The sequence below is a fragment of the Ammodytes marinus genome, assembly GCF_949987685.1.
Source record: "Ammodytes marinus genome assembly, chromosome: 2".
Classification (NCBI taxonomy): Eukaryota; Metazoa; Chordata; class Actinopteri; order Uranoscopiformes; family Ammodytidae; genus Ammodytes; species Ammodytes marinus.
This window is the reverse complement of record NC_137231.1, coordinates 10,716,018-10,860,196: the sequence shown is the minus strand read 5'-3', so window position 1 is coordinate 10,860,196 and position 144,179 is coordinate 10,716,018. Positions and strand designations below refer to the sequence as shown.

The window sequence follows — 144,179 nt, the reverse complement described above, 5'->3', positions numbered from 1 at the left end:
TGCAACAGATATTGGATGTGTTTCAGCAAACTGATGCATCCCCCAAACCTGTTTTTTGAACACATTGTTAATCATTATTTACATGTTGCACATTCTTCAGCACCGTGGGGGCAGGCTGTTCAAGGTTCACTATAATTGAGCTTTGAACATGAATCTGCATCACCGATAATCATTTTAGTTGTTTTATGAACGTCTATGAGCCCTCTATGATATTGCTCAAATATGATTTTGCTAATCAATTCTGATATAGCCTACATTAGAACAATTGATCAAATTCATTTTAGAGCACAGGTTTGCTTTTGAGGAACTTTGAAACACCATTTCCCTGCTGCCTGAACCAGGGGTTGTGACACATTTTCTTTTGACCGCATAGGCGATGGAAACTATTGTCATGCATGAGTGTGTTTCCATACTGCCTGGCTGTTGCTTGTAGCATCAATTGAATTATTGAGCATCCAGCTTCAAAAAGCTTGTAAAACTCTGTCCTCCTCAAAATCGCAAACTTTTTTCTTCCCCTCTTCCCTTTTCTCTCCCTCTTTTATTTTTGTTGGCTTCTCTAACATCAAGTTGTCTCCGGATTTTCAAACGGGTTGAAAAATAAGAGTTTCCCCAGCTTGCAAGCTCATTCAAAGGGCGCGTTCTTCAGATGTGCCACCTTGCAGCGTGGTGGTGGCTGTGCAGGAACAGGATCATTCAGATATGCTAATGGATCAGCGGGGTAGCTCCAAGCGCGGCTTACCCCGCTTTAAAAGACAGCTGCCTTCTCCCTTTCTTTTCATGCCCTACTCTCAGCCTGCCTCTCTCTTTACCATTCTACATTGATAGCAGGTTGAAATTTAATAACCATTACATTTCCACTAATTAGACAGATAGAGCAATTAGCCCGGTGCATGTAAATCCAGGTTTTGAAATATGTCGGACAAAGAGAGTTCAGAAGGATGAGTTTGGCCAGTCGTTTTAACGCAGCTGAGGTTAGAGTCGGCACAGTGTAATGATATCATGCTCAATGCAAGAGAGCTGCAGATAATAGACCAATGGGAGGGCCTGGTGGGCACTGGCCCTCCCCTTGGTAAAGTGGCCCTCTGTGTGTGTGTGTGTGTGTGTGTGTGTGTGTGTGTGTGTGTGTCTTAGTGCTGTTGGCTCTGCCGCCGAAGCCCCCAGTCCCACACTCTCCTGGGCTATCTATTCTCTACAGCCAGAGTCATGCTGCGCAGGAATCCTGGGTGATTGGGTTTCTTTCAGGGGCCTTATAGTCAGTCATAAATCGGAGGGGATCCTGCCCGGCCCCTCGCTCTCGCCCCTAACCCTGGCTCCAGCTGGCAGGGGACGATTGTTGGAGTGCCGAGGTCACTGCAGGGTCGCTCTCTGTGGCGCTTCTTAACTCTCCTTGCCTATTTTTTTTCTGCCCCTCCTCTCCTCTCCACTAACCCCCACCCACCCACCCACCCCTCTTTTCTCTGTCTCCCGGCTGAGGTTGCTAGGGCTTGGTATTTGCTTTTTAAGACCATGTTGTAATTACAGAGAAGCTCTACTCCCCTTGCTGCCTCTGGCTCCCTCAACTTTTTATTTTATTTTATAACTGCCGATTGGTGGTAAGAAGCTATATACTGGGGCCATCTCCCCCCACAACAGGCCATTGTGCTGCCTCTTCCCTTTGTTACACAGTACTGATTCATTCACACCTCCTAACCTTTACAGAAGTAGAAAAAGACCAGGGTGGACTCCTCACGCCAATCGGACAGCAACCGGAAGAGTGGAAGGTTGAAATCACGTCCTACATGGAGAAAATGGCTGCATCTTTGCCAGCATTGGGCAACAATAGTCCCTGCAGAACAAACCGTGGAAAAAATATATTAGAACTACAGCTGCAGCCTAAACCTAGTGGTTGTTTCTTTGTGTTGTGCACAATTGTAATTGCAAAACAATAAAATCCCAATAACATGGTCAAGAAAAACAGGTTGCTACAGGCTCAGGGCACATTTCTGTGCTGTGTAGGCCTATGGCTGCTTGGGGTTTTGTGGGAGGGAGAGTCTGTGTTTGCTGTTTTAGGAGCAGTACACCACAGAGAACATCAGACACAGCCCTGACATGTCGTTTCTGTGGGATTGCACCCCTCTGCCAACATCTGGGACCATAAAGCAAGATCAAAAAGTGACAGTGAAAACAAAACGGCAGTGACAACAAACAATCATCATGCCATTGGACAATAAGCGGAGGAGGAGTCCAGCTAAACCACAGTTTGGCCAGGGGGGTCCACCACGCGAAGAAGCGAGCATGTCACAAAACTATTCGGCTGATCTACTGCTGGCTCGTTTGCATGTGTTGAATTGAGCCTAATTTTAAATATAACAAAAACGGGCTGTAGGTGCAAACAGCAAAAGTACAACCAGAGTCACACAGTTCAACATTTGCAGCAGCTGTGGCTCAAACCATCCTGGGCCTAAATGGGTCGGAGGCATGGGATGCAGCGGCTAATCACAAATACACAATGTACGTATGACATATAAAACACAGTCTGGAACTAAATGATTATATCCGCACCACAAATCCTTTCGCGTCAGCAAAACGTTTGATGCTATGCAGAGGCTTGTCTGTCCCCTAACACACTTCAAAGCAAACGGAACCAAAATATCACAACTATGCGTACAGTGTACAGCTATAGAAGCATGGCTTGTCTTTCATGTGTGTGGAAAAGTGCCACAAACTAAGCATTGTTCCCTATGAAATAGGATACGGGCTTGGAAGAGCCATTGTTCTATTTCAGTTTGCTTGAATCTCTTCTGTTGCATGCTGGCATGCTGCTTCACCGGTCTGACTTCTGACAAACAGCATCTGCACCAGGGACGCCATTTCCTCCCACGAGGCAGATGGGAACAAACCCAGTATAATCACTTCAAATAAACAGGATGCCGTTAATTGTTTGCCCCATCAATTGAAGTGTGTCCCCTGGTATTCAATGAGAACTTGATTAATCATTTTAATGGTTCGACTTATTGGATGCCAACGAGAAGAGACCAAATGTCTAACAAAGAAACAATCAGTGAAGCCCACATGACTCCGCAGAGGCCAGTCATATTCATAACTATAGACAATTAATCCATTTATACTGGAGTTCTATCATAACCACATGTGACTTTAGAGAGCCCGAGTGAAACCAGAACCTCTGTGTTACTAATTCAAAGTCATCTGATAATCACAGACTCATCTAATTGTTGGTTCTTTATTATATCAGTTTTTGCGTGCTTTTAAAGAAATCATCTCCCAAAAGCACTAGACAATCGCAGCTTAAACATCACCAGATTGACGAAATAGGCAAGCCCTTGGGTAATTCGAGAGGCCGTGTCTAGCTCAGACATGTCTGTAATAATAATTTTTCACAGCATAGATTACAGCTAAGAAGTGGCATAGATGACATTCGAGGAGAGTGTAGGTGGAATGATAATTCATTCCTTAAAACATTGGAAAATAATGTAGAAAACGTATGTGTATGATGTAAATGTGGCATTTATGTTTATTTGATGTATTCATCCTCATCACTCCACACAAATCTGAGGGCTGAATCTTCGGTAACATTATGCACGTTGTTTTATGCACGTCACGTTTTTTTTTGTTACTTTTGCAACTTTCGCTTTTATCAATACACCACACCTCAGCCAACCAATAACCTTTTTGCTAAATCTTTTGTTTTTTTTCTCTACAATGTTGTGTTTCCATATAGTTTGCATGTGCAAATGGCTATTTTGTAAAACTGGTGCAAACCCAGATGGCTGTGCTGGTGAAGTTTCATGTGAGCTGAAGTTGGGTTTGTCATCATTGTATAATTCATGTAGCCTGATGTTTAGTTACCCAATTAAAATCACAAAGGTTTTAACTCCCAATAGCAAGGGAAATGGAAGACTCTAGTTTGTCTTAGAATATGGAATGTAAACCCCAGCAACATTACTGACGTTTTTGTTCAGAAACCAATAAAGGAAATGTTAAATGAGAGGTTGAATTTACTTACTTGAAACTAGCTAGCCTTTAGGGGTCATGATTTCAACTCTCTGTACTCTGTTCAAACATGCCTGCAAAGTAAAATGATACCTTTAACTAGAAATGTTATCTTCATATTTCTGAGCTATACAAAACAAGAATGTCAAACACTATATCTCACAATGGACCGTCCTGCACTCACAGGAATGACACATATCAGACGTCAACACTGAGCCTAATGTCAACAGACCTATAAACAAACACCTCCAGACAGCCGGGCAAACAATTATTAGAGAGGGAGCAAACAGAACGGAGCCTTTGCTGAGCCGAGGGACTCTCCTCCTTGGTGTTGTAGGGCCCAGTCGTCAGAGCGTCAGATTATAACAGCCCCAGCCTTGGTCAGATCACAAGGGCTGTGACGGCTGGATGAAAGCGCTTCGCCAAAAGGTGTTAATGGAAACGTCCTGAACCCTGTAACAGCAGCCTCTCTTGTCTAAAGCTAGAGCAGTACAGACAGTGAAAACGCTGCAGAGAGGCTGCAGTTGTTTGTCCAGACAGAGAGAGGGTCATGGTGGTGACAGCAGGTTCCTATTGTTTACGATGATAGCCAGAGGATAGGGGACATGGGTGTCAGTCGTCACAGGGGAGAGGGGGTATAGCGGGTAGTGGGGTTGGAGGGGGGAGGACACCGACAAGGTTGTGTCAGCTACAAGAGGACAAGGGGGCCAGTCCAGGGCCGGTGTTGTCTTTCACTCCTGCTGACCTGTTTGAACTACAGTGGGCCGTCCCTGTTTAGACAGCTAACAGCCTGCTCGCTTTGAACCCACACTGTCAATAGCACTTGACACTCAAGACGGCACTTAAAGACAGAAGTTTTTGTTTGCCCACCCTTTTGGTTCTTCCTCTCAGGCGAATGAAGTCATACATAGATCAACATATGTAGTCAAGATGAAACAAAATAATAATTGGCACTCAACCATGCATGAAAAAGGCTGCTGCTGTCAACCTAGTGAGGTTTGCACAGACATCCCCTCCCTGTCGGAGTCACACCTGGTAAATATATGTTTTGATGGGTTGTCACAGTGAGAACCGCGGTTAAAGGCCACAACATGCGCAAACAGTCACGCAAACAGATCTCAGTTGGGAAATGTTGTCCATTAGGTCAACACATGACATGACAATGATTCCAAGCCTCATAGGTGTGTCAAGTTCCTGTTCATGTTTTACTTGGTGTTCAAACTAAACACTTCAGCAAATTTGAAAGGCATCGCGATGAAATTGAATTGATTGAAATTGCTCTGGGCGGCGTAAACTGTCACAAGTAGCCTAAGTGAGGGAGCTGAAAGTAACCTCATGGGAAAAACAGGCTAACTTTATTTAGATGGTTATTATGACTCCTATAAACAAATGAACAAATATAGTTGGGGAAAAGGGGATTCCTGGCTATCTCTGACACCACTCAAAGAGGACCTATTATACTACTTTTCTGGTCTTAATTTCTTGTTTTACACTGCTATAGAGCAACCTGACACGAATCACATCACAAAAAACTATGTAGATTTTCGGGAAGCGCTTTCTCTTATTTTGGCGATCCAGCACGTCCTGTCAACACTTGAGTGTGTGTGCTTCGGCCATCTCCGCTCCCTCCGCCTGTGCTTCGGTAATCTCCGCTCACCCCCCCCCCCCCCCCCCCCCCCCTCCTCCTGCAAACCCCACTCCGTTGTGATTGGTTACCTTCCTTCCGGAACACTTTCAGTGGCGGGAAGCGCGAGCATGGACCTATAAGGGCGCGAGGCAGACGCGAACAGGGAAGTGACAGCATTACCATACATGGAAACATCCGCGTGGTGACTTCACGAAGTTACATGCGACGTCACAAAGTTACAAAGGGTAGACCGCTTTGAACACGTGACTTCTCGACTGGCTAGAATAGTGTTTAGTGCTCTGCACAGACACCCCAGACGGTCAGCAGGGAATACGTCGAAATGCATGTAAGTCATTATTTGATAATTTAGTATGGTTAAGCATGACTATGAATCATCATAACAACGTTTATAGGTCATAAAAGTCAAAAAGCATCATAGGCCCAAAGTTTTCACCCAATAATGAATAGGCCTACCAAAATTCAATATGTTGGATTAGGCTACTTGAGTCCAACGTTTATTTCATGTTCATTCTGAATACACCTTCTGGCACACTCTAGAGACATAAAGTATAGGCCTAACAGTTAACTGATTGCCAGCTAGCTACTGCTTAAATAAGTAGTTTAGACATATGCTTATTCACTGTTGAGGCTGAGAGCTAGATGAGAAACTTAATACCATCATCTTGTCCAGGAAATATACGGCTACAGCTAGGAGCAGTTTATCTTATCTTAAATTATTTATCATAAAAGTTTGAATGGGGAAACAGCTATCCTAGCTCTGAAAAGCTCACTTAGTAACACATTATATCTTAACTTATCTAAACAGAATATGGTTGGGTTATGTGCCAGACTCTGTTTTGGTTCAATGACTTAGTTTTCAGCCTCAGGTTGCTAGGTAACCAGTAAAGACCAAAACATTTAAATATAACCTGATGAGATACAAGGTCATTATATTAGACGGAGTTTCGCTAGCTGTTAGCTGTTAGTTGAGCTAATGGGAGCAGACTGTAGCCTTATAAGAACAAATAATTTATAGTAATTGCTTTTAGTCTGTTGGCCAATGGTATCAGACAATATGGTGACCGCCTTCCATTCCGACATACCGCCACTCCGACATTGACGTCTAATTGTCGGAGTGGCGGTACTTTTTTTTTTAAAACGTACCGCCATTCCGACATATAAATTCCGACATATAAGATAATATATCTATCTCTACTCTCTATGCCACTTTGCGCTCTCTCTCTCTCTCTCTCTCTCTCTCTCTACTCTGTAGGCCAGGGGTGGCCAACCCGCGGCTCGCGAGCCGCATGCGGCTCTTTGCCCAGCTTCGTGCGGCTCTTCAGTTCATATCAAATTATGTGATTATAATTTTTTTTTTTTTTTTTTTTTATACTTTTTTTTGTTGTTGTGGGCCTATGTGTGTGCATGTAAGCAAACGTTTCATGCGGCTCTTACGTTCGTTTTACATGTTGTCTATTATTTAATTTTTTATTTTATTAATGTGTAGGCCCTATGTGTATGCCTGTTCGCAAATGTTTAATTGAGGACGCAACATAACGTTCGCAAACGTTTGGTGCGGACGCAACATAAAACTGCCCGCTCAGCTTGGAGGGAGGTTTTCCGTGAGTAAACTATTTGTGTCAAGTTCGCTCCGAAACAGAGTGGGAGAGTTCATATTTTTTGTTGAATGTTATGGCAGGCCATTCTGCCTTATATGCCAGGTGTCATTTGCGCATTTCAAGGCTTCAAATCTTCGGCGCCACTTCAGCTCTCTCCATGCTAAAAGTAAGTCCCACAAAGCAACATGCATAGTAAGAGAAAAACGCTATTTTAAATTGTTATATTTTTGTTTGTGGACTTGGTTGAACTGAGAGTTTGTGTGTGAGGCAGAGCACACAATGTTCATTGTTGAAAATGACTGCCCTGTCGTCTTTAGTACTGTAGGTGTCCAGTCCTGTCATTATCACAGGGGCGGCCTTAACGATCTGGGGGCCCGTTTCAAGTCCTAGTGTGGGGCCCCCTGTTTTTTTATTTATTTATTTATTTTTTTATTTTTTTAATAAATAATGCTTCTGCATGCATGTGCAAGCTCCCCGCGAAAATAAAAACGCCCCCCCCCCTGAAATCTTACTGGCCACCCCAGTGTCCCTCCCCCCCAGTTCAAATGTTATTTTTTATTTTCATTTTATTTTTTTAATTAAATTTTTTTCCTGATATGTGTCCTAGTTCAGAGATGATATGTATTTTTTTTTCTTTCTTAACCTTTTTTGATAGGTAGTTGCCAAGTTCATCACACAAACACTCCAATCCACTGATATGAGATCAGTTTGCAATTTTCAATTACTAAATTAATGGTAGGACTGTGGCCACTAGAACTGGTCTCTGGTCAGCAAAGGTCTTGAAAACAGCATAAGTGTGCTTTTGACATGCGTGCCACCCATGCATGTGTATAGGCACGTGTCCCAGCAGATTTTTTAAATCTGAATAAAAAAAATAAAGTTTGTAGTTAGTGAGTGTAACATGTTCTTAGCAAGGGCAGACTTTCATAAATAAAGGTTTATTTTTTTAGCAAGATATTTGGTCAAAAGCTAGTGGTCATCCGTCCCTCTGTGCAGTTGTTAGGCATCTGGCTGCTAGCAAGTTATGTTGTCTTGCTAATTTTACTATTCATCTGAGCTGAAATAAATAATGACTGTTTCCTTTATTATCTTCGCCAGAATGCATCAGAATGCTTAGATTACATGTTAAAAACACAAAAAAATCTTCAGGGGGGGATGCCCCCAGACCCCCCTTCAAGGGTTTAGTTTTCTGACAAACATTACAATGGATACTAACATGATTTGGGCATTTGGGATTATAAATCATCTTTGAATTGGTTGTACAGCATATCACATGCTATTCATTCAGGGGTGCGATGGCTACCCTACTCTAACTCTGTGGCCCACCTTGGCCACCCCCAGTCAAAATTTCCTGGAATCGCCACTGTGTGTACCCGTGTGTAAGATGTGGCTCTTTGCAGTAACACAGTAAACAAATTTGGCTCTTTGTCTCTGACTGGTTGGCCACCCCTGCTGTAGGCTATAGCCTATGCAACTTTCTCTTCTCTCTTAAACATTCCAGAGCAAACTCCTGTCACATTTGTGCAATTAACATGAGGGGAAAATTTGCTTGGGTAAAACTTTATTATACTATCTATGGGTAAAACAATACATTCTTTTCAACAGTTAACTTCAAATGTTTGTTTGTAATGAGAAACATAGCTTAAAATGGAACAATAAGGACTTTAAAAGGCAGACAAAGGACTGCTCAAAGCTTTAGGCCATGACTGCTTTTAATAACGAGCTTAAGAGCTCAAACCTGGCCTGACTCTGTCACACCCATTCTCGAGCAGTCTCTTGAAACAAACAGCCATCTTTGAACTTTTAGTGTGCACTTTCTTTGCTTAAGTCATTGGCTTCTTATCAGAGCCACCACCAATAAAAGTCCTTCCAAATCCCTCTACCAAAGCCTGCTATGCATCAGCATCCTTTTCCCGTGACAAGAGGCAGCAATGGCTCTCGTCTGCAGGAGCTATGAAGCTGGGAAAAAAGGGAATATGTGTGTTTGCATGTGTGTGTGACGGATAGAGATGAACTCGCATTGTTTCATGTGTTGTTTAATCGTAGGAAAAACAACCCTTCCCCAAAGATACCGTCCCAAATGCTTTGTAGATAAAAAAAAACTAAAAAAAACTGAAGCGTATCAAACAGGATGTATGAAAGTTGCATGTCAAACGGCTCCCGAACAGGAGGACTTTTGACTGGCTGTCGCAGTGGCTTCTTGGTTTGACGGTTGGGTATGTCACAGGTTCGCCGTTCCATCACTCGGGAGGCACTGATGTGAAGTGGAAATCACTTGGTATTGAGTTTGATATCAATGTTGGGGACACATCTTGATCACCAAACGTGTAGAAGTCAAACAGCCATTGCACTTGCTCAGAGTGTAAGGGGAGAGAAAAAGCCCAGGGGCGCATTCCATATCTGGGTTACCGACAGCTGTCTCTTTGACAAGGGCAGAAATGTGTGTGAACAAATACATTTTTGTACCTCTACTATTTTATTTTATTTTATTTTACCGCATTGCATTGCATAGTGAACTAATATCATTACGTTTACTCGATGAAATGCTCCATTATTTCCAGGCTACTGCTCAACTTTCGGAAACTGTTTCACTGTTAAACTATAAATTACCCCCACAATGGTATAACCTTTTCAACCTCAGACGTTATCCCATTTTCGGGTAATTTTTCCCACAAAAATGGATCCCACAAGCTTGATCACGCAGCACACGTCTATGTTCTTGGGTGGGGGAATGACAGGTTATTTAGTGCTGTTTTGATATTTGAGCCCGAGGAATGCCTACAGATACAGTGATCCCTCTGTCTGAGGAGGAAGCTTCGCAGATGAGGTAAGACTGCTTACAGCTATGAAACAATATCTGAAACACATTAATAGACATTTTCCTCAGCTTGATTCATGTTCCTTTCAGCTCGCCCAGGTGTTACACCTCACGACAGTCTTGCATGTGTTTGTGAGACGCTGCAAACAAAGAGAGTGTGTTTTCTCTCAGTTGTTGAAGCCTCCGGTGTTGACTCACACACACTTTAGATATCTTATCAGCTTTTTCTCCAACATCTTTGTTTCCACATTGTTCTCGCGTGGATAAAAGGTGAATTTGCAAGACTGTGCAAAGATCCAACACGTAAAGAATTACATCAGTAAGAGAGAAGCACTGTTGGTCTGCGGTGTCTGATTGTTCCAGCTTGTCTTCATACCTGCTCAGGTTTCACTGCAAGGCTTGTCAATCCCTCCCAGGACTTCAAACGCCGCGCTGAATCCTTCACCTGCACCTTCACTCATCCCCTCTCACACCTTGCCCCGACAACCTGCAGCGCAAGTATGGCGATGGTAAATTACCCATAATTACCTAGATTGGAGCGCAACGTTACAAAAGACATTTTGTTTGCTATTTTGTTGTTGTTGGAACATCACATTGGAGCTAGTCTCTCTCTAATTAAAGCTGACATCTTTCCAATGTGCAGTTATCTACTGTGCAGCACTGAGACAACTTCATCTGGGCCTGATTTGTTGTGCTAGCATTGAACATAAAAGCATATTTAAAAAAAATAAAAAAGAAATGTCCAAAGAAATGTCTGGGAAAGATGCTCTTCAGTGTTCTTGCAAATCAAAATAAACTTCAGAGAGGTATAGACTCACTCCACATGTGGTTTCTTAAGAAATAAAAAGAGAGAAAGAGAGAGAGAGAGAGAGATATGCACCGGATGAGAAGACAATGACAAAACTTGGCTCTATACGCAATGCTTCTATCCAGAGAATCCCAGCTAATAACAGCTAAAGGCAATGCTGTTCTCATGCCACTCTCATGCTTGCCATCAGATGCTCTCATTATTTTTTCCCTGTGTTTTAATACAAAGTGAAAACAGATTTAGATACGGCGATGGCAAGTTACCCCAATCACTCAGATCTCAAGCGCTCTGTGAAATCCATTTATCCCCAATCCTTATGACGGTGTTTTTCTGTCTGTATCGATAGTCATTTCCTTTCCCCCTGCAGCAGCCTCATAGAGTCTTGCAGACGCTGGCACTGAGCACAGCACAGACAGCACAGTCCCACGGAGTGCAAGCAAAGGAGGAAATCAATAGAGAAAATATTGCTGCAGGCTCACACATTTTTATCTTGCTTTGAACGCGTCAGCTTTAATTTTGCTTTGATCTCAATTTGCTGCTTTTGGGATAGCTTGGCTGCACAGCCGAGCAGGAGGAATAAGCTTCCACCAGGGCTTTCCCTACAAAAGACCCTTTCAACTGAGGCCTTTATTTTGCCTATATGCATCAGTGTCCATTACTGCTGTAGCAAGAAATAAAGCTACAAGGAGTGAAACCCGCTAATAGTACAGGACTCTGACAGACATCTCATGCCCAACAGTTCTCCAACAACTGCACTCTTATCTATTCCAGTCAGGGAGGATTTTACGGCCAAGCAGAGCAAATGTTGGACAATGTTAGCGAGGGGGCCACAATAAAGAGATCCTTAGTGTTGCTGTCAGAAACGGCTCAGTGTTGTTGTGGGGTAACAGGTTGACAAGATGCACAGCTGGCGTCGTTCTCACTGCTCTGCCAGCCACACCGCAGCAGAAGCAGCAGCAGCAGCACCACCACTCGTCTCTCCCCCACACACATCATTAGAGCTGACACACCAAAGGGATGGCCATATTATAGCATCACCTAAGGTCCGCGCTAAAGATGTCTGCCCTTCCCTCATCCTTTTTCCAAACGAGTGCATTCTTAGGAGCGGAGTTGTTTGGGAATTTGTTTCTCTTTTATAAAGCAGAGACAAAAGGGGGTAGGATAAATGACCGGGCAGAGAAAAGACTAGCGCCTTGCTGGGGAGAAAGGGAAGGGTCTAATCTAATTTGGTTTGAGGAGGATGTGTATGTGTGTGTGTGGGTGTGTAATATGGTTGCGTGTGTATTGCGGTTGTGTGGACACGTGTGTGTGTGTGTGTGTGTGTGTGTGTGTGTGTGTGTGTGTGTGTGTGTGTGTGTGTGTGTGTAGTGTGTGTGTGTGTGTGTGTGTGTGTGTGTGTGTGTGTGTGTGTGTGTGTGTGTGTGTGTGTGTGTGTGTGGTGTGTGTGTAGTGCGGGAGCGTGCACGGCAGCAACGCACAGTGTGAGGGGACTGTGGGAATGGGACAGGAGGGCTGCGCTATTGAATGGAGCCTCCAGAGCCAGAAGCAGTGGGGAGTCTCCCCAGACGCGCTGATTCCAGGGCCGGCCACTCAAAGAGGGATTAGAACCAGAGAAGGCCTTTCCTGATTAGCAATTCACACTCAAGTGCCCCCACGAGGACCTCGGGTAATAATATTGCCATCAGTGTCCTTCACCAGTGCAGGCAATAAAATGTGTACCCCCTTTCTGACTTCTTTTTCCCGTCCTTCTCCCTACAACGTCCATTAATCCCTCTCACGTTTTTAAAGAACTTTGCAGAAAAAGTCATCCAGCTCCCTGCTAAAAGTCCCTGCTCGGTCTAATGGGACTTTTTCTGAAACAGAAACAATTTTTGGAGGCGGTTGGACTGTGTTGGTTCATTGCTTCGTCTCAAGTTGCTGAGCTCAAACAGCCCCCCTCCTCCTCTTCTTTCACCGATCCTTCCTCTCTCTCTCTCTCTCTCTCTCTCTCTCCTTCTCTTTGCTGTTAAAAGACCACCACATCAAAAGAGTATGATGTAAGAACACTGAGCTAATATTGCTGTTTCAAAGCAGCCTCGGCGCAGATGTTGTTGGGCTTCGGTGCAAACAAAATGCATTACAACACTGTTTATTGCAAACCAGCTTCCCCAGTCACATAAAGGTTCCACCATGCTTCTTGATTCTAATACTAATCGACTCTATAAACACTTGAGAGTTTTCAATAAGGCACTGGCTTCCTCTTATCAACCACAGTACACAATGAATGAGGTCACGGGGTTAACCTTCAACTGATGGGACTCTCAGCCATAATAGCCGCACACTGAAACAAAGCAGTTTTTAATGAAGCAGAGTGGAAAGAAGAGCGAAACAAATTAGTCCTCATTAATAAGTTATTTTCTAGAACTATTTAAACCATATGAGCAAAGAATACTGCAGGCTTTGATGTTGACGTGGGCCCTTCAATAATTAATCGCTTGATTCATATGCGTTTCCTCAAAACGTCTGACCCTTTACTGAAACTGGTGCTATTATAACTCAAGCTGCAGCATTTCAAACGGGACAGAAAAGTATGAAATTCAACAGAATTATCTTTAGCTAGGACTGTAATGGCAGACTTTTGCTGTAACATTCAAACACTCTCTTTTTTATTCATTTATTTATAATTCTTTCATAAATGTTACCACTAGATTCTTTACTGTCCATGATAAGATGGACAGCCCATCATCTTTTTTTTTTTTTTGGCACCAACCTCTTCACAAATAGTGGAGTGTCCATAAGAGAGAAAATAACAGATTGTGTTGATAAATAGGATCATCCTGAGCTAAACGCTGAATGCGTGCGATCAGGAGGGAGAACAGGATCCTTGGACAATGTGCAGGGCATGTGGACAAATAGTCTCACCTCCAGCTGAGTGTGTTGTTTCTTCTCATTGTGCCCTCTGAAAGGGAAGAGGAGGGCCTTGGTTAAGAAGATTATAGCCCTACCCCACCCGTACGTTTAATCAACATGCCCTTTCAGCGCCGGCAACAATGCCAAACATGTCTAAAACGTCCCCCATTTCTCCCATAGCATACCTCACATGTTGGAACAGCATGCCAGTCAACCAGCCACAGCAATTAAACAAAATACTATGATTAGGCTACTCTCAACGGTAAAAAAAAAAATTAAAGAAAAAAAAAGAATTGGTGTAAGCACATCATGTTTCCCATCAAAGAACTGATGGCGTCAATTGCAGAAATGTCACCATCATAGTGACGGGTTAGATATTCGTCTAATTGAGGCTACGCAGACAAAAATGTATTAGCTTCCTCTCATTTTCACTGATCAAAATTCCCTTAAGAGCCCAAGGAGCTTTGCTTTCCTCACCCTTCATTTCTTTCATCCATGGTTAAATATGTAAATAAAATGTCTAAAGTCATTCTTCAAAGGGGAACAAAAGAAAAAAGGGGGCTGAGGAAAAAGACAGCCATAAAATTCCTCCGATTCTCCATAACATTAGCCAGAGGGGGGCCAGCTTCCAGCCAGAGCCTAGCAGCAGGGGAGCCAGCTCGCTCCATAGAATCACACATCGCAAATCCCACACACAAAAAAATAAAATATCTTTTCAGCTTCAGCCATCAAAGGGCCCCCCTTTCACTTTATTAGTTACAGAATTACCTCACAGTTGCTGATTTCTCAGAGATGGAGCTGCGCGGCTTTTTTCTTGGTTGCGCTGTTATGGTTGCAAAGATGAGATAAAGTTGATGCCTGGTGTGTGTGTGTGTGTGTGTGTGTGTGTGTGTGTGTGTGTGTGTGTGTGTGTGTGTGTGTGTGTGTGTGTGTGTGTGTGTGTGTGTGTGTGTGTGTGTGTGTGTGTTATGCACATGGGTAAGTAAAATTTGCTATAGGAGGGGGTTGTGTATGAAACAGGGGCTGGTAGACAAGAAACAAAAAATACATAAAAGAAACAGTAGTAGCTGCGGAGGCTACAGATGCTATGGACTAAACAGGCCGGATTCCTCCCCTTTTCTTCACATTTTCAAAGAGATATCATCATGACCAGCAAAAACAATCATGAAAGAGAGGAAAAGGAATATGAGGAAAGGCAGGAGCGAGAGCAGAACAAAGGTGATGAATTACAACAAACCAGCAGACTGTGTCTTCTTATTAGACTGTGTGACAGTGTTATCTTGTCAGCTTCATTACACCAAAGGCAGCGATAATAAGGGCAGATATTTGCTTTAATATATGCCAGACAGGGTTTTCCTGAAAGCCCAATGATCAGCAAATAGAGAGCAGAACTGCCCTATGCTCAGGGAATGCATTGATATTACATTATTAGTCTTCACATTAAAGCTGTCGTCTCTTTTTGTTCCATACCCCTACACAGCAGCTATATTATAACGGTCTAGTGGAGAGGGAGGGACAGAGTAGGCATGTCAGCTGTTGTGTGTGTCTTTGTGAGGGGTCAGGATGTAAGAAATGCATGCTGCTACCGCATCTGGGCTTTTTTTGACAAAGGAAAAATGGTTTGCATGTCATTATGAATTTTCCACCAAAAGGATTCCAGCATGAGACACAAAATGCTGCCCGGTTTAGAAGAATGATCAAAGGAAATCAAAGCCTCTGCTCACAAACATTTAAATAGTAATTCTATGTCTTTATGAAACAAGGTGATGAATGTGATATATGTTCACCTCAAAGTTTGGGACCAAACCTCTTCAAATGGTAACAGCTGGATGAGTGAAATCGGAGAGGCCCGTGTGCTGCATAGGAAGAGGGCATTGTGTGCCTAAGCGTATTCAAACCCTATATTTATGCTGCTGTTCCACATGCTGAGCGCTAACAGCTGAAATGCCACCACTATGATATGCTGTGCTTAAATCCATTTAGGCACGCTGGTGCCAGGTTTCTCATCTTTCCCGGACACATTTCTGAAATACCTCTAAAAGCACTTAGGTGACATTTGTAAAAGAAAATGTACTAAAAGCACTCCTGTTAACTTGCGATCAGTATTTCCCCCCTTGATGAAGACCATGGCCGGGCTAGAGGATAAATCTTCCGTCCACAAACTTTTTACAAGGTAATGTGAGTGAGGTCTGGAGGATCTCACACACATGCATGCATATAAAAAAAGGCAGAGGGCCTCATAACCTGTTCTTCTTTCAGCTCCTCCAAGAGTAGACTGACACAATAAAAAACCAAGATGGAGCTCTTGCTCACTGTGCAACAATGCATCATCAGGGTTTACTTATGCCGTTTATAACAGCAGTCTGATGTGTTGATGTGTGGTATTCGTTTTATTTCATGACACACTGTGACTGTGGTACCGCTGTGCCTTATGTAGGCCGACTCTCTACAGGGATTGTTTCACTTTAACAGCCTAATAAAAGCCCACCCATCCATTCATTTTCCTTACAACTTACCCTGTTTGGGGTCATTGGGGGCTGGAGCCGTATATCCCATGCAGGGGACAGGATATACACTGGACAGTTTATTACAGGGCACATAAATGAGAGTGTAAGATGGTCAGTTGACCATACTTGCAGCTCTCTGGAGAACAAGAAGAAAACAGAGCTCTTCAATTCATTTTATAAAACCTCACAGACAAAGCATGTTCATTAAGTTTTAAATGCTTTTTAACTTTCCAGGATTTGTAGCTGAAACACGACTGAAGAAGTAGACAATCCGGTGAAATGGTGAAAATGATCCAATAGCCCACATTGGATGAGAATACTGTACAGATGTCACTGTGGGAAAGGCGAAAGCAGCATCTGAATCATTGATGGAAGCTCATCTTGATAATATAACAATGTCAACAATTTAGGCTGACATTTCTAAAAGGAATTTAACCTTCTTATTTGTTGGCTGGATCACTTCCTTTGTTGAAAAAGACAGGAAATCACTGCAAGTTATTGTAACGATAATGGCAAGAAAACCCCTTAAGTAGGATATGATTTTATAAACAACCTTAAATTCCCTTCACATACTTTTTTTTATTTTTTATTAGACCCATTGTCTACTCCCTACTATGTTTGTGGATATTGTTTGCAAACTCACCTTGGTTTCCAAGGAAATAATAAGGTCATTTCTAGTGAACTGAACTGACGTATGTCTCATTTACATATGTGAATTAAATATATCATTAGGCCTACATAAATATATATATTATTATTTAAAGGGGAAAATTAAAAACAAATTCGGGAAATTGTTGAACCGCACAAAATAAAACCTGTATATTCATGTCCTTGTTGTATCTGCTACTTATAAAAGTTATTTGACAGGGGAAAGCAGTTAAAGAGAAGAAATAAAATTCAAAAAAACAACTGCAGTCTCGTGTGTGCGCAAAGTTATAATATCGGTTGTAATGTAACCAAAGCCATGATTCCGGTGCGCCTCTGGATCAGTGCGCAACATTTTGGGGGTTCTCATAAAACGTGTCTGTGTCCTCTTGTTGTCAAAGTTTGTGGTGGAGCACAAACAAACAGAGAGAAGGAAGTTTGCTGTGAGCCTTAGAAAGTGCTGTAATGAACAAGCTGTTCCGCACGATTTGAGAATAATCCGCGTGTCAGTGTCATCTTTCTTATGCAAAGTAGCTGTCTTTGAAGGCGGATCTTTTGGCAGGTTAGACTGGGACGGAGGCTCCGACCAGCTCAGACGAGCGCTGCCACCAAACGCATCAACTGGCTGCTCGCGGGAGGAGCATAAACTGGCATTTCTGGGACACATTTATTGCAATCACCGTGGATTTTTATTTTTGGACTTCTTTTGCAGACTGACTAATTGTCGCGGGTGCCTCGCGGGCAGCTATCTCCGCCGCATAAAGGACTGGAGGACAATTATTTTGGTGTGTTTTTGTTGTTTGGCACAAGGACTGAAATCGCACAGCCACTCCGACAGATTCAGAAAAGTGATATGATATGCGAGGACGCACAAGTGGGCTTCTTTTTTTTTTCTTTTTTTGGACACAAGTAGAAGATTAATCGGAGCGCACAAGCGTTCACTTTTACTCACAGCCGAGTGGAACGCGCGGTACGGGAGACTGAACAAGTAGGCTATAGCTCCGACACATCAGCCACTGAACTGAGCAGCGCTTGAAAGCATGGACGTAAACGCACGCTACTTTCAACCCGAAAACATTTTTGGACTTATGCCAGGTTTATGTTTTTATTAAACTCTCCAAACCTAAAATGAGGAAACGATGGTCTGGCAACAGATAGTTCTGTAAGTTTCTTCCCCCCTGCCCCCCCCCCCCCCCTCCACATTGCTCTGACACACAAACACCAGCCAGATCTCATCACTGCCTTTTTTAATCAAAGACAAGTGTGTGTTGTGGCAGTAGTGGTAAACCTTTGTCCTTATTTTTCTTCAAATCAAGAGGTGAGGATGTGTTCAACTGCTCTACTGAGGCTGGTCTGTGTGCTTCTGGTCCTGTGGAGTGATGGGGGTTCAGCCATCAGCTCCATGGACACCGACTGGACAGGAGAGGGGAGATGTCAGCAGATCAACTTCCAAGAGTGTAAGGACATTGGCTACAACATGACTCGCATGCCCAATCTCCTGGTGGATAACCAAAAAGAGGCAGAGTCAAAGCTGAAGGAATTTGCCTCGCTGATAGAGGTTGGGTGCCACAGTCACCTCAAATTTTTCCTGTGCTCGATGTACGCTCCCATGTGCACAGAGCAGGTGTCCAACCCCATCCGAGCATGCAAAGTTATGTGCGAGCAGGTCAGGCTGAAATGCTTGCCCCTCTTGCAAAATTTCGACCTCAACTGGCCTGAATCCCTGGACTGCTCCAAGCTGCCGACCAAAAACGACCCAAACAACCTCTGCATGGAGGCGCCTAACAACAGCTCGGACGAGCCTCCCAAAGTCCCCCACACCCAGCCTCCAGATTACAGGCCCCAGCGGCCTCTGAGCGGGCAGGACGTGCACTTTAAGGACGACGGCACCAAGAAGGCATGCAGCAATCCCGGCAAGTTCCACTTTGTGGAGAAAAGTGAGTCATGTGCCCCTAAATGCTACCCCAAAGTAGACGTGTACTGGAGCCAGGGGGACAAACAGTTCTCCCTGATATGGATCGCCATCTGGTCCATCCTCTGCTTTGTCTCCAGCGCCTTCACCGTGCTCACCTTCCTCATAGACCCGCAGCGCTTCAAATACCCCGAGAGGCCCATCATCTTCCTCTCCATGTCCTACTGTGTTTACTCTGTGGGCTACCTCATCCGACTGTTCGTGGGAGCCGACAGGATAGCCTGCGACAGGGACAACGGGGTCCAGTACATTATCCAGGAGGGCCTGGAGAGCACCGGCTGCACCATAGTGTTCCTCATCCTGTATTACTTCGGCATGGCCAGCTCCCTCTGGTGGGTGATCCTGACCCTCACGTGGTTCCTGGCCGCTGGGAAGAAGTGGGGTCACGAGGCCATCGAAGCCAACAGCAGCTACTTCCACCTGGCGGCGTGGGCCATCCCGGCCGTCAAGACCATCATGATCCTGGTGATGAGGAAGGTGGCCGGGGACGAGCTTACGGGCGTCTGCTACGTGGGCAGCATGGACGTCAAAGCTCTCACGGGCTTCGTTCTCATTCCTCTCTCGTGCTACCTGATCATCGGCACCTCCTTCCTGCTGTCGGGCTTCGTGGCCCTCTTCCACATCCGCAAGATCATGAAGACGGAGGGAGAGAACACGGACAAGCTGGAGAAGCTGATGGTGCGCATCGGGGTCTTCTCTGTGCTCTACACCGTGCCGGCCACCTGCGTGATCGCCTGCTACTTCTACGAGAGGCTCAACATGGACTACTGGCGCGTGCTGGCCGGGGAGCAAAGGTGCGTGGACAGCAAGGGGCAGGAGTCCAACGAGTGCACGATGAAGGAGTCCATCCCCGCGGTGGAGATCTTCATGGTGAAGATCTTCATGCTGCTGGTGGTGGGCATCACCAGCGGCATGTGGATCTGGACCTCAAAGACGCTGCAGTCGTGGCAGAACGTCTTCAGCCGGAAGCTCAAGAAGAGGACGAGAGGCAAGGCCGCCAGTGTGTTTACCAGCAGCGGGCCTTACATCAAACCTCACCCGTCTCTCAAAGGGCACAGTACAAAGTATGAGCCTCCATCACGGCCCCCTCCAACATGTGTATGAGCCGGCTCTCTCTCTCTTTGTGTTTAAACCCCCAAAAAACTTGTAAAGCCCTTATCTAAACCAGACTTTTTAATCAGAGTGCCATCGAAAGAATCAAGGTTCATGTTTTATTTATGCAAATGCATTGAAGATCATGCAACGTGGGTCTATATATTTTTTTTCATCTTGAGCCATCTCGTGCAACAAGAGCTGCCTTTGTTTGAGAAAAAAAAACCCTGCTACTCCTGGATTCACTTATCCTATTGTCGAACTTGGTAGAGAGAGAGAAAAAATCGTATTGTTCCCGAGACAAAAAGAGTGGAATAAACCGTTTGGATGTGCCATGAGGTTACTTGAATAATGTGCAATAGATGTTTTCCCTTACAGGCAAAAAAAGGACACTTGTACTGTTACTGACAGATTACAGACAATGAAAGGACCCTACATACAATAGAGGCGAATGGTCAGAAAGATGAGTGTTGTGTTGGGAGGCTTTTTAATGGAAATCCAGGCAGTGTCATCTATGTTTGAACTGTAAAGAGAGCAGCTGTTCAAAAGCGCTCCATACCAACTGCCCATTGTGAGGCAAATCCATGCCATAAATTAATCAAGCACTCGTAATGGAAAAGTTGTTTGTACACGCTGTTGAGTTTCCATGTTTTTTTTTCTTTGCTGTTTTATAGCACAATTGAACGTTTGTATATATTTCTAAAAGCTTCAGATTTTATAGAAAAATTAATAAAACGTTCTAGTTTTAAATGTAAAGCCGCAATAGTGTATTGCAACTGTGTTGTTCTTCCCTCTTTTGGAGTGAGACTCGTACAGACACACAAAGCGTTTTAATACATGCATAGCCTTTTAATACATCTTAAACATTTAAATTATGAATCTCAATTTGGGAATTTGATGATAATGTCAGAGCTGGGATGTAACAATGTGTTTGGCATTCAGGAGAATTGAAAAAAAAAATATTGACGGAAAAAAATATCTTTTACATGAACAAAATGTGACAAATAGCTGCATTTCTACAGTAGTTGTAGGAACCGGTTGTATTTACGACTAAATCAAATCAGCCAGTCAATGTTGAACAACATAATATTTTGTTATGAAAAATAGGAAAAAGGTGCACTTACATATTAAAAAAGGATGGATACATGGTTGACATGTCGCTGCTTAAGTCAAAAGACCCAGGTCTTGCTTTTAATATTCATAAGGAAACATTGGCACATTCTTGTCTGTCCCCATGTGTCTGCAATGAAAATTTAAAATAAAATAAAAAATATATATGTGGTAAAAGGATAGTCTTTGACCGGCCATGTGCAGATCATATTCAGTAAAATAAGGCCACAAGGTTATCTTATAGTTTAGGATTTAATGAGTGCATTTCCAATATGAAATTACATATTAAGCGTTTGATTGTAATATCTTTGCTTCTGCGAAATGATCAAAACATACTTTACAGCTAGAAAGCTTTTTTGCAATTAAAAATTATACTTTTTAAATAAATAACTTTCAAACTATGTAACAATTAAATCGTGTGAAGCACCATTCAAGCAAAATTCATAAAGATGAAACTTGAAAGTGGTGATATCATCAAAGGGACTAATTGATATCTGGGAGGTTGTGTTAATGGGTTGGTTGCATGAGTTCTGGGGACCTGTTGAGGGTTTCTTTTTTATATATATTCCTCTCTTCTTTTATGCAGGATGCTTATATAACCCCTTTGTATCGTCTTCAGCTGAAGTGGATATTCAACTTTATTTCAGTCCCTTCTCTCTCTCTGTCTCTCTCTCTCTCTCTCTCTGTCTCTCTCTCTCTCTCTCTCTCTCTCTCTCTCTCTCTGTCTCTCTCTCTCTCTCTGTGTTGCATGTGTCGGTGGGTATCAAGGAAGGGGGTTATACAATAATCCTGCTCTCATTCAGGACAGGATTAGACTGTTTGAAGGGTTTGACTTTGAAAAGAGGATCGCTGAAAACCCCAAAAATACAGAATATGTGTCAACTCTATACTCTTCTTAGAGGCAAGGCATAGTGACATTTCTAAAGGCACATCTGGCCTGGATTCAAAGTAGTTACATATTGACAGAGGCTCTTCTTTTGTTTGTTTTTTTGGTTTAGTTTTCTGTCAAGCACGAGCAAACTGAATGCATTGTCTGGTACCCAGAGATGTTCGGTGTTAAACGATCCTTACACTGTCAACAGTTTCAAGGTACAAGCTCTGATAGCCGCAAGTCTAGTCTTGAATCATGGCAACGGCAATTTACTTTTGTCTTGACAGTGCTGTCAGAGCAACAGCTTAACATGGATACTTAAAAGTCATTGACTAGGCGTACAAGTAGCCTATGTCAACCATTTAAGACACAAATATGCAGATACAGTAGATGCAAATATTAATAGATAAGTGAGCATTACAAGCATGACATTATTAATTTTATTAATTTAAAAAAAATATATGCAGATTATATTTTATTTCTTACATTTGTCACAAGTGAATACAAAAGGTGTTTACAAATTGAAAGTATTAACATAGGGATATTGGGTTATTTTATAAACAGTGTGGAGGGGAGTGAAAAGATGGGATGCAGATTCAGAATACAATGTCTTTTCTACCTTTATCTGCCTCACTTTTCAAATCCTTTTTTGAGAGTTTAAAACCTACGGTGGAGAGTCTACCCTGGTCTAATAAAGTTTCAGAAGTGTAGTAATGCTTTATCCCGAAGGGCATTCAAGTTCCAGCATCAACCCAACCCGTTTTAACAGTCAAAAAAGCACATGACTCACAACCTTTATGTGGCTGAATCAAAGTCAGCCAGTGTCTATTGATACTTTGAGTTGTGAAAAAGGTGTGAGTGCTTCTGAGAGCTTCAACAGAGGCCACCTGGATAACAGCCCCCGAGGTGTCTGGGAAGGCTGTAAATATAAATGACAGTTACCACCCCCCTCCAGGGCTTCTTCAGCCAAGCAGACTTCACTTCTCTTCTTCTCCTTTTCTTCAAAGGGGAAAAAATCCTGCTCAGAGCAAGGGCAAAGTATTGCTAGCAAGAAAGTTTTTTTAGAGAGAGAGAGAGAGATAGAGAGAGAGAGAGAGAGAGAGAGAGAGAGAGAGAGAGAGAGAGAGAGAGAAAGAGAGAGAGAGAGGGACAAATCACACTCAACTGTATTGCAGGATTTAAGCTTTAAAGAAGTATAGATCTTATTTCATCAGATCACAGGTCATGCAGCCTGGGGTGTCTCTCTGCACCGTAAAACATCTTTTGTCTAGTGCTGCTGCTCATTAAATGTTTCTCTTTTGCGATGACACGTTCCATTTGACAAAGCAAGGGGAATCCCGCCACACCCATGTGACTTAAGGGCTGATCTCAGACCCAAATATCTCTAAATTCCACCGGGGCCCAATGCCGTCACCCCACACTCACCCACATCCTGCCTGTCATCCTTTCTGCTGTGCCGGGCGAGGAGATGGCTGTGTCCGTGTTGAGCTTATGATGGAAAAGGCGCTTCTGCTTGTGATCTGTGTGGTTGAAAACAGCATCAAACCATTAAAAATCACTTGATTAAATTTAATCTGACTGGTTTGGCAGCGAGATTTTCAACTTTTCACACTCCGTAATTGAGCTGATGTAAAGTGTCTGTGTGGAACCGAGCGGTATTACAAGTACAAAGTTGAAATGACAGAACCATTAAGCCTCCTCTGCATGTCAAAATGTTCAGAGGGAAAGCAGCAAGGACACATCATCGCTTAAAACCTTTAAACTGTGCTTCTCTATCAATAAAGGGCCACACCTTTTCTCTCTGTGCCATGTTTTTGTATGCAAGGCTGTGGAGGAACCTGTTTACCTTAACTTTGTCTGCTGCTTTTGCAAGCAGTCATAAAGTTCTTTGACACAGTGACATAAATCAAGTTGCAGGGATGACTGGCGGCTGAGGCAACTTCTCTTTGATCAGGCTTTGTGGAGACGCCCCATGTCCTCATCCTCAGCTGCTACAGCAGCACCTGTTTACCAGTTCAGGCCTGTCTGTTTGGCAAGCAGTGCTCAGTCTTTCAATGTCATAGACTCATACATGACACACGTACACACACACAAAGGAATTTGGTTGGTGTTTGGGGGTGGGTTGGTTTCTTCCTGAAGAACATGTATGCTCCCCATGCTCCAGACCCACTCTCGGCACTTGTTCCTCTCAGTAGAAATATTCTCTAAACGTTAAGCCAATGCCTTTTCCAGAGTTCTGCCTCCTTTGGATCCACCATAGAAAAAAATAAAAACTGTTGGTGCATCATGATAATTGAAACTGCTTGTGATCAGAGAATGCGATCAAAGAACGCTTTCATCCCTCAAATTATTTTTGTACAGATATCCAGTTTTGAGGATTATAGTTTAAGGATGTGTAGGTGGTCTATATGTCCTGACTTGATCACCATATTAAAAAATCTAGGCTAATGTACAGTATATTGTGCCCAATCTGCAGAAACAAGCCACACTTATAGCGCACACACACACACAGACACACACAACCCAGTCTGCTTTGGCTGCAGTTGTTCCCAGTCACTGCTGAAGGTGAGAGTAATTACGTAAAAACCTGGCAACAATGAGCTCTCTGCCTACAAGGCAGGGGCAGGGCCCTTTTTTCAAATGCATAATGAACTGCCTCACCGGCCCTCTGCTGATCAAACAAGTGTTTGATAGTGGCTTTGGTGTGAAAGAGGACTGAATATGTTTATTTGCATGTGGAGAAGTGAGTGACTTTGACGTGGAGATCAGGCAGATTAGTGTTAACTGACAGAGACCTGAGCAAACAGACACTCCCCCTGCATACAAGCAGGGCACTTCCTCTGAGGACTAGTTAGTCTGAATACAACATCAGACAGACCTGAGCATAGTAACTCGTGCTACTTTTCAGACATTGTTCTTTTCATGCCAGCCCCTTCCATTCAGTCGGAATCTCATTTCGTTTTCAGTTTGACTTGTCTGGTTTGTTGCATGTGAAAGCATGCACACTGATAGCTGGCAAACTATACAAGATATTTGAAATCCAATAACCGGTGGCTATTCATCAAAGATATTTCACTTTGAAAATTCTTTCAGAACCACATTCACAACTTGAAGCACTTTTGTTTCAGGAGAGCCAAACGTTTGGACCATATCAGACCACAACATCTCATCAAGATTCAACCTCAGCGTCATCATATCTCCCACTGTAAACTTACTTTGTAATCTTTTTTAGTTGTATTACCATGCTAACTGTTTGAACAGGCCGGTAAAAAAAAATATACAGAACAAAGGCTTTCAGCCATAGCTTTAATCCGCAAAGCAACAGTTCAAGACTTTTGGAGGAATATGCTAATATGCTGTCTGTATTCCAAATATGAAGCTACATCCAACGTTTGGCTAACTAAACTTATATTAGCATGAGGTTAGCCTGGCTCTGAAAAAAAAATTCTACCCGCAGCCGCAGACAAAGCCGAGCTAGCTGTTTTGACTCAAAGACATGAAGACATTTTGCTATGCTGAGCTAACCGGCTGGTGGTAGCCTTATATTAATGGGCTGACATGAGAGTAGTATCAATTCTCATCCAACCCATGTCACAGCAAGAAATGGAATAAGCGGATTTCCCAAAATGTCAAGCATTTAACTCGTCTTTTAAGATTTTTTTAACATTTCAAATACTGATACTTCACATTCAACACTAAACTGTCAGGTCTAAGGAAGAAGTATCACACAATGGCTCCCATGCACTGTCCGCAGCGTGACTGAGAAGGCAAGACTGTTTGATGTGAAAAGTCTGGTTTTAGCTGGAAGCAAGGTTTCCGCCATGGTAATTTAGCATCTGACGCTAATCTGCCATCTTGCTGCAAAGTGCAAGGATCATTGTAAAATCACAGCAGACTTACAGGAGTGGGGGGGGGGCTTCCCTTTGTCAGTGGGCATCCTCATATAGGCAACCCCCACACATACACTCACGCACAAACAAAAACTTGTTTTCTTTGTGCACAAACAAAAACTTGTTTTCTTTGTGATGATGCTCACGTGTTAGAAAATCAGACGCAATGAGAACATGTTTGATTTCATAGGTTATCACCTAAAGCACATGTACCTGTATTTACCCGATATTTGCAAAAGCATGTGTGTGCGTGTGTGTGTGCAATCGTGCATGCAACCATAATCCTGTTTGTCACATGTAAGTGACATTTTTCAGAGGTGTTATGGAGGCAGCGACAGGATTGATGGTGGAGTGGGGAGAGCGGGCACAACAGGAGACTGTCTACATGGGTATACATACGTATTTTGTGCGTGTGAGTTTACAGACAGTATAGGAGCTATAGAGGGATAGACAGACGGAGAGGGATGATGATGGATCTGGCAGGCCTCACAAACACCGCTGGGAGAAAACGCCTGTGGTTCAAAGACACTCTCAGCAAACTTAACAAAGAAAGATTGCACAGAGGGGGGAGAACATAAAAGGAAACTACACAATCATCTCTCACATAAACTTGGAGAAAACATCCTTGCCCTGCTGGCAGAATACACTGTATGCCAGTGTATGTGCAGACATTTGACTATTTTTACATAATGTTCCTGCTATGGACAGCAAGATTCACAATAGCACTGCTACTGCTATACCCATTTTACATTTTATTTATTTTAGTAACTTAATGACATAATTTGAGGTAGTGTTAATCACCCCAAAATTAACAACTGTGTGTGAATGTCTCTTTTTGTCACAACTAACACGCTTGAGAAATTAAATACAATGTAACATATAATGGCATACATTATACATCACACCCATGATTGCAGACACATGGGCAGGACATTTTCTATGCATATTAACTATTTATTACTCATTAGAAGTGCTCATTTTCCAAACATCTTTTATAACTTTCACACAATTCTGATTCAGCTTCCCACCTTAGGAAACACTAGCGGTTATGATTACAATTAGCATGATTTTAAACTCAGGCTCATTCTTGACCACATCCTTCTTATGGACGTTAGCAAAGCAGCAAGTGATAGAACAAGTATTCAGATTCATAGGTAAAAGTACCAATACCATAATGTCAACACACAACTGTTATAAGTTGAAGTTCTGCATTCAAAATATTAATTAAGTAAAATTAAAATAATATAGGTATCATTATCAAAATGTACTTAAACTTTGTAAAAAAATATTGAATATGCAGAACAATGGCGGTTGTGAATCTTATATTAGCACCATGACCCATGCCACCCCGTTTCCACCTGGCATTAACATGTGGTTTTTGTGATCCGATCACATGAATACAGCTCTAACTACAGGTGAGAACACTCTCAAGACGCATTGAGATCGGATCACAAAAACCACATTCGGAGGTGGTTTACGTCGCTTGTGTCGCTTGTGTTCGCATTCATTTGGTAGTGGAAACACGAATGTGGTTTGTGTCCACATTAGGGACCTCCTACTCAACTGCTGCCCCCTGCCTGGGAGGAAATACGTTGAAAATGCATCACTGGCGTTCATGCAGCTTTTATAGAAGCCTCATGAACGAGTTGCAAATGACAAGCTTACTCCTCTGTTTTCATTTCACTGCGTAAATCTGAAAACACGGAAATCGCTGCTATTGACTGGAGAGCTGCAAGGCAACTACTTCTTGTTCTTATCTGCTTAAGAATAAAAGTCAACTCGCGTTTGGCTAGTAACATGCTTTTAATGTGAAGGCGCACAGGAAATATTCTGTTCGCATATACAGTAGCCTATCTTAACTGCATACAGAAAGCCGCCCGTGTAGCCTACTGGTGGTGGTGACAAGAGCGTATCAAACGTTAGAAAAGCCGCCCGGTAAACACACATCTTTCACCAGCCAAAGAGGCGTAATAACTTACTCGCCTAAGAGTTTTTACTTTTATATAGGCTACTATCTATGATATTTCCCGCATTTGGCGAGAGCCCTCTAAGCAGTGTTGTGCATCGCGCCTCCTTGTCCAAATGAGACAGTAGCATATCTCGTCAACCTAGACTGGTCATTATCTTCGCATGTAATGCATTTTAATAGCAAATGCGATTAAAACTGTGGCACTGTATGTTTACTTGTTTGAACCCCACCGGTTAAAAACACCAATGCAAACGGAAATGATGAACGTGTTGATTTAAATACAGCGCGGGTAAATGGAATCCGATCACAAGTAGACACAGAAGTCACATTTGAAAATACAAGTGGGAACACACGGACTGAGAGCTGTCCACTTGTAACCAGATTCAAAAAGTCAGATGTTAATGCCAGGTGGAAACAGGGTCTGACATGTGTAAGTAGCATTTCGCTATTGTAGCTTGTTGAGGTTGAGACTATTTTAACTAGGTCTGCTTTAATTACAGTTGGAAAGTTTCATCTTTTTCTTTTCTTTTTTTAAGACATGTGAAATATGTGATTTTGCTTTATTCAGAGACTTAGATAAGAACATAATCACACACTCAACTCTAGAATAATGTGTAGTTGTAGCATACAGCTGGTTAGCTTAGCTTACCATATAGACTAGACACAGGGTGAAACAGTTAGCCTGGTTCTGTACAACAGTAACAAATGTCTTACTTTAGTGCTGATGGGTGTATTTTTGTTACCTTTGGACAGAGCCAGTGGAGCCAAGAATATGTTTACCATTTTGCATATTTACTGTAAAGAAAAGTAGGCTACAGCAATCTTTTCATAGGACTATCTGCTATAAAAAAATCAGCATAAAAGTTTCAAGTAGTATTAAACTGATGTACTCGAGTAAAGTCTTGTTTTTATATACTGTAGTTGTCAAATAGAAGGCAACACATATGCCGTTTGCCAGCTTGCTTGTGTTTTCTTCTTGTAGAGTATTTCTTTTTTTCTTGGGGCATGAAGTTAATATGAATGGGCATGCACAACACATAACATATGTTGGTCTACAGCAGTCCAAGACAATGTCCCATTTTGCAGTGACAGGACTGGAAGCAATTTGGGATAAGTATCGAGGAACAGTCGACATTATAAATGCCTTTATTGTTGGGTTTTGCGACTGTATCTGATAGCCAGTATGTGTTCCTTTGAGTAATCAAGCTTTAGCGTGGCTAGAGAATCTAGCTTTCCCGGACATTGGTGGCGGGCCAGATTGTCTGGTCCTGATAATAGTAATGGGAGTGATGGCAGAGGCAGCTAATCTACACAGAGAAGGGGTCAGGACCCAGTTATCTGGCCTGAGTGGAAAATAACGGCCCACTTACAGGGCCTATAGTGATTGCAGCATGACAACCCAATTGAAACACTGTTGCCTCGCCACTGTCTTTGTTTACATAGTAGCTTTCTGGCTTTGAGGCTTTGTTTCACACTGAAATGTATTTCTTGAGCTTTTGATGTGAGACTTGAAGCTGCTTGAGGTTTGTTTATATTTGTAAACTTGTAAACACTTAAATAAGAAAGTTCTTGTATTTTTCGTAAAGATGGGTAACATGGCCAAATAGAAAGAAAGAAAGGTTGTAGTCCATAAAACAGCTGTCATAATTACAAGAGAGGCCACAGCCAAAGGCATGCCATCGCGCTTTGTGGTAAAAGGGTGTTCCGCAAAAGCATGCAAGCTATGTGTCGAAATTTTAACTGCACAACACCTGCACACAGTATGCCTTTGTATGTTCACTGTAATCAGCGAATCATAAGCAAGAACGGCTGACATGGAAATGAAGAAACTAAATGTAGCTTTCTGTTTGATCATTGCCTCGGGTCACAGACAACACTTTGAACCAACATGGCTAGATTCACATAACAACATAAAGGCAAGCCTCTGTTTATGCTCTTCAAAGGAGAAAAAGGGGCAGTGCAGTAGACAACAAAATGTTCTGTTAAGCAGGAAACACATGACTTGGTATAGATGGTGATTGAATTGATGGATGGCGCCGCAATAGGAATGTGGATCTGGTTGCAGCTAGTACCAGGAGTCTATCCACTGTTTGTATGGAGTACATTAGTTTATGGTGTCTGCTGTCAAAATGATTTCTATACAGGCTTTTGTTATCTGAAGTTGATCCGATTACTCTGTGTTTCATTCATTCATTTCATTCATTTCGTCTTTATTTCGAACAAAAAATAAATAAAATAAATAAGAAAAGCAAGTATGACACATCATACAAATACACATAACACAAAAACAACAGTCATTATAACGTGTCATAAACAATATTTATATATGTATATTTGTATGTAGCTATATTAATTTAAGTACTTTTTCAAATGTCTATCATTTGTTTATCAAATGTTTGTTGTTTACTTATTATTTTAAACATGTATATCTTACTTCCAGCTAAATAGTTGATTTATTTTAGCTAACCATCCGTTGCTTTTAGCTAACTACAGTCATGTGAAAAAATTAGGACACCCTTTGAAAACATGTGTGTTTTTTAACATATTTAGACATATGGATATTTAATATAATTTTTTTTTAAACTGAGAAATTCCAGGAATATAGATAACTAAGTAAAACTGAAGAAAATACTGTTTAAAACTTTCTGTAAAATGTAATAAAATAAACGTGCAAATTCTGTTGAGGAATAAATTAGGACACCCCAACATTTTTTTCACTTAAAATGTCTGAAATCACACAGAAGTGGTTCAGATCAGGTGCACATGATAAGAAGATTGTTACTCAGCATTTTGAAGGAGGTTTGGCCTTTTTAAACCTCAGACATTCAGTTTGGTGTGCTCCTGACTGTTGATGTGAGAGTGAACACCATGGTGAGTTCAAAAGACCTGTCTGAGGCTTTCAGAAAGAAGATTCTTGGAGCTCATGAATCTAGTAAGGGATTTAAAATTATCTCAAAAGATTTTGAAATCAGCCATTCCACTGTCCGGAAAAAAGTGTACAAGTGGAGGACATTCAGAGCAACTGCCAACATGCCCAGGTCTGGCCTTACAAGCAACTTCATCCCGAGAGCAGAGCGCAAGATGCTAAAAGAAGTCTCCAAAACCCCTAAAATGTCATCGCGGGACCTAGAGCAGGCTCTGGCCACTGTTGATGTGAAAGTGCATGCCTCTACAATCAGAAAGAGACTGCACAAGTTTAACTTTCCCATGAGGTGTGCAAGGAGGAAACCTTTACTCTCCAAGAGAAACATTAAGGCCAGACTGAAGTTTGCCAGAGAGAACGTAGACAAAGAACAGGACTTCTGGAATAATATTCTTTGGACAGATGAGTAAAATTTGAATTATTTGGACACCAGAAAAGAGGACATGTTTGGCGCAAACCAAATACAGAGTTCCAGGAAAAGAACCTCATACCAACTGTGAAGCATGGAGGTGGAAGTGTCATGGTTTAGGGATGCTTTGCTGCAGCAGGACCTGGCCAGCTCACCATCATAGAATCCATCATGAATTCTACAGTGTATCAGAGGGATACATGTGAGACCATCTGTAAGAAAATTAAAGCTGAAGCGGAACTGGACCCTGCATCATGACAATGACCCTAAACATACCAGTAAATCCACCAAGGACTGGCTGAAAACTAAGAAATGGTGAGTCCTGGAATGGCCCAGTCAAAGCCCAGATCTTAATCCCATTGAGATGCTGTGTGAATTGAAACAAACTGTATGCAAGAAACCCCTCACACATCACACAGGTTAAAACATTCTGCATTGAGGAGTAGGACAAACTTTCCTCAGACCGATGCCAGAGACTGGTAGAGGGTTACAAGAAGCGTCTCACTGAAGTTATTTCAGCCAAAGGGGGTAACACTAGGTATTAGGGGGTAGGGTGTCCTAACTTTTTCCTCGGTGAGAATATGCCTTTATGTTGATATATTTTGTTTAATCATTAAAACAATGTTATTGTTTTGCTGTTTACCTGCAATTAGATCACTTTCTTTTCCAGAGATTAATAAAAACAAGATTAGACATCGATATGGGAACATTTCTTAATGAATAACTGAATATTCAATGGGGTGTCCTAATTTTTTCACATGACTGACTATTTAAAATGTCTATCCTCCCTTATCCAGCTATTTAAACCATTTAACCACTAATTGCTGAATGTTTTTGATTATGTTTATTCTTGCTTGCTAACTGGTTTTCGTGCCATTTATGTAGCAACCCATTATAATGTAAGTGTCACATCGGTCATTGTGTTCTGTGCTGTCAGGTTTAATCATATTTAGATGTTTCTTATCTTCCTAAAGACAAAAATGTGGATATATACCTTTCATTCAGTCAGATTTGTATTTTCTTCATATTAACTTTGACAAATCCACAATATTTCCACAGATCCCCTGGCAGCTGCAGAAATTATTCTTAGGCCTACTATAAATTCCTCTGGTTGGGAATCACTGACCTTTGAGCGAAGAAAGTTAACTCAGTCGACTTTAAACTGGAAGCAGGAATGCATGTGCGCTGATTAAGTGTTGTTTAACCCTGTAGAATCAGTCTTTCTGGTCTGAATGCAGCGAGAGGCTGACGGCAGGTCAGTATAGGTCAGAGAGGAGAGCCAGAGCTCCTTATGTGAGTCGGACACTTTTGAGGACCACTGCAAGGGGCATAGAGTCAGTTCATTGATATTCAAGGATTTGACCCGCTGACAACAGGGATGTCACTGGGGTTAAGACAGCCTTGCCTCTCCGTATTGTGCCGAGCCCAAAAAGCCAGGGGGTCCCCCAGCACTCCCCACCTTCCGCGCCGTCGTCATGGTGAGCAAATCAGTCCGGCAGCACTATGTCACACTCATGTGGGCACATTCTCTCTTTCTTCCTCTCTTTCCTTTCTTCCGCTGACTTTCTATCGTGCTGCTTCACCGAGGGGGCTGCCAAAGAGAGCTTTTCTGTCCACTGACAATGCCTGGTGTGTCATGGACATCCCCATACATATACAGTGCAAAGAAGAGCAGGCTCTGGAAATCCAAGGGCTTCTCTTCCCAGAACACATAGCAACAGATATATTTCCTCTCTCCAGTGTGGGATCTGAGCGGGTGTTTCGTATCCAAGGACATGTCAGGTCAGGTGGAGAATCTGAGCTGCAGGTCACCAAGTCCAAATATCCACCAATCAAATTTCATCCCACAGTGAAGGATTTTGCACCAGTTACGGCCCATGCCAAGTGAGTTGGTGTCATGTGCATTCTTAACTTTGAGTTACCACTGAATCTGTACACTGGTTTTCTTTAATAGCAATGGACCACAGTACATTTACATGTAATGCACACTGATAAGGGCAAAAAAATCAATCAACAGAAATGAATTTGAGACACTCGCCAGGCGTACGTTCTCCATAACCTTACTGTGTCTTCTAATGGAAAACAATTGACTGATGTCTGGCGCTGCCGCGTCTTGTTGTCACACAAATATGCTCCTAGAGCCAATGTCAGGGAGAGATTAGGCTGAAGGGAAAATTGCAGCTGCATTTAGCGTTGGAGCTGGCGAGTCGCTAGTACTCTCAGGTGATGGGGCATGTCTGTGCTTCACCCTACCTGAACCTGACGGCTGCTGTAATTACAGAGGTCAGGCATAAATCACAGAGAGACAGAGCGAGAGAGATACAGGCAGAGTGAGAGGAGTTAGAAAGAGAGATAGATAGAAAGTGAAGAGAGAGAGAGAGACTAGTTTAGCCTCAGGGTCAGAGGAGGCCCTGACACTCAGAAACATACTGTTCCCTTCTAAATGTCCCCCCTCCCCCCGTCCCTTCTTTAACTTTCTTTCTTTCTTTTTTCCCTTCTCTCGGCGCTCCCACACAGTCAAACTCAAACACACACTCACAGCCCGTTCTTTGAGGGTTCACATCCTTCCTGTGGCTGTGGCACTGGGATTATAGTGGGTCCTTTACAGGTCTTGTGGGTTCCTGATTACACCACACGCCTTCATCCTGTACATAGAAGCAGTAAGCACCATGCAGACCACAGGAAATAATGGCTGCTGTGACCGACTGCTGATGTTGATCTTTGCCAATCTCTCTGAAGTGAAAGTCTAAAGATTTGCTTTAAAATGTGTGACAATCACCATCTCTGCAAAGCCGAGATCTATTCACATTTTATTTAGGGGGAACATACTAATGCTTTTGACAGAGAGAGGTCTACAGTTCAGGGTATGCTGAATATCACTGGGGTTTTAGAAGTGGTAAATGAAAACAATAGAAGTCATGTTAACATGGTAATTCAATAAACTGAACCATAGCTTAGACTCTTTCTTCTGTTTTCTTCTGCATTTGGCTGCAAGACCACATCAGTTATACTGTATTTTATAGCAATGTTCTGCACATTTTAACTTAAAGCCACTACGAGTAACTTTGTCAGTTGGTGGCCCCTTTGGACAAAAGCGGTAGTATTTTTACGACGCCAGCTGTTTTCTAGCGCGTCAAATGATCAGGACGCAATATAGTGCTTGTCCGGATGTAACACCATTGTGTTCAAAGGAGATTTCTCCTAAACAAACAACCAAAAAACTACATTTGTTTCATTCAGTGTTACTCACCAAACCCCAGTGTGTGTATGCTTGAGTTATACCTCATTTGTTGAAGTCAGCATTGTTAACATTCATTTTAACTTGCAGTACAGTGTGAATCTATTGGCAGGACTGTGTGTCCCGTTGCCCGAGATGCCAGAGGCCGGAAACTCTGCAGGGAATCTTTAAGGACTGGTTAGTTTTTTGGGGAAAAAAACTGTGGTTCAGGGAAACATCATGGTTTGGGCTAAAATAACAACTTCGTAAAGATTTGGTGGACCATCATCGCCAAGGTTACAATAATAACCATGGGGTTATGGTTGGGGAATTACTGCGGTCGTGGTAAAAAGAAGCCCACACTGACGGCCATTGGGAAATTGGAAACAACCAGTGTCTCCCTTGTTGAAGTCTGACATTTTGTTGACTCAATCCTCCACTTCGACCTCTTCCATCCTCTTTTGATCTCAGCAGAAAGGAGTCATCTTTTCTAAGGCCATTGTATTTTGGGGAATTTGTATAAAAAACTCAAAAAAGAAGTGTCTCCTGTGTCTAAGTAACATAGGTAATACAGAAACTCCAATCATAGCTATTCCAATTATAACTTATAGAAATGTTCCACATGTTTTTTTTTGATCATCAGAAGAAAGAAATCCCTTTCATTCATGTGTATCTACCAAAGATAACTGCCGTATGACCCTGATTGTATTCACAATAGAAAAGACCTCTTCTGAATACATCACATAAAAGCAGCGAAAATGCTTGATCGGTAAAACACAGTGCGTGCGTACAAAGAATGTTTAAAGGAAGTCTTTCATGTGGATATTTTCATGCCATCCATAGGGCAAAAGACTTTTCAAAAGATGAAAAAGAAGACGGACTATCTTTAGCTGCAAAAACCAACCCTTATATGCAGCATGATTCGTGCTGTTTAGAAATGGCTTCGTTGATAATTGAAATATTTTCATTAGGTTTTTGAATATTTACAGTCCACAATGAAGAATATACAGAAAGCTGTATATTGTAGGACATGATATGCTCCACTGAGAATCCTGATGTAAGCAAAGCAATCTTTTTGGATTGGAAGTGAGCTGTACATTTCCTCCTATCATTAGAGCATATATTACCCTTCTCTTCAACAAGCAGTAGGGTATGCTGGGGGGAAAGTCTATACTCTGATAGTACAAAATCCACTGAGTCTGAATGATTTCCTCCTTTGAGATGTGGAAAAGGGCAAAATGGGGAGTCTGAGGCAGTCTGAATGAGGACATATGGAAATGAACATATCTCTGCTGCAGCCGCAATAATGCTCCATCCATCCATATCAGACAAAGATGTAGGCGCAGCGCCACTCAAGGTCGACGCCACTTGTGTAAAGATAATGTTGCTGAGAAGAAGACAATTGGCACTTCTCATTGCATTTTTTTTTTGAGCCAAAGACCATGATATGACTTCCACTGATACATAAAATCATTACTGAGAAGCTTTTAACAGGTTCCAAGGACCGCAGCTTACTTTTTGAATAAAATATAAACAAGGGAAAATATCAAACCCATTAATCTTTCATTAAGCTCGCCGGATAAAAAAGAATCGCTTAAAGTATCATTCGTTACCATCACTGCGAGAGCAAAAGCCCCCTGCTAACATCAAAGGCTTCTCAAAGAAACAGAGCGGGAGAGAGAGTCAGTTAGATGAATTTGGCTGAGAACCAGCTTGTGGTTGGGTTTGAATTTTTCGACTGACTTCTAATGGCACCATGAGGAAATGGGGACCCGGACTAATATGATGTTTTTTGTGGCATGCAGGCCTTTTTGGAGTAAACACGCACATAAACAATGCACTGCTATTATTAGCAGACAAACGCTGAGAGCTCATCCTCATCTGGCAAGTCAAGTCTTTGTGTCATCGAAAGATCAGAGGCTTCTCATGGTCAAAGAATGGGGAGACTCCCTTTTAAATAGATATCTCACACACACACACACACACACACTTGTGCAGCAGGAGGAGGCATTGTTGGCATGAAAGCGTGTGAGGGCGATGTAACAGCACTGCTGCCTGCATGATATTTTTAGGGTGTGGCATCTTGGAAGTGTTTTGCAAATCTTCAATGGTGGACAGTAAAATTATTCTGAAAAATTCATAGGGGAGAACGGGGGAATCTGAGGCATCGGGTAATGTGAGCCACCCCCTGTATCTAGGCAACGGAAAACATTTTTGGTCATGTGAGATATATGTTTTTAAGCCCCTCTCATTTCCCCATGGCCCTGAAAGAGAGGACCTCATGGTGCTGTGGTAAGCATGTTTTTTTCACCAAAATAGGTATTTTGCATGTAAAAGTACATTTTCTTGCTGTCAACTTAATCAACTGTTGTGCCAAAGCAAATGTATTCAGTATTCACGTAGAAAAACTTCTATCATACGTGTTGATGAACTACCAACATATGAAACCATGTGATTCTGATAACTGAAGATTAGCCTGAAATGCTAAGAGAGGTAGTTTTTTTCTCAAATTGTGGTGGTGGGGGAAAGTGAGCCAAATGCTGTGGGGGAAAGTGAGCCACTGTCTCACTTTCCCCCACCATGAGGCACAAGTTAAGTTTAGTCTTAAACATATTTTAATGTAATATTACATGACATGTGTTTTATTTTAATGTCATACACATTGTAGAAAAGCCATCATGCCAAGGAAATACACCAGGAAGACGACCTGGGGCAACCACACGGAAAAAGTACCTTCTCATCTTTCCCTGTAACCTTCAGGGCTGGAATGTAGAGTAGGCCTAGTTGTAGAGTATGACAGGCTGATGTTATAATCCAGTTGGGTCTTCTCCTGTGTTCTGAGTCCCAGGCTGTTCTCGCTGGTTCTGATTTTCCTATGTATTAACCCCCAGACACAAGCTGGCTCTAAGGGTCCTGTGTTCTGACCCCCAGACTGTGTTCTAATCTAACTGGTTATATCTTTAATTTGAATCTTATTAAAACCTTTTGAATTATATTATGTTGTATTTGATTTTGTTCAGAGTTACTTTCAAGTGTTTAGAAAATTAGCTTTGCTTAATTGACCAAACCCTATCATTCTTTAACTGGTCCGACATTAGTTCTGGAATGTGTGGCTAGCTTTCAGGATTATAACTGTTACAATATGTGTTGTTATGGTAGTTTCAGAGTGGAAAGTGGTTTACCCCCAGCTGGTTCACTTTACCCCCTTGATTTTCCTGGTCTGGCTCAGTTTACCCCACAGCTGGGGTAAAGTGAGCCACATGACAACTTTTTTTAAAACAATCATATTTTCACTGCCCTTTGTCTTGAAAAAATTCTGCTAATGCCCATTTCTAGGAAACATCCTGAATTAATGGGAAATGTGTAAATTTGAGTGATAAATCATTTTAGCTTGTTTAGAGGGGAGCAAATGTAAAAAGTGGCTCAGATTACCCCGTTCTCCCCTATGCAAAATGTTGGAATTCTTTTATTCAACCATTTCATAGATGCTACCTCTGCTTCTGCAGAGCTGTTGTTAGTTCATGACACACACAACGGATACATGCTTAAGAATTGGCCATTGAAAGAAACAAAATGATGCTGTTGCAGACATCCTGTCTTTTTCATTAGCTCTTTTGCTGTCATTTGACAGCTCAATGGTGTTTTGAGCCCCCAGTGGAGCCTTCCAGGCAGCACTGCCTTGTAGGCCCTAAACTTAACCCTAACCCTAACTGTTGTTCTCCCGACGATGCCTTCCAGGCAGCGCTGCTTTGAAGGCTCCGTTGGGGGCACAAAACACCTAACACCCATTTGATAGCACTCAAACAGCCTGGCTGTTATGCCAAGTAGGTTAATATCCTGCAGTGGATTAAGGTTTTAGTATAGCCATACACTGCTCCTATACTATGAAGCGATTTCCTAGGGAACAAAATCAACCTATCCCAACATATTTCCTTGACCTGCATCCCTGTGCTGAGGTACATCACCCTCATGATACATAGTGAGACATTTATTTCTGTCTTTTGTTCACAAAGCGAGCGAAGAAGACTCACTAACATGAGTTAGTCACGGCTCATACTGAATTAAACATGGGAAGTAGAGTTCCTTTTTATCTACAGCCAAAGTACTAAATCTGACCACTGCGAACCGGTATACTCACCCACTTCAAATCCTCCCTTTGATAGGGAATGCGTGGGAGCTTCAAATGTATCCGTTTTGTCCTCATTTTTTAATGGGTTTAGGCGCAAACACTGGTTGATGTTTGCAGCTAGAAACACAAAATTGGACAAGGCACTCTTCCTTTTTTTTGCCTTGTTCCCGGCAAGAGCAAACGTGTCATAGTCACAGAGTCGGTCGCTCTTTCATATCCGTATCTATTCTTTGTCTCCTGCACAGGTAGATTTAATGGAGCAACAGCAGGGCATCTCTTTCCCTACCAAATCATCAGGTGCAATAATAATTACATTGGACACGGAGAGAGAGGCTTTTGTGATCTCCCACTGTTCTTTGGAGATGGACGATTGTTAGATAATGCTCTGCTCATCCCAGATATGTCACTGGCTTGTGTGTTTTTTCTTTTTTGGTTGTGCGGGACTCATCTTTGCCGGTTGTGGAGTTAGTGATATATTTGGGATGAAAGCCTAGGGTCCTGTGGCTAATGAGATACCGAAGCAGTGGGAATGGTGGTTTTAATTACTGCCCAGGACTGGTCCAAAGGGGGCGATTGCTGAAGAGCATGCTGAGTGTCCTAGGGTTGGGAGTTCAGACCGATGCCAGTCATGCTGTGCCTGGCTGCCTTTGATGCTCGCCTCCCCTCTGCTTTATTCCCACATTGTGCTTATTAGATTCCTTTGCTGCCGATGCTTCACTGCACCTTTGTGGAAACCAATGCGTCGGACAAAGAGCGGCATATACAACCACTGAGATTTCAACTTCTTCAAGCCCCCCAGAATGTGCCTGCGATGTAGAAGGCAACTTAATCTTTTGTGGAAATTAAATCGATGCCCCCCCCCCCCCTCCCATTGTGCGTTTGTGGTGGTGGCTCTTTGGCAACACAGGAGATAGATTGTGAGTTTTGCCTGGCAGAGACAGTGTGATATGGACAGAACTGTTGAAGGAAATCTACATGCAGGAGGTCCGTGGGTTAGGGTCCAACCACGCGTGCAAACTAAATAAGAAGCTAAAAATAGATATTGCCTCTGAAAAGTGATGAGGAAAATTGAACTGGGTGAGATTCCTCCCCGCTGTCTGTGGATCTACAGTAGATCCACGGGCTGGCTGGGAGTCCTCCGTCTCCTCGCAGCGGGAGGGTGTTGCTACGTGTCTGCTCTCTGTTCTCCCTCAGACCCAGCTGTTTTCCCAAACCCTTGTTGACTTTTCAGAGATCACATGGCATCCTGACTGTGGCTGGCTCCGAGGGGGGGCCGCTGTGCCTCTGCAGGACTCTGTTGCTGTGGTCAGCACGGGAACTCCTACTCCTCCTCCTTCTCCAACCCCGCTGCTGCCTTTACCCCCTGCCGCTCCACATCAAATTAGATAAATAAATCTTGAGCCGGCTTATGTTTGAACCACGCCAAGCAGATACACAAACACAACTTCATATTTTTAACATCTTTGATGCAATGATGCCATTACTTCTTCTTTTTCTTTGCAAACCAATAAATGATTGACAAATTCAGTCCTTTTTTCTTACTTCTTACTTTACTTTCCACTTTTATTCAGTGGAGGAAGAAATCCATTCCAACTAAATCTAATCTTTTTACCACCCACCCCATATTTCCGGTATCTATAAACACAAACAAACTTCAACAAAGTCAAGGCCACCAGCCAGAGGTTTTCTGTTATCGAATGAACAGGAAACAGTATTTCCCAAATAAATGGAACCCTGAAGGTGAAATGTCCTTGGCGCTCCGGCTTGCAGGAAGTGGAGATAAGGGGTTGATTCATGGTGATGTGTGGACCCAGTTAATGTTTTGGTTTATGTAGAGCAATGCAGCCATCGTGTGTGTGGTTATTTGTTCTTCTTTTTTTAATAGACGTATACAGTACAACCAAGTAGGGATCATATGTGACAATAATGCTGAGTATAATTGAAAAGAAATCGGCACCATAAGCTGAGCCACCACATAGGCCTACATTTAGTGATCATATTGTTCTGTCAAAGTAAGGAGCAGCAGATTCAAACTTACAAATTCATAAAAACATGTGTAATTTAATTTGAGTAGAGAAAAAGTACAAATGAGTATGATAGATTCCAGTTCAGATTGGAGGTGAAGATGGTGAACAATGAGAGGCTCTGCACAGGAAAACAAATGATCTTGTGCTTGAGAATTCATTCTTTTACTTGGGAACTGAAGCGCGTACTGTATCTTTCTTCTTTCAACTACATCTTCCTAAATGGATGGTGTCTACTCCGTCGTCATGGAGATAACGCAGTTGTCACTTGATGTCTCAACTGTTGGCAGGATCAGACAATCACTGAAAAGCCTACTATTTCAAACGTACAGCGTAATTCAACAACGCTAACAGCTTCTGCCCTCTGTCTCTGAATTCCTTCTTCTTCTTTTTTTACAACAGGGGAATGCCATTTCAATATACTGTATATTCTTTTTTTCATACAGCTCTGGAAAAAATTACGAGACCACTCCAAATGTTCAGTGTCTCTTGTTTGACTATTTATAGGTTTATGTTTGAGTAAAATGAAAATGTTGGTTTTGCTCCAAAAACTATCGACAATATGTCTAACAAATTCCAGGAAAGAAAATGTAATTTAGAGCCTTTCCATTAAGCAATGTAGAGATAAAGATTTAAGAAAAATCCAAACAGGCCTCTTAATTTTTTCCAGAGCTGTATTTACATTAAATGTAGGCTAGATAGAGTGCAATTAAAGGCTTATTGAATATTTTCATCTATAATTGTAGGAATATTTTTGAATGTTTTCCAGAACAAGCCAAACTAACTATTAAGTTATGTTTCCATCAGCATCTGCATGGAAATGACCCTCCTCCTCTGATGGAGGGCTGCTACTGCAAGTGAACCTAAGTGATTTTACTGGAAGTAAACCTTAGTGATACTCACAGAACCAACTGTGCAGAGCCGGAAACTGTTGTGGTGTTTTCTGTCATTATTAATAGGACGCCAGTTTGTTTTAGACTTGGCGTATGTGCTTTGTTTGATATGCTTATTCTGCACGGGCTCAGAAAACCCATGGTGCAAGTGTGTGTCTGTGTGTGTGTTTGATGCAGTGCCTGCGTCTCTTTAAGGGGGGAACACTGATGCGGAGCAGATTAGGTTCCACGGTATAGGCCAGAGAAATAATCTAATTTTCCTAACCCGCTTACTGATATCAAGGCACGGTAGATCCTTATTATTCCGAATCCCCTCTTGTTCTAGTTTTGCAATCAGGAGTTCAAGCGTAATGGTACTGCTGAGATTTATTTAGAACCAAAGCTTTCATCATGTTTTCCCTTGCAAACGTTTTGGAACAGGAAGTGACGTTGTTGAATTCTATAATTGTATATTGTTTATTGTTAAAAGGATCCCCATTAGCTGTCACCAAAATGGGACGAGCTATAGTCTTCCTGGGGTCCATGAACTATAAGCTATAATTGTATATATATGGAACCTGTTCCGGACAGTGATGGCAATGACCACATCCTAGGTTGTGTAATGTAATGAAGGCTGCGTGCTTTGTGGAAGTGCAGCCGGTTTGATATACAAACTGTGTTGCATGTTCCCTTTCATCAGCTTTGGGCCGCAGTATCTTGCAGAGCGTGATTAGTGTGAGCGTGGAATCCACACCGCTGGGGGCTGCAGGGCGAGCTTGAAGCCTGAAGCGCATTCATCAACGTCCCTGGCAGGGTGCACCTTTCTTGGCCTCACGCCGTTCAGCTTTCAGCCCTCTTCCCTGGCCATGTCTTTTTTTTTTGTCTTTTCCTTTCATTTTACTCTTATTCAGTGGCCTTTGTTGTTTTCTAAGAGATAGCACATTTTTTTGAAAATTACTTTTCTTGTTTAAATCAAAGCTATTACAGTACTGGACCAATTGTGTCAGGTGCATATGGTTCATAATGTTGACATTATATTGGGAGAATGTTGAATTGCATCTGAAATGTCTCACATCATGTTCATAGACACATACAAACACCCAAGAGGATGTGTGTGTCTTATGTGGCTCTCTGTGTGATTTTCCCTTTTTGCCCCACAATCACGCTTGATGGCACTGTTGTCCCTGCCTTTTTCTTTATCTCCCCTCAGTCTTCTACCAGCAGGTGGGCAGTGACTGAAGCAGGTCCTCCCAGACTGGTCCCTCAGGTCTGAATCCGTAATCACTCTTAGATCTCAGACATGAAAGACTTGCGTACTTTCCTGAAAATGCCCTCTGAGGTGCCAACTTCTGTTTCAAATGGTTGGATGTGGAGAAGAGAGGAAAAAGTTTGGGAAGAAATAATAGCTTGTGATACCTCTCAAAAGGAGTGTATAAGAGGATTGTTTTTAACTTTGTAAAAGCATTGTTAACACTTGCATTTCTGAGTCATTACTTTTTCATCATAGTCATAAAACGTAGCAAGAAAGGAAATGATCGACTCCATAAGGCATTCACAAGGTCTTGTAGCAAGCCTCAGCCTGAATCCATTGAGGCCTTACTTGTGGCCTTAAGACATACTTATCCAGCATCCATGTATAGGCCTTTCTTTCTTTACCTGTTTAAACCTGACATTAACTGACTTGTATTGGGCAAATTGAATTTATCATATCGTCTATCATAGAGTTTGACTTATAATGCTCACAAACGGTAAGTTATTAACCCTATAATATTGCTCTTTAAGTGGTTTTCAATTACAAAAAAGTCACATGTGACATTATTGGGTAAGCTGAAGTCTTCCTAATAATATCGTGGTTCTCACTAAGGTGTGGCCTGAACAGCTTAACACGCCTACGTATTTTTGTTTGTAATTTATTTATCACCACTTCAAGTGTTTCGGCAGCGCCCTAGGTTTCAGTAGGTAACGCAGGCAGTCCTCGTGTATATTTGCTGTAGGAGCGTCGATGCCATCTAGTGGTCACAGTTGAGATCGCACAATAAAAAAATAATGCACACACAACAGCCCTTGGTTAAACAGATCACTGCGCTTGAAAAAAGTAGTCCTTTTTTACTTTTCGAATGAATTATTCCAACAACCTATAAAAAGCGATTTCTTTGATCCGTTTTGAACAACCGCACTTTTAATAGTTACAGATGCCTTTTATTAACTGACTGTGTTTGATTTTGATGAAGGTTAAAACATTTGCAAGCGTATTAATCTTATCAGTGAAGCGGCCTATAACTACTCAACCTCGTGTTCGCACCTGCAGTGACGGCTTTTGGGAGACTACGAAGTTACAGTAAATTTTCTTCGAAAGTGAGTATCATGGACATATAAAGTATGCTTATTAAAATACAGCACATTTTTATATTGACGTTGAATATGAGTGGATTTGTTTTACAATTCCAAGACGATGCATATTGTTAATTGATTTGTTCATAGCCAACCTAACATTAATTAAGGTTCTCAAAAATGAAATGTACAAACGTCGGAGTATTGTTACTTCAGATCGAGTTTAACCATATTTAAATGACTTGTTATGTAAAGTTTGTACCACTTGCTGCAAAAGATTTTTGTTTTAACCTAGCTAGGTTCAAGCTAGCTGGGCCCTGCTTGGTGACCATGGGTGTGGTTAGCCGTTAGCGTTAATGAGCAAGCGCCATCTTGTCTGCCTTTAACGTATGCAGTTAGAGCCTGTGCATTTTCGGAGTATATGATACAATGACACGTATGAAATAATTGTATTAAGTTTAAAACATAATGAGTCACTATTCAATAGCTAGCTCTAAACCTTGGATTCTCAAACTTACAGTGGGAGTATTGTCATAAAATATTTTTCCTAAATATCTCTAGTTTTAAGTCATTGCTATTAATATTGCATTTACGGTAGACTTTTCTTTCTGAAACAGCTTTACCATTTTATTTGAGACGGCTTGAAAATGACTGGTCGTGCACGAGCAAGATCAAGGGGCAGAGCACGCGGTCAGGAGACTACAGCACCTGGCGCGGTAAGAGCAGTTTGTGCTTCAGTCCATGCACACACACACACACAGAGATATTTTATTAAAATAAAGCATCTTCCCTCTTAACTTTTGCGAAAAAATAAAAATTTACACACAACTATGTTTAAAAAAATCTACCCGGTGTTGTGCCGAAAGCTGTGACCTGCCAGAATGTGTGACCCTAGAGGGCGCTAACGCAACGCAAAAAATCGATTGATAAAGTGACATAATCATGCCAGGCCACAGGGTGGCGATAATGTGTAAAGCCAAACATACTTGAGGTTTGAACAGCAATAAAAGAAAATAGATATATTTTATAATAACTCATTTGTCTAACTAAGGATGATTCTCAGTCCTCTCCATTCCCATTGAAGCGACCTTTTACATAAGGAACAGATACAAACTGAATAATCTCCAAAAAATTTCTGATTTCAAGAGCCAGGCTCAGCCTGCACCAGCGCCTGCCCCACCCGCAGAGGGAGAACTGGTTGGTAGAGGGCGCCAGAAGGGTGTTCCAGGACCATTCTCTGCAGAAGGTACAGTCAAACACAAATTACTGATAGTTGTCTATTTAGTCTTGGCTATTAGCTTGGTTTTTGAAAGTCTGTCTTCCACGGTGGAGCAGTTATGGTTGCTGTCATTGTCAACACCGTCCTTACACTAAAAGCAAAGTTAAACATGGCAAGACCAGCAGTGCAGGGGAATTTCAAACCAGAAGATTAAAAAAACAAAGCCAAAAAGAAATGTAATGTAGGCATACACTTGACGTGGAATATGGATTCCTGCGCTGTGGGGATTGGTTAATCTGAGTTGCATGTCCCTAAAACATTTTATATGCCTATTGTGTGTTCTCAGGATGATATATTGTGACCTCCTTCTCTCGTAGATTGTATCAAATTATTGATTTAGATTTTTGCATCTCAATGTCGCTAACTGGTCCTGATGATCTCTATTTGTGTTTATCAGCTGTTCTACAGATTTCAGCTGGATTTCAGCAGGTGAAGCTAGGAGAAAGAGGTGGACGCCGCCGGGATTTTAACGATGCAGGGATTAACACCAGGCAGGCCATGGAGCATGTTAAGGAGTCAAAGACTGGTGTGTCATCATTCAAAAATGTTGTGTACCCTTGCGCCTCGTTTCTACATACGTACATTCTCGTATGCGATCCAAACGGATCCGACCAAAAGTCCATTCAATTCCTATGTGATACTCTGTAATGTCCGTTTGCCTCAAACTCCTCCCCGCCGTAGTATTTCTGTCCGGTATGTCCGTACTAAAAGTAAAAAAAAATTAACTTTTTACGTGGATTACGGAGAGACCGTATAGAAGTTTTGCTACGTTATCTTACATGCGATGTCTTTCCACTCAGTTAATGTTGATTGTCTAGTCAAATAGATTATTTAAAAGTACTTGATATGAAATACAGTCAGATTTACTTGTTTAATGACACATGTGAGAGTGCCTGCGATCGCTGCATACACGGACCCCCACACTACCTTCCGTCGGACACTAGAATAACCACGAGTGCCATACGTATGTGGAAACGAGGCGTTACAGAATAAGCAACGCACATGTTATTATATGGTGGCAAGGATTATAAACTACTTACTAAAAGTGTATGTTTATTTCCTCAGGAACGTCCGGCTCTGCCATTCAGTTGTCGGCCAACTTTTTTCGCATCGTTTCTCGCCCTCAATGGGTTCTCTATCAGTACCATGTGGACTACAATCCGCCAATGGAGTCTCGCCGCCTGAGATCTGCCCTCCTCTATCAGCATGAGGAAGCACTTGGCACAGCGCGGACCTTTGACGGGGCTCTGCTTTTTCTGCCCCACAGATTGCACAGCAAGGTATTCTGATCATTCAAATGTCAAACATTTAGACAACTAAAACAGAAGACACAACTGTTAATAAAGAATTTGAGAGAGAAAAAATCTGGCTGATCACACTGTTGGGTGGTGACCATTTGGCCAATTAGAGCCCTATGCCTTTATTTGCTACGGCAAAAATCATTGTTCTACAATGAGTTACTGTTACCGGCATGGAACATGGGGAAATTATATGAAGTTTGGCAAAGATTGGTTTATGTTTCTTAATTTCATAAGATTTTGCAATTTTGTTCCCTCCAGACAAATGTTGGTTTCCTTCCTTGTAATGTATTTCTAACCTCGTGTTTAGGAGACTGTGCTCCACAGTGAAACAAGGAATGGGGAGAAGGTTCAAATTACCGTCACCCTGACAAACGAACTGCCACCCACATCGCCAGTGTGCATTCAGTTTTACAACATCATATTCAGAAGGTGAAATTTCAAAGTTTAATTTTTTTTGTTTTTAAAGACTGATCTTCTTATGGTTGTTGCATAATTAACCACGTCATTTTGGATCTTTAAAGAATTTATTTTTAATTTTTTTAGGATCTTGAGAATTCTGGACATGCAGCAGATTGGGCGCAACTACTACAACCCCAAGGATCCACTCAACATCCCACAGCACAGGTATCTTAATTTGCTTCACTTGGCCGAAAAACGTTCAGATTTTTTTATAATATCGATACTGATAATTATCACAATAACAATGTAAATTGGGGATGGTAGGTTCCCCTTTTTTAATACTGGCCTTTTAATAAAAGTTGTTAATCATTTGATTGTGTATAACATTATTTTTCCAATTAATTCTTCACAAACAGTTGTATTTGAATAAATAAATAAAAAGAAGGGAAACAGTACGTTGACAGTGAGCCTGTCCCGTCTATCCTAGGCTTACCATCTGGCCAGGTTACACCACCACCATCTTGCAGTATGAGTCTGCCATCATGCTGTGTACTGACGTGAGCCACAGGGTGCTGCGTAGTGAGACGGTGCTTGACTTTATGGCCAACATGAGGCAGCAATGTGGACAGCAACGCTTCCCAGAGATCTGCGCTAAGGAGCTTATTGGACTCATAGTCCTCACCAAGTAGGTTACACATTTCACACACATACTTGAATTGAATTGAAATGCAGACATTTTCTGTAATAAGTTTGGAAGAGATGTTAATCAGTATCACAAATGATAGCACCTCTATGTACTATGTAACACCTAATCTAAATCTTTCACTGTTTTCTTGTTGCCTACTTTTTTGTTTTTAGGTACAACAACAAAACCTACAGGATTGATGACATTGCATGGGATCACACTCCCAACAACACATTCAAGAAGGGAGATCAAGACATTTCCTTCAAAACCTATTACAAGACTGTAGGTGTCATGTCCCCAAAAAGAATGGAATGTTTAGGCTAAATCTATTAAGAAACTTAATTTATGGGCCTACTCAGCACTTAACGATTCACTTTTTCTGTTCTAAGCAATACAACCTGGACATCAAGGATGCCCACCAGGTGCTGCTGATCAGCCAGGTGAAGAAAATGGGTCCTGCTGGAGCTCCTCCTCCTGGCCCTGCCATGCTCATCCCAGAGCTGTGCTACCTCACAGGTGTCTATATTATTCTACAGTGTGACTTCATTCAGTTTTAGCATTTTATGTATTTATTACTGCTCCTATATATTTAGTAACAGATGTATATTATAAGTTTTATTTTACTGTAATTGAGGAACACTTGATTCGATACACATTTGTGTGTGCGAGTTTTGCCATAGCTAATCTGATCACAAGAGCTTAAAAGAGTATACAGTTTCTGAAATCCTTATGTGGTTATTTGTGGAGGCAGTTAAATGACACATAACTTTTCAAGTTTTCGGATGTCATTAATAGTGAACTACATTTGTCATTACTTAAAATGACAACTAATTGTGTTAAACAGGCTTGACCGACAAGATGCGAGCCGACTTCAACATCATGAAGGATTTGAGCGTGCACACCAGACTGACCCCAGAGCAGAGGGAGGGACGCCTCAACAGATTTGTCTCCAACATACAGAAGTAGGTGATACTTAATGTGTCACAAAGTAAAAGCTAAACAAAAGTGTCAAAGGCAGGAAAAGTTGTAGACACCCATTTACAGTTACTGAGATCTGCAAAAGCCTGCTCTAATGATTTCAAAGCTTTGAAAATCCTAATTAGTCCTTATTAGCCCTTCCTTGACTGTGGATACTATGCAAATGTCTTAAATGCTATTTGTCAAATGTTAACATTGACCTTATCAGAACTATTTATCAACGTGTAGAAATATTGACACTGATTAAAAGATAAACAAATATTTATACAAGTCATGGAGGCTCCCTAGAGGTTGTCATCTTCTCAGAAATTTGTGCAATTTATCTGTCCATATGCACAAAAGTTAAACATTTCTATTTCTTTCTGCCGACATCTTGAGGTATGTAATCCCAGGCTTTGGTTTTAAATCCTAAAAATTATTTCACAGGGATGCTGGTGCACAGGCAGAGTTGGATAAGTGGGGACTGAACTTTGATAAGAAACTCCTCAATCTGGCTGGCAGAGTCCTGCCAGCGGAGAGGATTTTCCAGGAATCCAGATCGGTATAATATGCTTTTGGTTACATCAAGTTTAAATTGATGTCTTCATATGATGTTATTTGATAGAGTAACAAAATAATTTGTGTCACCTAGTATGAGTACAACCCCTGGCAAGCTGACTGGTCCAAGGAGATGCGCGGGATTTCTCTGATCAAGGCTCCTCCGCTGAACAACTGGATCATGTTTTACACCCGTCGCAACAGCAACGAAGCCCAGTCTCTCCTGCAGACCCTCAGCAAAGTCTCAAGTCCACTTGGTATCCGCATACAGAGAGCTACCATGTGAGTTGGCGCATCTGAAAAATGTATCCTCCAGTCAAATACAGGATTTATGCTCCAACCTGTGAAGGAAAGAAGTGATTGCAGCTCTCATAGTGATATTTTTTCAGCTTCAAGAAAAGTAATTTGTTCGTATTATGTTGTCTGTGCATTAAAGTGCAGAATACATTTCAATGCACTCGATTGCAAGTTGATCAGGCACACCTAGCTAAAACAAGTGCAGTCTTTCATATGAAGGTTATAATGTTAAGTTATTGTTAACACTGTCTTAGAAAAGTGTTGATTCAACTTTTTGGACCTTTTGAGGGTGAAGATGAACTGTATTGTATTTTGCAGAGTAGTGTTTCTGTCTTCCCCTATAGATATAAATGTGTCTGACAAAATCATTGAAAAACCTGTCAGTGTAATGCAATTCAAAAGCACTAAATACTGGAGCCTCAAAGTACTTTAGTTGAATCAACATCTATGTAAAATGACTCAACAAAAACGTTTTAACCTTCATAAAGGTAGGATTTATTGCTGGATCATGAGATACCATTAAAGAAAAAGGGTTTAATCAATACTTATCTTAATTCTTTTTAATTCAGTATTGAGAGGTCTATCATTGAGGATTTGTTGACCTTAGTCAGCTTATTATTGCCTTACTATTTTATGTTGATGTTGCCCTGATAGGGAGACTCTTGTTATGCACAGTAAATATTGTTTGCTCTCTTTTTCAGGATCGAGTATGAGGATTACCAGGAGTCGCTCCTCAGAGCCCTGCAGCAGAATGTTACACCTCAAACCGAGATGGTTAGTAACTGGACATATACAGAAAAGTAATGTACAGAATGAGGTTGACTTTTGTTTATCACACACTCAGTGCTGTGACATTTCTTGTGAACCATGGATTCACTTTAATGTTTTCATTGTAGCCATGTTTAGTGTGTGCGGCGTCTTTGAGCCATAGAGATGTGGCCGTTAACAAAACGGGGTGAGACCTTTCAGTCATTTGTTTTTGTAAGGTGGTGGTGGTACTCCCAAGCAACAGGAAGGACAAATACGACAGTGTCAAGAAGTTCCTGTGTGTTGACTGCCCCGTTCCCAGCCAGTGTGTGGTGGGCCGTACTCTCAGCAAACCTCAGGCTCTCATGACTGTGGCTACCAAGATTGCACTGCAGATGGCTTGCAAGATGGGAGGAGAACTCTGGAGTGTAGAGATCCCAGTAAGTCATGTTAACACCATTTCATTTGTACATTGAACAGAATGAAAAGTGAGGATGCAGGGGGTTCTTTTGGAGCACATGGCGAATTAAAATGCTATCTTGTAATGTTTCACATTTAAAAGTGAGCATTTATGTTTCACATTTAAAGTAGCATTTATGCATGTTCATTTCACAATTGACAATTATTTGTTGTGTCTTTCGGTTTCAGGTATGTTTTGTCAATATAAATCATGTCATAACGTCTTAACATTTAAACCTGGGTAGCTGTACCCACATGTTACTCGTAAGGTTTCTCCACAGGTCTAGGTTATTGGACGATTCCCTAACTTCCTTGAAATAAATTGTGGCGCATTAGTTCTCCTAAAAGTTTTTGTGTCCATTCAAAGGTTAAGGTTGGGGTAAAAACACAGAAGTTTACAAAAAGGCCATATGACTGCTTTTTGCGAGAGAACTGGAACATAAAACTGCTAATTTGTCCCGTCTGTTTATGCAGCTCAAGCAACTGATGATCGTGGGCATTGACTGCTACCATGACATTTCTGCCGGGAAAAGGTCCATTGGAGCTCTAGTGGCCAGCCTCAACCAGACCATGAGCAGGTTAGTGTCTTCATGAGAGACAGAGTTGTGTCTTTCCAACCTGTACCTTGGTCTTCAGTCTGAATCAGGCTGTGCACAGGTCTGCTTTACAGTAGTGTTGCTGACCTCTTATAGTAAAGCAAATAACGGGGCTCTAGACATTAACCGTGATTTGAGAGTGCAATGCATAATGACCATTAGGCTGTTTTCCTTCCCCTCTGGCACAGGTGCTATGGCAAACGGATGTTGTAAAATATTAAATAATCTAGTTATTGTCTTTCTGAATATGAATTGGTTGAACACTTTTATCTTAATAAGCAATGAGGGGAAGGTAGAGCCAATGAGAACCTCAGACATATTTTGTGTTTCTAATGGTAACATTAAAAGATTACAATGTAGAAAACTCTAAATTTTGTATTCTGGTTGCATCATTGCTACCAGTGGTAAAGTTAGTCTGGAGCTCTGAATAAGTTGTGGTGTTTTTAATGTATTTGTCAAGGTGGTTCTCAAAGTGTGTGCTGCAGCACAAAGGTCAGGAAATCATGGACGGACTGAAGATGGCCTTAATTGGCAAGTTGCTTTAACTTTCCTTATTTCTATTTTATTTGAAAATACACAATACATCTCTTACAACAATCCCAGCATAACTGTCAATAATTTGTATATATTTTCCAGGCGCACTGAAATCCTATCTGAAGTTCAACAACTGCCTGCCTTCGCGCATCATTGTGTACCGTGACGGAGTGGGAGACGGCCAGCTGCACAGCGTGGTCAACTATGAGGTTGCACAGATCATGGACTCCATCAAGTCCATGGGGCAAGACTACTTGTGAGTTGTTCATGTCCAGTGTTTTTGTCTTAAAGGCCTTCTCAAAAAGCTGTTGCAGCAGTCTGTTTTTTAAATCCTCATTGTACTGAACACATGTAGGAATCACATCCATATCCAAAGTGCTGAATCACAAATAATGCTTATCACGGATCAACCGGTGAGGCCTCTTAGTAATTGTGTCATACAAGTTGCTCAGCACAGGAGCTCACTGGTCAAAACAATGTGAACAGAGCTCAAATTTGACTAAATTGCCAGTTTTTGAAGGAGCCTCTCCATCTGCTTGTCATAGGCCCAAGCTGACTGTGGTTGTGGTGAAGAAGCGCATCAGCAGCAGGTTCTTCGCCCACGTGAATGGCAAAGTGTCCAACCCTCCCCCAGGCACCATCGTTGACTCAGAGGTCACACGTCCAGAGTGGCAAGTGTTGTGGTTTTTTAAACGGTTCCTGCTTCTTTTCATTTATTTAATTAGTTAACTGTTGCTAACTTTGTTGTTGCTAGGTATGACTTCTACATCGTGAGCCAGGCTGTCCGCACTGGAAGCGTCTCCCCGACACACTACAATGTTGTGTACGACACCAGTGGACTGAAGCCTGATCATATGCAGAGGCTTACCTACAAGCTGTGCCACATGTACTACAACTGGCAGGTAGGCAAGCTATAACATCAGTGCCCTAATGTTTTCCATCCACGGTGGCTAAGCTCATACAATTTCCTCAATGAAAATGTCAACAGTACAAGACTGGGCATTTCTTACTGTGCTTATTGCATTTCTGATATTTAAGAATAACAAATGTTCATAACCAAGATCATTTAGCCCAATAAAGCAGGACGTTTTCGGAACATGTAAGGAATTGACATGCTCTGTTTTTTTTTCTATTTGTGCTTTAGGGGATCATCCGAGTGCCTGCTCCTTGTCAGTACGCCCACAAGTTGGCTTTCCTTGTGGGTCAAAGCATCCACAGGGAGACCAATGTGAAACTGGATGACCTTCTCTTCTACCTATAGGGTTAAAAAGATGAGCAAATAGTTTGACCTGTTACATTGAATGTGTGTAAACCTCAGTTAAAACAGTTCTTTTCAGTTGAAAAACAATTTGAGTTGTGACAATGCCAAGTTTGTTTCCATTTCTTGTGTCAGAATGAATCAGATAGCACTGTGTATTGAGTTATGCAGTTCAAGAGGTACTTATTAGAGTATAAATCACACAGGAAAAGCACATATGTTAAGTTCACATATGTTAAGTTGACTAATATGAGCCCTGTCTTTTGGAATTACATGTGGATGAAGATGTTCAGAGTAAATACTAGAGTATAAATTGATTTGAGTTAATCCAAACAGTTTTTGAAATAATTAATATTTTATTCACATGGCTGTATAAATTGATGTTTGGTAATAAAGAATTTTGTTTTTTATAGGGAAAACCTTAATATTTCTTTGGCTGATATGTATTATATAATATTATACACGTGAGTCTTCTGCAGTGGCCCTTCTATTGCGAGGAGAGAGATATGGCTAAATGTCACTTAAGTAATAAAGGTCAACGAGTTCCAATAAATGCTTGTTTGTGTTCTATGTCATTTCTGTTTTAAGTGAAATCACACATGCAAACGTTACAAAATATCAAATTTATTTAGATTATTTTCTTCCTTTGTTTTTTGTATTTTTAGAAAACATTGCACATGCACACCCACACAATAATTTGTAACCACCAATATAGGCTGATAATTCTTATCATAAAGCTAGCACACAATTGCAGACTTTTAAACAATATGGTCTTCAAGACACCATGGGGAAAGCTTGCACTGTTTGATTATAAATTTAAATGTACAAAAAAGGCAGTTTGAAAATCAAGTATAAACATTTAAAAACAATTTTACAAATGGACTAAGTACAAAAAGAGCAACAGTCACTCAAAATGAATAGAAGCAATGTCTGAGACATGGTCCATAAATAGGAAAAGATGTACATCAGTTTACCATAGGTCACATGGCTGTTGGCCGAGAATTGTACAGAAAGTATTACAGAATGTTTTGCATACATTCTTTTTTGGCAGTTTCAGTTCAACTCTTCTGTGTAGAAAAAATAGGCTAGATTTTTTTTTAAATACATGAGGATGAAATGGAAAACTGGATGGTGTGAGGAAAGAATGGTGGACTGTTCAGTTTCACGCACAAAGACTGACATCTGCACAATCTTTTAGGGCAGCTTTGAAAATACATTGGCCTTCAATTCATCATACATTCACTACTCTACATTAAGGTGTAGATATATAGATATATCAATATACAGTACTTGTTTCCTTCACCAATGGAACTCGGGACAGGCATCACTGACAGATTGGCTTGAATAAACATATTTCAGGTCTAATAGATTTGGGATGAGGGGCAGTGTAGAGGTAGCCTTGTGTCTCACTGTTAACTACTGTGAACAGTCAAAGCTTTAGTCTTCTGGTGAAGCCCTAAAGTGTTGCATGTTATGAATCAAATGCAGTACAATAACAGGTCTACATTTGTTGAGGCTATTCACATTACTATGTTTTTTAATCTGCCAATGTTTGTAACATTTATAGTAGTAATTTTAAATCAGATGTGTATCAGTGTGGCATCAAACACAGTCAACTCAAAAAGTCTAATTTACTTTAGTAGCCACACAAAAAATAATATGCAGGGGGAACTTTAGCTCTTTTTTTTTTATAAATTTCCAAGGGTTTCTTTCTGAGATTCAAAAATATTTTTTCTCTTCTGGGCCTAACTGGATGATGAACATGTCACAATAGCACTCTTGGATAGTAATACGTAAGCTCTGGTCCTGTGGAAATGACTACAGTCACACAATACCCTGCACAAGTCAGGATGTACGTCTGCAAACAACTTTTTATGAACTTAAATGAGTAGTAGGCATGGAACTGCACACTCTACTGGACAAAGGACTTACCATTGTGCGATCATAAGGCAAATACATGGAGGTTGGATCTACTAGGCATTTCCTTTCAGGCTGATTTTACTGCAGAGACCCTGTAGTAGGTACAGTATGTGTGCTTTATTTGTAGGCGTCTGGCAATGTTTGTTGGGGAAACCCTTGCCTTCTGTCGCAGTAATTGTGAAAGGGCAGAAGAATGGGAACTAATTCCTGCCGATCTGATGCAGTATGAGTACTAATACTGCTCGGCAGGTCAGCCACGCTGCGTTGGAGTACTACATGCTCCAGGTTCCAAACTGAGCCCGTCACATTACATGCACTCTCAGAGGGGTCAGGAGGGAATGTGCTGAAGTAAAGCATGCAAACCTCTCACTCAATGTTATGACCGGCTGTTTGAACAAGCTCAAGTCAATGCCCTCCAAGTCCTCCTTTTGTTCTTTTGGATTCAAAAATGGACTGCAAGGTTTAACTGAGCCATTGGTGATTGAATGACAATTTGATTTCTGCAAACAGAGACACTGGTCAGACTTACAATGTGGGTTATTCAGGGCCATCAGACTTGACAAAGCACAACATTAGGAACGCCCCAGACCCTGTCTCTGTGCACAGTAAAACTTTGTCAGACAGACTTGGAGGTAAGATCGGTGGCCTCTGGACCATGATATCAAATGTAGTTGATACTATTAACAAAATACATATATTTTAGTATACAACAGATGTAGAAGAATAAAGCATTTTCTGAGCTCACACATGCCTCCTGTCCACTGTGTTATATTTAGTTTTCCTGTTTAGTTTTTTGATTTTTTCAGTTAATTATTTTACAGCACTGAGTCTCTGCAATAGTTTCTTCCCTTTGGAGAGCAGTCCCTTTTTCTTTTTGTAGTTTCTTGTTGAGTACATGTCCAGTGGGGCCCTGATGGGACTGCCGGGCCCCACAGTGGCAGGGCCAGAGCCTGGGATGTGTGGACGCACTGTGGGAGAGGCTGCTCTTCTGGGCGGACCCCATTTGTCCAATGGAACCTAATGGAAGACCCGTAAGGGACAGTTGAGGGGTGTTAAAAAGCCAGCCGTCTGTCACACCCACACCTCAGTCCCTACCCCCCTCCTTCTGTCTCTTAAGTCCTTTCTGGGCCACCATAGCTCTGACGTCTACCTCCCTGGATGTTGACCTGTGCACTCAGGTATAAATACACTCTCCCCCCTCCCCCTCTGCCAGGTACAAACAGTGTTTTTTTCTTTCTTTTTTAAATCAAGCTGCTATGAATAAGCTACAACACAGAATTTAAGCATGACATTGACTAACTTCCACATCAATGTAAGGAGACATTATTTTCCAACAATAAATATCAAAAGGCAGGGCAGTTTCTCTCACATAAACATACATTTGAACAAGAGGGACATATTTATATAACATTCACTTTCCTTCCTCTCAAATATATAGATATTTACTGATACAACTGGGTAACAGAGATACTACTAGTAACTATTCCTTTTCTGTAATCATGAGCTAAAAGGCTCCTTTAAATTGCACTTTGGGAAGACGGATGGTAAAAGATTCCATTGAAATGTTGCTATAACTACATAGCTACATAGGTAAACACCAGTACGTTTAACTTATTAAAATCATTTTGTGTTTGATTATACCGAGTTTAAAGCGAGACTATGTCACTTTTGAGGGAACAAATTCATTGAACAGTAGTGGAGTAATTTGGCATTATCACATAATTGTCACTCATAGCCTCAGTGGCCTCTGCTCAGCAAAGGTTGCATAGTCTGACTTTAAATCAATAATTATCGGCTGATCTAATAAAAAGTTAAACTTGGTTCAAAAAATTACTACTGATTAGAAAACCAAAATGCTAACTAATTTGACCAACATTATGTCTTTCATTATCTTATTATATTTTCACATTATGCTTTGCATCCAAGAAAATAAATGCCACATTGGCTAGAGAAAAAGCCAACCTACATTAGAACTATGAAACCAAATCAACATTAGATGCTTTTCTTTGGATGTTTTGCATAGAATTGGTTTGTTTTGAATTTCTATTTAGGATGCAGCATGTCGTACTGCACTGAAAGCAGTCTAAATGCAAGTGCCATTAATGTTAACTGAACTTTTTCAGAATTAAAAAGGTAAAAAAGGCCTTTTAGCTTACCATGAGTTACAGCAGGAGACTTATTGTAGGAGAAGACGGACATTGTCATGTACAACACTCAGAGAAACAACTGAAGATACCATACTTCTTGTCTAATGCATTGGCTAGGGTTACTAGCTCCTACAAACAAACATTATTGAAGGGTTTGGGGAAACAAAGAAGACTCCTAAAACTAGCTAAAGGCATAGCAGCACTAAAGGAATGTCATATAAAGTATACATGTTGCATACCAGAAACTAAGGGGACCCATGTCATCTGCATTAGACGAGGGGAGTGAATCTTGGTATCCTCAGTTGCTCACTTACGTGACGGAAACAGAGCCTTTAAGGTGTGAAATGAACACTCTTCTTCTGTTTTGCCAAGCGGGTGAGGAAAAGAAATAAAAAAAAATATGGTGATGGCATTTCAATAGATTGCACAGTGACAATGGCAAATTAGAACACAATGAAATAAATATCTGATGACACCTATTAATATTTCAACAATTGCATTATTTGTTAAAGACAAAAATAACATCACATGTTTACAATTAGTAAATAATTACTTCTGAAATTATTTTCGGATGGCAACATAGGCTAAGTGACCTTTGCGTGCTACTTTACAAGAAAGCAATATACAAAACAAGGCGTTCAGGAGAAGATACAAAAGTAGTACTACACTAGACTTAATCTTTTTATAAAATGTTCATGGTTTCATGCATCTGGACTATAGAACATGCTAAGCTACATACTACATAGTTCATCTTTCAGTACAACAAAACTATTTACTCTATTAGAAATTATTTGAGATCCAACACAGAATATATTTATAAAGCATCTGGAGGGATGCTGAATATGCATGTGCAAAAAGTGTTAACTGCTCTTTTTCAAGACATGACAGAACAAGTAAAAAGTCACATGATCCCCTCCCCCCACCCCCATTTTACTCTCATGGAGAATGCTTTATGAATACAATATATGCACTTATTATACAATGCAGAGCTTCCCCCCATTCACAGCAGTAAACATGAAAAATAAAAGTACCCCTGTCAAGTATTAGTCTTAAAGTTTTATTTTTTCATAGATCTTAGACATCTACTTATTTACAGTGTAATGCTCCAAAGTCTGAAATCCCATTGCACTTCCATGAGACACACACACTCACACTCACACGCACGCACAGACACGGAACTAAAGGAGATAGAGGGAACTTAAAAAATACATGGATGACAGAGGGCTAGTACTGCGAAGGAGCATGTACCCTTTTGGTCTTTATCCGTGCTGGAGTGTCCTGGGCGTATCGAGATGGTGAGTCAGTGAGAAAAACCTCTACATCGTCAGGCACTTCTTCTAGAAAGTTGGAAGGAACAAGTCCCTTGTGTCCATTGAGCTCGCCCTGAGGAGTACACAGGCACAGTGAGACTATCTGCTGTATTACATGTAAGATGTGAACCTAACGTTTAACAGCTTCTCCCTTTTCCTAGGAACAGATGGATTTCAAATTAAAGCAGCAACAGAGGTGACAAATGGGAGGATGAATCCAGGACCAGTAGAACCATAAATAGCCCCTCCCTCTTTGTAACTATTATTTCATTCTAACATAACCATGTTTAGCGGCTCAGCTTCATTACTTTTAACATTACAGAAGAAACAGCTTTAAGGACAATAATTAAATGTGTTGGGCAAACAATTATAATCAGTGCAGGAGCATAACGTCTGACAGGCATAGCTCAACCTTTTTTTTTAAAGAAAACATTTTGAAGTTAGTCTGCATGACTATGTTTTTATGTAAAACTGTGCCTACTTCAGACCATCTGAATACATTAGGCTCCACATAGCAATATAAACAGTTGCTCTACAGACATACAGTATTAATATAAATGTTTGGTACTTGCATAGTAAAAGCCATCTTCATCTATTTCAGCATAAACATTGATGACATCACCGGCACAGAAAGTCAGTTCGCCCTGTCAAAGAAGAAAGGGTCTTGAGATACATTTGGCCTGTTGTGCTTTTCTTGTTGTTTACAGCAATTTATGTGTGCTGAAAAAACCTTTCAGAAACATCAAATCTACTGGGGTTTGATGAGTTTGAAATGCTGTGCTTCCTTCTCCAAATCAATGTGATGCATCTTACACACAAGTGTCAGTTCAGTCTTTGGCAGACGGACTGTTGCGACTGTAAATGCATCAACTGTTGGAACTTTGAAGACAGGATGGCAATACACTGGGCACATCTGTCCTACGGGATTCTCGTGAACACACAGACCAAACGTAGCGCATGTGCAATATGTAGGAGACAGGTCGACACAAAAGAACCAAACCGAGGAGGCGAGATGCTGGCTCAGGCAATGCATGAGGGGCTGTATTCATGGGACAGAGGGCCGGGCCCCGCCATCAGAAGCCCACCTCCTCGTTTGCACTCCAACAAACGGGAAAGGAAACACACACAGAGCAGACAATACCGTACCCTCCTCACCCTCACTCACCTCCTCATTCAGTCTGTTGCCCTCATACTGTGTCGGTGGCAGTGCCAATAGAAAGGTGAGAGTGAGTGAACGGGGAGGAGGGGCAAAAAAAAACAAAAAAACAGCATGGAACAGTAATTTAATTCTTTAGCTCACAACGTGCTAACTGTGAGCCCTCATTCCTCCTCACCAATGCACATGTTTACCAAGAATCACACCTTTAGGAGTAGTTCCACATCATCTTGCTTAGAATTATTGGGGGGATGTATGCCAGACTATTTCTTGGCCGGGCGCGCGTTGCCCCGTGCAAAACCCCATATTTTCATTTACTGTACATATATATTTTTTTTACATAGATACGTATACGTACATATATTTGGTGAAATAATGAGCTTTAGAAGGTGGTGAGGGGCTTATTTGATAACTTGCCATGAGTAAGATAAGAAAGTTACCACTCTCATGTTCATTTAAGCCATCCAGCCACTGACTGTAGCTCCATATTTAACAGACACAAGAGTGCTACCAATCTTCTTATCTAACTCTGCAACAGGGTGAAAACGCATTCCCCAAAGGTCAAAGCATTCCTTTAAATCCTGAATTGACTAACCTAGACATAAAACATCTTTGCGACGGTGCATCTCACAATAAATGGTCTTTGACAGCTTTTTTGCAATGTTAACAAATGGTGGTGGTGACAGAGAATGGTCAGACAAAGTGAGCACACATGAGGACAGTACCTCAACATCAACGTTAGGGGAGCTCTCTCGAGGGTCATAGTCGTACAACGCCACCATTCTCCGCGTTGACATGGGATGTTGACGGCCACTCCGCCTGTTCCTCTCTATTGAGAGGAAAGGTAATAATACAAGTTAGAAGACTGATCAGATGGAATAATGTCAAAACTTTCCTTAAGGATGTAATGACCAGTGATGATGCATAATAGCCGTGCAAGTCCAACAATCTTTGCAACCTGATTATATGGCTTGGGGTACAGTAAGCAATTGCTGTGTTCATAATTTGGGAAAGTGACAGCAAATAGAGTGGAAATGCGCCAAAAGCAATTCACAGATAAACGCGGATGGTAAGAAGTGAACAAAAGCAGTGAAGATAAGGCAGAGAGCAGAAGAGCCTTTCACTGGACACAGACCTCTCTTGGACTTTCTGGACCTGCGATTTATTGAGCGGCCATCTTTGAAACGGTCACAGTTCACTTTACAGGGAAGCAGAAAAACATAATTTAGAGGGGAGAGTAGAATAGAGGAAAATGTCAGTAACAGACAGTTCAGTAGAGCATTAAGTCGTCAGACAGACACAAAGGCAGGGTAAAAGGGCATAGCAGAAAGGAAAAAGAGAAGCTGAGGTGGTTAGATAGACACCTCACCTAACTTCTCCACAGGAGTGTTGAGTGGCAGGAAACCTTGTTTGATGAGCTGGTCCATCATTCGATCGTCCTCCGTTTGGATTTCAGAGACCATGTTACAGGGGATCAGACCGACTCGGTCTCTGATCGCCGCCCTGTAGAAGCCATCTGTGTCTTTATTCCCATACACCTAAAGGAACAACAAAGTGTCAGTGGAAAATACGCAGACAAAAACAATGGAGATATTCTATTAAACCTGTAACTAGGATTGACAGATTCATTCATTTAAGTGACTATGAGGAACTTTCAGTTTTTGTTGATTCTAGAGGCCCCTTTAGATAAAAGCCATAGTCATTTTAAGACACCAGCACCTGTCATAAAAATCTTTGCTAGTGCGTGCCGGCGGCACATGCATTTGTTTAGAAAGCGAGTGAAAGAGAAATGTATCCTGATGAGGTTATGTATTTATATGTGACTATGTAAGATTAATAATGGTTATATGACAATGGTGAATCAAAGAAACACAGGATGTTCCGGCCAACAGTTGTAAATTGTTTCGTCTGAGCTGGCCGGGATTCGGACACGAGCAAATGCATTAACAATAACTAACTTATATATAGCATTCTTTTCGCTGAGGGTCTCCTTTGTTACAGGTCATTTATGATCATCAGAGGAAACCTTAGACCATTTCATAAACATTTAAAAGTTCTTCATAGTCTCTTTACAGTAGCTACGAGGAGCTCAGATGATCATAACTTACATATAACAGCAAACGAGGCCATCAGTGCAAAGAATGCTATCTTTATATTTATTTTAATTTTATTTAACCTTTATTTTACCAGGCAAAATTGCTCGAGGTAAAATTACCTCTTGATCCCAGGCCAGGACCAACAGCTGGCATCATAAAAACAGTTCCGCTTTTGTCCAAAGCGGCCGCTAAAATGAACATAAACTGAAAGTTCCTCCAAGCCACTTTAAGAAAGGAAACACAAATGATCAAATCTAGCATTATTTATCTCCTTAATTTTCTTAGTTCATATGGAGATATCTATCTGTGACTATCTGTTTAGAATGGAGCCACTACCTTGATGACCTGGCCCTCCTTAAATGGCAGCTCCTCATCAGCAGCGTCGGGGTTGGGAGACATGGACATTGGGTCGTAGTCGAACAGAGCCACGAACACGCGGGTCATCTCCTCCGGCTCCGACTCCTCGTAGTAGTCCAGGGAGCGCCGTCCCCGCCCCTGCCTGCGCCCGCCAAAGCCGTCTGAAACATAGAGGAGGCCTCTGCTGCTACTACCAGCCGTATACAGCCACGCTGGCTGTAGAGGCAAGGAGAGCAGAAGATGTCTCTTTGTTAGAGCTGACAGGGGGAGAGGGCGGATGATGCATGTGTGAAAAAAGAGCCAGAGATCGAATGGCGATAACTATGCTTTTAGTATTTTTTGTCTTCCACTTTGAAAACGACGAAGGATGTTTTTTTTTGTTTTTTTTACAAAATAGAATACAATCGTGGCACGGCCCGGATTCTTCGTTCACACATCTCTGCTTTGCTGGCGTGAGAGTCACTAAACATCATAGGACACAACACAGCACAAACGGGGGAACACATGTCAAGCAGTTTTGGGGAGTGCAAGGGAAACCGAATGACACATGTGCACACCAGGAGAACACAAGTAACGCTGCACTACTGTTCATTGCTGTTTCACTGCCTTATCTCACAGAGGGCTGATCAACATGCACGCTTTCCCCGAGATTGGAGGAGAGCATTCCTACACCATATGCAGCTGTACTTGTCATGCTTTTAGGCCACATTTTGGAACAATGTGTAGCAGGAAAGAAAGTGGCAAAAGAGGCCAGTCTCAAGGGAGATAACACTTCAAATGCCCCGGCAGTTCCCAGCAATGCAGATATCAGGTAAAGTGAGGGAGGTGGGGAAGGGATGAACCTGATATCAGTTCCCCATGCTTCTCATGGATCACCATGTTAAATGTTTCAATGGGTGGATTGTAAGTCTGAATAATGGCTCAGAGATACTGCAATCAATACTAACCAAGCAACTGAAATATGCTTTTGGGAAGATGTAAAAATGTGCTTCAACGGTGTTAAAACGGTGTCAGATTTGTGATGGCAGCGGTGTCAATGAATGTGCAACCGAGTGATACCAACAAGGCATCAATGCACCAACTCATCTTGTAATGTGTCTTTCCTTCTCACTGTATTGTCAACTGCTCATGCAAAATTAACAACGGAACGGGCTGCTGGCTCGTGAAGGAGAAGGAAAAGGAAAAGGGGGAAGGTGGGCGGAGAAGCTAAGGAAGAGGAGGGCGGGCTCAGTTGCATTGGGGAGGGTGGCCTGGCATGGAGGGTGAATGGGAGGAGTGATTTGGTTGGGGATTTTTACTTGGGATTGGAGGTGTATAGGAGTACATACAGGGAAAGGGATTTTTCATTCTCCGGCAACGGGAAGAGTGGCCAGTCTTGTCTTCCCCCGTCAGCTTTTATTCAGCTAGGCTATAAAAAAAGAAGCTAAGCTACACAAAGCAGGCTAACTGTCCAGCACACAACAAAAGAACCACGTGATATTACTGCATGTGTTCAAGCAACAACTCTTGGCCTTTTTTTTTGTCTGACCTTGTCAAAGGGTTGAATTGTCATCTTGTTGGGAGAGAAGCTGCACCACATACCATATTGTTCCTCTGAGGACATAGATGGCCATATCCTGCGCCCCGCTACACTGCCATAGTAAACATCCTCCTTGTCGGGTGAGAGGTTCCCCTCACTCCCCTCACTGTTACTGTCCATGGTGATCTCTACAGAAGACACCAATCACAGCGTTACGGTCAGAGATCCCCCGCACGCACACACACTCTGCTCTACCCCCATGGACCATTCACTCATGCTGAGACAGTAGGATGATGAGTAGGTTTGCCCTGAGGTGGGGGAGGAATGGGGGGGAGAGAGGGGGGAATACAAAGCAACAGCTTTCACTCTGGAGTCACTGGGTTGTAAAACAGCAATGCTTGCACTGTTTGCGAGGAGGGCAAATTGAATCAGGCGGTCAAGGTAAACATGTTAACCCACAGTAAAACACAGGGTAGCGGATCTGGGATAACTTTCCTGTAAAAAAACGCGTGTGAGCATTTGGTGATTCCAGCTTTGTGAGAATGATGGGCAGCTACAAAAATAAGGGGTGACCTACTACGTGGTTTGCTAAAGCTCTATGGGAGAGATGTACAGCTCAGCTCACATGGGGCGAGGGAAACACATGGTATAAATAGCACAAACATCAGTGGCCCTGCAGGTGGTCTCCTCACGGTGTGACCTCACTAACCAATAGATGGGATGGGCCGCTGCTGAGAGGAGTTGCCGATGTGAACCAGCCTCCTCCCCGACTGCTCCAGACGATCAGTGTTCCCGTGTGATGCTGAGTTCCCAATGATCTTTAGAAGAAAAAAACAGAGAAGAGCTTAGAAACACCAAACTGCCTGCATTGCAAAAATAAGATTTACCATTTGATTTATTTAATTTAAACAACTTGAAAAGACAATCCTGACTAAAACCATAAGGACAAATGAAATGGTTTCCATTTGTCCTTAAGGAGGCAAAATAATAGTAAAAGAAAATACATAAGACAAGAAACAAAACAATTAAACAAGTAAATCAAATCCACCCCATCACAACAGCATGGACTAGGGGTTTAGGAAGGGTCAGATGTTTAGCTAAAGACCATTTCTCCGGTTCGTTTTGTTCTGTGCATGTCAGCTCCTTGATGAACAAAGAAACAAATGGCGGCATGAAGGACCAAAAGGCTGAGGGTGGATGAGAAGAAAAAAAGACTAAGTGATTTAGAATGGATTGAGATGTGGTTTGTTGAGCAAAGCCATTATAGCTTCCACCTGGGTCTTTGTATTAGAAAAATCTAAACATTTAATACATGGAAAATTGTGATTGTTGCTGAAACAAGTAAAAGAGATGGTATGTATGGGTTGAAGGCTAAATTAATCACAGCAGGTTGCTGGCCTTATTTTGTATGTGAAGCAATGAGAGGCATGAGATGCTGAAATTAAGCTCCAAGCTTAAGGTGCAGCCATACAGCTGCAGCTATGGACGTTGACACATGGAGGGAAACAAACAAACGGGAGCATAACATCCCCATGCACTGTACAGAGACTCTCCTTTGTATGGAACCTTTCCCCTCAACGACATGAGAAGTCAAAACTTAGTTGAATGGCCTTTAGGTAAGTGAAAGTTTACTATAAAATCCACCTGACATTTTGAGGACGAGCAAAGTAATTCACACAAAATAAAACTTGAAATCAGAAGGACCATGAATGTGTGACAAATTGTCACAAAATAAAAATAAAGAAGGGAGGGGGGTAATCATAAAGAAAAACTGACAACATTTAAAAAAAACAGAATGACTGCAGCTTGCTGATGGAAAGTACAGCAGAAAGTCTGAATCACACACCAGCGGCTGGTCCCGGTTGAGCCTGGACATAGAGTGGGCCCTAACCTCCCTGTGGGGGCTGTAATAGACCCTGTCCAGCTTGTGTAGCCTGCCCTCGCTCAGGGCGCCTTCCCTGGAGTAGTTTCGTGAGCCAGCCTCCCGACCGGGCCCAAAGTGCTCCCTGTTCCTAAAGTCACCTCTGTGTACCGGCTTGGCTGCAGTCAATTGGACGTCACAATAATCCTCTTCCATGCTGCACTGGCGGGTCAGAGTTCTTTTACGGCCCATAGCCAGGGCCCGCCTTTCTACCGGCCCTTCACAGTGAATGATGTGCACCGGCCCCCGCATGGGGCTCCCATGAGCATAGTACCCTCGATAACCCCGGCCTAGAGATCCCTCTTCCTCACTGCCACAGTCTAACCCACTGTCAGGACTCTTGGTGTTCTGCCGATTGGGTCGTCCATAGCCGCGCTCGTCCGTGCCGTAGCCATAGCGGCCGTCAGTGAAACGAGGGGAGGAGCGCTGGCGTTGCAGGTAGCGGGAGCTCTTATTGTGGGGGGGATGGGGATGGTTGGGCATGTGGGAGTTCTGGGGGTACATCCTCCGCTGAGCGTGTGACGTTCCCGGCCGCCCACCGTCTTCAAAACACAAACGCTGACCCATGCCGTCCACACCGTCACACTCTTCCTCAGCCACCTCGGGGATGCTGTGGAGACGCTTGCTCCGGAGAGACTTCTGCTTCACCACCTCCCGCTGGAGGTCCCAGCAGTCTCTTTCCTCTGCCAAGTCCCGATGCTTGTAATATGCCTTAAGTCATGAACCAGGAGGCAAAGTTCCACAATTTTTCACAGTTCAGTTAATCAGTTCAATTCAAAAAGTTCGGTTTAGATTTTTGTGAGAGGGGTTGAAAAGTTTTTTTGGCAGGAAACAACACAGTATGTGAATAGAACAAATGGGGGGGAAAGACAAAATAAAGACAGAATTAGTTATTTGTGGCAATGTAGTAGGACATGCAGTATCATTCCATGAGGGAGGAAATGGCATGCTCTGAACAGGAATCTCAAATATAAACTGGTAAACTCAGAGTGGGCACAGAGGTTGAAAGTGTGGAAAGGAGAATTTCACTTGTGAGAAATTAGAAATATTCGAACAAAAGGTGTAGGCTAAGTAAGTGCCGTGGGGAAGGGTTAAAATGAAACGTAAAAACATCAATGAATATGAAATGAATAAATTAATCTAAAAAAACATGAAAGCTGCTGAGAACATTTTGAACTGGACACTAATTTCAACAAGTTCCAATACAGTTAAACGTACACAAATTCCTTCAATATGCTCACAAAAAAACTATAGCAGAAGCAAATTTGACAATTAATCTTTAGCTGTTCCTTTAAAAATATCTAATTCAGATTTTGATATTATTACTAGACATATTTTGAAATAACATGGCTAACATGCAACAGTGATTTACAAATAGATGGTGATGACAAAGAGTAGACTCAGCATTGGTGTATTTAAAGAGTAAATACACTAATGAACACACTGGAATAAAATCACATTGCTCTACAGGTAAGTGGACAAAAACAAGAATAACCTAACCAAATTGGCAGTGATTGTGCATTGATCACAACGGCATATTGGCTTTACATTGACACAACCCCACTGACAGACCAAATGAAGACAGGCTCATGTGCTGACAATGTTAACATCTACATTGACAATAAATAAATTAAACATTAGGACATGACAGACATAAACAAAAGTGAATATTTCCATTTAAGTACTCACTTAAATGAGATTCCCATAAGCAATTCATATGCCATGAACCTTCGATACAGTGCGAATGTTCAAAAAATTACACTTTAGTATCACATACTAACACTTTCAACACAGTGTAAAGGGCAACAAAATGCAACGCGCAATTTGCGAATTTCTTCTTTTTTTTTTTTTTTTTTTTTTTACAGCCTTCCCCTCTCGCATGCTATGTAGTTTGTATACACAACACAGCCATTCCCATGAGCTCAGCCTTGAATGAGTAAAGCAGTGCTGGAGGGGTGAGGTGGAGGAGCAGGCTGGAGCGGGGAGGCTGATTTGGCTAACTCAAGGCAGGGGAGCTCAGCCAGGCAAAGCCACCATGGGCCTGGTTGTAGAGCCTGTGAGAAAGGTGCCCTCCCTCCCTAAACCTTTGTCTTCCCGCTGCCCACTACAGACTTAAGGTGTGCAGTGTGTACCTTAAGAGTGTTGTGTGAGTTGATGCTACGCCTACGGCCCTCCTCCAGCTGCATTTCAGAGTAAAGATCTTCCTCGTCCTCCTCCATAATGTCGGACAGGTCGGAGCCCCGGCTACTCTCTGTGTGGTACTCCTCGCTGTGGCTATAGTGGTGATGATGGTGCTAAGATAAAAGAAAAAAAGAAAGAATACTGATGCAGTAGAGATTCAGAAATATGAATTAAGAGGGGTTTGATTTTTTTCTTTTCTTTTTGGATTTTTCTTTTTAAAGAACACAAACACACAACTGAGAAAGCGAACACACAAACAAAAGACAAAACAAAAGAAACAACTAACATGGCGTACTGTACTTAAAAGGTTTCTAAGACATTGTATATATTTAAGGTAAATGTTAAGCAAAAAATAAAAAGTCAAAAAGGTGTCATGAAGGTCACTTCAGCGCTGCTATATGGTAGAGGAAAGGCTGCCATGTCTGTTAAAATTGTTCTACTTTTCCTGAAATCTCACAATGGATTTTCTCCATATAAGAGGGGCTTCAATTTGATTATGATTTCCCTACTATGCGCTACCTGTCCGCACTGTGTGTTGTCTATTGATACACAGGCACTGAAAGACAGGTATGTAAAAAAAGGGGCTCTTACCGACTCACCATAGCTAGCAATAATACTATCGCTATTTATGCGAAGCTCCAGATCAAAAAATAATTTGGCTGTGATAGGTTTTTGGCTTCAACACTTATTAAATATTGACCGGCTTATTGTCACACTTGCTACAGTACTACTTAAGACACAATGCAGCCTGCATTTTCATAGCGATTAGCTTACGATTAGCATTGTTGCCATCTAAGGTGGGTCGGTCCGAGCAACTCTGGTTATGTACCCGTTTACAGAGCCTAGGCTGTGTATTAACACCAGATTCTTTTTCAGCGCACACACAATATATACAGGAAGGGGATCATAAGCAGGTATTCACTGATTTTGACAAAAGTGATTTTGAAAACAAATCCACCTTAAATGGGATGTGATTTGATCCAGTTCAATTTTGCTGATACTGTTAAATAGTTCTTCCATGCCCTCCCTAGAAACAAGTGATGCACCCTTACTGATTGGCTGGGCACAGCTTGTTGTGTTTTTTTGTAAAGTACCTGTCTGCCCAACTCTGAGCCTCTGAGGAATTCATCCACCGAGGCTCCTCTCCTTCTCGCATGAGGAGAATCGTATCCATCCTCCTCCTCGTCAGAGTTGACCGGACCTCGCTCACTGAAGATATTCCTTTTCTCCATCTAAATAGAAAAATCTTTAGACATTTAGACTGAAAAATAATACAAACAATGTTATTTTTCTTGAACCATGTCATCATGAACCTGACATATATACAGTATAACTATTAGCATTATGACAAATACTAGATTCTATCACTTTATCATCAATAAATAGTGTTTTTATAATTGAATCCCCCACGCACCCTGTTGCCCTCAGCAAACATTTTCTGAGCAGCTTCCCTGGCCATGGCCTTGGCGATGGTGTTGGGGATGGGGACTCCCTGAGGCTGCGGTAGAATCCTCTGAGGAGAGGGCGATCGCCGTGTCTGGAAGTGCGGAGGCTCCAGGTGGGGTCCACGCATGGGAGGCAGTGGAGAGGGGCATCTCTCCCACTGCTGGTCCGAATGCATGCCCGCCTCATGCTCTTTGGTTTCTGACTCTCTGGCACTTACTAGCGGTTTGGACTTGGACATGGGGTGGCGTTGGTAGTGTGTCTGGGGATGAGAAGGGGGCTGGTGAGGGTGGACGGGCTGCGAGTGCGAAGGCGCGTGGGGGAGCGTGTGGGGCTGGGCTCTGGGCAGAGGCTGTACCTGTGGCTGAGGGTGATTGGGTGGGTACGTGGAGGGATACGGAGGATGTGTCTGTGAGTGCACCGGTTGAGGCATTGGAGGTGCGTCAGTTCGGCGTGAGAGGCGCGGGGAGCCCAAGAGATTGTGCGGGATGACGGCCACGGGCGAGTCCTGGGACTCCCCTTGGTTTGACAACGTCCTTACAATGAGTTCCCGGGCCTCCAGACCCTGAATCCTGTTTAACTCCACGGCCACATAGTCCGCCGTTGGGTACAGGACCTCTGCTATCTGTATTCACAAATAGACCAGGAACATCCTTATTAGCAACAAAGAGGAATTCACAATGTCGTCATACTATACAGAAGTACTACCATCACACGAGCATATCTACATATCACATATGCACATGCATTGGTAGCTCTGTTATCTGTTGGTTGAAGAGAAATACCTGAATATTACAAGATATGTCATTACAAACACATGTATAGATGTTGGTGGTCCGGCACAATAACTTGATCATGTATTACATTTTTTTTTCGATCTCTAACCCACAGTGGGCACAACTGTAGCTCAATGTGCAAAACTCTAACTACAGTCTGCACTACCAACAGGAGCTGAACAGTTCACTTCACCTGCTAAATAGGCTCAGTGCAGCAAACACTATGAACCAGCCTCATTGAGATAACACACACTATCACTCAGAACACGCTCAGAGTATAAACACTAGCATCAAACCCCAAAACACAAATTACAAACTTTTAATCTTTACAGTTTGAATAATTTGAGTTACTTCACACAAATTACATAATATTTTCTTTGATGAAAGAGTGAAATTATTTCACATGAAATTGTTTATTTTATAACATACCAGTTTTTTAGGAAAAAAATAAAGAAATCAAAATCAGAAGTTTGCTTCAATAGATACAAATTTTGTATATTTTATTGAAAACATTTCCAAATGTAGTATTTGTCTGTGTAAATCTTCTATAATTGTACTACAGAAATCAATTCCTGTAATGTTGTCATTTACTGTAAGGATGCAACTCTAAGATGTTTGTTTGCTGGAAAATTCTTATTACAGATGCAACTTTAGATCTTTGCAGATTGGGTTGCACTCTCAACCCTGCCTCTCTCAATGAGAGACCATAGCCCCTTTTACACAGCCAGTGAAAGCCGGGAATATGCCGGAATTTCGGCCCAAGCCCTGTTGTATAAATGCGACCGTTGCGGAACGGGGGAAGAAATGTGCGAGAAATTGTTCCGGGAATTTTACTACCTCGGGGGGGGTAGTAAGATTGCCGACACAATCAGTTCCGCCTCTCTGTTTAAATGCGGCCAGCTTGTTGTTGCGGAACAAGGGGGCGTTTGACGTTCCATAGCCTACGTTCTAAACATGCGACCATGTTAGCAGTTGAAGGACGTGTGTTTAACATTAATCACGGCGGCCTGATGTCCCGTAAAAATCACCAAATAAAAGGAACAGCATATAATCTAGCTGGTCATAAGGTCCGCTGCTCAATCCAAACCCCCACGCTTCATTTTGCAGAGTGTATGAGTCTATTTCTGCCCGGGGAAAGTTGTACAATGGGAAAGCTAGGCTAGGCTAAGCTAGGCTGCGACCGGATCGCCGCCGCTATTATTATCCTAAATCTGAGCGTATATCCACACTTTATTTCTGTCTACAGTAACGTGACTTCACACACTGTGTGTATGTGTATGTCTGATTGGCAGATCTCTGCCCTCACAAAGAGACTCGCTCACAGCCAACCTGTCACACAGACACCCACCCACATACACACAAACACAGGTGACGCAGTGAGCGGAGTGATGTTGTCAGTTTGGTTAACAGTTCCAGAGATGTTGGACTCAGCGCGTAACGAGATCAACCGGCACACCGTGGGGACAGTAAAATACGGCCCTCTTAGTGCAAGCTCCAGCACTTCTGCTCTCAATTCACCGGCCAGTGTTGTTGTTGTAAAGCAGCTGACCGGCGCGGCGCTAAATGCTTACGTCACACCTGACGCTGCTTACAAGCACCTCTTTCATTCCGGAGCGCTGTGTAAAAGGGGCTACTGATGCGCCAGCAGGCCGGCGTTGCTTGGTTCTGTGTAAATAACACCGAACCAAGCAGAGCCGGCAAATTGCCACTCTTTCGTTCCGTCAATATGCCGCAATCTCTGTGTAAAAGGGGCTCATGATTCACAACAGGGTCTATCAGTGTAGCCCTTACGTATTTCATCAGAAATTACAGCTCTATGTATTTTAGGTCTTCCTCCACACATACACACTCTCTCTGCCACTCTTCTCCCTCCACCAACCTGTCTTCATTGCTCCATTTTCAAAAGAAAGTATTTTTGAGAAGAAAGTACTTTCCCTATTTACTGTATATGTTCACTAAAAAATCTAAAACAAGACACCTTCTTAGTGGCTCAGTTGAAATTGCAATCCACAGTGTTTCAAATGCACCAGGATGAAATCCATTCTGTTTTGAATGTATGGTTTACAGTTGTGACAGCAGTGTGTTAGCATTTGAACAAAGTGCTGGAAATCCACAGTGTTGAACAGGTTGTGATATAATCCATGAGAGTTTTGAAAATTGTGTTTAATCAATGAAAAATTAGCTAGTGTTTGGTCCACATGAACTGCTGCTGTGCATAGTGTTGTTAGAGTTTTGCACATGTCGCTCCAGTTGTGCCCACTGTGGTTTAGCGATCGAAAAAAACTTTAACCATAGCACCCACTTCGTCCAGTTAGTTTTTAATGTAACTGGACACTATCATGTTTTATAGCCACATTTAAAAGGAGCATACCAATAAAGACACACACATGTCATAGTGACAGCACGATGGAGTTTGTCATAGCTCCCTTTTCTGGTGTTACGTAGTGACAGCACTAAATTGGTAATATAGTAACGTTTGTCCCTTGGGGGCTGGATATCAGCATTATTTAGTCTCTCCAGGAGATGGCAATAGAGCGCTGCTCACATATTTCACCATTAAAGGCTACCTGTGTTAAGAAGTGTATTGTAAGACCAGAGAGAATGGCACTTGTTCTGACATTTGGTACCTTTTGTCCCTTTGTGCACACGGCATAGCCAATGACACTGGCCCCGTTGGACGTTCCTGAAGACGTCAGAGCCGGTGGCTTCCATCTGACCTGCAGCATCCCGGGCGTCTCATACTGGATATGCACCTCCTGAGGAGGGAGAGGGGGCCCTGGGGAAAACAACACACATGCTGGATAAGGAGAGAAGAAGAAATACAGCTCAACATTGGTTGAACCATGTCTGCCTATTTGATTTTAAAAAATGTTTTAAAGAATGTGCAGATTCTGTAATGTAGACTGTATTTAATAACCATTTCACATGGAATTGGGGGAACTCCATTATATGTCTAACAAAGAACTGTATGGAGCCTAACGTTATGGTATTACCTAGCATTATTCCAGAAACATTACATGTAGCAAATTATTAGTCAGTGACAGCTCAATGTAGTGTGTATTCTATTCAAATATTGTAATTTGAGGGATAATTTTGTTACATTTATGCTCAGCTTATCTCTCTCAATTTTCAGCCATCAGTGTGTACAGCAATATCCTGTTGCCAGATTTTCCGCTGACAATATTCTATGGAGGATCAGGAGAAAAAAAATTATTGCAATTTCTACAATCTGTAAGTGCGGCCTGCATACTAAACAACATGCCCATCTGTGCAGGGCTGCCGCTCCCCTGCAGTCACACACTGAAAGAGAGAGTGAGCAGATGCAGTCAGCAGTATCTCCCAGCTGCACCGGTGCAGCTGTTTGTCGGGCAAGAATCTAAATTAATGCAATCTTAATCACATTTCTACGCTGACTGTCAGCAGACGACACAGGCACAGTTTTGAAACAGCAGCAGTGGCTGTCTGGAGACTTCATTTGCTCTTCTTGTCATTTTTAAACTATGCCATAAACAAGCTCCTCCGAGAACCAGAATGAGTGTTTAACTGAATATTTAAGTGGAGCCACTGTTCATTTATACTGGACGCAAACAGCACAGACACCAATTTCCAGGCATGGAAGTGGAGGCTGCTCCACATGACTAATATTAACACAAAAATAACTAAGAACTAATGAAGTCACTTGTTAAGTAGAACACACACTGAGTGTAAAAGCCTAATATAGTGCCTACAGCCCATGTCCTTTGTATTGGCAACAGTTGTCCGCCAATGATACCGAGACTATTTCACACACCTCTAATTAACATGTTCAATAGATAGATCATTTAATGAACTCTCAGCATGTTAGTCCGTCAGCTGCCAACAGAAAATGTCGATTCAAACTTCAGCCTCACTCTCTCTCTCTGTTCTCCCCTCTGTTTCTCAGTCACTCCCTCTGTTTTAGCTGTTGTCTCTAATCTTATTGCTTTTATCTTTTTCTAATATCTTTGAAATGGCAGTTTAGGTCTCCTTTCCATGTTAAATAAAGGTTAAATTATATATTTTTATTCAACAATATTCAACCATATGAAATGAACCATATTTAATCTGCATATGTTGCCTTTTTACATTCTCACTTTAAAAGATTTCCCAAAGCGAGACAGTCAGGCTGTGAGACCAACAGTAAAGCGCCAGCAAGGCCCCCTGGGAGAAGAAAACCCTGAGATCTACGCTCACTAATTTGGCTTCCAGAGACTCTTTTTTTTCTAGTGTTATGTAGCTTTTTCCAGCAAAGGCTTTTACTATGTTTTCTCATTGCACTTTTCTTTTTTTCTTTTTCTACCATGCATGTGTCTTATCGCAGTAGTACACACACACCCACGGGCGCAATCTTAAAGTGGCTTTGGAGAAATGAAAATGGCTCAGATGTTTGTCAAGTTTGTAAATGTAAAGGGCATGGCGTGGGGGTGAGTGCATAAATAGATTTAAATGTTAGATGTAAATTATCAGATGTCTTTCAATGTGAAATATCAGATGACTTTGAAACAGAACAGAATATTAATAACATAAATCAGATTGGGGGCAATGGAGAACAATGTGACCTTTTTATCATAAATACACATTTTAAAACAGAAATGTACAAACTAACAGCATTTGCAGAGACTGTGGTTAAGTGAGTGCTATAATGAACCTTGTTTCCAGCCAAAGCTTGTAATTGTTTTCAATTACATATCTCTGAAAGGTGCGCAATATGCCCATTGACAAACAAAAGACGGACAAGGTAAGCGACTAGCTAGTCATTGTCAGGCCTTTTGCAGCTAAAAAGGTCTCAAAAGGGAGTGACTGTTCGAATAACATATGCAAAAAACATGTCTCCAAATGAAAGGTAATGTTACTCTGTCTTTGCTAGATGTGTAATTAAGCAACTATTAGCAAACAATTTCAGCTCAACAAGTTTTTACCACCTCCAAGTGGTCAAAAGAACTGATCAAAATCAGACCATGTTCACCATCTTATTGTAGTATGATAGCATGTGATAACAAGCACTAAACAAAATGTCATTCTAAGGCTATTGGGAATCTTATAAGCTTTAAAGGATTTGGTCTAAACTTCCAAAGTATTGGACAAATTAAGATTTTGAGCCAATGATGGCCCTAGATGAAAAGTCAAAGGATAGTCAAAGTTCCTAAGAGGTCGGGTGGAGGGGGATATGAATGTCCAAACAAACAAGCATACAGAACATAATGGCCATGGTTTACTGAACAGATAAAAGTGCTCATGTGAGTAATGTTTTGGAGGCTGACCTGCAGGCTGAGTGCAGAACTCCACAGAAATTTCCCTCTTGTCCCTATGATCCAGGGGAAGCTGCCAAGGCACCTGATGCGGCTGTGCCACAACCTTCACCTTGTAAACTGTCATGGGCTTCAGGTTGAAGAACTTGTACTTGTAGCCCCCCGCCTTGACCATGTCGTACTCAGCACCGTTGAGGAAGATGGTGTGACTGTAGTTGCTGTTGCTGGGCATCCAAGAGAGCTCAGCTGAGACCTGCGTGATGCCGTCCACCCGCAGGTAGTAAGGTGCCACCACCACATCCTTCCCCACGAGCATTGTACACCGCAGCTCGTCTGATGGGCCTCGCTCTGTGATGCTCTGCACTGAGATACGGTAGGTGTTGGTAACAAGATTGAGCTTTTCAATTAGTGACTTTGTCCTGCCCCCGTAGGGGACACTCATGCGCACCTCCTTATCCACCAAGACATTGTAGCCACTGATGGAGCCCCAGCCTGGTGGGACCACAGGGGGATCCCAGCCAATAATAACACTCTTGGCAAGTTGTTTAATCAGGTTGATGCGGCGGGGATAAGGCACAATGTCTTCGCCAACCTCGTCGGTGCTGACATCCAAGGTTCCTGTCCCGTTGCTGGAGGAGCCCAGGAGGTCCATGCCAAAGCTGCTGCTGCTTAGACAGTCTAGTTTACTGTCAGACAGCAAACTGCTTATACTTGTTCCCGTGCAGACACCCACTCTATGAGAGCCTAGGCTACTGTGGTTGAGGTAGCCAGGTTCTTTAGCCACTGTGTCCCTGTGCTTGACAGATGCTGTCTCCTCATCCTTGAGAAATTCCACAAAATTGGATGGGACAAGTCCCCGCTGTCCATCCAGTAGCTCTCCTGAGAAACAAAAAGGAGATAGTCGGTATTGCTGCTAATGTTAAGGACAAAAGGTTAAACAATGCCAAGGCAGGTCAGACCTTCGTAAAAGCCATCTTCATCCATTGTTCCGTAAACGTAAAGGTACTTCCCTGCCACCAGGGGGAGTTCTGCCTCAGGATTCTCATTAGGCCCATCATAAGGATTGTAGCTACATTGAGAAACACAAAATAAAAAATTCAACCAAATTTATATCAGGTATTTATATAATGTTTAAATAATTTTAAGCGCATTAGGCACCAGTTGTCTTCATCTGCGGCAAAACTGTTTGTACATGCTATGCTCAACTGCTTATTGCATAACAACCTGGTCGCAGGCAGGTATGACTACACTTATGCATGTGTACCAACTTTATCGACATATTTTTATAGTGCTATACAAACAGCCAAGGAATTATCATCATTGTAACATCCCGAAGAAATAGGATTTCCTCAGTTTGTGACACCCCCTTATTTTATTTTTGATACATACCTAATGTTCAACATTATGCATACTCTTAGGGTGTATTCACACATGGAAAGTCCGTTAGTTCACTTGCTTTGGTCCAGACCAAATAGAATTACATTTTTTTTTTTGGTGTGGTCCACTTTCATATTGCCCCTCTTGCAAGTGAACCAGCATTACGAAGCAAAACCACACGTGATCTGAGGTCATTCATTCATTGGACAGACATTCTGGGGTGGAGAGAAGCAGGAAGAACAAAGTAAAAACTGCGAATTTCTGATATAATATGGGGTTAAAAATAATAAAAAGGCCTACATCTAGCCTATAAATAAAGAAGAAAAACATCAAATTATTGTTGTTTCATATGGTTATAATATGTAGCCCTATGTCAATGCCACGTTATGTGTCTTTTAGCCTACGATGTGAAACATAATTTTTTCTGTATTTTTGCTGCTGGACGCGCGGCTCATGTGAAGAATAGGCTCAAGCTGAAACACAGCTGATTAAGCTGTGTATCAGCTTGGTGTCAGTTTGGCGCAGTTCAGCTCCAAACTGACACGGGACAGTATTGACGGTCCTGTTGGGAAGAACAATAAAAACACACTCTTCATGCAAAGTGCAGCGTGAACCTGTTGGCACTGTAGGCCACACATGTCTGAAAGATGCGCACCGAAGGCGGAAGTGCACCTGAGTTTGTTTCAACCGAACTAAATGTGTGAATACACCCTAAAACCCCGTCCTCTCAGAGGATGCCTTACATTCCCTTGCCAGTGACAGTGCTGGTAGGACCAGAGCGTCCTTTAGGGGTGACTGGACACCGCAGTTCAGAAAGACTTCTTGTGGTCAATCTGCTTTCTCAATAGCAGATATTAGAAACTTAGAAGTTGTGCTGTACTTAAAACTAGCCTCAAGTCTTGGCTGAAGAAAAAAAAGAAGATTGCTAGAGCTGATTAGGTAAAAGTAGATTAGATATTGGTGTTTTCATTGACATATGCTTTGATTGATATCATATGGCTTTATAGTGATTGTGAAATACTGATGTAATGTATCTATTTTCTTTAAGACCACAGCCAAAAACTCTTTGAGAGAAAGCAAATACAATTTTTCCATGACTTGTCTACACAAAGTGACCAGCTCAGTTTATTCTATTTTTATTATTATCACTCATCATCATAATAATAATAATAATAATAATAATAATAATAATAATAATAATAATAATAATAATAATAATAATAATAATAATAATAATAATAATAATAATAATAATAATAATAATAATAATAATAATAATGGATAGGATTTATATAGTGCTTTATTCCCTAAGGACTCAAAGCGCTTACAGGGTTCCAGGTTCCATTCATTCACACACAGTCATACCGGTGGTGGTAAACTACAATAGTAGTCACAGCTGCCCTGGGGCAGACTGACGGAAGCGTGGCTGCCATTCCACACCAACGGACCCTCCGACCACCACCTCAAACATACAGCAGTCATACACATTCACACAAGGCAAGGTGGGTGAAGTGTCTTGCCCAAGGACACAACAACCATGACACAGGTGGCCGGGCGGGGATCGAACCACCAACCCTTGGATCATTGGCCAACTGAGCCACGGTCGCCCCGCATAGAATGTTCAGCGGCTTCACTTTGGTTCGGGGGTTTCTGTAATGTTGACACAAAGCCACTTGCCAGAACTTGAAACCTGATACACTGTGTGTTTTGTAAACTTACCTGTACCGAGCAGTGCACAGACGAACCTTCCCTGTGAACCTCGGTTTCCTGGTAGTTGAGCCGAGTTCTTTGTCCATCTAGAGAAGACAGAAAGTGCAGAAATAATCCTATTGTCAGCATCTGTTTTCACATCAGAATTTGGAAAAAACAGAGTGGCAAGTTATAGAAGACAACACTAATACATTCATTTGAACCTGTTCTATAAAAAAAGCTTCAAATCAAAAACACTGGGTCAATTTGTAGTTGTATTCCGTCGGGTTAAACTGGCATCTGCAAACTCATATCATTTTGTTGGAAATCCCACAATATACACTATGTTTATTTTGTTTGCAACTTTTTTCCAACTTTAAAAATTTAAAATATTTGGTCTATCCCATATCGCTAGCCTGCATGAGTAAAAGCTTCCTGCTTTGTGGATTTTTTCCTGCTCAGCCCAACAACAGATTACTTAAGATTATGGATGAGGATGATTAAAATGAAGCAGCACTTACAGTATCAGTGCTGTATGTACTAAAGCATTACAAAGGTGTGAGCAAGGTAAAATATCAAACATTGGTATGTAGAGCTCACTAAACACAGCTAAGGAGAAACTGTTAAGTTTGTTTTTGTCACGTGCTGTTGTAGGAGCTTCAAATAGCTGAAACAGGATTTGCTTTGGGTAAAGAGGGAAGAATAATGCATCTCAATTTTATAGAATTCTTCTCAATTGCAGCCCTACATTGTCTTTTAAGACGCTAAGATAGTCTTGCCTTGCCCCATTCTGCAAAGTGTAAATTAAGAAATGTGCAGCAAAGCAAAATCTATTTGGGATGCAAACAGACACTCTCATATACCTCAGAGAGGAAAGCCCGTGCAGGGCTGCGGGTTCGACTGCGAGTGAGGAATGTTGGCTTGACAGAGAGGAGCTCTGGCTTGTCTCCACTGATCTGGAGTGGTCGAATGAACTCCGATATCAAAGATCTGCTTGTTGGAGCCTCATTGCCTGTGGAACAAACAGACCTAACATCAAGCTTGTGACAAAAAGACACGTAACAAAATATATTATCAACTATATTGCAGACAGAAAGGTATACTGAAAACGGGAATGAATACATCAACATTTAAAATGGTACTGGCACACAGGCTTATCTACATTGTTTCAAATGTAATGCAAAGCACAAGAAAATCTTCAATGCTCTATAGTACTTTACATACTGTATATTAGCCTTTTACCTGCACTACTTGATTTACTCATTCTCCTTTCAAAGGGTATTACTAACTATCTGAATAGATTTACACGTTTATATTTGATAAGCAGGTCTTATTTAGGTTGATATCTCACAGTACCATATTCTTCTGTAAAAAATATTAATAATGTGTTTGAATATTATTCAATTCAACCTTCATTGCAAGAGTTGAATGATGCATGCTTCTGTAATTAGTGAAGCATGTGTGTAATCACAAAAACAAGTGAAACACAAACAGAGAACAGGTTTTGCCAACTACAGGCTATTTGTCACTCTGAATGAGTATTTCATTAACAGTTTGTGTTAACTGCAGATTAAGGCAGAAGGCTCTCAGACTTGAAATTTCCGCTGGGAATTTTTCACCTCATTGCGAGAGAACTGTCTCCTCTTCTAATATGTACACTGGAGTAACTGCCAGAGCCTCTCACATGACAGAAATTATACATTTATTTAAGTGCACATTTCTTTGGTTTGAGTGGGCTACGTCAAACAAAAAATAATTTGGTGGCCTCTTATTTATTAACTTCAGTCGTAAATGAGATTTCAGCGCTTTAAGAAAATATGAGTATATGAGTAATTCAATATCAATGTTGCCCGCTTGTTCTTTGCACTGATGGTCTTGTTTGTTGTTACATGTCATTTATGATCATCAGAGGAAAAATCTCACTATTTTGAAAATATTTAAAAGTTCCTCGTAGCAACTCTGAATAGTAACACATGACCTAAAGGAAATGTTTATTTATTCATAAGGAAAACTATTTAAAGAGCACCTATTATGCTTTTTCAACTTTTATGACCTATGAACGTTGTTATAATGATTTATAGTCATGTTTAACCATACTAAAGTGTCAAATAATGACGTACATGCATTTAGACGTATTCCCTGCTGACCGTCTGGGGTGGCTGTGCAAAGCGCTAAACACTAAGGACGCCGGTCGCGATTCACTTGTTCAAATTTCTGGGATTTATCTACGTAGAACAATCCGGATTTTCCATGTATGGTAATGCTGCAACGTGCTCAGGCACGCTCCTGCCACGCCCCGACCTGCCTGGTCAAATCTGCCCGCGCACTGAAAGTCTTCCGGAAGGTAACCTATCACAACGGAGTGGGGTTGGCAGGAGGGGGGCGAGGGGGCGGAGAAGGACGAAGCCGAGTGTGGACAGAGAATGCTGAAAGCCCCCAGATGAGAGGAAGAGCTTCCCGAAAATCTACATAGTTTTTTGTGCTGTGATTTGTGTCAGGTTGATCTATAGGAGTCATTAATAAGAAATGAAGACCAGAAAAGTAGCATAATAGGAGATATTTAAGCTCTGTGCATCAATGCAATGCTGAACATACCTTTTCCTATGGGGGCAGCCAATCCATTAAGGAGCTGTGATAGGGATTTATTGGGCGAGCCAGGAGATTCACATAAAGTTATGGGTTCAGTGCTAAGAATATCAAACTTCCCAGCCTGGAGCCGGAACTTCTCCAGCTCTTTTGACAGGAGGTTGAACTGCTCACTCTGACTCCGACATTTCTCCTCCAGCTCGCGAACTTTGGCCTGTGGATTGGTTTGGGTGGAGAGTCATCAAGAGGGGAGTGCGAGACAGAGAGGGAGAGAGAGGGGTAGACAGACAGACAGACAGACAGACAGACAGACAGACAGACAGACAGACGGGGAGAGAAAAGATAGGGAATGAAGGAAAACAACAGAAGGAAAAATAAGGAAAACACAGGATGCAATACTGAATATTCTTTAGACAGAAATACAAGAGTAGGCACAAATGTACAGCAGGTACGTATACATTGCTTTACGTCTACTGTCTACACACAGAGAGAACATGGGACGAGATTGACAGTTGGACTTCTAAAGTTAGGAACGGTCATTAGTATTACAAAGAAAAACTTCTTGAAAAGACCACTATTGACAGTACAGTATACAAATCACATGCACAACTACAGTTAATGCTAACTTTACTGGAGCAAAATGATCTCTTGCTACTGCTAAGGCAGTATGAATACCCAAACTGCACAGTGTCTTAGAGGATGATGCTGATAGTATTCTATATTTCTACCTTTTGTCAAGTAATCCCTTGAAGAGACCAATACCAGCAAAAATGAACCAAAGGCTTATTTATGTTATGTCCCTTAGCACTACATTGTTATTCAATGAGCCACATTGGGTGATATGGACAAGTTTGCAAATTGGTACTAGTCTTTTCATGGGATTTTTTAACAGTAATGAAAATATAAAATAACACCATACATCGTCATATCCTTTAAGAGCAGGACACTTCACTGCAACTAACACTGATAAACCAAACAGAATTCTTTGGGCAGGTGTAATGGAAATTCCAGGTGCTACAACAGGATTTTTCAAGTTGAATGATAGAACATCAACAATCACCACTGTCTCAAACCAGAGATTCTCTGGAGGACACTGAAGCTACCATGGAATTTGTTAGCACTGCCCAACACACAGCAACGCCCCCTGCCACTACACTGCTTTCTGTGAGATTCTGTTAGCACAGAGGCCAATTCATGCAGACAGGTTGATGCTGGATATAACATGCTGTTAGCAGACAGACAACAGAGTAATTCCTGCATGTGTTAAATACAATGAGTAAGTTAAGAGGTGCTATTTTTAATAGCATCATACAGTTCTCAACTGTATGGCAACTTAAGTACACAGGTTAAAACACATGCTGAATAACATGCAAAGCTATAATGGAAAAGGATCACATTCATTACTGTTTGGCAATGTGATCCTTTGATATCTATACAATCTAACACTGTTCACTCAAAAAGCTGATATCTACTGAATGCTTCAATATATAAATGGAATTTTTAGGTGAAAAACTGAAAGGTTGAATTCATACAAAAATATTGTTTCATTGTAATCTATTTTACTAATGAAATACTTTCCTGTGCTTATATTTTGTGGCATGATATTGTTGTTCACATCTTAAACACACACTTTCACCACGTGTTTAGTTTTATAAAGTTAGATTTGCTCGCCTCAATGTGTTGATGCGCTTTGATTATGGGGGATTGAGGTCGGTCAGTGAGGCCCCAGGCATTCGTCTTTAAGTGGAGTGGATCCATATTTTCTGAGACTTGATTTAACGAGTAGAAGCTTTTCATCAATTGTTAAGCGAGTGTTGCTGAATTTTTCTTTATGATCAAGTCAGAAAGACCTCCAGTTTATGCTGTCAGTCATGATCCAGACTTTCAAAAAGATTTCCACTTGTAAGTTTGCTTTGATGGGAAATGTGAAACAGAGCTGAGTGGGTGGTAAAGCCCAAGAAAAGCCCTGAATATTTCTGAAAACCAAAAAGCAAAGATCACACGTCAGACATTTGCCATTTGACATTTGCGTTATGTCACCTTCTACCTTTCGAGTACCACTTGTATATTGTGTTCATCATCAATACAAAACTAGGGCCGTGATAAATAATTTTTGTTTGTAATGTTTGGTTACCATTACATGCGGGTAATTTATCACCTATTGACTATACTGGGAAAGGTGTAAAGATTATCAAGGAAAAAAATAAAACAATTCTGAAATACCTGCATGCTGTCCAAGTGGTTCTGTATAAGCATAAACACACACCCATTCAGTAAAAAGAGATTTAGGAAAGAAATTAAGGACAATTACACATTTGAGGTAAACACTCATACACATTTTGAAAGCAAAACACACACATTATTAGGGGTGGGAATCTCTTGGCACCTCACGATTCGATTTCGATTCAGAGGTCAACGATTCGATTCAAAATCGATTCTCAATGCATCTAAATGCAAAACATTTTTCATGTACATACCCATGTGTGATTTTCTAAAAAGATATTCATATACACATCTAAGTTTGCTACTCAGAGTTTGCTAAACACTTCCTACTTTTGTGATGATCATTAAATACAATCAACAGATGAATTACCTTCTCTAATATAATATTGTATTAGAGAAAAAGCTTTTCTTGTCACAAATATGACTTTCTATGAACAGTGCAATAATCAATGCAGCTTGCATTTCAACACAATATGGAAGTATGTAAAAACTAAATCGATTAATTTTTTTTTTCTTCTAATCTTGTAAATCATGTTTCTATAGGATTTCTATTCTATTATTTTCTATGTCATATGAACACATTGTGCAAAAAGTATGGCTTGGAATTCAGCTCTCATACAAAAACGTAAACAGAAATAAAGCCAGTTCTGGTCATATGGGTTTGCTGCCCTCAGCCCTTTTGTCGCCACTTTTGTTAAAAACTTGCACGTGTGGTGTGCATGTGCAGTGGCGCAGGAAGTACTAGTATTTACGAATCGATTTTTTTTTTCTTTTAAATTCCGATTATTAATTTACCTGAATCAATTCGGAATCGTTCGAGAGAATCGCGATGCATTGGAGAATCGATTATTTTTCCCACCCCTACACATTATGGTCTGTGACAGTGTGTTGTTATAATGTATCCTACACTCTGAAAATTGTCACAAGTCAATTTAACAATAGTGTGTAAATAAATCTACATAGTCAGTCCACGATTTAGATTTTAAAACATGATAACTAAAAAAAAAAAAAGGTTCAGCTAGTGAGGTCAATAAGAGCAGGAAGTGGTTTTAGGTACACACAGGTCTGCCTCAGGGCTGACAAGTCCCCTATCCTCCAGCAGCAACCACATAAACACACACACATAGCCCCCTCCCCCCAAGAACCATGACGCTCACCTCTAACAGATGGACAGCGCCCTCATGTTCCTTTTTTGCCACAACCTGAGCCTGGGAAACATAGGGTGCAGTGTTTCAGTTCACTTTCATATATATTGCAGTTTAACTTTCAGTTTTAAAAAACCCAATGACATGCATTTACAGAAAAAAATCCTTGATTCATAGATGCTCAGTGTGGAAACGGAAAGAAAGAAAGAAAGAAAGAAAGAAAGAAAGAAAGAAAGAAAGAAAGAAAGAAAGAAAGAAAGAAAGAAAGAAAGAAAGAAAGAAAGAAAGAAAGAAAGAAAGAAAGAAAGACAGACATTTACCAGCAACGCCTTGAATTGAGCAGCGATCAGTTCCTACTTGAACACAACCACCTCAAGATGTTCTCACCTTTAATATTATACGTATTTTTAAGCGTACTTCATTTTCAAAACAATGAGTTATGCAACATGAAACAATTATGTGCATGCAAGAAATATCATTTAATCAAGGAAGCATATGCGAGGCAGTCTACTTCGCTTACCTGTGAAGTACATTTGCTTGAGAGCATCTCAAAACTACAGATAAAACTGTAGATATGGCTATGGAAAAATTTACATCTGGGGCATAACTAAATGTCTTATTTTTTCCCATTTGGTTTACCCCAATATATAATTTGATTTTCTAGAGCTGAAACTGGCCCTTAATTTTACAATTAAAAGAATGTTTAAATTGAAATTAATTTAATAGCCTCCTGCAATATCAACAAGCAGAAAGCTGCCATTCCACGAGAATCAGACCACTTGCTCCCTTGAAGTTTGAGTTTGAGATCGTTTATCAACCCAGATATCTCATAGTCAGCTTAGAACCAGTTTAATTTGCAATGCACATCTGACACTGACAATTATTTCTCCTCGTATTATGTACCTAGAACAAGTTGCCACGGTATATGTCTGAATGGCTGCTTAAGCTATATCTAAGATAAATTGCCTACATTCGGGGACTGTGCAAAGAAACATAATTGTGGACATATTTTAAATGGTGTTCCATCCATCCTAAATGAAGTGGGCTGGTGCAGTCAAGAGGAATATGGTTTGGGTATTATAGAAGCACTGAACTGTACAAAAAACAAAGAATAATACACGCCATTTCTCTTATGGGAACTAGAAACATCTGTTGGGAAAAAACAAGTGTTCCACATGAATATGAGAGCATCTGTGGGACTTTACAATTTCATAAATCTACTTTGCAGGCAATTAATTTAGGAGAATGCAGAGAGTGTCTGTAGGAAGATAAGGCAGTAATAAGCTTCTGCTAATGAGAGAAAAAAGCTGAGAAATGTGCCTGTGAAAGGCTGACTGTGAAGTTAGAGCCACACTGCAGCAACAGCAGCACAGTGGCAAACACACACACACACACACACACACACACACTGTTTCTGGAGAAGGCATTGGTGACAATTCCTATCACGTTCATACTATCAGCAATCTCAGCCATTGCTTGGCTGCTCTGACATTACAGTCAGCTCCAGTGCACAGAGCAGGAAGCCCAACCATCAAATGGCCTGGGCCAGCATTTTAGTTTAAGCAAGCCTCTAAAAAGTGTCATATCTACTCTGGGTTTTGAGTGTTTGATTTGCTCGCTTGTAACAAACAAGAGGAGCGCTCCTGAAATGTCGGGCACTCAGGGTTTAGAGAGTGATAGACAGCTGAAGGGTTGGGTTAGGAGGATGCACTAGGGGAGAGCTTTAGTAGGGCCAGTGATGAAAATATTGAGAGGTGAGTGCAATTGGCTTTTCAGAGCACTATACTTTGCTCTTTCTATAACACAGTCTTTGAGGCGACTTTCACCTTTGCTGGACTGCATGTACCACGACGGTGCTCAACAAAAAAGATCTTTGACCCATGACACCTGGCACACACTGGGCAAACAAGAAAACGCCCAAACAACTGGTGCCGTGGGTGGTGAGTGACCTGCGTTCGTTCCCTTACCTTCTGAAGAAGGTCAATCTCCTGCTGCTTTGCATTGAGTACAGCCAAGGCCTCCTCATGCTCCAACTCTAGCTGCTGCCTCCGCTCCGCAGCCTCGCGCATATGCTGTCCGCAGGGGGTGCAGGGGTGGAGAGCCGGGGATAGGATTTGTGAGGGGAGGGGAGGGGGAGCACAGAGAGGGCTGCTGTTAGTGGAACTAAAATCCAAACGGCGCTAAGCCAATACAAAGTGCATATCCAGTCTTCTAAAGCCACACTCAATAGACAACACAGGTGTTACATGTGCATACACATCACACATTCAGGAGGCTGTTTAACGGTGCACTGAACTTTGAAACCTTAAAAAGACATAAACTATGCCACAGCAAAAGTCATGTGAGAACAGTTTATGTCTGCGTGGGAAATCAGATCAAATTTTGCAAAAAGGTGCTTATGGATGAGGACTTGAGATGCTTTTGCTGTGTGAACAAAATAAAACACTAACATCAATCCACAGTCAGTCAGGTTTGCTGCCCCAATTTAGGTAACACAATACCTGTAGGAAGTCCGGTTACTGGGAACTGTTTGAAAAGCTCAGTGCTGTTGTCTTTGCATGATCAATACAGGGTTTTACGTTACATGAAAAGGGTGAGCAAACTCCATAGCGTGCTCACTTGTTTGTGTTCATCCATGACAACAAAAGAAGCCGTACAATACAAGGGGCTGAATGCTAGGCTCTTCTTGACACAACGTGCCCATTTGGACAAAGTCACATCACTGCTCCCGCTATTTGGGAATATTTGCGACGCTGTCAGGTGGAAAAAGCAAGTGACATTTCCGTGCCAGTATTAATTAAGGTGTAAGATAGGTAATGTCATCAAACTCGTGGGTGACATTATCATCATGAGAGGTGACCCAGTCTCTCTATGTCCTCTTCCTCCCCTTTACCATTATCATACAGCCAAACTCTTTGTCCTGCCTCATGCAAAATAATTCACATTCCACAGTGCTGTGGTCGTATATATAGCCAGGTGACCATTCGTATGTCTGGTAGGTGGTAAGCAGCCCACGGATAAAAGGGAGAGATAAGCACAGCCACTAAGGTGGACAGAAAGCATTCAGAATGGGACTGAATAGGACTGCTAACCCTAACAGATGGACATAGCAGTGATACCTTTTAAATCTAGCAGAGGGGACATGGGGACAGGTAAGGTGGGGAAAGGACTGTTCAGGGCGGGCCGGGTAGAACAACATGAAAGGGCGGGAATAGGAAAGGAAAGTGGGGACAGACTGCTCCAAGCTTTTACTCTTTCACAGCTCCCCGGTCAGACATCCCAACACGACACTGGAAGGCAACAGACATGTCAGGGACATTAGACAGTTAAAGCTGAAGATAACTAGACGGAGGCAGTGTAGCAAAGGTAGGAGAAGGGGGTAATGGCAAAGGGTTAGGCGCAATAAAAAACTAAAAAAACTGAAATAGTATCCTGGGATAGTTGGACTACAAGAACTAGAAAGGCATTAAGTATTGACAGGTATGGGGGTCATGTCCACCCGTGGAGCTGCATGGCTTCCTCACCTTGAGCACCTGCTCTAGGTTCTCCAGTTTGTCTTGGAGCTGGTTCCTCTCCCACAGGGCTAAATCTCTCTCGTGCGTCACAGCACCAAGGGTCTCTTTGAGCTTGGCATATTCAGACTTCACCTGTGCAGACACAACAAGCAAGGAGCAAATAGACTCAGACTGCAGCTGTACTGTAGCTTATTTTCTGGTATTTCGTTTTCACACTGCACAAAACTGATTTGATTGCATTTTCTTTGCAACTATGTAAGAGGTCTTTCTTTAGCTCCCAAGAAAAAGGTTACACTTTCAGGGTTCCTGGTCTGCCCATTTACTCCTCCTTAAGTTAAGTGTAATTAACCAAAACTCTCCATCGCCTTTGGTCAGTGTGAAAATTCTCAGATACAGTGTTCCCCTGCAGCAGTGATGAGAAGGTAGGAATGGCAAATGGATAATTGCTTTCTCTTACTTCATAACAAGCTGTTATTTTTTGTTTTGGAATTACTGAACTGCAGGTGTAACTCAAAAGCAGTACAATATTTACCTATACCCTTAACATGTTGGCAATAGTTATATTAAGCCAATATCAAGAGCATTATATTAAATGCTTCATTGCAGAATATTTTGATAGTTTAGGGTGGTGGTAGGCAACAGTCAATGTAGCAAAATGACGCAATCGCTAATAATCACTGGCAGAAATCCCACTAACAAACTAACGATGGAGGAGAGAGTTTTAGAGTCAGCAGCACAACAAAATGACTATTCTTTTGTCTTGGTTATACAAGTCAAGTAACATGCTGTCTTATTTTATTAAATGACTGTGTTATTTTTAATTATATTTAATTATAATTTTGCCACAATTTTAGGAACACCACTCAGTACAATCCAATCCAAAAACAACACAAACCTCCAAACAGACTATAGAGTTGAATCAGTGCCTTTTTAAAACAAACAACAAAAAGCCACAAAAACTGAACATACTACGTTTAAGGTAGGTGAGATTTAATTCAATTCTACAACTGTTTGAATTTTTTCGGTATTAAGCATTGAGAAACTGTCACAGACCAGACATGGGAGCTGACTGGTTACAGTGATAAAAGCATTTAAATATTATTTATAAAGTAGATAAACCTAATTCACTGACTCTGATGGACAGACACCAAAACACTAATAAATTATTCAAGCTTCATTGTTAACCAAGCACTACGTATTCAAGTGATTGAATATCATATTATATTAACACAGTACACCAATTCAACACCAGTGACGTCTAAACTATCAGTACAGATAAATATGTGTAAAATGTGTAAATTCATATTCCTACAAATTCCACATAATCCGTCTCTCACCAATTGTACTGTTTCTTAAGAAGCAGTCTTTTTTCATTCAGCTTTTTAAAGGCCCCTAATCGGCAGAGAAATGGCTGGTTCCTGCAGCCATAATGTGGCAAAGCCCCTTCCTCAGAGCAGCCATGAATGACTAATGATTCCTCAAGGAGGGCGTTTCAACAAACATCAGCAAAGCAAAACACTAACAGAAACCAGTGAGCCTCCACACAGCAAACAACTATCTGCATGGATAGAAGCGACTGTCAGACCTAATGTAGACAGATCAAGCCAATCTTCATTGGCTTCAGCAGAAGCAGGTCAATAGTCTATTATGGGTAGAGGGAGGTGCAGTTTGTAGCCCCTCCTAGTTCATTCAGAGATGATATGGATCAGAACACAGGGGTCTAAGAGAGGGCTTATATCCGCACTGCCCTGCAGAGTGCTGCGCTCATATCCGCCAGTGTGATAACAGTTCAGTATAGCTGCTCAACGAGCCACCCCAGTCCTGATAAGACATCAATAAGCAGCATCCCGCCCTTCTTCACCCCAACAGCAACTACCTGCCAATCATCTCCGCCAGGAAATTACCATCCCGTCCTTAGAGACGGGCCTTGTTCTCTTTGCGTGTTGATCTACTTTGACTTGTGCTATCAGCCCTTACAACCTTTGAGGTATTGGGGCTAATAGGAAGGTGAGAGTGTTTTAATAGAACTGGATGCTCTTCTTTCATTTATGCGCTTGGAATTGGAAAAACAGCTTCATCTATCCAGCATCCTAGGGCAATTCAAGGTAAGTTATAGGGTGACCCAGAAAGCCATCTGATAGAGTGTTCATGTAAAGACCAGAGAGGCTGTGGCCTATGAATAAAGAAGACTGAGAGTCTATAGCAAAGTAAACAGCTCTGTGAGGCTGTACAGCGGTACTTCGTACCTAAATGCTAATGTAGCTGGCTAACATATTTAAAATGACTATGCTAAAATATTGATGTCTAGAAAGGTATAATGTTCAGTCGTGGTTTAGCGTGTTAGCATGCTTACCATTGAAACTGATTTGAATGTTATTAGTTATGCAAAAACAATGTTTTAAACCAACTGACATTTTAATCTGATGGTGGAGCCAGATTAAAGATAAAGAGATCAAAAAAAATAGAAGATTTTTTTTCTGAGGGGAATACCTGTACCAGACATGTCACCTAAAACCTTTTGGTTGGCACTCACTGCAAAATCAGGGGATGCTAACGTCATTAGAATTCATCCTCTAGTGAAAATGTCAAAAGTTCATGTGACATTTTGAACGGAAGACTGACAGACAAAAAGACCAACCGTCATCCACAGAGCAAAGCCACTATCAAGGATAAAAACATGTTTTAGGTATACTGAGTGGACAGATATGAGCTCAAAACCATTACAAGTGTGAATGGAGCAGCACTGAGATGTGTATAGGATATCGCCAAAAAGTCAAACCAAGGCCTTTTCGCCCTCTTACCTTCTCATACTCAGATGGCTTGTGGCTATTGTTAAAGAACTGGAGGTTCAAGTGCTTATTCTCCTGGAGGAAATCTTGAAGCTCATTCTCCTAGGCAAAAGAGGGAGAAAGAAAACAGTGTTTAGAAACCATGATTAGAGCAGAGCATAGGCACCCGAAGCCAGCGTGCTAGCAATAGCCTATCCATTATTCATGAGGAGACAGCTCGAGGTTCTCTAGTATGTTCTAGAAAGCATGACTAAAAGAAGCTACCATTTTAGCCACTGTACTGCAGAACAATACAGTCAGAATATCAACTAGTATGTCAACATACTAGATTAGATTTAATAAGAAACCAAGGACATTTTCTTCTCCACTGCTCTCTGTGAGTGGATGTAAATCAAACATGCATTCCGATACTCTCCTTACCACACGCACACGCTCAAACACACACACAATCACAGACATACACACACACACACACACACACACACACACACAGGCCCTTTTTTCTACTCTGAAGTGTTTTGAGCCGAGGGTACAAAAAAATCCCTACATTGCAGAGGAGGAAAACGTAATTACATTCAATCAACAGTCACGAGGCGTGTCGTGGATGCAATTTGCAGTGTCAACTGGAGAGTTCTCTGAGACGTGCGATTCACTGCAGCTACAGCAGCATGTAGGCCAAGTGTTGTTCGTGTCAGGAGCTAAGAAACCTACTGGCTCATGCGCTTCTTAATGGCTAGTGATGCCGCGCCTGCACTTGCTCCCTTATGTTTTACTTATTTTTACTTACAGACAGGAGTAAACATAAAAACACGACAAGATTAAGTATGTTCCTTTCCTGAATGGATGCATATGATATATAAAGCATTCTAAAATCTGCAAGAGTTGTCTGGTAAGTGTATACCAAAAAATTTGGTGACTTTCACACGGGAGATTTGGATATGTCATAGTAGGAAAATGACAAGCGTTAAAAAATGAAATAAATGGTGGCTGAATTCATTGCTTCAGGTTCAGGGTGCACAGAGCCATCATTAGTGTTATTAGTAACACTCGTACTTTTTCTACTCTGACAAGGCAACTGTTTGTATGTTGTGTGAATTCGGGTTGGCCCTTTGACTTAGTGGTGATGTCCCCAGGTGGTGTATGTATATTTTACATTAGACTGTATACAACACCAGAAAAAGTGTTGTAAAAAACGTTAGTGATACCATTAGTTAAGTGAAGGTCATCCCCTACCCCTTATAAGATCATTTTAACGTATTAAAAACAAATGACAATGAAACGTGTTCTGACGAGTGACGAAACAATTGCATAAATGCAGTTGACACATATTCACACCATAGAGGAGAAATGCTGCCAAGGACAAGAAGTGCTAAGTAAACAACAGCCTGAAGATATGAACAACGTCCCAACTGACATCTGCTGCTTTCCCATTTATTGCATTTCAAACTGCATCAATTGTGTCCGTTCCATTTTTCATGCTCGATGCTCACAAGCAGTAGATTTGATTGGCATTCTTATTCATATCCATTGATCCTTCAATTCAGAGCTAATGTGGGCGGGCTTCATAAGCCTCCAGGTGTTCATTCTGAAGGACAAACTGCTACTGAAAAAAAAACCAGAACTCACATTTTACTGTATGCACACTGCAGAGAACAATGGGCTGAAATACTTGTGAAATTCAAGCTTGTTGTTGAGTTAAGCATTTAAACACGATTGCCATCCTCATTTAAAAAAATCCCTTTTGGATGTTGGATGTAACAGCACGCACATAGTGATGCGAACCCAATCGTCTGAAACACAGAGAATCAGCTGTTTCTTTGTCCTATATTGTCAACCTTTTAACGCTTTAAACAGATCAGTATACGTCATAATCCCATGGCAAGGCACACTTGTATGGAGAGCCTGTGAGCCCAGTGATGAGGAGAGTTCCATGCAGAATACATTGTGGCCTATATTGAGCTGCCGCCAACATTATTCAGCTGAAAACGTGAGATTTTCTGCTGAGGAGTGATTTGCTTTGAATACCAGCAGCAATAAAATACATAAAGGAGGATTTTAATTTTATTTCAGATTTGTACTAGAGTGGATGGTAGTTCAATGCAATGTTATATTTGCTCTTGTCAAGATGGTCAAGTCATGATAGTTTTATGAATAATACAATAGAACAATAGTATTAAGTCTGGGACAGAGTATCATGGTTTACTCTTATGTCTGAAAACAGTGCAGATGTACTCAGATGTTTTGGCTAGACATGGTCTGATTAAGCCTGGTGTGCCAGAGCTGCGTGTTTAATTTCGACAAGCCTGACAGATGAATCAACTCTGCCCTTTAACACACGAGCAGAGTAAACATTTCAACCCACTTACCCCCTTCTTTGTAGTCCCAGGGAAAGCAGCATTATTTGCTCTTGTTCAGTAGACAATATCCTGCATCACTATCCTACCACTGTAATTGACGGCGTGGGTGTGTGAGATTGTGTGTTTGTGTATGCCCCTCTTTGCTACGCACACCACTATAACCCCAGCCTCCAAATTTTGCCAAAACACTGTCCAGGGGTCGGGACAGGTTTCGGGCTAAAACAAAACCTAATAGTATTTTTGTTGCAGCGACATTTTTTTAAACTAGGCATATACAGTATGTAGCACAGTATCTAAATCACACGTCAGTCATTCCAGAAGGTGGTGGTCAAATGCAACTAATGCTACGCAACAAAAACAAGCAATAACAAATAACAAGGACCGCCGATCAAATACCGATGATGCTGAATTACATTCCTATAATGGCCCAATGTATGCTGCCATCACTCGGTCGATCATCCCATCAGGCAAAGGGATTGAAAGTAGCTTGATTTAACCAGAACCTAAACAAGAAAGGAGACAATTCTTGATTTTATTCTGACAGGCCAAATAAAAACTGAACTTTATTTCACCTGGTGGGCCGTGATGTGTGCGTAGTTGTGACATTAGTGTGGAGCTGCATGTCATCACACACAGCTCCACATTACTGTCACTTATATATACACACACAGAGCCGCCTGCAGGCAGTATAGGCTTTGCATTAGTTTACCCAATTTTTCCTACTTCGATGTTTGGTCAATTGACAGTCAGTTACAGTATGTCTTTGAACATACACAAGTGTCTACACAAGAGCTGCTATAATTGTTTTTTCCTTATTATTATTTTTCCCTCGACCAACCCACCAATTCATTATTTGACAGGTCAATTTCCATCCATGGAAAAAGTTAGGCTCTCCTTTAGTAACAATTTATGACAGAGCCTTACTCTACAGAGGCTGAGTACTTGAATTTCTGTATCCTAATTTAATTTTGAAATATAAGCCTAAGAATTGCCATATTCACAATATTTTTTCATATCATACAAATGACCAACTACAATTACCAATTTATGTAAGTAAACGATTGGTTTTATACTGCTGTTCAGTATGATTCTGTGCTTCTGCTTTGCATTACATTTCATTGTTCTTTAGTTGCCAACATCTGTCTAGCAATAAAACCTTTCTGACGCTGATTGTGAGGAAGGACAGTCAGGGGTCGGGCTGAAATGAGGGGTCAGAAGGATGAGATGAACCTTTTAAGCCTGACTAACTGTATGTCTTTACTCAGACCATCTGCATTAAAGAATAACTGTGCACATTTAACAGGTTTTATGAAAGCAACCATGCCCTCCTGACTAATGGCGGCTTCTAACATTGATGACAATGAAATAAAGAAATATCATTAAGCAATAAGCAGTAAAGTATAAACCTTCTTTAAAGTTATACATTTGGGAAACGGTAAGATGAAAAAATGTATTCCAATAGATTCAAGTATATGGTTGATAGCACTCACTGAATGTACTTTTCTATGGCTATCCAATTGACAGACGGTGTTTGTGCTTACAAAACAGCTCATAAGGCTCTTGAGCTACATTTGTGTGAACAGCTCATCAGTCCAGTCCTTGGACTTGTTGAGTGTGCCTGCTGTCTGCCTCCGTATTAATCTTCGATTAGCACGCATACATGTTCCTGTGACGTGTGCAAAGCAGATGCTTGTCACTATGGTAACAGGCCCTAAAATGCTAATGGCAGCAAACTCCTCTCAGTAGTTATACACTTGATACCAAAGAAGTATGAGGTGCCAGATATGTTGATGTGTCGCCAGAGTTTGTATACAAGATTGCTGAACTAACTGGGGAGATAAGGCATTGACACTAGCTGGAATTTCAAGGACTTTGATTTAATAAATATGAACTTACATTCCTGTATATGCTGTCACAGTTTGGATAATAGAAACTTTTCAGCAAAGCAGCAGCACCAAGTTGCTAACAGCTGCGTCTAATTCTATATGTGCACTTCGAAGAAGAGCACTGAGAGGGAGGACACAAAAAAGGAGAGACATAGAGGTAAGCCAGTTAAGACCAAACAGGGAGTGACAATACTGTCAACTTGCCATTCCCTCACAACAGTGTTCAGTGGTCTTGTCTGAGTTTGTATCTCTGTTCTCGTAGCTCGGTGTGAGAGGAGATAGGAGCTGTGCTGCAGTCTATGGAGACCAGCCTGCCATTTCTGCACGCCATTTGGGGACAGTTTGTCCTTTGGGTAGCTTTCCGGGAGTCAGCAGGCTCACAATGGGCGAGGCTGGAAAGTGCTGCTGTGGGCAGGGAACGTGAGAGCAGGGCAGCAAATAAAACACACCTAATGGAGTGTTTTATTTGAGGCAGAGAGCCACAAACAAAGACAGCTCATCTAAAGAAGAGGAGCTTGGGGGCACAGGAACTCAAATAGTCTAGGACCGCACCGAACAGTACCATTAAAATGACTGCTGAATCCCTCCAGCTCTGGCCTTTTCATGGTAAAGATCTCACTAGGACATCTGCACTACTCTGTGACTATTTCTGCTTTACAGGTTACAAATGTTAAAAAACATTCTGCTGTGCTAAACTTCAATTTTCATGAAGCAGCTTTTTTGTCAGTCCTACAATCCTACAACATCTTGCATTGACAGACTGAAGACCTAAAAATGTCTACGGTTAAACATTCTCTAAAATTCTTCTAAATGCTACAAAAATGTAACTCAACATTTTGCAGCAGAGCCTATGGGGATGCTTCTTTGGGAATGACTACAGCAACATCATAGCAGTAAGATGTTGTTCCTCTCTCAGAGTAAACTTTAACCGAAGGTGAACAGAGCTCTCTGTTTCAACTGAATATAAAGCAATTAGACATTCTGCTTAGTGGGATCATGCCCATAACTGTAATGGTTAAAAGCCATCCAACCAGAACCATTCACTTAAGCTTTATTTGTGTTGTGATTCACAAATGTCTTCCCGCTGCCAAAGACTGACAGAGCCTGATGACTCCTCTTATTACAGGAACAGTATTATTAAAATAGTACCCTATTAAAATTAATTCAACAGTGTACAGTCCATAGCTTTTTTTCTTTCATGTATTGCTGTGATGTATTACTATATTTTAAGGGGCAATATTGCCAGTATTGCAGCCCTCCGGATTTTGGCTAAATGTGCACAATGCAATACATTACAAATGATACACTCTACTCTAGGCACCTACAGGTACCTGATACTACCCAGCAGACTGCTACGTGATAAGTATATGCCTGATGATTAACATCAACATTGCCAGACGCTGCGCCATTCCCACTATCAGAAGAAACAAACACAGATCTACAACTTATGTTAACCACTGATTTGGAGGAATCTGTCAAATTATGAGCAGTCGTGAGCAAAGAAGACTAATATGGGATGAACACAACCATAGTTTCGATAACCCATCACTACGGTTTTAAGACCAGACATGTAAAAAAAAAAAAAAAAAATTAAGCTTTTTTTATTTTCTATTCAGCAGGTTCGCCCCACCTTATCGTTTATTCCTATTCCTTGTCTTTTGTCCTGGTCAAGGAAGCTCCGGCAGATAAAAAATAACATTTCTTTGGCATTGTGAGAAAATGTGGCCCCATATGAAAATATAAGACCTGTGTTATCTCTGATCTTTGACAGCGAGGACCATTACCTGAAAAGCACATATTGTACTGTGTGATGCTTTTCACAGCAGTACAAAAAAAACAGCAGTGTTGTATGGGGCTCTTTGAACAAATGTGAACACAAAAGTAACACATATAGCCACAGCCTGAGAATACAACATGACATGTTCACATTGTTTGTGTACGTCATAGCACTGTAGGCCTACACTGGGTTTCCTCTGTGTTTGTGTATGAACACATCCAGCAAATTATTACTACTGCAAAGTGTATGCCCCATGCACATAAAACCCATCACACAGATGCTTCAACTTGCAACTTATAACTGCTCTCCCATTTTTTCAATTTCAGTCATCACAACCTGAGAACCAGGCTGTCATTACAGTGGTCTGCCATTCATTGTCTCATGAGACGTTTGTGTGTGATCATAGCAGGGGAGGCTCTCAGGTACAGATCAATTTTAGCCTCCATCCTTTCACTGGAAGACCAGGGTGTATTTTTGGAGCACTTACCAAAGTCTGACATGTTTGATTCTTTTTCTTCACCTCTGCCTCAAGTGTTTCACACTCCTTCCTTCTGGTGATGATCTCAGTCTCCTGGGGAGAGAAAAGAAAGCAAAGGGTAGCTGCTATGGTTTGTCAGTAACAGAAGCTTCCATAGACGGAGAGAGGGAGCAGGACATTTTTATTATTAAGAGGGATTAAGGTATGGGCCTAGCAGGCGGTGGGTAGTGGCCCTCGAGGAATAATGAGATAGGCTAGGTGAAGGTATCAACCCAAAACGTGTGGTAAAATGTCTTTGAAGGTCAGCCAGTAATTGTAAATTAATTATAGTAGCCTAACTTCTCCCTTTCCCACCTACGCAATATCGGGGCGGGTTCGGAGCATGGACTAATACAGAAGCTGGTGACCAGTTGGAACCAGTTCTCTGGTTTTCTACCGCCAGAGAACCGGTTCCAGGCTGGAAAAACTGGTTCCAGAGTGAGAGCAGCACTAGTTATGAGCTGGCCTGGAACTGCGAACCGCTTACGTCAGGGGGCGGGGCTGTCCTAACCAAGTAGACCAACCATGGACCTATAAAGAGACCAACGAAGACTGTGACCGCCACTTTTTTAAAAACACAACATGGACTCGAAGGCGAAATCACAATGGTCACAGTGGTCCGTGGACGAGACACACTGTTTACTTTCACTCTGGTCCTCTTCTGAGATCCAGAGCAAGTTGGAGAGAGCCACACGAACTAAAGTAATTTTTTGGCAATTGCAGCTGGAGATGGCTACAGCAGGGTACGACCGGAGCGCCGATCAAATAATCAACAAGCTCAAAAAATTAAAAAAAGGCTACCGGGACCAAAAGAAGGACCAGAAGCGAAGCGGCTGTGGACGGCTACCCAAAATCCATTTCGACATCCTTGACTCGGTACTCGGCGATAGACCTTCATCATGCCAAGTCACCGGGGCATTGAATTCTGCGATCGCAATGATAGAGGTGAAGGTGGAGGAATCGCTCATTGAAAGCACCCCTGATATAGGTAAGTTCCATTTTGCAAATGTTTAGCCCCGTCTCCCAACCACCTATTAATTTGCCTTGCTGTCTTATGAGCTACTTTCTTTATAGGTCCATGGCAATTAGCTACTTTCTTCTTAGTGTTATGTTAAGCCATTACGCCCCATGGCTATGCTTGGTCGGGTAATGTTAGCGGTCCTGTCCAGCAGCTAGCTGGCTTGCTAAAGTTGTTGTGCCGAGTTCTGCATGCCTGCCGAGAATTGCATGCACCGTAGCTGAAGGGGATACTAGCACACATTCTAGTGAAGGCAACTGGGTACTTTGCCGTAACCCCCATACGATAACAAGCATTCCAGCTACCGCTGTAACAACGTGTATGCTACATTTGCCATTGCTCAACTACCGGCGTCTCACAAATAGCACATGAATCCAAATAGGTCTAACCTTGTATACAGTACTTGGGACGAGTTTGTTTTTTAAAGCGTTGTTGTTGTTTACAGAGTTATCTCCCGTCGACGTAGATCTCAACTGCAACTCACCTACATCACCGTGCAACTCAGGAACCTCCAATTTCACACTTGGACAAGCTAAACAAGGTCAGATTTAATGTGTTAGGTGTATAGAGTAGTCTTTCACTCTGTAAACATTACCACAAGGCTCTGACATCATACTGTATAGATTTAGTGTACTCATCTCATCTGTACTACACCCTGTTAATACTGACAATATCCCAGCAAACTCCTATCAAACCAACTCGAGCTACACTTATCTGCTAGAAACAATATATGATCTGCATTTAGCAGGTTATTTCATCCCCTGCAAAAAAACTTTTTGAATGTTATGCTCACACAACAACAATCTCATTAGAATCTTTCTCGTACACAGGAAAAAGAAAGCGGGACACGAGCGACACAGACCTGCTACAGTATCTGGAGAGGTCAGATGAGCGCTACCTGCAGTACTGTCGAGAATCCCAGGAAGAAACTCAGAGGGTGAACAAAGCCTTAATGGAGAGTATACTCGCCAACAACACAGCTATGCTTGGGTTGATGGAACGCATGGTGGCAGTGATGGAGGCCCAGTCCAAAAATAAAGACTGCACCACAAAGTGACTTCAAAAGACTTTATTGAAAATGTACATATTGAAACTCTGCATTTGAGACACTATTTAAGTGGCAGACCACTGTTACTTTGAGTTTGTTTTTGGTATTTTGCACATTTGTATTTTTTTAAATATAAAAATAAACCACTTTAAAACAGACATGGACTATTCTGTCTGTTTTCTACAGGGACATATTGCACACAAAAATGGCAGAGACAGTATAACAAGAATATTGGGGGTTGTTGTAACTAAGAAAAGTAAATCACTCATCCCCTCTGAAGTACTCCAATAATGCAGCTCTAATGTTTACACCTTCCTGATTTCCATGTTCAGCTAATGCTTGACCATGTGGCTGAATGTTAACATGCCTAGTATCTGTGAACTCATCTGCAAAATTGTCAAATTGCAGTCAAAGTTCTATTCTGTCTCCTGGAAACACACACACACACACACACACACACACACACACACACACACACACACACACACACACACACACACACACACACACACACACACACACACACACACACACACAGTGATGCTTGAAAGTATGTGAACCTCTTGAACTTTTTAGAATTGTATTTAGTTTACCCATTATTAATTCATTTTTATCAATACCAGTATTTTTTATAAAACAGGTGTGTTTATCAATTCAACACCCCCCCCCCCCCCCCCGGAAATCGATTGTGTAGTTAAAAAACTAAAATAAAACAAATTATTTGCCAACTTTGGTATGTGCAAAAGTTAGTGAACCCTGAGCTGCATTGGTTAAATCGAGCAGGTAAACACAATCAGGTGGGACAAATTGAGTGATGAAATGGACCAATGTAATGAGAGATCTCTAGGGAAGAAATGGCACTAGATAAAACAGATCAAACTTCCCACATGTCTAAGTAATCTAACTATATAATAGAGAATAGTATGTCTGTGTGTGTGATAGGGTGCGTGTCACTCCTGTTCTAACCTCTCCCTGTCCCCTTACCCTAACCACCCAGCAGTGATGCCTGAAACTAGTCACTAATTTCATGAACATCGGGCTGTGGGAAGATAGGAATGACCCCCTTTTAGTGACTCCAGTGTAATCAGCTGGTTGGCACTTTCTGATTGGCTTGGATGCATTAAGTAGTGAAGAGCATAACAATTTAATCTGAGAATACAAACCTTCCTTATGTGTAGCATTTAATGCATAGCCAACTATTACACCTTACTTACAGTGCACCATATTGAACATTAAAGGGTCACATGGCCAACCAGACTGATCAATATCCTTTATTTAACCAGGACATATTCATTGAGATTAAAATGCCTTTTCCCAGAATGACCTGGGCTTTCAATCATTGCACGAGGAACATCCTTGCTATGGAAGGAAGCTAAAGTGCAGCTGGATGTTCCAAGATTAGTATATAGAATTAAACTGTGTCAGTATGTGCTCCCAGTGCCCGCGCACACACACACAATCTGGTACCACCATGGCACCACGTGTCTCTGAGCGAGACTAAAATAGGCACCCGCGGAGCCACCAGAAGCCCTCAAAACACAATACATGCCGCATGTGGGAATGTATAAATGTGCACTTCATTGCAAGAACGCTCACAGCTTGGTTTGAATTTGAATACATATCAGAATCCATTCAAATGGAAGACGCTTTTTGCTATTCTACATCAGCGGGTTGCCCTCTCTACCCTATGTGCAGACAATATTTAATAAGACAGTGGGCAATAAGGTCAGAGAGGAGGAGCGGCAGTGGGAGGAACAAGCTTTGACCCTTTTGGAAATGTTTAACCTTGTGGCGTTTCACCCCAGGCAAGAGACAGAGGAGATTCAATCTTTGAACCCTTGTCGTAGCTGGTGCAGCGGTGATCAACTGGATGTATGTGTTAGCATGTGGATTAGCATTTATATCCTTTCAAGGACTAAACCCCTCACATGGACAGAAGTGGGAAGTTTTTTAGTGTTTCAAGCTGGGGTAAGAGTTGGGCTTAAAGGCCTATTTCACCGGTGGGAATATGAAGGTGAATTCTGAGATCCTATGTAGTATAAATGTCCAAAAAAATTGAAATTGGTTCATCCTAGCCTGAGAAAAGGCAGAAACACTTTTTTTAAGCATAAAGTGAAGAAAATGAAGGTTGATGTAGAAGGATGTGGTGTGATCAACTTCGTAAAACTGTTCAACCAAATGCAACAAAAGAGAATTCCAGCTACAGCAAACAAATACGGTCAAATTCATGCTTTGATGAGTTGTTTACTTATTCAGCTGGGAATGAGATTAGCCACCGCAAGTGTGTGTTACTGTAGTTTATATGGGACCTCTAACACCTACAACTCCACAATTCTTGCTGACTTCACAGTCAACAGAAGCACATGCAAGGATGAATGAAAATATTTAAAAATAGAAGAAAAAAAAGGTTTGACCAGGTTCAGGAAACTCTATGCACAATATACTACCATGTTGACTCATGATTTCCTTTGACTGAATCACACAGAACCTCCACAGAAAGCTTGCGATCTCCCATGTGGGCTGGTATCTACTTTGTACAGTTTACCAGACCAGACAGCTACAACACACACAATAAATATTTTTATTACACACTTGCAGACACACACACGCAAACACAGTTCTCACGCTTGCTGAAGCCCATATGTTTGGAGCACATTTGCCAATGTTCAATTAAAAATCCCACTGATAAAAGATTCAAATGGCTGCCATGGTGAGTAATGAGCTCCTGTATAAGTGAAGAGGCGTTTACTGCACCACAGATGAAGACAGATGTGAAGGACCATCCTCTCAGGCTGGATCTAGCATTTGTGCGTCAGTGGCACAAATGCAAATGCATTCAAAAGAGCGTTGCATCCACAGCGATCTCCACTACCACTACTATGTCTCTTAAGTACAATCTGCAGCAGGAATTTCAAGGTCTGTTTTATGGTATTTAAAATCAAAAAAATTCAAGTTAGTGTGTCGTTCAAGGTCTCCAAAACACGTCATGGTTTTGTTGAATGCGAACATTGTGACTCACATTTAAAAATGTTGTAAGTATCTGAAAATATCTGCTGATGAATCCATGATCCAACTGACATAAATGATACTAAGTCATTATCAATCAAGCAAAAATCCAATATTCAGTATTATCAATTTCCAGCCTAAAAAAATGCTTTTTGTTTTTCTCCGATTTGTCTCATTGTAAAATTTATATTTTCAATCTTTTGGTTGGACAAAATGAGCCGGAACTTGCGTTGCACTTTTATTTGTTTCCTAGACTAAATGACAAAAAAATAATTGACATATACACACATACACACACTGATCAGTAATTCAAATCTGATTATGTTTCTACGTGTCACTTAATAACAATGGTATGTCTTCCACTCCCTATGTACACAAATGCCCTAACTGAACAGATTAATGTATAGCCAATACACTAGCAATATGTGAGTTTTTCAGCAAATAATCCAACAAATCGAATTATTATCACATCATTGCACTAAATTAAACTACAAAGGTAAGCAAATGTTTCGCAAAAAAAAAGCAAGTACCGAAAACCGCCAAGCCTCAGCTGGGAGCCTGGACTGCAGCCGACTTGGTGTTCAGCACCATGGAGAGTTCCCCTGGGACAACACAACCGCAGCATGTGGGGTACATGCGTTCTATTTCAACTGCAGTATTTTTGTTGTTGCCAAATCTCCACTGTGAGCTCAATGCAAAGCAGCAACATTTTTGATGAAATCAGGTTCACACACTACAGTATTATTTCTGCCATGACTAATTAACACGGAAGGCTTTCCCCATCCTATTCTCAGCGTTTCGGTCTTCTGATCTTTTGCAGATGGGAAAACTCTGTGTATAATCTCTGGCAAGCAGGGGTAACCTCATTACTCTCTCTCTTTCTCCCTCTCTTTCTCCCTCTCTTTCTGTCTTTCATCTCTTGTTGTGTTGAATATGCATGATGCGTAATGATGGTAATAATCCTGCCTACAGCTAAGCAAAAAAAAATGCAACCCTTTTCTACCAGCGGGCAATTCTGTGCAAACAGCAGATATCTAATGAAGATATCAAATATAGACAGACATGCACAGGAGTAAGACTTACTCCAGGATGAGTTTTAAAGTAGCCACTGTTCTTCTTGCAAAACATTTCAAGTAAGCCTCACACGTAATTATGACACTGAATGCTAATCATTTAGGAAATATGCAGACACAGTGTAATTCAACTCAGCAGAGAAGTTATGCTCAGATACAAACAGTGCATCACCTCTAACCGTGGAACATACTATACCTTTACAGCTAATTTGTTGCCTTTCAAAATGTCAGTGATGCTCCCCGAGATATATATACACTGCTCAAAAAAATAAAGGGAACACTTAAAATGGAACACTTAAACACATCCTAATGAAATATTACGGTTGAAATTTTTTATTCATTACATAGTGGAATGCGTTGAGAACAAAATAACATAAGAATGATCAATGGAAATCAAAATCATTAACCCATGGAGGTCTGGATTCAGAATCACATTTAAAATAAAAGTGGAAAAATCAGATCACAGGCTGGTCCACCTACTGTGGAAATTCCTCAAACAATTCAAAATGAGGCTCAGTAGTGTGTGTGTCCTCCACGTGCCTGTATGCACTCCCTTCAACGTCTGGTCATGCTCCTGATGAGACGATGGATGTTCTCCTGACGGATCTCCTCCCAGACCTGGATCAGGGCATCACTCAACTCCTGGACAGTCTGTGGTGCAACGTGGCGTCGCTGGATGGAACGAGATATGATGTCCAAGAGGTGCTCGATTGGATTCAGGTCTAGGGAACGGGCAGGCTAGTCCATAGCATCAATGCCTTCATCATGCAGGAACTGCTGACACACTCCAGCCACATGAGGCCAAGCATTGTCATGCATCAGAAGGAACCCAGGGCCCACTGCACCAGCATATGGTCTGAGGATCTCATCCCGGTACCTAATGGCAGTCAGGGTACCTCTGGCTAGAACATGGAGGTCTGTGCGGCCCTCCAAGGATAAGCCTCCCCAGACCATCACTGACCCACCGCCAAACCGGTCATGCTGGAGGATGTTGCAGGCAGCAGAACATTCTAAACGGCGTCTCCAGACTCTGTCTCGTCTCTCACATGTGCTCAGTGTGAACCTGCTTTCATCCGTGAAGAGCACAGGGCGTCAATGGCGAATCTGCCAATCCTAGTGTTCTCTGGCAAAAGCTATTCAGGTTGCATGGTGTTGTGAACACAGGCCCCACTTGTGGACGTCCGGCCCTCATACCACCCTCATGGAGTCTATTTCTGACAGTTTGAGCAGGAACATGCACATTAGTGGCCTGCTGGTAGGGCTCTGGCAGAGCTCCTCCTGTTCCTCCTTGCACCCTGCTGGGTTGTTGTCCTCCGACGGCCCCCTCCACATCTCCTGGTGTACTGGCCTGTCTCCTGGTATCTCCTCCATGCTCTTGACACTGTGCTGGGAGACACAGCAAACCTTCTTGCCACAGCGCGCATCGATGTGCCATCCTGGATGAGCTGCACTACCTGAGCATTGCAACTTCTGTGGGCTGCAGACACCGCCTCGTGCTACCTCTAGTGGTGAGGGCAGGGCACTGGCAGAATGCAAAAGTGACCAAAAATCAGCCAGAAAAGATGTGGTCAGGGAAATGGTCTGTGGCCACCACCTGCAGAACCATTCCTTTATAGGGGTTGTCTTGCCTCTCATTTACTGGACAGGTTGATATCCAAGATTGACATTGTTATGATTATGTGTTCCCTTTATTTTTTTGAGCAGTGTATATATTCCTGAGACACTTCTACCCTGTAACTTCAGCCAAAGGAAAGGCCATTAAGGAGGCTGAAGGAAAGACTATCAATGCCGTGTGTTGCCAGGGTCTTTAATAGAAGATCCCCTGCTGTTACTCAACAGCCAAGCAGGCAGCAGTTCCACTTAGCGTCATGTAGAATATAACTATAGTGCACATACGGCCGACCCAGACGCACAGTAATGTAGTCCAGCACAGCAAGAAGCACTTGCGATTTCAAATCATTTGAAATCGCAGAGTAAGTTACATAACTCCCACAGCTTAGGTCCATGTGCTCGCAGGCACAGATGCGTGGTTGCTTGCTCTCCACTAATACTGTACTCGTTCACCTCTTGCAACTGTTTAACTGTGTGCATGTGCGTTTAAGTGTGTGCGTGTGTATGCGCAGTGACATGCAGACTGACTGCTGAATCACAGATTTACAAGAAAAACAAGTGCAACCATAGGTCAACGCAATCCTCCCCCCACACGCAGACACACACACACACACACACACACACACACATATATAAATTAACTAAGGAGCAGAGAGGAAAGGGTAAATAATTAGGTGAGAGAGAAAAAAAGAGTGTTAGTGAATGTATAATTATCAAAGAGAAATGTATTAAGGCATAGCAACCTGGATATGTATGCAAATGGGAAAAGGGAGAATGGGCAAAATAAAAAAAAATGGGATGTAGACAGGATTTACAGTCTAAGCTCCTCAGCTCTGCAGCATTTTGTCCCCAGTATAAGACCTCAGCAAAGCCTCCTCTATCAGGCATATTAAACATCATGCAGCAGTGGCAAAACGAGTAGCCTAGTCTAGATTCCACTTCCTCTATAGCTCTCTCGCTCCCTCTTCCTCACACACACACACACACACACACACACACACACACACACACACACACACACACACACACACACACACACACACACACACACACACACACACACACACACACACACACGCGAACATCGGCGTGCTGCTGAATCAGAAATGAAGCTTCCTCTATCACCGGGCTCTGACCTCTCTGAGCCACTGAACGTAATACTACTTGCTTGCTGATGTCCCACGAGTCTAACATACTACTACTGGAGAGCACAAAGGGAGGAGAAGGAGAGGAGAAGAGAATGAATGACCACCTTTAAACGCACAGCATATTAAGATTAGGGTCCATCTTCCGCTAAAGACAATATTCCAAATAAGGTGTTTACATGCCCAGCAGCTACGGGAATATCCCCTTTCACATGTCAATCAGCATATTCTGAATAAACCAAACCAGCGACGTTCACTAGTGGTGGTAGACGCGGCATGATGTTTGATGTCAGCGCGTTTTTCTCCGGCAATTAATCCCGTCCCTTCCAAGAAAAATGAACACTCTTTATGTCATTATTGTTCCCTTGCATTGTTTTGTCAGCAGAAAATGACACCTCTTCGTTTAAGGAGGTTGACACCATGGATTACACCATGATTTACACCACCATTCACGCTCTCCAGTTTTAAATTTGAAATATGCAGTGAAAACTCCGGTTGGAATATCTAAGGTGTGTACAGGCCTCAATAATGTGACGTAGATCTGAATAATCCACACGTCTTAATGCAATTATGGCGAGTAGAAACTGCTGTATACATGGCCACGTCTTAGTCGGAATATGATCTTAAACAGGTTAATATTGGAGTATTGCTTTGCATTTAAAATTGGCAAATGATAATGATTTGGAAAAGAAATCAAAAGAGAGGGAAAACAGAAGCAGGGAGTCTTCTGCCTCTATAATACAATGATTGATGAAAGGAGGAGTGACAGTACAGGAGCAGGGCAAAAGGGATAAACCAGGGGTCTATAATAAAATGTAAGGTTGTAGGAACAAGGGGCTAATTTGTAAGAGCAGGCTCAGTGTGTGTGAGAGGCTCCAGAGAGGGGACTGTAAATCTGATAATCCCACTGCGTGAACACAAAGATGTCAGATGAGACTTTTACCTTAATGGAAACCAAACAGTGACTCATGATGCGGCCACAATAGACTTCATCGAGAGACAGAGGTAAAGGAAGGGTGCCGTGCTATGTTGAGCCTGTGATATCTATCTACCCATCTGTCCCCTGTGACAATGCTGGACTAACGTATGATGAGAGAATAAACAGGTTTTATTTACGTTTTTTTTAACAGCTAAAAGCCATTTTACCGACTAACGGTCCACAGAGAACAGTTAATGATTACTGCTGCAATCAAGCAAATGCTGGATGCCCACTGCTGTTGCCCACTCACAGACACAGAGGCTTACTCATCCACAGCTGGATTTGTTGGCCAAGACTTGTGCAGACTGTCAGTCAGTTGACATGGTAACCTTGGTCGCTCATGGCAGCGCAGTAAACACCTTGCAACAAAAGAGGGCTCTCGTATCACGGATGCAGCTTTTACTGTGGCTGCTGTCCGGAGTAAACTCATCTGCACACAGAGCTAGGTTGAACTCGTTGAAATGCGGTGTGGGCAGGAAGTTGTTTTATTTATACGGACGGTAAACTTTGGGGATTGATTCCCTGCACCACAGAGAGGAAGTGGTGTATTGTTAATCCCTCGTTATTCCTTTTCATTAAAGAGTGCAGCACACAATGTTCACAGACACAATAGCGCAGAGCCCCGTAGAGCTTCACAGCTGGCTTAGTCTCAGAGATACACATAGGAGCCGAATTCTCTAAAAGAAGGAACAAAACATGCCAGAGGGGCCTCCAAACATCCATATGTCAGCCTCTTTGGGAATTTTTGATCAGGGGAAGAATTTCTGCAAATACATATATTCCCAAAAATATTTGCTAGAGCTTGCAGGTTTCTTTTGCATCTCTGCAAAAACTGGTCAAAATGGAATCAAAGCCCTTTTCCATATAAAACTATTGTACCACTATTTACTCAACAACCAGTGTACTCTGATGAACCAGAATCAAATAAAACATTCAACATAAACTGCTCTCAGACAATACCCAGTTTCATTGAATTTCCCAAATTGCGTCCAAATTTTAAGCAGTCCCTGCAAAATCCACATCTTTTGGCCATATTCACAAGTGCTGTGAGATACTTTTGGGACTAATAGTTTAATTTCTTAAAGAAAGGAATAATGTGATGGCCAAAATAATATAAAATAATAAAATAAAATCCAGGGCACTATTCCACTAAAAGATTGTAGGAAGGACATTGGAGAACTACATAAGGATGACAGAATAACATTTCAAAAATACATTCTGAAAACCTTACTAGATACAGTATGTGCACCATCACTTGGTTGGAGGAGTTGAGGAACCCGGGTGGCATGTGTAACTTTAAATACAAAGCACTGTTTCACAGTGGGCACAGAGTCATTATAGTGGACAGTGTCCAGTAGCCATGCAGGTAGATGAGCCAGTCAGATGATGGACTGTTCTCTGGGCCCTCCGCATAGAGTGTTTCAACCCTCAGGGGGCACTGTCAACATTGGAAACTGAGCAATGGAGCAAACGGGATGGCAAATGAACTGTGAATCGAAGCCCACTAATACGATGAAACTGTACACACAGGAAATCAAAGGAATTGTGGGAGAGGCAGCTAACACATAAACAACAGCAGAGGCCTCGGTTTATTCATTTTAGCAGCCTGTTGGCCACAGATACAGGCCCAGAGAGCATGGCTTGACATTAGCAGATTGCAATTAATGAATTCAAGATTACAAAATAATGTGTCCTTCCCTCTGTGTTGCTAATAAAACAATTTGATTTGCTGTCAATATAATAAATACAAATGTCACATCTGTAAGAACTACAATGACCTACGTTAAACACTTTAAAAGCCATTGCTCCACAGTATGTTTGGATGACATATTTGCAGTTAAGATATTTGATTATGTCAGCCTTAACAGCCACAAAGTTTACATCGCCACATGTTTTTGGGCTGCAATGATTTTCCTAAGTTGCCCTGCAGCAGGTATTTAAAGTAAAATGTCTTGCCTTCTATTTTAAATAATGCAGTATAAATAAATAAAAAAAAGTCCTTATGAAAGATACAAAGCATTTGACATAAAATACCAGACAGTTTTGCTATACAACATACAGAACGCAAGCTTAACCACATATATCAGACAACAGTCATGTCTAGGAAAAAATATATATATAATAAGTGAAAGGAGCAGCCATCTTTCCCATCATGCCATCATGAGTGTGCCCGAATCCATTGCTCCCTGTCTAGGGGGAGTTGTGTTCTCACATCTGCGCCCCTCTCAGGCAGGAACCAACAGAGAAAGAGAATCTCGCAAACCATGCCATGATCAAATTATTCACATCGAACCAGACTGCCTGTTTGTCTGCACACTTGGGCCCGGACCAGATAAGCTGATTACAACACAAAATATTACATGCTGTCCTATTTGTTCTGATCCAGTGTTATCCCGGTTATGTCCCCCGGTAATGCAAAATCACTGACCTATGAAATGTGAAGGTAGACTTAAGACGGATAATTACGAGGTATATACAGTGATCCTTCAGATCCAAACTGCATGGTGCAGCCTTTGGCACGCAAACTGTTTATCATTACCTGTCACAGTTAAGTCCAATAATCCCATTCACGCCTGAAATTTATATAGTGATTGAGGAGAAACCAGAGTAAAGGGACATGTTGATGCTGCTGCGAATTCATAGCATTAGTGCAGCAGACTTTGATGTACAGCCTGAACTAACCAGCAAAAGCCCTGATTGTATTTCCCCTTTTTTTGACTTAAAGGTGGAGTCAGCAATTCTGGAGAATGCTTGTTGACAAAGTCACTTTTTTTTCAAAATCAGTGAATATCTCCTCATGATCAGGCTATCGGTCCATACTGTGTGTGTGCTAAAACAATCCAGTGTTAATAGTGTTATAGGCTCTGTAAACTTGCATGTTGCTGGCTACAGTTGGCCCCTTTGTTTACTTACCCTTTGTTTACATACCAGTTTTCAGAGCCTAGGCTTTGTATTAAGACACTTCTTTGTTTTCATCACACACAGTAGGGGATCGTGAGGTGATATTTACTGATTTTTACAAAAAGTGATTTTCACAACAGGCTTTCTCCAAAATCGCTGAGTGCACCTATAAAGGCATACTAAACGATTGTAATCCAGAACACTTTTTGTCAAAATCAGCTAATATCTAATCATGATCAGGGGCCTGTTTCAGGTAGCTGGTTTTACATACTCTGGGTTTAACCCTGCGCTCTGAGTTGGTCAACTCAGAGCGCAGGGTTGATAAGCAACTCTGGGTTTTCGGTTTCAGAACAGTGGATCAGCGTTGGGTTTATCAACTCTGAGCGTGTTCACTCTGGGTGGAGCGTGTGCATAAAAGCCATCGTCAATGGATCGCTGATAACATGATTCACCATGGAAACAGAAGAAACAAATGATTGATCCTCCCACTTCTCCACTTCTCAAAAAAGAAAAAAAGAAATCTCCGCTCCTCCCACTAGAGTTAGAAATATTAACGAATGAGCTTATGGTAGCCTATGGAGAAGAATTAACGGGATATTGTCTCATAACTCTGATCTAATCTCCTCGGCAATTCAGAAAAAAAACAGAGCAAACATTTTTTGTCAAGATAATCATTTCGCTTCCGTATGAGAAGCCATAGTCTATTTTAAAAAGTTACGCATATCAGCTGTAAAGTAATAAAGCTGGCGCGGCACAGCATTGCTGACAGTGTTTTATATTTGCTGTATAATATGTTGGCAAGCTATAGCCTAATAGCCTACTGTGCAGTAAACAGAACAGACTGTCGCTTCTTTTAAATGGGGAGTGAAATACATTAACGTCTGACACATAAGGTGACAGTTTCCATTGAAGAGCCTGATTGATTTAGCCTATTACCAGATCCATTTTCCTCAAGTGATCACAGTTTAAATTATTATATCATTTTTATATTCATATTAGGCTATTTAACGAGGCTCGTCTGTGACTTTAGGATCGCACAAGTGAACTACAACGATCGCGTGCAGCCGCAGCGTTACATGAATCCACCTGACATAAATCTGTTCAGTGGCACAGACGTTAAAAAACATACAATAGGCTACAAATAGGTTTATTAATCTGAATGTAGAGCATGTCACGATGTGTAAGTGGCCGCCTATATGAACGGACCGAGGGCTGAGAACAAGGCTACTGATCAGATAAATGATCGGTCAAACGTAAAATCATCAGGAAATGATAAAAACATCCCGATGGAGATTTCTATAGAGTGATTTTGCTTCAAACTGTACAGGGACGCATGTAACACTACACTCTTTCTTCAGTCGGAGCTGCAGCGTAAAGTGAAAACAAACTCGGGTAGGTCTAACCACCTATCCAGCAGGTTAGACCCATGGCGTATGTTGCCGCAGTAACTGACTCTCGGTTGCGCTGAACCTGCTACCTGAAACGGAAAACCCAGAGTTTCCACCAACTCAGAGCGAACAAACTCTGGGTTGCCTCAAAACCAGCTACCTGAAACAGGCCCCAGGCTACCTGTCCGTCGTGTTACTATAAACATAAACACACATTGGCCAAACGTTTGCTGGAGATCGCTTAGTGTGCCTCTAATTCAAAATGAATGTAATGATCCGTTCATTTTATCCGTCTTCCTGCCCCACACAGCGAGAGCTACAGGCCGTTCCAGGGCGAAGGGGCTGTCACCAGCGGAGGTGTCTCGTCTTTGATCTTGGGCCAGAGCCATAGACATATGCTGCTCCATCCTGCAGGGAGGAGCTGTGCTGGATGCAGGGTACAGCATCTCCCCTGCCTTTCCAATCATTAACCGAATTTCAGCAGCTGGTGACCAATTATTCTGCTCTCCAGATTGCAAATTAACAATATAATGAGTATACCTTTACTTTTATATCCTTTGTCAAAGGGGAGCAAACTTAATGTTGGCAAGAAATAGTTACACTGTTGCTGTAAACAGTCAAGAGTTGGCATGCATGTTGTTGTACTGGATTGCTTCCATTTAAATGTGGATTTAACTATTCCGGATAATGCTTGTTGTCAAAATCACTTTGTCAAAATCAGTGAATATTTCCTCACAATCCGCCACATGTACATGCAGTGTGTGCGACGTGCGCTGAAATAAATAATCCAGTGAAACAGGTGTACAGGTAGCAGATAGTGAGAAGATATTCACTTATTTAGAAAAAAAAGTCATTTTGACAACAAGCGTTCTCCAGAATCGCTGACTACACCTTTAAGTCAGGCAGAGACTAAGCAGATCCTTGTTTTTTTCTGACCCGTTCCTCCACACACCATGCTTCAACCTCCCTCCCTCAGGCCAATCTTCAACTCTTGCCAAGAGCTGCTGTCTGTCTGGCACCACAAAGGTGTCCGTTGATGGGTCTTTAATGCCAGAGAAAGAGGAAAATGGAGAGGGAGGTCGTACTTGCTCTGGTGCAGGGGATCATTGTGCGAGTTGGGAAAAAGTCTACCTGTCTGTGAATTGATTATTATGAGGTGTCACACTTTGATTTTGGCCTCTAAAAAAAAACTAGACAGGCTCTGATGTGAGGAGGGGTGTGGGCAAAGAGATGCTGTGGCAGTAATGGGAGACAGGTGGTGCCCAGGAGGAGGTAAAGAGTGAGGCTCTCACCCCACAGGAGTCTGGCACAATCGCAGTACAAACAGACGCCTTTGCCTTACCGTCTGGGGCAAACTCTCTAACCTTCACTGCCAATGTACAAGACACTCAATTACTGGTTATTACCTGAGCACGGACTAGCTGGCTAAACCGCTCAACTGCCAAATCATACAAGTGGTCAGATGGAGAAACTAAATAAGCCAGCAACGCATACAGGGAAATTTGATTCAGCTCTATGATTAGCATAATGCTTGCTCCACAATCTGTAGAGAGAGATGAAAACACAGCGAGGAAAGAGGTAAATAAATAGACAAGGGAAAACAAATAGGTCCGACACAGGGAGTAACGGTGCCAGAGCAAGTGTGTGTGTGTGTGTGTGTGTGTGTGTGTGTGTGTGTGTTTGTGAGAGAGAGCCCAATTTGCCACATTTGCAAACAAAGTTATTTCATTGGGCCGGCAAGGGCCTTTTAAAGAATTAAATTATTAAATGATCAGCAGTATAGTCATAAAATGTGATATGCTGTATATACCAGTATGTATCATCTAAATGAGACTAAGAGTCTACAGAGTACAGACATCATGGCTCTAGAAGGCTGTACTAAATGCTAATGCTGGCAGGCAACTAGCCAACAATGACAATGCAAACATGCTGACGTTTGGCAGGTATAATGCTTAACATGTTTATAATTTTAGTTTAGTGAGTTAGCATGCTTACATTTGCCAATTAGAAACAATAAAATGCACATGTGTGCCTAGGAATGTAATTAGATTTGCAAGTATAAGATGCTTAATAATGGTATATTTTAGATTTGACATGATGATGGCGCTACAAAAAAGATATAGGACCCTCAAAAAAAAATTGCAACAAAAATGCAGAGACAATTAATAGTTAATGGAGCAAAGCCTACAGGGTAGTATATTGGAAAATGTCAACAGAAATGTGCAAGTACAATGATAGACACTGTGGTCACACAGACATAGCAGCTTGGAACAAATGACTAGGTGTCCCTGCTGAGGCTCAATTGAAAACAAATTACTTAATTTTACAGCAGAGAGCCCTGTGACTCCAGGGTAAATGAGGACTGCAAAATCTGAAACTAATTTTGTTTCTGGCCTGTGGCTCCCCAGAAGCAACGGCGAACTAAAATCTTGTAATCAACAGACCTTTGAAGGTAAACTAAATATAGCAGGTATCGTGATTTCATAGACGATCTAGACAAAGAGATCATCACATGGCACATTTTTGTCAAACCCAATAATAGACAAAAGTGAGTCAGTCGTGCGAGATTGACAGAGTCCAACATTAGCATATAAACAACAGCCTGGTGTAGCTGCACAAGCAGGGCTCAACAATAAGGATTGCCCGACGTCCCGGGGCAAGTAAAACGCCACGTCGGGCCAGTAACTATGACAACCCACTTGCCCGAACGGGCAACCAGGAGTTTTTCCGAAATTATTGAAAAAAAAATTATAATAATAATATTTTTATTTTTTATAGCGCCAAATAAAATACATCTATCCACGGTCTTTTTTCATATAGAGCTGGTGCTCATTATTAAATAAACGCTTAGGCCTATGTTACTTATCTAATTTATGTGTGAGTAGTTGTGTCTGCTCGTTGCATCTCTCTCCTCTGCTCCGTTTAGTGAAGGGGGCGGGGCTCCAGCGCCGAAACACACACAGATTTCGGCAAAAAACTGGTGCGCGTCTCTCACACAAACAGTCAGAGAGATAGGAAAAAGAACTACACGCGTTACGTTGGTGTAACAGAAAGTACAAAAGCCAACGAGAAGCCTAAATAAGTAGACCCCAGCCGTCTGAAAAGCAGCAAAAATATTCGCGTTTTTTAAATGCATCCAAAGTGAATCTAGTAGTAGTTTAGCGAGGATGCTAACGTTAGCTCTGCTGCTAGTAGCCTACTACCAGTTTAATGTGTGCAGGTCAACACAAACATCAGCAACAGTTAGCAGAGGAACATCTCTACAGCCTGCATGTAAATGGACCTGAGGTGTCATTTCTCATACCAGGAGGCAGTGGAAGCTTGAAACTATACTGGAAAAGTGTTCAAAACAGCCTGTCCTGTGTCCTTAGCCAAAAGTTGAGATTTTTAATAATAATAATAAAAAACGTTTAAAACAGATTGTTGTAGGCCTAAAATAATGTCTTACAGAAAAAAAATTCTAAAGAATTGCTGTTGTAAAAAGAATAAGGTACAAGAAAAAAACATTGTGTGACCAATGTTTTTTTTGCATAAAACAAGTCTCATTTGCAGTTATTGTCGGTTTAGAAACTAAAAAATTACAAATGTTCCAACTCAAATAATATTTGAATAATAGCCTCCACTTTCAGTATGACCCTTCACTCATCTATAACACGGTCCATGATGTGTTTATACATTATAAATAAAGAGCGAATATAACAAATATTTATCACCACTAATAAAAAAAAAAAGTTATATAGGGGCCAGTAAAAATTGACTTCGGGCAAGTAGAATTCAGACCCACTTGCCCGGTCGGGCAAGTGAAAAAAAACCTTAGCGTTGAACCCTGACAAGGCTTCAATTTCAACATGCTCACCAGCCCTAATCCACAAATCAAAGAGGGGCTGTCAGGGCTTTGATTCCTGCACACATGAGGAGAGGATAAACAGGAGAAAAACAACACTCCAACAGTATAAGCTATCACTGTGAATGCCAATTTGAATATTCGGGACGAAAAAGATCTCCGATTTATTTTTTGGCTTTGGAGAAAATTGACTCAGACAAGTGGGTGGGAGACAGAAAGAGGTCAGTTATTATTCCATTCTGTATTCAACAAACAGAGGCAGAAAAAAAACCTGCCATCTCACTGTATAAAATGTGTGTGTGTGTGTGTGTGTGTGTGTGGGGGGGGGGGGTATAGTAGCAGCAGCAGCATGTGTGTGGTTCTCAGTAAGAACACCACTGTAGCACCATCAATTTTCTGCTGCCTCCAATCAGCAGGGGCTGGCCGATGCTGGTTTGGAAGGAACGGGGCCAACATTAGTACTGATCAAAGCAGTTTAGGCTAACTGGAACTCTCTACAAATAGCCTCCCTACTCCTTCAATACAGTCATAATGTTTGTATGTTTGAAAATCATGGCCGCTTCTATCAAAGTACAGTCCTGTGCGTTCAGTGAGTAAACATTGCAAAATAAGCCATATCCTAACCCCGTTGTGTATTGTTCTGTTTGTCTTTCCACTGAGAACTCTTTAGTCAATGTTGCCCCGCTCTCAGCAGTTACCATGGCATTAGTGCTGGCAAAGCAAAACTTTTATATCTGAAACTGAAGAGCTGCTGTTTGGCAAAGGGTTTTCATATCTACATACATAAGTCGATGCAGGATTTCACTGGGCTGAAATTCTCATTTCTCCACATAGAATAATGCCACATCAAAAGAAATCTTTGGACGGCATTGGTTCATCATACCCAGTGTCTCTGTATTTTACAAATGATCTTTCATGTTTTGAACAGAACGAATAGATGTTTGTGTGTGCATGTGTGTGTGTGTGTGTGTGTGTGTGTGTGTGTGTGTGTGTGTGTGTGTGTGCGTATGCGTGTGTGTGCGTGTGTGTTAGTGTGTGTGTGTGTGTGTGTGTGTGTGTGTGTGTGTGTGTGTGTGTGTGTGTGTGTGTGTGTGTGTGTGTGTGTGTGTGAGTGAAGGAGAGCACGGGAGGGTCAATGTAACGTCTCTGATATCCCAGTTAATTTAATTAAAACCCTGATCTACTACAAATATCTGTCTAAGGCTCATTTACCACCATAATAGAGTCTCTGCTAAATGTTGATATCTGAGGTATCAGCTCGTGTGAGATGTCAGAGCAGACATACTCTCGACACGTTGAACGTAATGTGCTTTTAATTTGTCGGATATAATTTGCCTGTAATTTAATTTCTCTCTAATCCATGGTCATTATGGTGCGTGTTGCTTTAATTGCAGAAAATTACACGTAACATGGTTCAGTTTACTACGCTTACGACTTAAAAGTAATAGCTCAACATTTTGGGAAATAACTTTATTTGCTTTCTGAAAATGATTCCTAAAAGAATGTATTAAATATTTGAGCTTTATATTTGAGTATTTGCATAATGTTCACCACCAACTCACCATTCTCACCCTAGTATATGCACAGTCCACTTGTGCGTAGAGAAGACACTTTGTGAGTTACTGAGAATACACTGATTCTTAAATACAAACCGTCTGTTCCCATGGCCAACAGGAAAACCATGATATCAAAATGAACAATGAAATCTGCCTTGGTAACAGTGAATTTAAATCAACAGTATGTTCTTCACGAGAACATAACAATGATCTGCATGTTACACTCCATCATTATCAGTAGACAATAAGGAATACAAGTCACATTCAAGACTCTGTCCAACCTGCCAGGAACACTGTGTGATATGTCAGATCAAACAACTAGTGGAGTTTTGCAGGAGGTTCGATACCTTTGAAAAATACAAGCCTCTACTTTGCATTAAGATGAGGCAGAGCACACAGGAAGCCCACTGACAACAAAGGACAGATCATCCTCTCCTCTTCCGCTGGCCCCCACTGACCTGCCTTCACAGTCCAGTACACTGAGAGAGAATGGCGCTGCATGCCAGCGGCAATCCAGAGCTTTTACTGACTCCCTAAAACACAGACTGCTGTAATTTGGTATACAAGCAAATCAGTTCCCCATGCGTTCTCCTTTACCAGGGAAATATCTAACTAAAAAAGGGAGCAAATAGGGGATCAGGGTAAAACAGAGAGATGAAGAAAGAGATGAAAACTGGAGAAAAAAGGGAGGATGATTGGTATCTGACTACCATTCTGGCCCGGTGGCCCCAGCGGCTGATGTACAGAGTTGCGTAATGGGTCTGCATGCAGCGTGAAGCAAACAGCAAACAGGGATTCAGCACATGCAGCTGAAGAGACCACTCAAGCCTTCTGGGGAAGGGAAGTTATTTCAGTGAGCATATACGTACACAGGATGAGACAGCCGTGTTTTGACACAGTGTGCTAAAAATAGGAATTTCTTAATAGGAAAAAAAAAGTGCCAGTCAAATGACAGACACGAGCGGGGGAGAGATAAAACATTCCTTCCAAAAAGACCGTCATGAGAGCTAAACTAAGGGGCATGGTGAATAAGAGGGGAGCGATCCGTTGAATGTGAAGTGGCTCCCTCCCTGCTCAGAACGTCATCCCACCTGACACATGTGTGTCACGCGAAGCCACGCAGCCATAATCAGCAAACAATAAACGAACATAGGCAATTAAGAATCAGCATGGGCAACTTGGCAGACCCGTTATGTAACTCTCAGCCCGTGGGGGCCGTGTGTTAGGAAATGGCGGCGGACAGGCCTGTTGTGTTTTCTGCTGCACATACATGGCCATTAATCACGCTCGGTCTCTTTGCTCTTTTTTTCCATTTGCAGAGAAGCAGAAGCCTTGAGGGCCAGCGGACCTACAGCACTGCAGCACGTGCAGGCTGGACTTCAGCATCACTGCAAATGTCACACAATGTTAGCTCGCTCACTGGAGGGCAGCCTACGGTGAGAGGAATCACGGGAACAATCTATAAATGGCACCTTTGCGCCAAACTATTCACAGATGCAATGTTTTGCCAGTGCTTTGATCTTCATATCAACTCGCTCTGCTAAAATAATGATGCAGGCCTTTCGTGATATCTCCTTTTTTAGACGTATTAAATGCATCTGATGAATGTTAATGCACTCCTGAAACACCGCGGTCGAAGCAGTTGCCTGAATAAGTCCAAAATACACTCAAGGGTCTAGCAATGCAAAAACACCAGCTGCATTTCCAACCCTGCGGGGGACCATAGGGAATACTGATGAGTGCAGCTACTTCTGAATACAGACAGACAGAGAGCAGGTAGGTATCACAGGTATTTTGTGTGTAAGAGAGCCAGGTCAAATAATGCATTCCACTCTTGTCTTTCTTTATCTCTCTCTCTCTCTCTCTCTGTCTGTCTCTCTCTCTCTTTCTATCGGGTTCATGGGGAGATTTCTGCAGGGTGTGTTGGAGTGTGAGTCATCATCGGTGCAGAGAGAGAAAGAGGGGAGAGGCATTCTTTAAGTAGAAGGCAGTGCTTATGGCAGCAATGCAGCAAGGAAGTACCAAACACCCGCCCTGCCTCTTGAAAAGGGTTCACAATCCACCGCATATATCAAACAGCAGCAGGTAAAGGAATCCCAGCTGCTGAATGTAAATGCTATGTCGGTGTTATGCAACTGCTCGTCAGCACAGCAGCTCCCATGTTGTAGACTACTGCATGATCAGAGCATCACACACACTGAGTGTTTGAATAGTAATGAGTGTGACTCTCCATTGTGATCATGTTACTGTAATGAAGACGGCCCGCACACACACAAACACACACGCACACAAACACATTGTAGCTCACACCACTGTAGATTGCAAGGTATGATGTTTTTTTCTTAGATTGTAGATTAATTTCAATTATTCTCTGATTCCAGGAGTATTCCTGCTTTTCAAATGATTGTTAACTGAATATTTTTGGTCAGTGGACAGGGCAAAATAAGAGATTTGACGACAGGACCTTGTGATGGACATTTTTCACTATTTTATTCTATTTACAGACAGATGGAATGACAAATTCATCAATACAATTATCAAATTAATCAGTAATGGAGATATTTATCATTATTTGCGTCCCAGTCTAATTACATAAAAAAATGAATGTAAAACATTCCAGTCTCTACTATTGGAATATGTTTTGTGATGAACTGATGCTACTTGTGTTTCTAGAGATTTCCAGAGACGTGACGTAGAACACTGGAAGCTCACACCACTGGCAGAAATTGTCAAATGCTTTAAAATGTCTGAATAACTTGAACCGAAATTGAAAAGAGAAGTGAAATAAATGATCAGGTTTTATCAATGAAAAATGTAATTCTTCGAGGACTTATTATTTCAATAAAAAGGGGAAGCTTTTCTAACTGTGAAGGCAGCAAGATTCCGGCAAATTCTCTTGTGTGACTGTAATAAAAGAGTAATTCAAAAAGAGCTCAGAAGACACTGTGAGAAAAGATAACCTAGGTAGCAGAGTGGTTAGTGTATGGCCACATAATAGCAATTTCGCTGGTTCAACTCCAGCCGGGGACCTTTGTTGCAGGTCAATGCCCCCACATTCCCTGTCAACTCTCTAGCTTTCCACTGTCCATTAAAGACAAAAATGCCCTCCCAAAAAACATATTTATAAAACATAAACAAGACCGTGTCTGACACTGACACAGACTGGCTACTTGTCCCATTGCAAAAACATCAAACAATCACAATTCAATCCACTCGCCTGAAAACTTCCCTCTGACCTTCTGAGTTCCCTCAGCCGCACTGTGCACAGGTTAATTTGCCCAAGTGCTCGCGCTGGATTAGCCTTACCTTCTCCCACACAGAGACGGTGCAAGCCTTAAAGACTAGTTCCCTCATATCCAGACAAAAGGAGGGTAACAACTGGTAAGTTTCGGTCTCCACGAGTCTGTCCTGACTGTAGCTTGGACAGCGAGATAGACGGGTTAGAATGAATGAATCCCCAGCATAGGGATCTGCAACCCGATCCTGAAGTTCAGCTCAAGTCCATGCTGCTATTCAAGCCCGCTGATTAAATTACTGCATGCTGCGATAGCTCCAGTCGCCCAATAATACCCCATCACGCACTCTAACTGATAAGCAGCATGTTTGACACAGTAAATTAATATCGGTTCAAGGCGGGCAAGCCAGTCTACATGTGGTGAAGGACAGCCTGTTGATTCAGCAACGCCATGTAAACAGGTATTTGTTTTGCTTCTCTAACTTTCTAAGGGAAGTGCAAGTTAAATATTCAGTCCCCCGCTAAGTGGCTGTGCCATATTGTGCTCTGAAAGACCTCTGTCAGAATACGCTTCAAGCTTGAGTACATTGAGATGCAGCTCTGGGAGTGGGAGATTTGCTCCTTGCTAACAATTTAGGATGCTGATAAAATACACAATATAGTGGATGTTTATGCACTCTGACTTTGCTCTTATCTGTATATTTATAGGAATATCCCGAGCTGGCTATCATTTTGCTGAAAAGCTTTGCACGTTACCTAAACCTAAGACCTCAACAGTAAGAGAAAAAAAAACAGAAAGAGAACGAAAAGGAGAGGGAGAGAGATGTAATCTGAGCTAATGACCCAGAAAACAAGCTTTTTCTGGTGAACTCGCAGGACAAAGAGTCATGTCAGCAGTGTGAGTCATTCCTAAATCGCTCTGTCGGGAACACTTGCCCCTCACACTCATCCCAAAGTACCTACTAAGAACAAAACCTCACAACAGAGGATGGCATCTCAAAATGCAGCAAGAGGCAGAAGGCTGAACTTAAAGCAGCTACGAGTAACATTTAAATATCTTTTAAACAGCCTCATGTTTCCTCTCATAATCATAAATTACCTTTAACTGCAAACGAGACCATCAGTGCAAAGAAAGACGTTTTTATATAGTTTTTATTACTGCGTTTGGTCTGGTCGCACACCCAGTCAGATTTTTGGTTCACGCGTGCAGGCTCTTTGGTCACATATCCGTATTGGTCGCATATTTCAGTGTGGCGCAGCAACGCGATTTGAGAAGCCTATCCCTCCAGGTGAGGGAAGGGGAGCGGGAGCCTTGTTTGAGACAGTTATTTGTGGTCATAATGACTGATAACGGGGCTGAACCATCAAAGAAAAAAAAGAAAATGCAATGAAGAAAAGCTAAAAGGGAGAGTGAAAGGCGGGCAGGAGGGCGTTGCCAAGCAATGTATACACAATTTCACGGGAGTGAACTAGACTGCAGTGTTTACTCCTAAATGAATGAGCGGTAGCCTACTAAAACAAAGTTTACTTTGCCTCACCAGCATCATCAGATGACCAGTATTCATCTGAAATAGTCATTATTTACAACAACATAAACACATTACCTCATCATGTGATCCATACTACCTGCCGTCTCTCGTTCATTCGCTTTGTGTGAGGACACGTAATCTTTCAGCTCCGTGAGAGGTGACACTGCATCAAGTCATTGCAATCAGGTGTGTGTAGCACTGACTGGCATTAGTTGATGCTGTGTCACTAACCACTCTCACGGAGCCGAAAAGAGTCCGGTGCCCTCACACTTTCAACACACGGACATGCACTATATTGCTTCCTGATCATTTGAATCTCGCACGCCCGGCACGAGCTAGAAAACAGCTTCACGATAGCTGGCGTCGTAAAAATACTACCGCTTTTGTCCAAAGGGGCCGCCAACGGGCAATGTTACTCGTAGTGGCTTTAACAGACAACAACAAGCTCTGCAACAACAACAAAAAAACACCCAAACGTTAAACCAAACGCTATGATGAGCAAGCAATCCCGGTTGAGACAAAGGGGGCAGTTTGGGAAGGCAACTGTGGGTTACAATAACAACACTCCAGACACGGCTCATTGCAACTCCTGTGTCACTGCGAGTGGCCACCTTTTCAGTCAGCTCCTCTGTCTGTACGACAAACGCTGGCAGCCATCGTTGGCCTTTAATTCCACCCAGGCACCAATCTAATTAAGGGGCACTAGACTGAGGACAATGATTTACAATTACAGAAATAATTCAAAATCAAGCCAGAAAATGTGCTAATATATCAAATAGCAGACAAATAAACAAATGCCACTGAGTGCAGTGTTTAAAAAAAAAGAGCTAGCCATTATATATTACGTAACCATTATAAGGGTGGCCCAGGGATGAAAGCACATTTCATATAACCACCACATCCTGGTTTCGATATTAGTTAGCGATTCTTTTTGTACGGTATACCTCTCTCCCTCTGTCTCCCTCTCTCTCTCTTTCTCTCTCGTTATTTGTTGTTTAAGACATTCTATTGGAATGAAAGGACTTAATTTGGATCAAAGTAGACAGCAAATAAGAGAACAGTCAAGGGATCACTGGAGAAGAGTTATTTAGATGCACCCCCTTGGGAACAGAATTACCTTTACCAAATGTCATGGCACTCAATCCAAACCCAACTTTTTTGAGACATTTCAGTCAGGACCAAAGTTGTGGACCAACCAACCAATCGACCGACCGACATTACCATTCACACCGCTGCTAAAAATGCCTAAATATCGCAGTATGGCAGTGTTTTCAAACTGGTGTCGCCCCCCCGACACTGGTGCAGGAGCTCAGGATAATCCCAAGAAGCGCCCAAGAAATGTTTCAGTTGTTGATTCTACTGCTAAGAAAAAACCTGGACGTGCAGCAGAAGGTATCAAATCCATGCCAGACCAACAAAGGCTTAAGCAGGTTTAGGTAACCAAAACATATGAGCGACCAAATATTCTTTTTTATCAGGTATGATATTTGCATACGTTTCTTTTCTTCCTCCTTTTTTATCTCAACTAGAGCATGAGTGCACAAACACACAGCCACACAGAAACAGTTGGATTTTTCTTAAGGAGAGCGGGTATCAATATTTATGCACTGGCAGAGTCCATAAATACCAGTGGCCGGTCCAAAAAAATCAATGCACGCCTGCTACATATTTTAATCTCCCTATGAAGGTCACATTACTCCGACAAACGCCTGATCAGGCGGACCAAGCGCACGTACAAATGAATCAACTAAATCAGCCGGCAGCTTTTGCATTCACACATCCCTGCCCCTGTTCCAACTCATGTCACTGAACTACATCCTGTATTAAGGAGTGTAAAAAGAGAGAGCTCATCAGCCATAAATGGATTATAGAAGCCATTACGTGGCAGATGCTCTAGCTGCGTCTGAAAAGGCTGTGTTTTCACGGTTTAGCCCTGGGTAACTCATGTACATTATAGATGAGGGCAGAGGAGAAGGGGAGTGTTCAGCGGAGCACTATCAGTTACCAGAAGGCCAATCTAAACCCCCCCCGTCCGTCATGACTAACCGCTATTTTACAGAGCCACAGAACTGACACAGCAACAAGCTCAGCCTTCCCAGCAGGCAGCAGTAAACTTAGGCACAACTCTCTGGCCTCCGCGGAGGGAAAAAGAATAAAAAAGAACAAGAGAGAAAAACACACACGCTGTTCTCACATCATAAACTGAGGGACTTCCAGATTGATTCCTGCCATCACATGAATTTGTCACTTTTGCTAACAGGGGCTTATGAAAGTTAGATGAACATTTTTACGATCTTGTTAAAACCGGTTACATTATTAAAAGGGCACATTCATCCTGCGAGGCGAGAAAGGGAGCCTCTGACAGATTGAAATTTTAATAAGCTCAATGCAGTGGCTAGAGATTGAGAAACTTGGCAGAGATTTAGCTTTGAAATCCTGGATATGGGCATGAGTTGATTTAGCCCCATTGTATCATGCACGCACTCAAGCGGGTCAAAAGACGGGGGTTTTCTGCAAACCTGCGATAAATCCATTAACCGGCTGAACTTCAGACACCTTGTCTTGAATATTGATGTGTGATATGAGGCAATGTCTCTTGTTTCACATTACTGTACCGGCATGTCATTATTTCAAATCTGCACGTTTTGCAGCTATGGTGATTTTTCCCCCCTACATGCTACCACACAACTGCTGAATGAATTCAGAGAGAGCAGTGTGATGTTGACGCCCATGGCCATCGTGACAGACCAGACTGTAGATGAAGGGAGGCTGGTGTCAGCAGGTTCCGAAAAACACCTGACCCTGGAGGAGTCTGGAAAGAACTCTTGTCCCTCTCTCTGCTATCTCTGATAAGACTCTGCTAAACATTATCCTGGCTTCTTAAGTGTACCGTTATCTGGTAAGGTAATCCGTGCACATACAGTGCTGTATGTTTGTGTTTGTATGTGTTTGTGTTTTGAGTGTTTGTTTGCACTTGTCTGTGTGAGATGCTGGCACCAGACACCCTCAGTGTAAAATCGTGCTGTACATCTCGCCAGCTCCTTGCAGACATGTTACAGCAGAGAGGCAATGGGCCTTGTTCCAATAGCAACACAATGTTACAGTTAACATACATGGCTTGTATAACAGTCAGGAAATAAGACCAGAGTCGGCTCATGAATGATAACATTTCTTTCTCTTTGCAGTGTTGAAACAATCAGTTGATTATTAAACTGAAAATCATTCATCAAAAGTAATTTTTGCTTTAAACGTTAAAGGAAGGTTTACCGGATCATGATGTGAAAACCTTTGCAACGTCATTTCGCTTGTGTGCTGCACTGCACAGAAAATTTGGTGCAAAACGGGCTGCAACTACAGTCATTACCGAACACATTGCTATCAACAAAACCTTGATGACCCCTGTGCATCACCTAAACAATGACAGATTGCTCAGTTCAGTTCACCGGAGAGAGAGCTGCTGAGTGAATGGTGTGTAGTAAGAGCAGTGTGCGGTCCTGGGTCAGCCAGCAGCATCTGAGCGTTAATAAGGAAGGTAATTGAATTAGAGGATCAGTGGAGGGCTGTAGTGTGGGCGCCAAGCGACTTTAATTTCATTACAAGTGATGTAAACATGTGGTTGGACCCCATCGCAGGGGCCCTCCCACACATCAATACATGCACTAACACACATACACACACAACATATAAACTGCTCACTTTTTTAGGTATAAGTTACTTCACCTGTTTGTCTCAAAAAACATCCTGTCTCTCCATACATATGTTCAGCCTGCGTGTTAGTTATTACATACTGTGAGGTTACACTAATGAAGTAATAAAGACAGAAGATGGATTGGGAGGTGTAGGTAGGGGTGGGGGCGGGGTTGATGATCTGCCTTATGTGGCACAAGAAAAACTGGAGCACAGTGTTTAGGCTGCATCAGCTATTCATGGTATAAAAATGTCATTAAATCCAGTGCGGGTGGCTCAGCAGTGAGCACTGTCGCCTCATAGCAAGAAGGAGACGGATTCCCAGCCTTTCCTGTGTGATGTTTATGTTTTCGGAGTACAAATAAATGGCCGTGTAGGAGTACATGAGACAATAAGTTGACACCAGGGAATGCTTTTTAGTTCCGTTTGTTCATAAGAACATGACGGATACCCACACATCTTATGATATCCATACTGCGGAGTGAGTGTGATTTTTCCAATCTGTGTCATGTATATTTATGATCGACTCTCTAATGTGACTTGGCCTGATGATTCACTTGACCATCAAGCTGAGCACAGCCTGAGCAAAGCCGTAGGCCCGACTGTAGGCCCGCTGCCTGTGATGAATAGTTATGAGGGCAGGAGTTAACCAAGGAGAAACTGTTCAACTCCCTAATAAGTCTTACCCGTTGCCATCCACACAACGACAATGAGACACTCTCAGAGACAGATGGGTAATGGGTCACATCCTCACCTTTTTTTATTATTCTTTTTTATATGCAGGTAGGCCATTTAGAGCACAAGAAGAAAATACCCATGGACATGGAGACAGAAATAGTCTTTTGTGCAAAGGTACTAGCATAGGAGGACTGCACTGCCTAGTTGGCAAAAACATCACACGTCACATTACTGCATCGGGCAGTAAATCTTCTCCACTTTAAGCAGCACATGTGTTCATGCAACTCACATCTATCAAATGCTTAATGCTGAAAAAGGACTCAAACCTGGCTTCGGCCAGCCGTTGACAGATGAGCCTATTTTATTTTTTGACACCCTGGAAAGCCTGCCAATTTACCTCACAAGTTTACACCCTGCAGCAGAGCAGGAGGAAAACATGGATGAGGACAGACTTATCAGGCAGAGAAACATCCCACCTCTAAGGCCATTCATGTTATTTATTTTTTTAGCAATTTAAAGCAAGACAGTGTGACATTTTAAAAGAGCAATAACATATCCTTCCTTTTTCAAATGGAAATATATTGGGCTACAGGCACAGTGATGTGAATCTTGGCTGTGTTTATGTTTTGTTGGCTCATAGGTTTGCATTCTTGATAACAGCTTTTGTATGTGCAAATTGTACATCAAGTGTAAAACGCTATCTAGCTGTTTGGTCGAAAATGTGTGTTCTGTAGGTCCCAACGCACTGATTTGACAAGAGATCTAATCAGCACAGTATTAGCAGGTTAATTCTCAAAATATGGAGCACCGTATGTTCTATCTTAATGGGATGAAAATATAAGACAAGGCTTATGACTGCATTTTCCAAAAACTGTAGTCGCATAATTTACAGGCAGGGAAGTGACAAAGGACAGAAAACTCCTGCAGTCATACACTAAAAAGCCCTACCACGGAGAAAAACAATATGTCAACTTTTGCAGAATAACGACTATAACTCAGTATCTGTGAAATTCCCTCTTCATCACAAAGTTGCATGCCTTAAGAGGAAAAGGAACAAAGGTAAAAAAAATAAAAAGTTTTAAAAATCTCTCGGGCAAAGTTAAAAAAACACACTTTTCTCAAGATTGCTCACAGGAAAAAAATAAATGCTGAATAAGACGGAAAGATGTAACGGTTGCAGACAGCTGTGTACACCAGAAGGATACTTTTAAGAGGATGCGTCGGAGGTTTGTTGATTGCATTGCCATCATAGGATAACAGAGCTGCGGGCTAATGGCGCTTGCTGAAGAAGTGCCGCATGCTCTATCAGTTTTTCATTACCACTTCACTCAGTCTTATGTAGGACCATGCAGTATTAGTAATCACTGAGGCTACCGCTGTCTTTCAGGATCCACAATCGGCTGTGTTTTCACTTGAGGGAACTAACAACACTTTCTCCAACCCACCAAAACCCCCAACGCTCACCAAAATTTTAATTCCTCCCTCAAAGTGCATTTGCTCTGTTGAATGAGCGCTGCTAAACACCAGCTTAATGACACGATAAGGACATGCGTGGATTTCAAAAGAGCTCGTTTCCCAGAAACCACCACAGGTAAGAGAGGTAAGAGCTTTCGTACACAGTGAATAAGAAATGGATGAAGGCAACAACAAAATATATAATTTCCCATTATATATTTTGCCTGCAAAGTGTCATAAGCTTATGCAGGCAAATGCACAATTGAAAGTTCTTTACACTTAATTGGCGCAAGAACTTGAGTTTGGGGGAGTTTGACACATCATTAACGAAACATTTCAAATTATAAAAAAAAAGTGTTACTCACATTCGGTTGCTTTGAAAATGCTGCTGCTTATGACGGAAATGGCAGGCATTTCTTAAACAAATGTTGACAAGTTATAGTAGTAATTATCGAATAGCCCTATATACTACCAAACAGGCGAAAGGTTTAAAAATAAAGTTCACACCACCCTCATTATCCAAACAATCGCAGTCAGTGGTGCTAGCCTCACACCCCTATATATTTCAGCTGGCGGACTATAACACAAGCGTCTTTGAGTGACCTACAAAAAAGCGCTATATAAAACCTATCAATTATTATTATTATTAAGAAGGCCATGCTCTCGGTAGAGGGAAGACTGAGGGTTTGAGGGCGGGGAAGATTATGTATTTCTCTATGTTTGTTCTATATATTCAAACCAAAACCAGGGAACCTAAATGATAAGAAATATGATACAGACCACACCTTTGTTATTTTCTAATGTCAACATTACATCCAACAAAGCGTATCTCTCATCACATCACTGGGACATATCAGCAACAACAACTGCTCATTTACACGCACAAAGCTGCTAATAACAAAGCTTTAGTTTACAGTTCCGCCAAAAGATGTCATCCATAACGTCGCCCTCTGTGAAAACAACAGTCTGGTAAGTGCTGAGGAGACACAGAACAGGAAGCCAGGAGCCTCTCACACATACACACACACGCACACTCACGACTCATCCCCATTGCGCAAGCAGCACACTGAAGTCTAATCGATGCAGCTCATTCATATTGAGCCTCAGACGTCAGGGGAAGCCGGGGGAATTACAAGCAGCCTCCACTGTGAGATCGCAGCCTGGAGGAAGCCTGAGGAAGACAAAGCCAGCCTCATTCTGCAAACCGACTGTTTACTGTCCACAGTGTTTTCAACAACATGGCTACTGGGTCTCCTCACTCCAAAGCAAATGACACTGAACAGGTACAAGGGTATTTGATAGGATTGTTATAAAAAAAATATGACTTACCAAAATAAGAAAAGCAATATTTATTTGGAAAACTGCTAAGAGTTTTTTGCATGCATATCATTTTGAAAAACACTTAAATGATCACCTCAGAACAAGGGACGTATATTATTTCAGATGGGCAGCAGGGCAGGAAAAAAAACACTGTGGGGTCTTGTGAGAAATCTGTTTTAGATAATTTGATCAACATTAGTGTAGGTGGAAATTCAGAAGCCACTTTCAGGACTCTTAGCATCTCAGATTACATTGGATGTTAATGCTGCATTTTACCTAACACATAAACGTACGATTCATGAAATGTAGACAATTGCTACAAAGAGGAACTGGGGAGGGGGCGCCCTTAGCTCAGTTGGTAGGGCGTCCCCCCCATGGGCCTCGGCCAGCAGCGGACCCGGGTTCGATTCCAGCCTGCGGTCGATCTCTGCATGTCACTCCCCTCTCTGCCCCATTTCAACTCTGTCTCTACACTATCAATAAAGCATAAAAATGCCAAAAAAATATCTTAAAAAAAAAAGAGGAACTGGGGCCTTTGTGAACCCTGAGGGCCAGTGGCAGTTGCCGGATTGCAGTGATGGTTATACAGCCTTGATGAACAGCCATTTATGAATTTATTCTTATCCCAAGCATTCACTGTACATATATATTAGTTCCTAATAAAATAACTCATACTTAAATTTAAAAGTAAGTTAAAATGACCCCTTAGACTGAATATTCATGAGGAAAATATGGATTATTTAATGTGTACATGTAACTTGAAAGAATGCTAAGTTAGCCAAGGGGCCAGTGTGCAACAACTTCCCGTAGATTTGTCTGTGAATGCACAGAAGTTAAGAGGCATTGTCGCCTGAATTTTTCCTGACAGGGTCACTTGTCACGGAATACAGAGAAAACTGCCACTTTGACCCCAATTAATCCCAATGATGATCCTAAATGAATACGAGGAGAAGCGAGCACGGCTCATTTCAAAATTAAACCAACAACTGGAGGAAAAATTACTTTCTGGTTCACAAGTTCACGATCCAAAGCAGAGAGAGGCTCATGAAAGCCAGACAACTGCTCAAAGCAAATGCCCTGACAGCGGCCATCAACTGCCCCCAATGGACCATGCGCAGTCCAGCATCAACAGGCCCTTATCTCCCATTCACACAGTTAACTCACCAGCAACTTCTGCTTTCGCCTTTGGTGGCTTATGGCGTTTAGGCTGAGTCTCAGAGCTCCACTGTTGTCCTCTACCAGACGATAGCCATCCCAACGCTGCACACCAGGGAGCTGGAGGGGCAAAACTTCATTTCTCAGCTGAAACAGAAAAGAAGACAAAAGTTGCAGCCTTTCAGTCAAATTAATATAGTTATAATGAAGCCCCTTTTAGTTTATTTGTGTTGTATTTATTCTTCACATACACAATTGCACAGGGCAATGCACAGTGAAATTCTTATGTACCAGCCCTGCTGAATTCAACTATAAAGTGCAAGATTAGAATAATGAGTTGGTGGTGGGCTAAGTGACTTTGTCATTCTCGTTTAACAGTCTGATGGCCTGGGGAAAGAAACTCTTCCTCATCCTCTCTGTGTTGGCCCTCCAGACAGTAGCGTCTTCCTGAAGGCAGCAGGGTAAACAGGCTGTTGTTGGGGTGGCTGACATCACTGGTGATCTTTTTCTGCATCGTTTGATGTGAATGTCCTGCAGATCGGGGCTGGTCCTGATGGTTCTCTCATCTGAGCGGACCACCCTCCTTAGAGCCAACTGATCCTGCTTGGAGGGGCTCCCTAACCAGGTAGTGATACTCCTGCTCAGGATGCTTTCTATGCGGCAGGTGCAGAAGTTCCTGAGCACACTGAGTTGGAGTTTAAAGTCTCTTGGTCGTCTGAGATAGTAGAGACGCTGACAGGCTTTCTTTACAATGGTGTTGTTGGTGTGACAGGACCATGACAGGTCCTGTGTGATGTGAACACCGAGGTATTTGAAGCTGTCTCCCCTCTCCAACAGGGCTCCGTTTATGCTGAGAGGTTGGAAGCTCTTCTGCTGTTTCCTGCTGAAGTCCACTATAAGCTCCTTGGTCTTGTCGATGTTCAGCTTAAGGTTATTCTCCTCACACCAGTCCACTAGATGTTCGATCTCAGAGCGGTAGGTGTTGAAGGTGAGGGGGGATGAAATATGATGGCCCACTACAACCACCTGCGGTCCATCAGTCAGGAAATTGAGGACCCACCTGCAAAGGGAGGAGTGCAGGCTAGGATCTCTTATTTTAGTGACCAGTTTGGAAGGGGATATAGTATTAAACGCTGAGCTATAATCAATAAACAGCAGTCTGACATAGGCCCCTTTGCTGGTGTCTAAGTAGGAGAGGGTAGTGTGGAGTATGTGGGCTATGGCGTCATGTGTAGATCTTTTGGGGTGGTAGGCAAATTGTAAGGGGTCCAGTGTGACACATAGTTCCCAGCAAATCGCTCTTGTTCACACATGACATGGTAATGGCGATAATAGGTTTTGGAATGTTAGTTTTGTTCAGCTACCAACAGGTAGTTACAGTTGAACATGACATTGCTGTGGCAACCGCGACTTTCAGCAGTTTAAATAAGTCCATGGCCCTTCTATTCCAGCAACCGTCTGGCTTTATTCACACTACAGCCTTTTTTGCATATTCCCTGCAATTTTACTAGGTCTTGAGAAGGCAAATTGCAGGTACAAAAATGCCCTAAAGTTCGATTCTGGTTTCTGTTCACACATGAGCCATTCCAGCAAAATTCTGACAAATTGCTGGAAAGGTCTCCATGTATGCATGAGGCTGAACACTGTGTATGATCTCTAGGAAACAAAGCCTTTCTAAAATGGTCAGTTATCGCTATAACAACAGCAGTTTCATTTTGTTTTCCCATTGATGATGCAATCTGCCAGCACTCTATCTGTAAGCCTAGATGAGTGGCCGCTCAGAGCCAGCAGGTGGTCTGAGCCGCTACAATCATGCTGTGAAAAACAGTGTGTTCTCCCTTCATCGATCTTCACAAGTTCCATTTGACAATCAACGGAATAAAGTACCTACTGGAATACCTGCTGTTTTGAACATTGTATTTGAACACATATTTTTAATCACACAATTAAAAAGGTTTTATAATGGATTACATGTCAAATCTTTGATGGTCTGTGCTTGTTAATCACAAGACGTCCACTGTTTGCTATAATGCGCACTTAAATATAGTTATCCCAGCTGTTTATCCCGGATGTTTATTCACATTCAAAAAATCTGCTAACAAGCAACATGTTGACCTAGTGTGTATCAATGAAAAACAACACTTAAGCACTCATTCAACCAGATACTTACAACCCCACATAAGTATAAGATGCCAACTAGGTAAAATAACATCCTCTCTCCGTGTTCAACCACTTAGCCAGCCAACTCTGATAGCCCTACCTAAACTGCTTGTTATTGCCAAGCTAGTGGAGCTGGCTGGAAATAATAATGCCCCCCATTCAATTATTCATGGCTCCAGTCAGGTGGAACCAGATGCTGCTTTTGTGCCATAGAGGGAGAGCTGTAACTCGACTCAAGCATGGAAGGCCATCGCTGCATGGAGCTAAAGACTTTATGGGACAAGCGTGCTAGCTGCTGCGCTACAAAGGAAACACAGGATGTCATAACACTCGCAGTGCTGTTTCCATGTGACATTTTCCTGCCAGCGTTCAGACAGAGAACATTGATTCAGGAGGTTGGTCCCAAAGTGGGTGAAGCCTGAGGTGCTGCTGGCAGTTCATACTCTGGTGCTGGTGTCGCTTCGTACCCCACCCCTGACATTTGCGGCTGTGTGGTCAGGAGATGACCTTTTTTTGTCCATGCCATGCTCTAGTGCTGCTGAATACTAATGTTACGGTGCTGTGTGCCAGCCACTCATGGGAACAAGCAGTGCTATTTTTAGCCACATGTCCCCAGCTGCACATCTCCATCCCGGGGCCAATGGGCAATTAGTGTTTGTTTCTAATGGCGGGAGGCAGCGCAGTAACCTCCCTAACGCAAACAGACATCTGGATAAAGGCTGTCTCTGTCCTGCCCTGTAACTCTGCCGCAAGGCAGCACTCCTAAAGCCATGTAGTCCATTCCATCCACCTCAAACGTCATACTGTAGGAAGCTCTTATCCCTACTCATCTACTGTCATTCACACTGGAAACAAGGTGTCTTCGGCTGAAAGTGATGTGTTATCCTGTGCCTGTGTTTAAATAAACTATTTTAATTGTCCTCATGCTGTATTCCAATATAGCAATTTTTTTTCATAATCAACTGATCCGACAATTTTTTTCTTTAATAACTGATTAAAAAATGAATAATATGCTCAAATTGTTTATTTTATCTGACCATAGTGCAAACTACTAAACAATTCAATAATACAAAGTCTGCTGAATGAGGTGGGACCCCTTGGTTAACATAGCCTTTTACAGAATATAGTCTATTTATATTAATACCAGATTTTTTTTCAGCGGACACACACAGTACAAACAGGTAGTGGATTGTGAGGAGATATTCACTGGTTTTGACAAAATGTGATTTTGCCAACAAGTGTTCTCTAAAGAAAAGTAACATCCACAAACATTCCATCACTGTGTACATGAGTGGCCGGCTCAGACATGCACACTTGGTCTGAGTGAATGACATTTCAGAACAAAATGAGCTCAATATTTGTGACAATTGCCAGAGCCGAGTCTAAAATTTAGGTTTTTATCCATTCATTCATTCATTGGGATAACATTCCATGCAGACATATGTAATTAAGCAGCACTAGACTAGTTTGTTTTTCCAGCATATAGGCATACACCATCAGCATCTGTGAGATAATACCGTATATTATGATCTATTTGGCTGTGCGGGTAAAATGAGTCAGCTTGGGTGTCTGTATGTCATGACGGCCTCTTTAATTCATTTTAGGCCAAAGCTAATTCAATCCACCGTATTACAGCTTCTTCATGCAATTACACTGTGCCCCTGTTCTTTGGTGGGCCAATATGGAGGCAGTGGATTGGACAGCGGGCTTACCAACTCCACAGAGACGTACAACATAGAACAATGTAGCATGCCCTAATCATAAAGTTAACAAAGATGAATCACTACAGAAAAAAGGCAATCATTGTGCTGCAGCAGCCACTGTACAGACGTGCTTCTTTTTCTAGTAATCTGCTGTGAAATTCTACTTGATCGAGGCATTAGAATCAATGACATCCCCATGTAAACACAAAGGAATAACTCTGGATCACATTAGCATTCCATTAATCATTCCCAACATTAAAACTAGTGTAGAAGCAGCAACTGTGCCTTCAAATGACTGGCTCAGTATGTCTGTAGCACTGCCTGCCAATAATATGTTATCAAAGAGTGTGCAATTAACCTCCAACACGGTGGACAATACACAGTAGAGTAGAGAGTGTCCGTATAAAAGACATGAATATTGCACATGGTGTTCCCACTCAAACATCAGAGGATCCTGCTCTTGTTCCCTACTGTTGACAACCGGGATCAAATGAACAAGGGTTTTACATCACTCTGTATCGCATTCCTGAAAAAATATATAACTCAGCAAGTTTGGGCTAAATGCAACATGAAACTGAACAAGCTTTTGATTTTAATGATAATACGAGTACAGAGTGTACATAGCCGACAGACAATATAAGCCAAACCTGTTAGCGGAAATGCAGAGACAGAGATAGAGGCCGAGATTGTGAACCTGTGGAGATAAGCTTTTTTAGTACAAAGCAAATCCAGACAAATAATCATCACTGCCTGTGGATTCTGGCAAGATCTGCATAATCTTCCCCAACTCCCCACCCTAAAGCGTGATCATCCACCGCCACCTTTCTGAGCTGACCTCAAACGGATCCTGACAACTCTGAGACAGCCACAGAAATGATGTTTCATATCCTTTTATGAGCTTTGGGTCTTATAAGTTTTGTTAGTCAAGCCTGGCTATTGCAAACTGAAATTCTGTTGATATGCAAGACAAGTTTGATGGCTTTGATTCCTCCTCCATCATTGAATTTCTATGAACTATCAATAAGCTGAATATAACAATGCAACACTGATGAAGCAAAATGTCACAGCAACAAATGAGTAGTTTGCCACATCTGTGAACTGCAGAATAAAATATAGCATCGCCCCGACTACGAAAGCACTGCAACAACCTTCCGGAGTCTCATCTAATCTTGTGCATTTACACCAGATCAGTGTTTTCCATCTGAGTGGACAGCCCTGATCAACTCCAGGAACAATCAATTATGAATGCATTCAGATCCCTGAGGTGATTACTGGCTACTCTCCTCTGACCTCCACTCAGCTCGCACTACAACAGTCAGTCAAACTGCCCACATGACGACAGCTGGCACAACATATGTACTTACATTACTTCTGAGCTGCTGCAGGAGCTATGGCGTAACCCAAGCATGCAACGGTGTGTAAACACAACACAAACATGCACATATGCAAAGAGACAAACTGCAACACTCACACACTGGTAGGTAAATACACATACAGTATATGAGCAACAACATGTACACATTGAATGTGTGTAGAACGGATGTATTCTAGAGGCTTATGTAGCACAGAACCACAACCTTAATCTGCTCCTCACATGAAAATTCCCTCAGGTCACATAAGAGGGACATGCTTGCTTTGTCATGCATGGGATAGTCCGACAATCAGAGCAAGTGATGCGGCCCTCTGACAATGATAATGCACTTTCACTCTGCTGTCGTCCGAGTCTCCCGGAGCCATCTTTACAGAGATTTCCCAACGAAGATGGTGTTATGTAACGTCTGCCATGGACCCTGCTGTTCATATCACTAATGCCTCACACTGTGGCGGGGGTCACGTGCTTTATCCAGGCCACATCCAGGCGCCAGCAGCAGCAGTGTTCCAGCTGTTACTACAAGCCTAGCTTCAGTCACTGAGGACCATGCTGAGCCACGCTCCTCTCACACTGATACACTACATCCGCTACTGTGCAGACATGTTCGGCAAGTCAGCGCTCCTCCTTTCACACTGGTCTCTCTAACATCAGCGCTGGAGATTTCAACTGGGCAACCCATTCGCATACTGAAGGAGCACTATATTGTTAAGAAAATATTAAATACATATTTGTCTATTGCTGCACCGTGTAGCCAAGAGTGTTAGACATTTTTATATAAACCTTAACAGACCAGCTTGAAATGGAACTCATAAATGACTCTTAGCATTAGCTCCAGCGCCAAACTGACGAACCAGCATGGCAATAACATTTATAATAATAATAATATATACTCTTTAAGGTTGTAGATATCGTATGTCAGTATTAGTGAACACATATCCAAGACAGAGCAGCACGGATATGTCAAAGATATGTTTGAGGTCATTCAGAAGCACTCCATTACATAAATTGTCCACCACACAGCACTCACTGACAACAAGTATATTTTTCAACTTTAAAGCTGCTCTAGTTAATAATATTATATTGACATCTAATGTGTGCTTGAATGTGAAAGGCACCACTTGTATTGACAGACCCACAGAGAAATATGACCCAACTGTACAGTTCCTCTCACCTCTCCTGAGCATTTTACAGTCCTTCATTCAACTCATAGTTTAAGTTGTACAGCCCGTACCTTCACAGTTTTCGTTCACTATCATTGCTCTCACCGGCCTCATTTCCAGAGGCAGCATGTACCTGTTTTCAGCCCAAAAATAACTCTGTTAACCCCACAGTACATTTCCTGCCCAGCACAATAGCTGAGCGACAAAAGTAAGCAAGCTTGCATATAAAGCAGAGTATTTAGCAGGTAAAAAGACAAATATTTCCGAGTTGCTGGAGACCAAAAACACAGCTTAAAAAGAGTGAGAAATATGGACTTCAAAAATAGAGTGTCCTAGGGGGTTCTCATAACATATGGGTAAATACCAGATGGCTTCTTTATTGTATAAAATCAGTGAGCACATGATTTTTAATTTACACTCAGTATAGTTTGCAGTGGCTAAAAAACAAAATGTTAAAATGATAAAAACCCATCTATAAAAATAAGTTGGCACTCCCTTTTTCACCTATTGATAGACTATCCCAGTGTTCGCTTAATTTACCCAATCCTATCATGGCACACTCTAAAGAGATATGGACTAAAATACATAAAATGTTTAAATTGTCACATTGTAAGCAATCCTACTCCTCCTTATGGTATAACTCCATGATTAAAATTGGAAAGACATCGGTATTTTGGAAGAAGTGGCTTAGTAGTGGTATATGTAACATTGCTGATCTATTTGAAGATGATGTGTTTATGTCATACTCAGACTTATTGAGAAAATATAAGCTAAAGGGAAAAGACCATTTTTGGAAGTATCTTCAAATCAGGAGCTGTGTTACCTCCAAGATTCAGTACGGAGATGGGAACCACATCATGGATTACTTCAAACTACCTGGGGAGTGCAAACGAGCTTCTATATTTTATAGGAAAACCAACCAATTGCTTAGCTTTGACTGTCATAACCTAAAAGCAATATGGGAGAAAGATTTAGGATGTATAATGGAGGACAATACATGGTGGAAAATTATATCTGACAATGGAAAGTACATAAGGGAAGCCAAAGGGAAATTTACCCAATATAAAATTATACACAGGTACTACTTTACACCACTAAGACTATATAGAATGGGAGTAATGAATAACAATTTATGTTGGAAATGTCAGAAAGAAGCAGGTACTTTATTACACTGTATTTGGCAATGCCCATGTATTCAGCCCTTTTGGAGATTTGTTTTGGAGTACTTAGGCAAATGGGCCGCAAGAAAGCTACCAGTATCTCCTAGACTTTGCCTGTTAGGTGACAGAAGTCAACTACATAACATGTCAAGTAAAGATTTTTCTGTCATCATGGTTGGCATTACAGTGGCTGCAAGGACGATTCTTAAACATTGGAAAACAGTTACAACTCCAGGATTTAAAGAATGGGCTAACGCCATGATAAAAACAGCCTCATATGAACATATGCTTAATAAGATGAATACTATAAACAAGGATAAAGCACCAGCATGGGAGAGTTTCTGGACATATATCACACTGACCGATAAACCTGTAACGTGAACAAAGTTGATGGAATGTAATGATGCTCCTGAATGTTGTATCGATAACCATTCTAGTCACTCCGATATGATTGTGCCCCTAGAGCTGCTCTTGTTATCTCCTGATTTTACAGATACAAATATTTATTTGTATTTCTATTCTTTATAATGGCAAAGACTTTAATTGTACTGTAATAACAAATGTCTCTGAATGTGTAACCGTGTACTGTCATGCACCAAAGCGTAAATTTAAATAAAAAAACTTGAATTACAAAAAAAAAAAAACCCATCTATAAAGAGTAAATCAACACTGAGACTTTGATGCAAATCGTATTTGACCCAGGGCTTGATTTTTAAAAAAAATGCTCACCACCACTCACTTGTCTTGTCTTCCCTCCTTGAAGTAACCCCCCTTCTCTCTTGCAATCAACTCATCGCAGAGAAAACAAATTTAGGTTACAAATATTAATGCCCATGTGTCCTGTGCATAGTGAAGATAAAAGCCTCTAGCTGGCAGCTCAGGGATAACCAGTGAAATGATGAATGGCCGTGCCTGATTGTCAAGGTGGGCAGGAGGAGCTGAATGGGAGTTTGTCGTCAGAGTACTCCCTCAAATCCGAGGTGTTGGGTCGAGACTGACAGCCCTAATTATGGAATAAGTGACCTTGGGAGGCAGCAGAAAACAGCTGTATCTTCACACATGCACACACACACACACACAGCCAGACATATACAGACATAATTTCACACAGAAAAAAGCACAGTTCATTCTTCCCTTTTAATTCCCTCTGCCACCCTCTGCGCTCATGACTGCCACCTATAGGATCTTGTCTCATTATAAACTGAGCTCTGGAGCTGATGACACAACATGCAGAAATACTTACACCATTTACAACCCACAGTATCAATTTATAAGGTGCACACACAAACACGCACACTGAAGGACGTCCTTTCTGGCGTGTGAAACAAAACAAACACCAACCATACAGGATCAGCTGTCTAACAGTCTACGCCGGTTTGCAACACTGATGGATAATCTGCACGTATGCTTGACAAAATCCGTGCAAGCCATTTGATCAATCCCAGATGACTGCTACAATCCATTAAACAACTTCATTTATTTTAATGATGTTTGTCAACTTAAAAACTCACATCTCCTCCTCTGCATGTAGACAGACAGCGCCTTCTGACAGGGATGGCAGAGACAACCGGAACCGACGTCAATCCTAAATATTTTGTTATATCACCCAGAAACATTAAACACGCTGCTCCTGCTTTGCCTCAAGTATTCTCTCAAACACATCGTGGCATGTTTTAAGTTGGGACGAGAAACCCCAACAGTCAGTGCCACAATATGACAGCGAATCCTTACTGCATGCAAATGATTTGCAATGTCCTCTGGCACATCTCAGTCTTGTCTAACCTGGATATAGTCTGCACTCAAAAGGTCTGATCCGTCTCTTTACAAATGCATGTAAGGGTATGGGGCTACATGTGTATGATAAGCAGAAGAGTACATTTTCATTATGGTATCCGGTAAGAGTCTTAGACACCAAGACATGTTATGATCATCCCTCTCCCTCCAGCAACAGCAGCAGCATCAGCACAGGGATCCTGCAGCAGAGGCAGCAAAACAATCCTGGGCTCCGAAAAACACACACAGCTTGACAGCACACAGCCGATGGTACAGTACCTTAGCGGCAGCGGTTAAAGGACCGATGCAGTGGCAGGTGTTTCCTACTGTGTTGAAAGGACAGAAAAGCAGCCAGCAGCAGGACCGGGATGATGGCTATTGCAGCTCTGTTGCATAAAATGGTTTCATCAATGCTCGGCAGAAAGAGGCACAGCCAGGCAGCGCAAGGAGGGAGAGAGAGAGAGAGAGAGAGAGAGAGAGAGAGAGAGAGAGAGAGAGCCAGCGAGCATCACTCAGCTCACACTATCGTGGCTGTGCAGCAGAGCACACACATCAACACGCCCCCTTTCCCTCTCTCTTCCTCTCTCTCACTTTCTCTCTCTCTCGCACACACACACACACACACGGTAAGTCACACAGACACAGGCACGCAGGGGTGCAGAGGCAGTGCAGTGCGCAGCAGCAGCAGCACTGAGCAGCACTCCCTCTCCAGGATGTCTTTCGTCTCCGTTAATCGGAATTGGTCATTCTCTGTGTACTATTCTCAGCAGTCACAGACAATCCTGTCAATAAGCCCTTGCAGCCACGTGCTCCATGGTACCGCCTGCCCACCTAACCGCCACTGATGAGCAGCCATGATTGAAGCTGGCAAGGTCATGTGAGGCTCTCTCTCTGGCGACCCTCTTGGTCTTCGCTCCCTAGTTTTGTTCCAGTGCTTTACAGCTATTTTTTGCAAGCCTTTACAGGGGACTCTGCTTCGCCTCGTCATGGGTCATTATGCCACCAAGACTCCCGGGAGGGCTTGGCTTGACAAACCCTCACTCACTGAATGTTGGGGCCAGACCAATCAGCTTTCACATACAGCAGCAACGCCATTACCATCCAATCACAGATCGTGAAATCAAGCGCAGAAGGGTATTAAAGGGGATTATTTGGGCCATCCTGGGTTTTTTTTCCACCACCGGGAGATGTGGAGGGGAGCAGCAGCAGCAGTGTGTGCGCGCTGTGGCTGCCCTCTTTGGCGGACAGTGGCGCTGCACTCTGTTGTGGGAAAAAATTGGAGAGAGGAGGAGCAGGGCCCAAAACAGATATGCTCTCTCCTCGATGTGGATGCCTAGCAACCAAAACAGCTCCTTACCTCTGTTTTAGAGCCTTCCCTCCCCCTCCAGCGGGACCTCTGCAATCCTCTATTGAGGGCTTACATTGCACAGCTGCTCTGTTTAGCACTCAAGGCACCGCAACATCACACGCGCTTGATGACAAAATGTTCCCGCCCATGTCTTTTACCTGGTGTGTAAACACTAAAGGGGGACGTGCTGAGCTCCGACAATGAGCAGGAAGCACACCTGATGTAGTCACTACAACTACAGTATAGCTCCTATTACCTCAAGGGCCATCAGCAAATGAACTAAAACGGTAACACAACAGGATTTAAAGCAGAACTGACCTCAGCTCATTATCAATGTTTAAGTTAACGTGTACTCTGAATGCAGCAAGCGATCTTATGTTTTTAAATTAAACAAACTTTAAATGTTATGCAGTTTACCTTTTTAAAACCCACCAAAAACCACCCGTGACGACAGTTAATCTGCACATGGACATGAATATAAGGTACTCTGGCTATTTACCAACCCAGCTACATTTTAGCACATCTGGAAAATAACAGCCATTTCAAATCAGTTTGGTTCTCTTCGACTCCTAATTGTGAGTCAATTGCACATAGGAATACACTACAAGTAATTAAATGTCAAGAAACAAATGTCTATGTTGCTACACAGACATTTATCTTAACTTTGTGTAGCTCTTCAGCATCTTGATTGGCTGTCCAACTTTCTATATATCCCTCCCTACCATTCATATTCTTCCTATCTTGCACATTGTATGTCATAGAATGGTTACATAGAACTAACAAGATTATGTCATAAGTAAGTTGGTTTTCTTCAAACATAAAAATACATGTCAAATTGTGGTAAATGCATATTACATAATGGCATGTTAAGTAATCTCTTTGGAAACAAGCAAATACCACTAATAATAGCACAAGAATGAGAGCGTTACAAAAATGTGTCTATTTTGGGGATAAATCATCTGCATAACGGATGAAAATACAATGGCTGAGTGCCACATATGGTTGATTTGTTGATGATAAGCCATGGTGACAGTAAAAAGCCATGGCAGAGGAGTGCAGGGCGAGGTCAGATTATGGCTGCAGGCATCAACAAGTGCTGATCCTGCTAGTGTTCCGACACTGCTGAATCAAAGCTTGTTCATGGAAAGCTTTACAAAAGAAAGCCCGCGCTCACCTTTTCCGTGGCTAACCTTTGTCTCTGGCTCCACACTACTTCCCTCTGAGACTGTTTCAGGAGTTTCTCCACCTTGCAAGTCTTCTGACAACCCATTGTTCCCTGGTACAGACAAGAAACAGATATCAAAGTAGGCTACGCATCAATCCCATTGCATCTCAACAATACATTTCCTGTTTGTGAAAAAGCAACAATTAACCTACCATGACGGAGCGTTTTGCATGCTTCCCCAAACGCTTGCCATGGTCAGCTGCAGCAGCAGTGATGTCATAACTCCAGCATGTTCAGATTATAAATATCTGTATTCAGCAGAGTTACATAATAATGGATGATGGTGATGGATTATTGTCAGTGCACACATACAGAAAAAGACAGCACAGCTGCCACAGGACAGGAGATACATAAAACTAAAAAAACATACAGAAAACCATACAGAAAAGAAAGTTTAAAAACTGTATGTTTTAAGGATATATTTCTTCTGCCATCTTATTTTTTTGTTTGTGTTCATGCTGTGGAAAACAAAGATGCATCACATGGATGTGGATAAGGAAAATCATGTAAAATGTAGGTTTGATTTTGCTTTGTTAAATCTATACACTGTCTAGATAACTGTATCTTTCAAGTGACATTTCATGGTTTCCTTGTGAATAGTTGAAACCATGTGAGGAAAAAATTTAAATGCACCATGCCTAGTTAAAATACACTGTAATTGAATCTAAGAAATCATTGAGACTAATTGGACTAGAACTCGCAATTCAAGTTTTCATTCATCTTAAAATTGTGAGTCACAGTACAGGGCTATGATGTGACGACAGACACTACTACAAAAATCTAGTAAATGTGTGTAATATTTTACCACCACCCACCTCTGCTGCGAGATTAGCCGGGCTCCAGTTGAAACAAGGCAGCAATAAAAACGTCCAGTAGTCTAGTCAGCAGTAACTGTACTGTTTCCACTGGGTCATCCAGGCCAGCGTTCCAAAATAACTGCAGAAGAGGCCGATGGCTGTTGGATTTTCCTTCCCTGTCAGGTCCAATTCCAGATAGACCAAGCACTCCATTCTGGTATGCAATTCCCTCCTATCCCTTTAAGAGCAGCAAAACATGTCTCATACAGTGCACACAGTAACAGAAATATCTCTCTTCCACCTAAAATGGGATGAGTCGCTTCGAAACAGGCTGAGTAATGTGACGCCTCCTACATCAATTGAGAGACTGCAATATAAGGTCCACTGTTATATTCTCCAATGGTCAGATAAATATTAGGTGCCAATTTTTTGTCAAACAAACAGTTCTCATTTCATTGTGCAAGACTATCAGGCAGTTTTTAATTTGTTAAGTTAAGAAGGTTATGTCTAATGAGAGGTTGACACAACTATACACACAGGATTTAACATGGGATTCAGTAAGAATAAATATTCCACTTACCAAACATACAGTAGTCAGTGTTTCCCCCAGAAAATGTCTTAGTCAAGGTGGTCACTGCCCCGTGCCAGGGGAGGCGCGGCGCGATGCGCCGCGGCGAAAATTTTAGGGGTATTTTGCTCAAAGATGCCAATGCGCCGTAAAGAAATAAAACAGACACTGACCTTACAGTTGTGCAATTTTGTTTGCTATGTGCAGGTACAAATTATGTGTAAACGTGCAGACAGTACAAAGCACAATTAAAGAAAACTTCTACTGTTTTGGTGCAATACTATACAGACACACTAAATACAAATAATGGACCATACATTCAGAGCTGGCCCAAGCCTTCAGTCCAATGTTAGCGCTGCTGAAACTATAGATCTTTGATAAATATTATTTACACACCCAGTGTTTTCCGCTAGTGCCTCCACTGTGCAGCTGTGTGAAAATGTTAGAGAGCCGAGATTCTGACCTTCCTAGGGGGGTCCGGGGGTATGCCCCCCCGGGAGATTTTTTTAACCTTTTTAAAGTGAAATGCATGAATCTGGTGCACTTTGAGAGAAAAATTAAGAGGCTGAATCTGAGAAATTTTGTGTGAACAAATAATTTGGATACACTGGTCAGATGAATTAGAAGCTATTGAAGGACACATGGATTTTCCATACAAATATTAATATAAAATCAAATATTATGGAGGATCCTCTGGGTTGGGCTTGAAGCTCTTTTTCTTTTACGGGACATATTGCTCTGTAATATAATGAATGCATTTAAATTCAGTGAGAGGAACGAAGCAGAAGAACTCTGTTGTCCAGCTACTGTATCTTTTTTTCCACAGACGAGGCTGAAATAGGCTATAGACTATACACAGTGCATGGGCAACTGAGGGCAGCCCCATTTCCAATTGTTTTTAAATAAACTCAATGCACACTGTGCATGGATGTGAACGTGACATGATCCGATTTGGATTACCTCCCAGATGAACTGATTACATTTTTAGGCTATTAATTATCTAGACCAAAAAATTGTATTCTTTTTTTTTGTATGTTAACTCACATTTGCATAATATGATGTTAATATCAAACACAGAAAAAATAAAAATAAAAATAAAAATGTTTTTTTTTTTTTTTGAGGGGGCCCCCCTGGCGGTCGGGGGCCCTAAGCGACCGCTTAGTTCGCTTATGCCTCGGGCCGGCTCTGACTCTCATGCATTCATCAAACTTTTCTCTGCGCTGTCCTAGCTGATAGAAAGGTTGTGTTGCCACAGTGATGTGGAGTCTTAAACTATTCTAGCTTTGCAGAGCACTTCTTTCTGTTCAGCTAAATATCCCCATAGAACTGCACTGTGTTTATTATCACCACCAGTTAAATCTCGGTTTGCTTCTGCTCGTTTAACTCTCCCGCGTGCATGCCGTAGTCGCACGCGGTGCGGTACGGTCGCGCGCGCAAAGCCGCAGACACAGAGCAGCTGATAGAGAAACGCTTGGGGACACATGCTTTTTACCGCAAATCGCGGCCTTTCGCGCAGTTATGACCATGCACAACACACACATCGCGCTTG

The 144,179-nt window shown here is 41.9% G+C and overlaps 4 protein-coding genes across 6 annotated transcripts; 3 read left to right on the top strand and 1 right to left on the bottom strand.

Annotated features, from left to right (window-relative positions):
• Positions 1 to 17,511: 17,511 nt before the first annotated feature.
• fzd10 (frizzled class receptor 10) lies at positions 17,512 to 20,723 on the top strand. The gene is made up of 2 exons (XM_080038295.1): positions 17,512 to 18,065; positions 18,220 to 20,723. The coding sequence occupies exon 2, from the start codon at positions 18,228 to 18,230 to the stop codon at positions 19,977 to 19,979; it is 1,752 nt and encodes a 583-aa protein (XP_079894421.1). The 5' UTR covers positions 17,512 to 18,065; positions 18,220 to 18,227; the 3' UTR covers positions 19,980 to 20,723.
• A 23,636-nt stretch (positions 20,724 to 44,359) lies between these two features.
• piwil1 (piwi-like RNA-mediated gene silencing 1) lies at positions 44,360 to 53,049 on the top strand (the record flags this gene model as incomplete). 3 transcript variants are annotated; one of them, XM_080038705.1, is made up of 20 exons in its annotated part: positions 44,360 to 44,428; positions 44,871 to 44,958; positions 45,389 to 45,517; positions 46,057 to 46,271; positions 46,600 to 46,721; positions 46,836 to 46,916; positions 47,179 to 47,376; positions 47,550 to 47,658; positions 47,766 to 47,892; positions 48,221 to 48,338; positions 48,781 to 48,895; positions 48,986 to 49,173; positions 49,890 to 49,962; positions 50,175 to 50,375; positions 50,869 to 50,972; positions 51,451 to 51,521; positions 51,627 to 51,780; positions 52,070 to 52,204; positions 52,279 to 52,426; positions 52,669 to 53,049. In XM_080038705.1, 20 exons carry the CDS (start codon positions 44,360 to 44,362, stop codon positions 52,783 to 52,785), a joined length of 2,562 nt encoding a protein of 853 aa, XP_079894831.1. In that variant the 3' UTR covers positions 52,786 to 53,049. The 3 variants fall into 3 exon arrangements, with proteins under 3 accessions (XP_079894831.1, XP_079894829.1, XP_079894830.1); XM_080038703.1 differs by having other exon boundaries at positions 44,859 to 44,958; XM_080038704.1 differs by having other exon boundaries at positions 44,360 to 44,437; positions 44,865 to 44,958.
• A 2,463-nt stretch (positions 53,050 to 55,512) lies between these two features.
• Positions 55,513 to 119,659, bottom strand: rimbp2b (RIMS binding protein 2b; the record flags this gene model as incomplete). The annotated part of the gene is made up of 27 exons (XM_080043787.1): positions 55,513 to 55,719; positions 58,098 to 58,232; positions 58,732 to 58,803; positions 59,325 to 59,351; positions 60,041 to 60,144; positions 60,451 to 60,513; positions 60,685 to 60,853; positions 61,748 to 61,929; positions 63,350 to 63,475; positions 63,997 to 64,105; positions 65,134 to 65,919; positions 67,341 to 67,502; positions 68,484 to 68,621; positions 68,804 to 69,457; positions 72,236 to 72,384; positions 74,888 to 75,754; positions 75,835 to 75,944; positions 77,972 to 78,048; positions 78,805 to 78,953; positions 80,537 to 80,741; positions 82,751 to 82,771; positions 83,908 to 83,958; positions 85,863 to 85,967; positions 87,420 to 87,542; positions 90,212 to 90,301; positions 96,707 to 96,790; positions 119,612 to 119,659. The coding sequence occupies 27 exons, from the start codon at positions 119,657 to 119,659 to the stop codon at positions 55,513 to 55,515; spliced, it is 5,013 nt and encodes a 1,670-aa protein (XP_079899913.1).
• On the top strand, positions 97,326 to 98,811 carry LOC307265301 (uncharacterized protein; the record flags this gene model as incomplete). The annotated part of the gene is made up of 3 exons (XM_080046992.1): positions 97,326 to 97,724; positions 98,200 to 98,295; positions 98,585 to 98,811. Exons 1-3 carry the CDS (start codon positions 97,466 to 97,468, stop codon positions 98,809 to 98,811), a joined length of 582 nt encoding a protein of 193 aa, XP_079903118.1. The 5' UTR covers positions 97,326 to 97,465.
• Positions 119,660 to 144,179: the final 24,520 nt, after the last annotated feature.

What these genes read in the sequence shown, in the direction of transcription:
- fzd10 (XM_080038295.1), top strand. Translation starts at nt 18,228, where the DNA reads ATGTGTTCAACTGCTCTACTGAGGCTGGTCTGTGTGCTTCTGGTCCTG.